The 144,179-nt window shown below is 42.4% G+C and overlaps 3 protein-coding genes across 4 annotated transcripts; 1 reads left to right on the forward strand and 2 right to left on the reverse strand.

Annotated features, from left to right (window-relative positions):
* Window positions 1-6,731: 6,731 nt before the first annotated feature.
* On the reverse strand, window positions 6,732-41,299 carry LOC139376455 (conserved oligomeric Golgi complex subunit 7-like). 2 transcript variants are annotated; one of them, XM_071119070.1, is made up of 19 exons: window positions 41,020-41,299; window positions 40,680-40,900; window positions 33,088-33,236; window positions 30,995-31,111; window positions 29,737-29,905; window positions 29,409-29,491; window positions 28,383-28,505; window positions 27,812-28,010; window positions 27,155-27,282; window positions 24,665-24,819; window positions 20,642-20,758; window positions 20,359-20,424; window positions 20,021-20,207; window positions 19,646-19,786; window positions 14,126-14,209; window positions 12,030-12,144; window positions 9,670-9,813; window positions 7,303-7,490; window positions 6,732-6,987 (listed from the first exon to the last, which is right to left on the reverse strand). In XM_071119070.1, exons 2-18 carry the CDS (start codon window positions 40,840-40,842, stop codon window positions 7,324-7,326), a joined length of 2,307 nt encoding a protein of 768 aa, XP_070975171.1. In that variant the 5' UTR covers window positions 40,843-40,900; window positions 41,020-41,299; the 3' UTR covers window positions 6,732-6,987; window positions 7,303-7,323. The 2 variants fall into 2 exon arrangements, with proteins under 2 accessions (XP_070975171.1, XP_070975172.1); XM_071119071.1 differs by lacking the exon at window positions 33,088-33,236 and having other exon boundaries at window positions 6,735-6,987.
* Window positions 41,300-60,438: 19,139 nt separating this feature from the next.
* Window positions 60,439-81,182, forward strand: LOC139376456 (V-type proton ATPase 16 kDa proteolipid subunit c). The gene is made up of 3 exons (XM_071119072.1): window positions 60,439-61,166; window positions 79,778-79,961; window positions 80,263-81,182. Exons 1-3 carry the CDS (start codon window positions 61,094-61,096, stop codon window positions 80,465-80,467), a joined length of 462 nt encoding a protein of 153 aa, XP_070975173.1. The 5' UTR covers window positions 60,439-61,093; the 3' UTR covers window positions 80,468-81,182.
* A 15,803-nt stretch (window positions 81,183-96,985) lies between these two features.
* On the reverse strand, window positions 96,986-119,232 carry LOC139377472 (TBC1 domain family member 24-like). Its single transcript, XM_071120504.1, has 8 exons — window positions 119,203-119,232; window positions 115,953-116,102; window positions 114,251-115,365; window positions 113,040-113,198; window positions 102,234-102,297; window positions 101,726-101,821; window positions 99,822-100,089; window positions 96,986-99,563 (listed from the first exon to the last, which is right to left on the reverse strand). Exons 3-8 carry the CDS (start codon window positions 115,237-115,239, stop codon window positions 99,400-99,402), a joined length of 1,740 nt encoding a protein of 579 aa, XP_070976605.1. The 5' UTR covers window positions 115,240-115,365; window positions 115,953-116,102; window positions 119,203-119,232; the 3' UTR covers window positions 96,986-99,399.
* Window positions 119,233-144,179: the final 24,947 nt, after the last annotated feature.

The following is a 144,179-nucleotide window of genomic DNA, read 5'->3' on the forward strand; positions in this document are numbered from 1 at the left end:
GTTTACAGACCCCTAGATGTCCAATAAATCGCCCGTACCATGGAAGCGTTTACAGAAGCTCTCTCAAACTGAGAAGCCCCCAGAAAGAAGCCCGAAGGGAAGTATAGTCCGCTGCTCCCTCCAGTCAGGTTAATACTATCCATCGTATATACGCCGTAAAATGAACACATCCTGTGATGTCTTATTTTTCTCCTAATTCATCGCAAGGCCGCTTCTCCTGTCTTCATCATGTGGAGTCATCGATACTGCAGGCAGAGCGGTGGCGACCAATGTCACTGCCAAACACTGATCCATGTTGGAGGAGAGGAGAGCATGTGACGCTGGCGAATTCTACTCACTGGGTGAGACACCCGGCTCTCCTGCTGTAGGCCAGAATGTTCCGCTAAAAACCAGACAGGAGAAAGGGGATATCTAGTGAGTTGTGCACAAAAATGCACAAAAATCTTATTTCGCTCAAATTTTGTGCACAAATGTGTTTACATCCCCATTAGTGAGCATTTCTCCTTTGCCAAGATAACCTATCCACCTGACAGGTGTGGCATATCAAGAAGCTGATTAAACAGCATGATCATCACACAGGTGCACCTTGTGCTGGGTAAAATAAAAGGCCACTCTAAAATGTGCAGTTCTGTCACACAACACAATGCCACAGATGTCTCACGTGTTGAGGGAGAGTGCAATTGGCATGCTGACTGCAGGAATGTTCACCAGAGCTGTTGCCAGAGAATTGTATGTTTATTTCTTGACCACAAGCCGAGGCTTAGAGAATTTGGCAGTACATCCAACGGGCCTCACAACCACAGACCACGTGTAACCATGCCAGCCCAGGACCTCCACATCTGGATTTTTCACCTGCAGGATCATCCGAAACTAGCCACCCGGATAGCTGATGAAACTGGGTTTGCACAACTGAAGAATTTCTGCTGTCAGAAGCTCATCTGTGTGCACGTCATCCTCATCAGGGTCTTGACCTGACTGCATTTTGGCGTCGTAACTGACTTCTGTGGGCAAATGCTCACCTTCGATGGCCGCTGGCACCCTGGAGAAGTGTGCTCTTCACAGACAAATCCCAGTTTCAACTGTACCGGGCAGATGGCGTCGTGTGGGCGAGCGGTTTTCTATTGTCAGCGTTGTGAACAGAGTGTCCCATGGTAGCGGTGGGGTTATGGTATGGGCAGCCATAAGCTACAGACAATGAGCACGATTGCGTTTTGATGGCAATTTTAACGCACAAAGATACCGTGATGAGATCCTGAGGCCCATTGTCGTGCCATTCATACACCGCCATCACCTCATGTTTCAGCATGATAATGCACGGCCCCATGTCACAAGGACTGTACACACTTCCTGGAAGCTGAAAATGTCCCAGTTCTTCCATGGCCTGCATATTCACCAGCAATGTCTCCCAATGAGCCAGTTTGGGATGCTCTGTATCAAGATGTACAACAGTGTGTTCCAGTTCCCGCCAATATTCAGCAACTTCGCACAGCCATTGAGGAGGAGTGGGACAACATTCCACAGACCACAATCAACAGCCTGACCAACTCTATGCGAAGGAGATGTCGGCTGCATGAGGCAAATGGTGGTCACACCAGATACTGACTATTTTTCTGATCCTCGTTTTGAGTACATTGCTGGAAAGGACAAAAGCAAATGTATTGTAGTGTCAGAAGATGATAGCGTGTGGAACACCCAACCAACCTCAACGTTCATCTGAACAGAGCCCACAAAGAATCATACAAACAATTGCAGGATAAAGACAAGGTGAGACAGCCAACCGGTATTAGTAGCTGCATTTCAACGGCAACCAGTAGCTTCAAGTCAGGACAACCAACTTTAGCAGTTTGCATGAAAAGAGCAGAAACATGAAAACCTCATTCAAATGAGTTTATCAAGAGAAGAAGCACTGGTAAATTCATTCGTCCAGTTTGGCAAGTCCACGAGACTGCGCTGAGCCAGTCTTCAGAAAATTCAACCAAACTCTTGATCCCAAATGTGAAACTCCTGGCTATGCTAGAGTACAATAGTTGACTGCTTTGCAAATGGATAAAGCAACCCAGAAAGTTAAGGAGATTCTGAGAGGCATGGAAAATAACCCTGTTTGTTTACGGATGGATTTGACTGCTTCATTTATGGAGATATCCGCTTGGTTCTATCACCCCCCCCATGCGTTGCTCAACCTCCATCCGATTAAGCGTCCACACACCATAGAGGTAATTGACCACACATTGGACGGATGGGATATACCATGGAAACAATCCTACTCGTCGTAACTGGCAACAGGGCGAACATTGTCAAGACTATCAACCTATTACAGAACAGGGATGAGAATACCTATGTGATCAACAACTACGAGAACTGGCCATTGCTTTGATCTGCGTGGAAGAAATGTCTGAATCTGAGTCGAACACCGACAATGAACTTTTCAGATTCATGTCACATTAAGATTAATTTATAACTTAAACCGAACCAAATCTATTACCTGACCCATCACCTTATGTATTACTCCCGTGCATAAGACTACTTTCTGTCCCTAACACAAACGAAAACAGAAACTAAATAATATAAAAACGAAATAGAAATGATTTTACAAAACTCAAAAACTTGAAAACTAGCTGAAAACAAATGTCAAAATAAAATCTAAAAGCGAATAGAAATAAAAACGAGTAGAAAAATCACAAAACTATAATAACCTTGCATAGGCCTAATTTAAACGTTTCTTACAGAATAAATATGAAAAGCATATGCTTAACCATGGTAGCAATTGAAAAGGGAACAGTTTGTAGAGAATGGAAACAGTATTAGTCAAAGTTTACCTGACAAGACTGAAACCAAACATTACACTTGATGTTATGTGCATTTTACATTTACTGTACTTTCCGCCACATTAGTTGATAACGAAATCTGAAAATAGTCTGGATGCATTCAGTAACGTAAGACTATTCCTGGAAAATGTGGTGTAGGTACAACGTAAGACAACAACAACAAATAGACAACAATTGCAAGGGATTGAGTGAGAGGACTAAGCAATTTCAATACACTTTTATGAAGAAAAAAAATGTCCATTATAAATCACAATCTGGGTCAGGTGGTTATGATTTGAAAGCTTGTTCTATTGCCAACATGACTAGCAGTTATAAAATACGACATTACAGTGTTAGGCTTTCACAAGGCAATTCAGTGAAACAGATCGTAATTTTGGTGCACGTAGAAAGGAGTCATGAGTGCATTCAGGTGCCTGTGCCACGGCAGACTTTCTCACAATATACAAACATAAGGTCGTTCTGTGCTGAACAACCTAGGGTATGACACCACATAATCTTGTAACTGTACATCAAACAGTGCTCATAAACGTTGACACTGTATATGACCTGAGTTTTATGAATTGGACATGTGAAGTAGAGATTTGTACTCATGGTTGTTTTGCTTGCTTTTAAGACTTTTGCACATTTTTTGTTGCCTGAGTGAGGGAAATGCTGTAAATTGATAAGACTCGGTGTATTTTGAAAGATGAGTGTGGAGCGATTTCAGTGTCAACATTGTTATATAAATAATCTAATATCAAGCACGCTTTTGCGGCACAGTCGATAGTGCGCTGGACTTCGGGCTAGAAGGTGGGATCGGACCTTGCATCCACGACAGTGCGTGTGGTTGGCCGGTGAGCGCGTTCCTATAAGAGTCGCAAGCTATCGCGAGGACGCGCTCTTTGAATGGAGGGGTAGTGTAACGACCATTGATTTATAACCGCGGATATCAACTCCTCCGCTTTGAGCATGCTTTTGCGGCACAGTCGATAGCGCCCTAGACATCGGAAAGGAAGGTCGAGGGTTCGAGACCTGCCCCCGGACTGTTTCATTACAGTATTTTATCATTTTGAATGTAATATTTTTCAAAAATTGAACTGAATGAATGTTGCATTCACTTTTAATAAAACAATTTCAATTTACTTGAATATTCAAATTCAATATTTATATATTCCGTTTCAATAGTCATAGGTATTGCATTTATCCTGTGGGATCAAAGTTAACATCACTTCAAGTTAATCAAAGTTTCATATATTAATTTCTCAGATGTATTCAGATTCAGTTCTCTAAATTCCAGATTAAAAACCAGAGACAACATCCTGGTACTGTTAGCTTTCAGGTATGGGCTCATAAAAAGTCATAGCCAAAACGATTCAACTGCTAGAGCCAAATGCATGGGAAGAAAATATATTCAACATGCACATTGGTTTGAGAAACCGGCAGAAGTTTCAGTTTACCACAGTGAGCATTCTCTTCTATCTGTTCTCTTCAACCTTTCCTGGCTGGCAAAGTACCAGGATGTTTGTTATCTCTGGTTTTGAATCTGAATTTAGAGAATTGAATTTGAAAACTGAATCTGTCTGAAGTTTAATATATTAAACTTTGATTAACTTGAAGTGATAGTTTGTAAACGTTGATACATAGACAGATGCAATATCTACTATATTGAAACTGAATATATAAAATCAAATGTTATGTCACATGCGCCGAATACAACAGGTGTACGTACACCTTACATTGAAATGCTTACTTACAAGCCCTTGATCAAAAATGTAGTTTTTAGAAAATACCCCCCGAAAAAAGTAAGAGATAAGAATAACAAAAAATTAAAGAGCAGCAGTAAATAACAATAGCGGGGCTATATGCAGTGGGTACCGGTACAGAGTAAATGTAAATGTGCGGGGACACCGGTGTCAAGGTAATTGAGGTAATATGTACTTGTAGGTAGAGTTAAAGTGAATACACATAGATAATAACAGAGAGTAGCAGCAGCATTCCGGAGGGGGGGGGGGGGGGCAATGCAATGCCTGGGTAGCCTTTTGATTAGCTGTTCAGGAGTCTTATGGCTTGGGGGTAGAAGCTATTTAAGAGCCTTTTGGACCTAGACTTGGCGCTCCGGTACCGCTTGCCATGCAGTAGCAGAGAGAATAGTCTATGACTAGAGTGGCTGGAGTCTTTGACAATTTTTAGGGCCTTCCTCTGACACCGCCTGGTAGAGAGGTCCTGGATGGCTGAAAGCTTGCCCCCGGTGATGTACTGGGCCGTACGCGCTACCCTCTGTAGTGCCTTGCGGTCGGAGGACGAGTAGTTGCCATACCAGGCAGTGATGCAACCCGTCAAGATGCTCTTGATGGTGCAGCTGTAAAACCTTTTGAGGATGTGAGGACCCATGCCAAATCTTTTCAGTCTCCTGAGGGGGAGTAGGTTTTGTCGTGCCCTCTTCACGGCTGCCATGGTGTGCTTGGACCATGTTAGTTTGTTGGTGATGTGGACACCAAGGGACTTGAAGCTCTCAACCTGATCCACTACAGCCCCGTCGATGAGAATGGGGGCGTGCTCAGCCCTCCTGTTCCTGTAGTCCACAATCATATCCTTTGTCTTGATCACATTGAGGGAGAGGTTGTTGTCCTTGCACCACACGGTCAGGTCTCTGACCTCCTCCCTAGAGGCCGTCTCATCGTTGTTGTTGATCAGGCCTACCATCGTTGTCGTCAGCAAACTTAATGATGGTGTTGGGAGTCGTGCTTGGCCATGCAGTCATGGATGAACAGGGAGTACAAGAGGTGACTAAGCACGCACCCGAGGGATCAGCGTGGCAGATGGAGGTGTTTAGTCCCAGGGTCCTTAGCTTAGTGATGAGCTTTGTGGGCACTATGGTGTTGAACGCTGAGCTTCAGTCAATGAACAGCATTCTCGCATAGGTGTTCCTTTTGTCTATGTGGGAAAGGGCAGTGTGGAGTGAGATTGAGATCTTCGGATCTGTTGGGGCGGTATGCGAATTGGAGCGAGTCTAGCGTTTCCGGGATGATGTTATTGCTGTGAGCCATGACCATCCTTTCAAAGCACTTCGTAGCTACCGACGTAAGTGCTATGGGGCGGTAGTCATTTAAGCAGGTTATCTTCGCTTTCTTGGGCACAGGGACTATGGCTGTCTCCTTGAAACATGTTGGTATTACAGACTCGGTCAGGGAGAAGTTGAAAATGTCAGTGAATACACTTGCCAGTTGGTCTGCGCATGCTCCGAGTACACGTCCCGGTAATCCGTCTGGCCCCGCGGCCTTGTGAATGTCACATTGGCTACGGAGTGCGAGATCACACAGTCGTCCAGAACAGCTGGTGCTCTCATGCATGTTTCAGTGTTGCTTGCCTCAAAGCGAGCATAAAAGGCATTTAGTCGGTCTGGTAGGCTTGCGTCACTGGGCAGCTCACAGCTTTCCCTTTGTAGTCCGTAATAGTTTCGAAGCCCTGCCACATGCGATGAGCGTCACAGCTGGTGACTGTCACTCAGTAAAATCTTTGAAATTGTTGCATGTTGCATTTATTTTTGTTCAGTATACTTTGTACCTCTTATTTGCTCAAGTGTTTCCTTCACATTGGAATGGACAGAGGTATTGCTCGAGTCGAATTTTTTTTAAATATAATGTTGCGGATAAAGTTCGGAATAACAGTTTCATGTGTACAACATCTACCAACCTGCATCACTAAACAGAGCTTTGCCGTTTCGAAAAGGATATTTTTGGGTCTTTTTTTGTTGTTGCCTTTGTTCATGTTTTTTCAGGGCTACACAAGTTAAATCACAAAAGAGGTGTTTGAACCTTTCTACAACATTACATTTACATCACACAGAGATTTGGTTCTAAAAATAAAATGTCTCCTTTAAAATCAGACATTTCATTTGAATCTTCAATTAACTTCATTATCAAAGAGTTGAAGACAGAGGCCAGATGTTTATTCAATTAGTGGACAGATTCCAGTACATTACAAATAAGCAAAACCATTTCTACCCTGATTTCCAGAAATGAGCCATAATAAATATAAAAAAAGACGACAAAGAGTACGATGCCAAAGCAGTTTAAATATTTGATAACCAGACGTTGCTTATAGCCATTTCATGATGGGAATATCCCTAAATGGAGACTTCAGGTTTGTGCCACACCAGGGGTCCAGACTCCAGTTATCATATCTACAGAAAGGGAAACAGATTGTTTATGTGATTCTTACATGACATAAATCCATATTTATACATTCTATGTTTGTCATTTGATTGTTTTTCATCTACATTCTTTGACACAGGATTAGTTTTTTTAGTCAGGTGTAAACACAAGATACGTCTGAAACAATGTATTTGTGTTAGGGTGAGAGAACTCTAGGCCCAATATTTCTAATGTTTGACTTATGGGACAGGGACAGTGCACATTAAATCAACATTTCAGTGTTCATATACATGTCAATGTGCCGGAGTTAGCAAAAGAGCTAATTTTTGTCCATAGTCCATTACCTGTTTAGAGTGCGACCGTGGTCAGTGGTCCAGCCCCCTCAGGGCAGCGATGGTGGACACCAGTCTACGGGGTAGCAGTTTGGCTGTCAGTCTGTACTCCTCTGGTTTGGCCCTCAGCAGGGTCACTATCTGCTGCAGGGTCCTGGAGGGCTGCAAGCCCAAAGCATCCATCACGTTGCTCAGATAGTCTGTGGGGAGTTAGAAGACCAACACTGTTACAGACACACTGAAAACACAGTATGGACATACTAGTGCCTTCAGAAAGTATTAATAGAAACTCTAGTGTAGATTTGGCCTTGTGTTTTAGGTGTCCTGTTGAAAGGTGAATTCATCACCGAGTGTCTGGTGGAAAAGAAACTGAACCAGGTTCTCTTCTAGGATTTTGCCTGTGCTTAGTGCAATTCCCTTTCTTTTTTATACTGAAAAACTCCTCAGTCCTTAACGATTACAAGCATACCCATAACATGATGCAACCACCACTATGCTTGAAAATAAGTTGTGGTACACAGTAATGTGTTTTATTGGGTTTGCCCCAAACAATTGTATTCAGGACAAAAAGTTAGATTTTCCAAAAAATTTTAGGTTTCACTTTAATGCCTTGTTGCAAACAGGATGCATGTTTTTGAATATTTGCATTCTGTACAGGCTTCCTTATTTTCACTCTGTTAATTAGATGAGTATTTTGGAGTAACTACAAAGTTGTTGATCCATCCTCAGTTCTCTTATCACAGCCATTAAACTAACTATTCTAAAGTCAGCATTGGTCTCATTAGGTGCCCTTTGTGAAGCATTGGAAAACCTCCCTGGTCTTTGGGGTTGAATCTGTGTTTGAAATTCTCTGCATGACTGAGGAACCTTACATACCTTGTGTGGGGTACAGGAAAAAAATATGTTAATCACTATGATCGCACAAAAAAATGAGTCCATGCAACTTGTGTGACCCTTTTTTTCCATTTTCACCTAAAATGACATGCCCAAATCTAACTGCCTGTAGCTCAGGACCCGAGGCAAAGGATATGCATATTATTGATACCATTTGAAAGAAAACACTTTGAAGTTTGTGGAAATGCAAAATGAATGTACATTAGGTGAAAGATAATACAAAGAAAAAAAAATATATGTTTTTTTTTTGTTTTACTTTATCATCTTATATGATTTAGGAATCTAGGTGTGATTTATATTTTGGCCACCAGATGGCAGCAGTGTATGTGCAAAGTTTTAGACTGCATTTATGTTCAAAATGTATCAAGACTGCCCAAATGTGTCTAATTGGTTTATTAATACATTTTCGAGTTCATAACTGTGCACTCTCCTCAAACAACAGCATGGTATTCCTTCACTGCAATAGCTACTGTAAATTGGACAGTGCAGTTAGATTAACAATAATTTAAGCTTTCTGAGAATATCAGATATGTCATTGTCCTGGAAATGTTCTTGTTACTTACAACCTCACACATCGATCTTAAGCACATTTTTACTCATGAACTTATTTAGGTTTGCCATAACAAAGGGGTTGAATTCTTATTGATTCAAGACATTTCAGATTGTAATTTAATTAATTAATTTGTAGAAATGTCCCAAAACATAATTCCACTGACATTACGGGGCATTGTGTGTAGGCCAGTGACAAACAAAATCTCAATATAATCTATTTTAAAATTCAGGTGTGACCACTTTGAAGGCACTATATTATTACCTATTAATTATTACATTATTACTATATATTTACCAATTCATCTCTTGTGGTAACATAAATTGTATTGTAGCGTCTGTCAACAGATGATTGTGGGATGTGATGACAACGAGGAACGGTTTGCAGATTTTTTTTCCCGGCGCTCGCATCTTTCGAATTTCTGAAAGGGAGGGGGAACATCCTATAGACTTGAAGGGGGGTGGAGACTTCACAAGTCACATTTGTACCTTTCTCTAACATCTCCCCCTGAACTTAATCGAGCATACGATGCAATTACGCAACATTTTAGTTGTGAGTTTCCGAGATTACAAATAGATGTAGAGTGTACCAGCAAAGCTTAATGATGCTTTGGCAAGTAGGACTTTGGAATACTTGACGATGCTCTATTACTAGCAACATCAATGTAGTTACAAATAACTTCATACTTACAACCAATGTGTGTATAAGTATGTATTGCTTCTTGGTTTACGTTAAATCGTCTGAAAATGTTATGAGTCTGTAGATAAAAACCCACAGTAGATTTAGATTTGTTCTAAACAACCAACTCCAGATGATCAAACGGCACACAGGAAGCAATGACATACTTATAAACATGTTTGCTCCATGTCCAACATAGTTCCCTAGGTCTAGATCTATCAAGCACATTTTGTAGGTAAGTGATGGTGGTCAGGTACCAATGTCGGTGGCCAGCTGTTTGGTAGAGTGGGCCGTGAGCTCTGGAATGAGCAGGATGGCGTCACAGTACGTCTGCATCGTCGCCCTGGCAATAGAGCCCAGCCAGTAGTCTGCCGTGTTGTCCAGCTCCGGAAGGTCATCACCTCAAATAAAATGTTATTTGTCACATGAGTCGAATACAACAGGTTTACAGTGAAATGCTTACTGGAGGATCAAGTTTTGGAAATCAGTGGAATTTGACTATGATAGCTAAAGAGATTGAGAAAACACCCGTCTCCGGATTACATATTCAAACTAAGGGCAACCGTGGTATGGCATTCCTGACAGGGAGACACATCCATCATGATTGATGATATATACAGGTAAGATAGCTAGCTACAGATGTTACACGTGTCTATTTTGACAGAAAGTGGTTTTTATTTCAAGCTAAAGTGTACTGTTAGCTAGCTAGTGTTGGCTGGCTGGCTCCCTAGCTGACGTTATTATTCGTATCCCAGAGCCGTTTACTTTTCTAGTTAGAGCCTAATGTTAGCTTGCTAACATTGAACATGGTTGGTTAGCTTCCAGCAGTGTGGCATCGTTGGCACTGTGTTCATTGTTGTTTCAATAGCTAACGTTAGCTGGCTGGCTCGTTATGTGATGTGTACAGCACCCGTTGAATATGGCCGGTGTCAGTAAACGTCTGCAAAAAAGCAGAATTAAATTGTTGCCAGCGGAGCTGGTTAGGCTCTTTTCATATGTTATCCATAGATAAACAAATAATCGTCCAGAGCGTCAAGTGTGCGCTCTGAACGCTCCGAGAGTGAAACGAGATGGGTGGTGCTAAAGCTTAAGAGTGTGTGAACGATGCTGAATGGGTGTAGACAAAGAAGAGCTCTTCACTAGATACCAAAACATTCAAAAAGGCCATTTTCTCAAAAGTGAGTTTACAAGTTGATCAACTTTCAAAGAAGAGTTACTTTCCTGATTTCAAGGTTTTACTGCTAACCTACAAAGCATTACATGGGCTTGCTCCTACCTATCTCTCTGATTTGGTCCTGCCGTACATACCTACACGTATGCTACGGTCACAAGACGCAGGCCTCCTAATTGTCCCTAGAATTTCTAAGCAAACAGCTGGAGGCAGGGCTTTCTCCTATAGAGCTCCATTTTTATGGAATGGTCTGTCTACCCATGTGAGAGACGCAAACTCGGTCTCAACATTTAAGTCTTTACTGAAGACTCATCTCTTCAGTGGGTCATATGATTGAGTGTAGTCTGGCCCAGGACTGGGAAGGTGAACGGAAAGGCTCTGGAGCAACGAACCGCCCTTGCTGTCTCTGCCTGGCCGGTTCTCCTCTTTCCACTGGGATTCTCTGCCTCTAACCCTATTACAGGGGCTGAGTCACTGGCTTACTGGTGCTCTTTCATTCCGTCCCTAGGAGGGGTGCGTCACTTGAGTGGGTTGAGTCACTGATGCGATCTTCCTGTCTGGCTTGGTGCCCCCCCTTGGGTTGTGCCGTGGAAGAGATCTTCGTGGGCTATACTTGGCCTTGTCTCGGGATGGTAAGTTGGTGGTTGAAGATATCCCTCTAGTGGTGTGGGGGCTGTGCTTTGGCAAAGTGGGTGGGGTTATATCCTTCCTGTTTGGCCCTGTCTGGGGGTATCATCAGATGGGGCCACAGTCTCCTGACCCCTCCTGTCTCAGCCTCCAGTATTTATGCTGCAGTAGTTTATGTGTCGGGGGGCTAGGGTCAGTTTGTTATATCTGGAGTATTTCTCCGGTCCTGTCCGGTGTCCTGTGTGAATTTAAGTATGCTCTCTCTAATTCTCTTTCTTTCTCTCTCTCTCTCTCGGAGGACCTGAGCACTAGGACCATGCCTCAGGACTACCTGGCATGATGACTCCTTGCCGTCTCCAGTCCACCTGGCCGTGCTGCTGCTCCAGTTTCAACTGTTCTGCCTGTGATTATTATTATATGAACATTTGATCATCTTGGCCATGTTCTGTTATAATCCCCACCCAGCACAGCCAGAAGAGGACAGGCCACCCCACATAGCCTGGTTCCTCTCTAGGTTTCTTCCTAGGTTTCGTCCTTTCTAGGGAGTTTTCCCTAGCCACCGTGCTTCTACACCTGCATTGCTTACTGTTTGGGGTTTTAGGCTGGGTTTCTGTACAGCACTTTGAGATATCAGCTGATGTACGAAGGGCTATATAAATACATTTGATTTGACTTTCCTATTGTTCCTCAAATGCAGTGTATGATATGCCATTTTGTAGCTCTGAGTTTCTACTTTTATCCTATGTAAAAAACAACATTTCAAAGACAGATGAGGGAGAGACAGAAAGAGAGCGGGGAGAGAAGAGGAGAGACAGTCACCTTGCTCAGGAGGGAAGGGCAGTTTGCCTGCATGCAGAGCCAATTCCAGTGCCGGGTCCTCTTGCGTCACAAAGGGCTCCAAGTGGAGCGGCAGAGACATGATGTACTGTCCTATCTGTCAGGGAGAAACACAGGCAGTTAGCCACCTTAACACACTCATGTCTGCTAGCCTGAACATTCATGGTACTATAGTAACACTAACTGAACATTTCCAATAGAAAACCCCACTATTGTTTTCTAAAGACAGGCTATGTATTACATAATACTGTCGTGGCATGACAATCATTAATCTGATTACTTATTTATTGTATCAACTAACTATGTTTAATTGTTACTCGATTAAATTAATCATGTAACAATTAACTCATGAGGAATTTGGGGCACTACGGGAAAAGTTGTTTAACGAGTTACTATCTCCCGACTTAAACTAAAAATGTATAGATATCTTTTACATCAATAACAGGTCACTTATTAATCATTATTACATTAGTCTCATTCTGAACAGCGCATAATCCTTGGATCCGCAAGAACCCTAGCCCTTCTGAATATCCAGTACTACACATTGATTTAATCATTTATTTACTAACTAAACAAATAACAGAATACACATACACACTTACATGAGATAAAAGTCGCCAGTGGACTGACAAGATATGACGGCTTGTTACACATATGGAGAGGGAGGGGTACAACACTTGGATACATTTGGAAGCTACACTCACGGAAATATTAATACTTAGCACCCTAACCACCGCTCCTTCGGATTAGAAATGCAATATATATTTACATATAGCTGTCCCTGATCGTCATCTACCCACTGAAACCAATCGATCCGTCTATGGGTAGTGGCTATATGTAAGTCTATGGTGGTCCACCAGAGGTCACAATGTCCATCTTTGTAGAGCTTCTCTGGTAGTGGAGTGGATGTTAGACAGATACTTCAGATGTACCAATGGTCTGTGGGGATTCTCCTTCCCAACTTGTGTCTTTAGTCAAAGTTCTTGGAGCACTTTTACATGCACAGCTGCAGACTGTGAATGTTTCTGGTCTCCTAGGTGAGGTTATCTTCTCTTCTAGTGTTGAAGTTGAGAGCTCCAGATTCTCACCATTTCATCTTGTAGACTAACGTCTCACGTCTTTTGGTATCAATGGTTGATTATTCAGGTTCAGGCTCCTGACCACTTTACACGCCAGTAGTAACCCTACAATGTATGGGTCTCACCATTTTCAGCCGTGTAGCCACCGCTCCACACGGTCTGGTCTTGTAGTTTTAACCATTAGTAATGTTCAGCTCACGCTGTCCGTCAGGCTGGTCTCCTAGTGGTCTCAAGGTTGATTATTCAGGTTCAGGCTGCTGACCACTTTACACGTCAGCAGCAACCCGGCATGTTTTGGTCTGATATGTTAATTCTTAGTGAGTCCTTTTAATCACTCTGGTCGGAAAGGCGGTTCCATCACACTGACATGCTCTTCTGACCTTATTAGGGGCGTGGCTTAGTGTGCAACGGACATGAAAACCATTATCTCACTAGAAGTTTAAAATCACATGTCTATCTTTTCAAAAATAGTTTTATCGTTCTTCATTTTGTATTAACATCCTATTGGATGGAAACTTTACAGCTAGAATGTGTTTACTTCCCAATTACAGTATTTCCGTTATATAGTTTTTAATGACATCATAAAAGGAGAAGCAACATGACAGGATTATTCTTTAAATCCCCACAGACCATTCTTAATATTCATATCTTATGAATATTGTTCCAAAGTACATTCTCTTGGAGAAAAAAGGTTTTGGCGGCAAAAAGTCTCTGGAACAAAGAGATTTTTGCCTTCCCATACTAGAGAGCCAGAGGGTGAGTTTGTGCCAACTATTTATGACTGGCTATTAAAGTCATAAAACTGGCCCAACTCCCCCCTCTACTATCCTGTGGGAGAGGGAGGGGGTCTAGCTATCTGTCAGCCATGTGCAAGGCTGATCTGGCACCTGTGATCCTCATCAAGGCTAGAGAGTCATGACAATACATATAAAACATAATATTTTACTCTTTGATTTGAATTAGCCTGTAGATGTTGAGCTCATAGCAGGAAAGACTTACATTGGTGATGTACTCCTGTGGGGACAAGCTGAAGGTAGGCAGGTCTTCAGCATAGCTTTCTCCAAAACCTCCTGCATCTCGGCTCTGATAACAGCCATGGTACAATATGGAACATACAGTGGCAAGAAAAAGTATGTGAACCCTGGATTTCTGCACAAATTTTATCTGATCTTCATCTAAGTCACAACAATAGACAAACAGTGTGCTTAAACTAATAACACACAAATTATTGTATTTTTCTTGTCTATAATGAATACATAATTTAAAACATTCACAGTTTAGGTTGGGAAAATTGGGAAAATTATGGGCATTAATATGTTGTGCTTATGTTAGGTCCTGATGTGGCTATGCCAAATGGCTGTCGGATATACTAGTTTATTTAGCAGACAAGATTTGCTTATAATTCCGTGGCATTATTTTATAGCATGAAGAATACAAATGAACAAAGCTGAGTAAAATATTTGTAAAAATTCTTCCAAAGATTGGAGGGAGTGCGCACATATGTCTCTACTCGGTGTTGAGCGGTTAAAAATAAATAGGTACTGCTATATACTTATTTAGAGTTATTGTAACTTTAGTTGTTCTACAAACATTGGGCTATATGTTTTGAGATTTAATACATTGTAAAGGCTGCATGATGAGACTAATGAGGATTTGAAAAAAAATTGCATGAAAAGGCATGAGCTCTGCTTAGTTTTTTTTTTGCAGGCTGTACACACTATCAGTCTCTCATTCACAATTTGACAAGCACTTGATAATGCCTCGAATGTCACTGCTGCATCCCCTTTTATCGCTATAATGCACCCTAAAAAAATCCATGCCTTTTGTGGCCCGGAGTTCTGCGTTGTGCCCTTCTCTCTGAGTGTGCTGCGCAATCTGAATCGTCTCGGCTCTGTCACTGATCGGGTCTTTCTCACAAGTTAAGACAGACACATCCGTGATGCAACTGCGCGTGTCCTTATCCAATTCCGAGGTGCATATTGAAGATATTCATTTCTAAGTCTTTGCTAGGTAAAGCTCCGCCTTATCTCAGCTCACTGGTCACCATAACAACACCCACCCGTAGCACGCGCTCCAGCAGGTATATCTCACTGGTCATCCCCAAAGCCAACACCTCATTTGGCCACCTTTCCTTCCAGTTCTCTGCTGCCAATCACTGGAACGAATTGCAAAAATCACTGAAGTTGGAGAATTATAACTCCCTCACTAATTTCAAGCATCAGCTATCTGAGCAGCTTACCAATCGCTGCAGCTGTAAATAGTCCATCCAACACCTACATCATCCCCAAATTATTTTTAAATTTACTTTTTTGCTCTTTTGCACATTATCATCTGCACAGCTATCACTCCAGTGTTAATTTGCTAAATTGTAATTACTTCTCTACTATGGCCTATTTATTGCCTTAACTCCTTAATCCATTTGCACACACTGTATATAGATTTTTTTCTATTGTGTTATTGACTGTACTTTTGTTCATCCCATGTGTAACTCTGTGTTGCTTTTTTGTTGCACTGCTTTATCTTGGCCAGGACGCAGTTGCAAATGAGAACTTGTTCTCAACTGGCCTACCTGGTTAAATAAAGGTGAAATAATAAATACTGGAAGAACTGCCCACATTTACTTTTCATCAGCCAACAAGATGAGTAGGCCTAGCGAACAGCAAAAGCACTGGCCTATGTCAATCCACTATCCTCCATAGTACAAAAGTCAACCTATTCTATTCTGTGCAATAATTAAATATTCCAAACATAGTCTGAGACAGTTTAGGGATGCGATAGATCCCAAATTAATACAACCACTAGCATAAAAAAAAATGTTTTATGCAATGTGGCTGACACAACAGATCAGAATGTTTAGCTTAAAATGTTGATTAGGCTATTTCTTCACATTAAAAGTGCATCAGTGCACACATGGTAGTTAGTAGGTTATAAGCGCCAATGTTCCATTAGTGGAAAACACCATTATCAAAAGTGACCGCAAATGCAATTATGCATGTAATGCTTTTATTTTAAAACGTGCATTTTTAATGGTGAAAATGATCTTCCCCAAATTTGAATCTCACGTGCTGCTTATATATTTTTTATTTATTTTTTATTTCACCTTTATTTAACCAGGTAGGCTAGTTGAGAACAAGTTCTCATTTACAATTGCGACCTGGCCAAGATAAAGCAAAGCAGTTCGACAGATACAACGACACAGAGTTACACATGGAGTAAAACAAACATACAGTCGATAATACAGTATAAACAAGTCTATATACAATGTGAGCAAATGAGGTGAGAAGGGAGGTAAAGGCAAAAAAGGCCATGGTGGCGAAGTAAATACAATATAGCAAGTAAAACACTGGAATGGTAGTTTTGCAATGGAAGAATGTGCAAAGTAGAAATAAAAATAATGGGGTGCAAAGGAGCAAAATAAATAAATTAATTAAATACAGTAGGGAAAGAGGTAGTTGTTTGGGGTAAATTATAGGTGGGCTATGTACAGGTGCAGTAATCTGTGAGCTGCTCTGACAGTTGGTGCTTAAAGCTAGTGAGGGAGATAAGTGTTTCCAGTTTCAGAGATTTTTGTAGTTCGTTCCAGTCATTGGCAGCAGAGAACTGGAAAGAGAGGCGGCCAAAGAAAGAATTGGTTTTGGGGGTGACAAGAGAGATATACCTGCTGGAGCGTGTGCTACAGGTGGGAGATGCTATGGTGACCAGCGAGCTGAGATAAGGGGGGACTTTACCTAGCAGGGTCTTGTAGATGACATGGAGCCAGTGGGTTTGGCGACGAGTATGAAGCGAGGGCCAGCCAAAGAGAGCGTACAGGTCGCAATGGTGGGTAGTATATGGGGCTTTGGTGACAAAACGGATTGCACTGTGATAGACTGCATCCAATTTGTTGAGTAGGGTATTGGAGGCTATTTTGTAAATGACATCGCCAAAGTCGAGGATTGGTAGGATGGTCAGTTTTACAAGGGTATGTTTGGCAGCATGAGTGAAGGATGCTTTGTTGCGAAATAGGAAGCCAATTCTAGATTTAACTTTGGATTGGAGATGTTTGATATGGGTCTGGAAGGAGAGTTTACAGTCTAACCAGACACCTAAGTATTTGTAGTTGTCCACGTATTCTAAGTCAGAGCCGTCCAGAGTAGTGATGTTGGACAGGCGGGTAAGGTGCAGGTAGCGATCGGTTGAAGAGCATGCATTTAGTTGTACTTGTATTTAAGAGCAATTGGAGGCCACGGAAGGAGAGTTGTATGGCATTGAAGCTTGCCTGGAGGGTTGTTAACACAGTGTCCAAAGAAGGGCCGGAAGTATACAGAATGGTGTCGTCTGCGTAGAGGTGGATCAGAGACTCACCAGCAGCAAGAGCGACCTCATTGACCAGACTTCTCGTGCGCACGTTGATTTTGTCCACCCATACCAGACGTGATCAGGACACGCAGGTTGAAATATCAAAACGAACTCTGAACCAACTATATCACAGGTCGAGAAGCATTAAACATGTATGGCAATTTAGCTAGCTAGCTTTCTGTTGCGAGCTAATTTGTCCTGGGATACAAACATTGAGTTGTTATTTTACCTGAAATGCACAAGGTCCTCTACTCCGACAATTAATCCACAGATAAAAGGGTAAACCGAGTTTGTTTCTAGTAATCTCTCCTCCTCCTTTTTGGACTTTATATGGCGCTTGGCAACCAACTTAAAGGTACATTATCACTACCAACTGGACTGGAGTGTGGACCTCAGTTCACCTTTCAATCACTTACATGGTTATATGCGCCTACAAACCAATGAAGAGATGGGAGAGGCTGGACTTGCAGCACGTCAAGCGTCACAAATAGAACCAATTTCTATTTTAGCACCTGGCTACACAGACGCTGGTTGACGTGCGCGAGCAGAGTGGGTGCAATGATTGAATATTGTATGTGTACATTTATTTAGCGACGCAAGCGGATTACGCACGTTGATTTTGTCCCCCCGCAGCCAGACGCGATCAGGACACGCAGGTTGAAATATCAAAACGAACTGTGAACCAAATATATTAATTTGGGGACAGGTCGATAAACAAACATTTATGGCAATTTAGCTAGCTAGCTTGCTGTTGCGAGCTAATGTGTCCTAGGATATAAACATTGGGTTGTTAATTTACCTGAAATGCACAAGGTCCTCTCTGTGTACATTTACTTTGCAACGCACGCGTCGTGAGAAATGTGGTCAGCATGTTCGGCTCTACACCCCTTGTAAAGTGGATTAATGTGCTTCATTTTATGAAGTTATTTGGCCACTTTAGTTGTGATACAAACCTTATTAAAACATATAGGCCTATGGGCTAGGCAACACAAGGTGTGCGACTATGATTCGAACAAGTCGCAAAAAAAAGGCATTGTTTATTATGCTGGCCATCATTCACAAGTGATAGGCTAATATTGTCACCCATTAGACTTTACATATACTATTAAATAATATATGTGTGAAATTCGTTTTGATTTAGAATGGACCATTATCATGCACCTGTATCGAAACAGAGGCAACAGAAAAAAATACATGTCATCTATGCACTTGAATAGTGAACGGAGAACACTTTTTCCCGTGGTTTATTTCATGCCAGCCAGATAGGCTATTCTCCTGTTGTAAACATATTTTTTGCCATCCCTCTCTCTCCTTGTTAGATATTAAAACACATTTATGGCTTGGTAGCAAATGTCATGGCCATTGAGCTAGTTCTCATAGTAGCAGTAAACAGGACAAAGTGATTTGAGCGATGTGAAAGGAAGGGAAGTTAAGGCCTCGCACTATCCAATCGTTGCAGTAGAAACAAGTTACAACCCGCCCATTTGTTGGCATAGTTGAACTAGCCAATAGAGTTGTTTAAAATGTAGTCCTGGCAGCAGAGTTGCTTAGACAACTGAAAAAATATATTTTCCAAATCACGGAAAATAAAAAATTGTTTCATAAGCATCCGTGATCACAAATCATGACGTTACGTTGGGCCCCTTTGCTTTGAATAGATGTTATTTTATATTGTCAAACTAACAGCAGTGCATATATGATGTCCTTCCCTACAGGCGTGACATGCTGGAGTGATCAGTAGGCCAATATAAGCCCCAAGTGGAAGGCAAACACATCGTCTGTCATCTGTAGCACCATAGACTTCACTGATCAGTCAAAACAAGCTCAATAACTCAATGCATGCACACACTCCTATTGAATATGCATTCACCTGTATTGTGAATAGTCCTATGCAATCTTAATTTACCTAGTTGATAAAGAGATTTACCATTCAAATACAATTACTACCATTATACTGTTATGTAGTTAGATTGTTTTTACCAGTCACATTTATAGTTTGATAAAAAAAATCTATGCATTAATGCATCTCATGGAAATTTGTCCAACATTTTTTCAAATGTAATGATATTGAATATCAGCCATCGGCCTCCTTGACCCCAAAAGATTGGCATCGGCCCTAAAGAAATTCCACTGGTCATTCTTTAATAAACACACACTACAAATACACACACACACTCTCACCTCCATTGTGGAGACCAGGCAGAGTTGATGTTTGATCTGCAGGAAGACCGAGTCGAAAGCCAGCTGATTGGCCTGCTGGTTGAGACGGGTCAGAGCCACTCGGGGCTCAGCCAGAAGACTGGAGTTACCTGTCCCCTTCTCCTACAACGCAATGGCAACTTGAACATGCCAGACCTCACAACAGACCTAACTCCCTAAAAATATACTCACACTTAATTGCATTACAAGGCTTTAATGAAGCAAAAATGACAGTCATTAATCTCAATACTACATTTTCTCCCTGATTGTACCCATTCTAAAAAACTAAACGCAGACACAAATTAAAGTTAACAGTGCCAAGTCATCTCCATTTTCCATCAGCATCACCATCCATACCTTGAGGGAGTAGAGGACCTCCATCAGGCTGTTGTACTCTGCCATGTTGCCCCGCTGCAGGTAGTTGTACTCCTGCCAGGGGTTCCTGCCGCTGGTCTTCCTCTCCGTGGAGCTGGCCTCCTGGATGCCCGCCAGGCTCAGAGGGCTGTATGACTCAGACAGGTACTTCCCTGCCGTGGCCAGGATCCTATAGGATCATAATGTAAGGTGTGTTGAGACCCATATAATGCACTTTAGTAAACCTATAAGGATGGATATCAGTCAGGGAGTCAGGTAGCTACGGAGTAGGGGCTGGGGGTTGATTTGGAATTCAGCAATTGTCATGGTGTTGGTCTTACTTGTTTGACAGCTGCTGCTCATAGGCACCACATTGTCTCAGCAACTCCCCACATGTGGCAATGATTCTGCAATGCAGAGGAAACACGGGGAATCAAAAAAAGTTAAATACAGTTCATGCACAACTATATCCTTTTCATACTACTGAGCCAAGCCCAGCCGAGCTGTACTGCACTGGCCTGGTTACGCATTAACCATGGTTGTTGGAACCGTTCTGAAATTACAATGGGCAAAAGGAAAATATCAGAGCCAGCAGAGCTTGGTTTCGGTTTGCACAAAACCCACCTGACAGAGTTCTGGAAGGCGGTCCAATCCTCTTGGAACACAGCAGCACTGGGCGTGTCCTCCAACCTGCACTTCTTCCTGATTGACTGCAGAGTGGTGGAGAAGTCTGACACATACCTGTGGAAAATATGGCCAAGACACATAAGTGAGGGCAATGGGCAAAAGTTAACAGGAATATTCACATTTACGGTATAGTATATACAGTGGGGTCCGAAATTATTAACACCGTTGATAAAGACGAGCATTAATGACTGAATAAAACTAATAATATAAATTCTATGCAAATGTTTTGGGGTGGAAATTATATTATTTTATACTAATACAATTGATCACCTTTACTCCACACATATAAACACATACAATACGCTCCCTCGCACCATAACTCAATCCTCCTGATTCCTGCTGACAAGCAAAAACTCAAAACTAAACTAATTTCTGTGTTCTAGTCATGTGCTGTGCTATAAAACAATTGCTGTGTTCATGCAAGTGGTTGACTGAACAAATCCTCTTCTTATCAGTAGCTGCAATTTGGCAGTATGCCCAGACCTTGCTTTGAGAACAAACTAAATATATCTCAGTTGCAAGGTCTCAGCTTAGAGAGAAGCCTTGTGAGGTGTTGGTCTGTCACGTTATGAAACAGTATTGGTCAGTCACATGAATGAAACAAAAACAGTAATGATGAATGAATCATGCTAAATCTCGCAAATATAACCTGTCTGTGTATAGCCGTATATAAGACAACTGCTGGGACTGCCCAGAGAGCTCCTGATTGATGTGTACTATGGTGCATTGAGTTGGTTGGAACCTCTCCAGCTCGCTGACAATAAACAATGATTCATTTAAGATTGACCGAGTGTCCCTGTGTAAGAATTTCCACGACAATTTGGCGTCAACGAACAGCATGATTGATTCTGCCTGGGGGAGTTTCCAGTGGGGGTCTACGAGGAAAACCGGTGGTGCATTTTATGAAGTGTGAGGGAAATTCCTGTCTGACCAAAACACAACGAGGACCCGCCCCGACCAGACCCTTACAGTGAGCTGCCCAGGATGAGACACATCATCCATGAACAAATGAGTGACAGCAACTAAATTCAGTAAGTCAATTTAAATGAATCTGTATAAAAATATATATTTTTAATAAAAACACCAGCGCGCTGACAATAAACAATGATTCATTAAGATTGACTTTGAGTGTCCGTGTGTAAAAATGTCCACGACACGCTCAATAAGGAAGTGGTCTAATGAAGCGGATGCTAAACTACCGGACTGTTTCGTTAGCACATGCTGGAATATGTTCCGGGATTAATCCGATAACATACACTACATGGCCATGCAATCTCCATAGACAAACAATTTCAATAGAATATTCTTACTGAAGAGTTCCGTGACTTTCAACGTGGCACCGCCATAGGATGCCACCTTTCCAACAAGTCAGTTTGTCAAATTTTTGCCCTGCTAGAGCTGCCACACTCAACTGTAAGTGTTGTTATTGAGAAGTGACAACAACGGCTCAGCCACAAAGCTAACAGAACGTGACCGCCGAGTGCTGAAGCGCGTAACTCAAAAAAAATGGTCTGTCCTCAGTTGCAACACTCACTGCCGAGTTCCAAACTGCCTCTGAAAGCAATGTCCGCACAATAACTGTTTGTCGGTAGCTTCATGAAATGGGTTTCCAGGGCCAAGCCTAAGACCACCATGCGCTAGGAGTGGTGTAAAGCTCACCGCCATTGGACTCTGGCAGTCCAACAGACGAACTGGACATCTGGCAGTCCAACGGACAAATCTGGGCTTGGCGAATGCCAAGAGAACACTACTTGCCCAAATGCATAGTGCCAACTGTAAAGTTTGATGGAAGAGGAATAATGGTCTGGGGTTGTTTTTCATGGTTAGAGCTAGGCCCCTTAGTTCCAAGGAAGGGAAATCTTAATGCTACAGCATACAATGACATACTAGACAATTATGTGCTTCCAACTTCGTGGCAACGGTTTGGGGAATGCCATTTCCTGTTTCAGCATGACAATACCCCCGTGCACAAAGCGAGGTCCATTCAGAAAGGGTTTGTCGAGATCGGTGTGGAAGAAGTTGACTGGCCTGCACAGAGCCCTGACCTCAACCCCATCGAACGCCAACTGCGAGCCAGGCCTAATCGCCCAACATCAGTGCCCGACCTCGCTAATGCTCTTGTGGTTGAATGGAAGAAAGCCCTTGCAGCAATGTTCCTACATCTGGCGGAAAGCCTTCCCAGAAGACTGGGGACTGTTTCAGTCATTGGCTTCATTAATAAGTGCATCAATGACATCGTCCCCACAGTGCCCTGTGGCCGGCTCTGATGCTCATCAGATGTGGCAGAGCTTGCAAACTATCACGGAATACAAACAGAAACCCAGCCCAGAGCTGCCCAGTGATGTGAGCCTACCAAATTACTTCTATGCATGCTTCAAGGCAAGTAACACTGAACCATGTGTGAGAGCACCAGCTGTTATGGATGACTGTATGATAACTCTCTCCGTTACCAATCTAAGTAAGACCTTTAAATCAGGTTAACATTCTAAAGGCTGCAGACCAGACGGATTACCAGGACACGTACTCAGAGCATACGCTGACCAGCTGGCAAGTATCTTCACTGACATTTTCATAGTTTAGTTTGTTAGTTTGTTGGTGATGTGGACACCAAGGAGCTTGAATCTCTCGACCTGCTCCACTACAGCCCCGTTGATGTTAATGGGGGCCCGTTCGGTCCTCCTTTTCCTGTAGTCCACAATCATCTCCTTTGTCTTGCTCATGTTGAGAGAGAGGATGTTGTTCTGACACCACACTGCCAGGTCTCTGACCTCCTCCCTGTAGGCTGTCTTATCATTGTCAGTTATCAGGCCTACTTTGTTGTGTCATCAGCAAACAATGATGTGTTGGAGTCGTGCTTGGCCACGCAGTCGTGGGTGAACAGGGAGTACAGGAAGGGACAAAGCACACACCCGAGGGGCCCCGGTGTTGAGGATCAGCGTGGCAGATGTGTTGTTGCCTACCCTTACCACCTGGGGGCAGCCCATCAGGAAGTCCAGGATCCAGTTGCAGGGGAAGTTGTTTAGTCCCTGGGTCCTTAGCTTAGTGATGAGCTTTGTGAGGACTATGGTGTTGAACACTGAGCTGTAGTCAATAACCAGCATTCTCACATAGGTGTTCCTTTTGTCCAGGTGGGAAAGGGCAGTGTGGAGTGTGATTGCGTCATCTGTGGATCTGTTGGGGCGTTATGCAACTTGGAGTGGGTCTAGGGTTTCCGAGATAATGGTGTTGATGTGAGCCATGGCCTGCCTTCCAAAGAACTTCATGGCTACCGACGTGAGTGCTACGGGGCGGTAATAATTCTAGGCAGGTTACCTTTGCATTCTTGGGCACAGGGACTAAGGTGGTCTGTTTGAAACATGTGGGTATTACAGATTTGGTCAAGGAGAGGTGCTTTTTTTTTTTTTTTTAGCTCTCCTACCTGTGCCATTGAGGAACTATAGCAAGAACACTTGTACGTATTTTGTTCTGAACACAACCCTGCATCCCCGCCATCACACACTTACTGTTGTTCTTTACGCAATCCAGAAACGGTCCATTATAAATCACAATCTGGGTCAGGTGGGCATGATTTGAAAGCTTATTATACTGCCAACATAACTAGCTAAGTTGTAAAATACAATCTTACAGTGTTAGGCTTTGACAAGGCAATTCATACAGCGCTGTGCAGAGCATGTCTGTCGTCATGTGTAGCATGCAACTGTACAGCCACTGCTTTATAATTTAGACATTTATCAGTGCCCAAATCTGCCATTTTCAACTCGTGTATGAGTGTAAAGGGTAAAACAAAATATCTTTCACTGAGCAATTGTATTAGTATGAAATCATTTCTGAATTTGTTAAAACATACAACAAAAGCTCAGTAATTAAATTATGTTTGTTATACAGTCATTATTACTCATCTTTATCAAGGTGTCAATAACTCGGACTGTAAGTGTTTGTACTTTGTAGCTGTGTAATTACTTGGTGAAGAGGGCTTTGAGGGCCTTGAGGAGGCCACACACGGCCAGGCCGTCGGTCAGTTTGACACAGCGGTCCACAGCAACACTGGCCAGGCCAAACAGCTTCCCCACTGAGTGACTCAGCTCCTCCACACAGTCCATCACCTCCCCACGCTCCTGATAGAGGGAGGGTGATAAGGAGAGGGAGGAGAGAAAGTGTAATGAAGAGAGAAGGAAAGAGGTACACAGTCAAACGGTCACATGGTCCTTTCCACCTGCCTACCCAGGTATGACACTAAAATATGAAATTACCATTGTATCAGGGTTGGTGTGTGTGTGTGTGTGTGTGTATAGGTTTGGGCGGTATCCAGATTTTCATACCACCCTTGTGCCATACTGGGGTATATGGTATAACCAGCACTACACACAAAAAAATCCTAATGAACATTATCAGAATGCAAACAAAACACTAACAAGTACATGCATCACCGCCTGGTATGGCAAGTGCTCTGCATCCGACAGTAAGGCGCTACAGAGGGTATGGTACATCACTGGACTGAGCCTCCTGCCATCCAGGACCTCTATACACTAGGTGGTGTCAGAGGAAGGCCCCAACTCATACACTGTTCTCTCTGCTGCCGCACGGTAAGCTGTACTGGAGCGCCAAGTCTAGGACCAAAAGGCTCCTTAACAGCTTCTACCCCCAAGCCATAAGACTGCTGTACAATTATTTGCATTGACCCCCCCCTTTGTTTTTACACTGCTGCTACTCGCTGTTTAATATAATCACTTTACCCCTACCTAAATTACCTTGACTAACATGTACCCCTGCACACAGTATATTGTTTAAAAATATATATATATATATATATAATAATTACTTTAGTTTATTTTGTAAATATTTTCTTAACTCTATTTTCTTAAAAAAACTGCATTGTTGGTTAAGGGCTTGAAAGTAAGCATTTCACAGTAAGGTCTATACCGGTTGTATTCGGCACATGTGACAAATAATATTTGATTTGAAATTCCCTTTGCGGTTGCTAGCTAAATGCTAACGAGCGAAAGCGAACTAATTCATTGCAAGGACAGACAACCCAGCTCAAAGTAATACTTAAAAAGTCTAAAAAACTGTTTGTTGCACACACAAAGCAAATATTAAACACCAGGGCTCTTGATCCAGGAGGGGATTCTCTGCTGAGATAACTAGCAAGTTAGCAAAGAATACACAACTGGAGAGTATTAAGCACATCTAACTTATTAATATAAGATACTGTATCTAGCTGGGAAACATTTAGTAGTGTGCAAACTTGATCACCTCCACCATGCTGCACAGTAACTCTCGTTGTGCACTAGCTGTAAAAAACACATTTGTTTTGGGAAATTACCAGCAAAATTATGTTACAGGTGAAATGAAGAACGCAATCTTCTTTATCTTGTAACCTAATGCACAAGTTGACTGCAGGTATTTACTTAAAGTCTAAATAAAAAATGTAATGTAATAAAAATAAACAGTTAAGAAAATACGTTTCTTCGGTATTGAAAATCATACCGTGGGTATTTCAAAACACCACAGCATACGGTAGATACAGTGTACCGCCCAACCCTATGTTCCTATGTACAGTAAGGTCCCAAATTATTAGCACCCTTGATAAATACTGCATAAAACCTAGGTGGGACCAAGTCACCATTTTTTTTAGTCACAAGCATGTTTCTGGAAATCAGCTCTCCCTGTTCGCTAGCTCACCCGACCTGTGCTGATTGGCAGCTTGCTCGTCCAATCAGAGGGCCGAGTGTGCGTTTCACTAGCCAATCTGTTCCACTGTTTATTTTTTTGCAAGTGCGATGCCTAAAATATGGTAGTGGATCTTTGATGTTACGGGGCTATTATGCATCCACTGGACCTAGGGCCCTTATTAAGGTCAACGGCATCATGAACTTTACCCAGTACCAGGACATTTTAGATAAAAACCTGGTTGCCTCTGTCAGGAGGCTGAAACTTGGCCGCAAGATAATAACCTCAAGCACAAAATCCACAAAGAAATGTTTAATTAACCACAAAATAAACAGTTCGCAATGGCCATCTCAGTCTCCGGACTTGAACCCCATTGAAAACCTGTGGTTTGAATTGAAGAGGGCAGTCCATAAGAACAGACAAAGGATATCAAGGATCTGGAAAGATTCCTCCCAATGTGTTCTCCAATCTCATAAAACATTTTAGAAAAAGGCTCAGTGCCATTATCCTGCCAAGGTGAGGTATTGAAAACAAGGGGGCCAATAATTTGACCCCCATCTTTTTGAAGGAAAAAAAAATATTACTTGTTAAACTAAATATATATTTTTTCAATTGTATCAGTATAAAATACAAATGTTCAAATTGTTTAAAGCATAAAATAAATCTCATTAATTGTATAATAAATCTCATTAATTGTATTATTTATTTTATAGGTATTTTTTGCTCATCTTTATCAAGGGTGCCAATCATTTTGGACCTGACTGTACGCGTCTCTCTCACCAGGGGCATGGCGCTGATCTGGATGAGGAGGTGGGACTTCTCCAGGTCTCCATACTGCAGCTGGTAGGGTTTGTAGGGGTCGTACAAGGAACTGACCAGCTCATTCACCTTCAGCAAGTTGTTGTCACCTGAGAGGTACAACCACAACGTAAGTCTACAGTACCTTGAGGTCTGAACAGTGAGCACTGAACTTACCCCCCCAAAATCGCTCCTTTAACATAAATCCTAAGGAAAAGTTTGAATTTCGTGGGTGGAGCTAAAGTCAGGATTCATCCTTATACATCACTACAATTCATTAGTCATTATACACATGTAATGAGCAGATCTTTCAAATACTTGAGCTGCATTTACTTTAGTTTCCCTACTATAATTATCTTAACTATGGAATAGTCCCAAAAGTGCAAACGTCAAGCCAAATCAAGGGCACCTTAAATACTTTCATGTATTTAACCCAGGTCTTATATCAATACAATATTAACATCTATATCATCACTCTCACTGTTGACAACTGATTAAGGATGAAAATAAGCTGACTAGCTAAATCCAGTACTATTTCACACCTCAGCATTGACTGACTTCTTGATGAATATGCACTGTCCCTATTACATACAAATGATAGGCCTAAAACTACACAGGAGTGGTAGCAGGTGAACAGACCCAGGTGTGGCAGCATAGCTTGCTCCAGGCTCCTGCCGAAGGTGGCAGCGGTGTGGTGGAGCTCCAGCAAGGTGTCCATCCTCTGCTCCTGGGGGGTGAGCTCCATGGCCGTGCTCAGACACACAGGGATGGAGGGCACCAGGGCCCCCAGGGTCTGGATCAGCAGCACCGTCACCACCTCATACGGGTTCTTAAATACCTGGTGGGGGAGAGGGCAGATGATAGTCAGGGACATGGGGTTAGGCTGTAGAATGCAAAATATACATGGAAGATAGTGTATCCTTGAAGCTCTGCAGACATGTTCTTTAAAGCAAAAGGCAAATGTGTGTTATTGTACAGCCTACCAGTGGAAATGATGCTATGAAAATAGTGTATCATTTATGGTATGAGTGTGTGAGGATACCTAGGGTGTATGTTGCTGTACTTAGTGCGAGGATACTTAGCTGTGTTTTACAGTGAGACGAAGTGTGTGAAAGAGGCCTAGTTGTGCGCGTTACGGTATGAGCCAGCGTGTGTGTGAAAGATGCCTAGTTGTGCGCGTTACGGTATGAGCCAGCATGTGTGAGTATACCTGGCTGCTCCACTGTAGCTGTGAGTGCCAGGTGGAGAGCAGGGTGTCGTAGAGTTCAGCCAGCTGCTGGTTCAGACTCCGCTCACTCTGAGACAGATCCTGCCACACACTCACCAGCTGACCCTGGAAACAAACACACACTCCTACAGATAAACCCTGTAAGACCCTAGCAATTACAGTCCCTCCAGGATTACGCAATCGTATAATTCATGCAAAAACCAACCAAACCATGCAAAATATGAAAGAGCACGTAGTTTTGACCAATCACGCACTTTTACTGCATAAAAAGGTCCAATCAAAAGAGTTTGCAATTTCGACCACTGTTAGCGCAGAAAACAGCACAATCAAAACCACTCCTTACACTTTTTTCCCTGCCAGTGTGTGAATCTGATAGCTGATAACTGACAGATTATGACTGACAGGCAGAACAATGAACAGAATTCCATTTAATTTATCAACAAAAGTCACAGGTTTTTTTTTTTTTTTTTGTTTTGCACTCCATGCAACGTTGTGTTGGAACACAAGAGAAAGTCATGCAAAGCATGTGAAAACTACGTCCGAACAGCCACCACAGCAGCGGCAGATCACCATGACTGAAGCCAAAACAGAGACATTTCTGATAGTGATGTGCAGCTTGCGATTTATTCATTATTTTTGAATGACCCGTTTTACTGACTCGAGAATCATTATTCGTTTTGTTTGTACTGCTGGCCGCAACGAAGGATGGATTGATTTACGCTCCTCCGGCTCAGCGGCTCCAGAACTGTCTATCATGTGTTCACGCAAGAAAATAGATCATGCTGCAGGCAGCATAGAGACGGAGACTATTCCGTTTAAAATACTAGAACTGAGCACATACGACTTGTTCATTTTATATAAATAAATGAATATGATACAAAAAACAAAAATCTGTAAAGCCGCCGTAAACGTAAGCATTTTTGGCCGCAGATATCACAACAACAACAAAAACATTGAGAAGTCTTGGAGGGACTGATTCAATGAATCAGTGATAAATGCAATACATACCTTATGACACTTGTAGTAGTAGGCAAGGAGCTGTGGCATTCTGTCTATCTCTGTGAAGACATTCACAAACAGCTTGGCTTGGTCTACAGGAAAGAAAAGCATGAAGAGGAGAAATAGGAGTTTAGAAATAATATAAATACTGGATTCAAGTTAAGGCAAACACTTAATTTCAACAGTATTCAGTCAACAGTTTAATCAGCAATTACTTAGGAGACCAATGTATATGAAAACCACCATAGACCTTGGCATGGTCTGAACCGGATGTATAAACTAAAGCGGATTCAATATTCGAACTCTCAATCCCATCCTTTACAAAGCAGTATCTTACCTACAGACATGGAATTGAAGGTGGCTACTATCTGTGGGCTGGCCAGGGCTTCCAGCCTGTTCTTCAGAGCCTCCAGGTAGACACATTTCTCAGAGTAGTCTGGCGTATCCACCAGCATGGCTAGGCTGTTCTGCATGGCGGTGAGCTTAGAGGAGATCACTGTCAAATCCTGGAGAACGAAGGAGCGCTGGAGGTTTAGGTTCAAACAAAATGGAGGTTTGGTTGAATCAAAATGACTAAGCACACACACAAGACCACACAAAGTCTACAAAACATTAAGAACACCTTCCTAATAGTGTCGTTCCCCCCCTCCCCCCACCCCCAGAACAGCCTCAATTCGTCGGGGCATGTACTCTACAAGGTGTGGAAAGCGTTCCATAGGGATGCTGGCCTATGTTGACTCCAATGCTTCACACAGTTGTGTCAAGTAGGCTGGATGTCCTTTGGGTGGTGGACCATTCTTGATACACACGGGAAACTGTTGAGCATGAAGAACCCAGCAGCATTGCAGTTCGAGACACAAACCGGTGCGCCTGGCACCTACTACCACTTCCCCCGTTCAAAGGCACTTAAATCTTTTGTCTTGCCCATTCACCATGTGAACAGCACACATACACAAGCCACATCTCAACTGCTTCAAAAATCCTTATTTAACCCATATCCTCTGCTTCATCTACACAGATTGAAGTGGATTTAACGAGTGACATCAATAAGGGATCAGAGCTTTTACCTGGATTCACCTGGTCAGTCTATGTCATGGAAAGAGCAGATGTCCCTCACACACACACACACACACTACACTGACACAAAACCCAGTTCCATTCACATACGCACGCACATAACACACACGACAACACAAACACACATGCATACCGACACAAGTCCACATCCACTATTTGGTGCATTGCGACAAATACCATTTTATTTGATTTGAAATTAAAATCAGTAGGACCCTATGGCTTCCCATAAATGTGGGCTCTCTACCCTGACTCTATACCTCAAACATAAATATGTAGTTTATGTAGAGTTAGAGTTAGAATTCAATACTATTAAAGAACACCAAAAAGGCAGGATGTGTAGTGCTCTTTGTAGAACAAGAATAATATTGTCATAAATAAAATATGTGCCCAATTATTTTATTGTGCCCAATAAAATAATTTGGAATCCTAAATGTATAAAATCTGTACAAAGAGTGAATCGCCAGCGTTCTATATCACAGGATAGGAGCGCAAACGTTTTAGAGGTAGATTGACGCCACCTGTGTCTTGAAGGTCTCCTCAATGTCTGCACTGAGCGTGCTCCATTTGTCTGCTTCCTGTAGTGCATCGGCAGCCAGGTGCATGCGAGACTTGACCTGATCAAGCTCCACCAAGACCTGCAGCACAGAATCAAGAACAGGTAAACATAAAATTCATATTTGGCACATTGTGAGCTTGTTATACTATTTGGATAGTATGATATCCTGTCCAGGTGCTAGATCGTAGAGTATTATGCGCCTGTGTATGTGGCCATGAGCGGACTGTGCTGCATCTGTGTTATGGGTCTTTGCTTAGTACAAGTCACTTCACTCAGTCGGTCTGTGTATGTGTAATATACAGTGGGAAGAAAAAGTATGTGAACCCTTTAGAATTACTTGGATTTCTGCATAAATTGGTCGTAACATTTTCTCTGGTCACAACAATAGACAAACACAGTCTGCTTAAACTAATAAAACATAAACAATTATAATTTTGCATGTCTTTATTGAACACACCGTGTAAACATTCACAGTGCAGATTGGAAAAAGTATGTGAACCCTTGGATTTAATAACAGGTTGACCCTCCTTTGGCAGCAATAACCTCAACCAAACGTTTTCTGTAGTTGCAGATCAGACCTGCACAACGGTCAGGAGGAATTTTGGACCATTCATCTTTACAAAACTGTTTCAGTTCCACAATATTCTTGGGATGTCTGGTGTGAACCGCTCGAAGACATGCCACAGCATCTCAATCGGGTTGAGGTCAGGACTGACTGGACCACTCCAGAAAATGTATTTTCTTCTGTTCAAGCCATTCTGTTGTTGAGTTACTTCTGTCTTTTGGGTTGTTGTCCTGTTGCATCACCCAACTTCTGTTGTGCTTCAATTGTCAGACAGATAGCCTTACATTCTCCTGCAAAATGTCTTGATAAACTTGGGAATTCATTTTTCCGTCGATGATAGCAAGCTGTCCAGGCCCTGAGGCAGCAAAGCAGCCCTAAACCATGATGCTCCCTCCACCATAGTTTACAGTGGGATTTTATTTTATATTTTACCTTTATTTAACTAGGCAAGTCACTTAAGAACAAATTCTTATTTTCTATGACGGCCTAGGAACAGTGGGTTAACTGCCTTGTTCAGGGGCAGAACGACAGATTTGTACCTTGTCAGCTCGAGGATTCGATCTTGCAACCATCCAGTTACTAGTCCAACACTAACCACTAGGCTACCGGGATGAGGTTTTGATGTGCTGTGCCTTTTTTTCCCTCCACACAGTGTTGCGTTGTGTGTTCCTTCCAAACTCCACAACTTTAGTTTAATCTGTCCACAGAATATTTTGCCAGTAGCGCTATGTAACATCCAGGTGCTCCTTTGTTTGGACAACAGTGGCTTCTTCCGTGGTGTCCTCCCATGAACACCATTCTTGTTCAGTGTTTTACATATTGTAGAGTCGAGATGTTAGCATCTTCCAGAGATTTATGTAAGTCTTTAGCTGACATTCTAGGATTCTTCTTAACCTCATTGAACATTCTGCGCTGTGCTCTTGCAGTCACCTTTGCAGGACGGCCACTCCTAGGGAGAGTAGCAACAGTGCTGAAATTTCTCCATTTATAGACAATTTCTCTTACCGTGAACTGACCTTTAGAGATACTTAAGTTACCCTTTCCAGCTTCATGCAAGGCAACAACTCTTAAACTTAGGTCTTCTGAAATCCCTTTTGTTCAAGGCATGGTTCACATCAGGCAATGCTTCTTGTGAATAGCAAACTCAAATTTTATGAGTGATTTTATGGGGCAGGGCAGCTCTAACCAACATCTCCAATCTTGCCTCATTGATTCGACTGCAGGTTAGTTGACTCCTGACTCCAAATACCTTTTGGAGAAGTCATTAGCCTAGGGGTTCACATACTTTTTCCAACCTACACTGTGAATGTTTAAATTATGTATTTTTCTTGTCTATATTGAATACAATCATTTGTGTGTTATTAGTTTAACCACACTGCGTTTGTCTATTGTTGTGACATAAATGAAGATCAGATCAAATATCGGCAGAACTCCAGGCAATTCCAAAGGGTTCACATATTTTTTCTTGCCACTGTAAATAACCTCTGTACCTGCATGGACTGTACAGTGTCCTGCTCAAACTTCCTAATGTCCTCCTTGACCAGGACCATCTGCTCCTTCAGGAACGACGCCTCCTGCTTCAGAGTCTCCACATCCCGCGGCACTCTGGGCATGTTCTGCAGGGCCTGGTTACTGCTATCTGAAATATAATTCAAAAACTGAATTAATATGGTGCCACGGACTGGGCCCTTGTCAACTGTTTCTGTTGTGTCCGTAAATAGTCAGAGAAGCTGGCGACATGGCATTGGTACCACAACACAACTGCCAGTGCCAACTCAGATGGAAGAGGTAGATCTGCTCTGACTGAGATACAGGAATTACATTTAATTCGTTAGGAATATGTATCCTATGACTCTTGGTTCTTCCAATTCAGTTAACAATTGAACCTGGACTACTTTACTTCCTTTGTGGAAAAGGCAGCAATATAATAACACGAAACACAAGAATTAGAGTATGTCTAGGCAGGGCCAACACGTTTTGGTGATATCTAGTATGTCATCAAAATAAATCAATCAGTTTTTACCTGATGAAGTACAATACCATTGGAAATGAATGTTGAAAGTTCCATTTCAATTCCTAAAGCTTAAGTTGAAAATGGTGTCGCTGCTTCCTGTTGACAAGACACACTGAAAAATAGCCCCGTCATAGTTTTAAAATGTCCAAATCAATATGTAAAAACAGTTTGTGATATTGAAAACCTAAAAATAAAATTGACTATCTAGACATACACAACTGTTCAAAAGTTTGGGGCCACCATCCTGTTCAAAAGAAGGCCAGCATCCCGGAGTCGCCTCTTCACTGTTGACGTTGAGACTGGTGTTTTGCAGGTACTATTTAATGAAGCTTGAAAATAAAATAAGAGCTGCACACTCTAGGAGCGCAGATGCAAACATTTTATTACCAATATTTTGACAGCCAAGCTGTCTTCATCAGGGTATAATCACAAACACTACGGGATGACTCGTTTAGATAGTGTCAAAAGACACAGGTGTCTGTAATCATGGCCAAGAGTGGCCTAATATCATTGGTTAATTATCAAATATTAAAATGTCATACAAAGAACAGCATACAAACAACACATGGATAGCATATGATCATAGATTAATTTGACTACACAAGCTTACAAACAATTACAATGGCAAAGTCACAATAATCACAAGAATGGCTTCAGATCAAAGTCTACGTTGAGACCGAAGGGCGCAAGGGTCTTTAAGTTAAAGATCCAGGCAGCCTCTCGTTTTAACAATAAATTATCAAGGTCACCCCCTCTCCTAGGGAGGGTGACATGTTCGATGCCAATATAACGCAGAGACGAAATCGAGTGGCCTGCCTCCAAGAAGTGGGCCGCAACTGGATAAGTAAAGTTTTTGCACCTAATGGTGCTACGATGCTCTGAGATACGTACTTTTAATTCGCGCTTTGTTTTACCTACATCATTTTTACCACAAGGACAAGTTATAAGATAAATAACTGCCTTAGTGGAGCACGTAATAACACCTTTTATTGGGATCGATTTCCCTGTTTGGGGGTGTTTGAAGGATCTACATTTATAAGTGCCATTTGCATTGAGCACAGCCATTACACTTCCATCCAGTAGGGGCGCAAATAGACATTGTGCAGGGATATCTTGGGGTGGTAAATCAGTGTACCAATTGGTCTCTGAGATTTCTGCCCCGCGAGAATACGACCAAGGGAAGGGCTGAAAACACATTACCGAGACTATCATCGGATTTTAGGATGTGCCAATGTTAGTGAACAATTCCCTTAATTTGTTCAGAGCACTTTGAATAGCGGGTGGTTAGAACACAAGAATGCGTCATTTTGCAAGACTGACCTTGAAAACTGTCATGTCTCATTTTGTTTTGAATTTTCTCAATGGCAATATTAATCTGATCACTCTTGTAGCCCCTCTCCTTGATCTTTCTTTGCGTCTCAGCCATATTTCTGTCGAAATCTGATTGTTTTTTGCATATTCTTTTGATTCGACAGAATTGGCTGTAGGGCAAACTATTTTTCAAGGGAAGTGGGTGACAACTATCAGCCCTCAAACTGTTACGATCAGTAGGCTTCCTGTAAAGATCAGTGTATAGAACATTATCTTCACACAAGATCAGAAGATCAAGAAAACTAATTTGACATGTAACAGATTGCATAGTAAATCTCAGATGCTCAGAACAGGAGTTAAGAAAAGCATGGAACGCCTGGAGCTGTTTTGCATCACCCCTCCATAGAACAAAAATATAATCAATATACCGTTTCCACATAATGATGTGAGGCAAGAAAACATTTTTGAGAGGATTGAAAATAGACTGTTTCTCCATGTAACCCACATACAAATTAGCATAGTTAGGAGCCATGGGGGATCCCATAGCAGTACCCTTCATCTGAATAAAGAAATCATTTAGAAACATGAAGTAGTTATGTGTGAGTACTATTTCAGCCAATGTTATAATGCAGCACTGGAAGGTAGTTCATTAGGGTCACGTTGCAGAAGAAAATGTTCCACAGCTTCAATACCGCCCTCGTGTGGAATATTAGTGTATAACGACTCAACATCAAAAGTAACTAACAAGGTATTCTCAGGGAGAGGATCAAGAGATTCAATGATAGAGATCATACTGCTGGTGTCCTTTACAAAGGAGGGGAGCTGTTCTGTGAGTGGTCCAATAAAAAAGTCAACAAAAGTAGATAGAGGGGCTGTTACTGCATCAATGCCGTTTCTGCATCAATGCCCGCTACAATAGGGCGCCCTGGAGGTTGTGTAATTTCGGCAAAGTGTAGAAAGTGGCAATTTTAAGGTGTTGACTAGCCAAAAAATGATGTTATTTTTGGTTATCTGACCAGAACTTAAATACCCATCTAGGACAGTAAAGATAGTAGCTTCAATGCCATACAACACTCCTTCCGTGGCCTCCAACTGCTCTTAAACACTAGTAAAACCAAATGCATGCTTTTCAACCGTTCGCTGCCTGCACCCGCACGCCCGACTAGCAACACCACCCTGGATGGTTCCGACCTAGAATATGTGGACATCTAGAAGTACCTAGGTGTCTGGCTAGACTGTAAACTCTCCTTCCAGACTCATATCAAACATCTCCAATCTAAAATCAAATCTAGAGTCGGCTTTCTATTCCGCAACAAAGCCTCCTTCACCCACGCCGCCAAACTTACCCTAGTAAAACTGACTATCCTACCGATCCTCGACTTCGGCGATGTCATCTACAAAATAGCTTACAACACTCTACTCAGCAAACTGGATGCAGTTTATCACAGTGCCATCCGTTTTGTTACTAAAGCACCTTTTACCACCCCCCACTGCGACCTGTATGCTCTAATCGGCTGGCCCTCGTTACATATTCGTCGCCAGACCCACTGGCTCCAGGTCATCTACAAGTCCATGCTAGGTAAAGCTCTGCCTTATGTCAGTTCACTGGTCACGATGGCAACACCCACCCGTAGCACGCGCTCCAATCAGGTGTCTCACACTGATCATCCCTAAAGCAAACACCTCATTTGGCCACCTTTCGTTCCAGTTCTCTAATGCCTGTGACTGGAGCGAATTGCAAAAATCGCTGAAGTTGGAGACTTTTATCTCCCTCACCAATTTCAAACATCTGCTATCTGAGCAGCTAACCGATCGCTGCAGCTGTACATAGTCTATCGGTAAATAGCCCACCCAATTTTACCTACCTCATCCCCATACTGTTTTTATTTATGTACTTTTCTGCTCTTTTGCACACCAATATCTCTACCTGTACATGACCATCTGATCATTTATCACTCCAGTGTTAATCTGCAAAATTGTAATTATTCGCCTACCTCCTCATGCCTTTTGCACACAATGTATATAGACTCCCCCTTTTTTTTTCTCTACTGTGTTATTGACTTGTTAATTGTTTACTTACTCCATGTGTAACTTTGTGTTGTCTGTTCACACTGCTATGCTTTATCTTGGCCAGGTCGCAGTTGCAAATGAGAACTTGTTCTCAACTAGCCTACCTGGTTAAATAAAGGTGAAATAAATAAAACATTCTGAAATTGGGAAGCGGGGTCACTTCTGACTATTGAATGAAGCTGCCAGTTGAGGACTTGTGAGGTGTCGGTTTCTCAAACTAGACACTCTAAAGTACTTGTCCTCTTGTTCAGTTGTGCACCAGGGCCTCCCACTACTCTTTCTATTCTGGTTAGGGCCAGTTTGCGCTGTTCTCTGAAGGGAGTAGTACACAGCGTTGTACGAGATCTTCAGTTTCCTGACCATTTCTCACATGGAATAGCCTTCATTTCTAAGAACAAGAACAGACCGACGAGGTTCAGAAGGAAGTTCTTTGTGTCTGGCCATTTTGAGACAGTAATCGGACCCACAAATGCTGATGCTCCAGATACTCAACTAGTCTAAAGGTGGCCAGTTTTATTGCTTCTTTAATCAGAACAACAGTTTTCAGCTGTGCTAACATAATTGCAAATGGGTTTTCTAATGATCAATTAGCCTTTTAAAATTATAAACTTGAATTAGCTAACACAACGTGCCATTGGAATACAGGAGTGATGGTTGCTGATAATTGGCCTCTGTAGATATTCAATTTTTAAAAATCTGCCGTTTCCAACTACAATAGTTATTTACAACATTAACAATGTCTACACTGTATTTATGATCAATTGATGTTATTTTAAATGGACAAACATTTCTAAGCAACCCCAAACTTTTGAACGGTAGTGTACATGCGCAACAACAGTAATCATATTACTTTAATGGCAGCGCCTTAAACTGATCATGCACAAATGGCAATAAATCACACAATCGGTTGGGGGGGATATGCACTGTTGAAAGTACCACAACTCAAACAACACATAGCAAGTGGAGATATTTTTACATCACTGGTTAGAGGACAACCTGCAGGACACAGTCAGCTCCATTTTGGAATGTGGATTTTGATATGTGAGAAAAACAACACTTTTGTAAACCAGTCATTGATTGTCACATTGAAATCAATTGCGCGAGAGGGGGAGATCAGGGTGCACGTCCTGTTAAAACTAACACAGCTCAAAAACCACATGGAATCTGGGAGTAATGTGTGCACCACTGATTAGAGAACAATTTGTAGAAGACATGTTGAAGTGTTGCATTTTGATTTAAGTGGGTTGCTAACATAACGTAAGTGTAACGCAACACTTTTAGTGTTATATCACGCTGAAATCAATAGAACAGGGAGGTAAACGATTGAACAGTGCTACACCCAAAAGGCCACATGGAAGAACCTCTACATGGTTGGTTAGATGAATGGCAGATGTTGATTTCAGAAGGCTGCCACCACGGAAAAGGTAAGAAACCACTTTCAGTAAGTTATCCTCAACGAATCACGACCCGCCAAAAGATAAACAGTGACAACAGCTGGCTGCTATTTAAGTCATAGTTGACTGTCAAATCAGTTTATTTGTGTGGCCAGTGACTTTTTACAGAGAGACCATCCTGAATTATCCATGCCATTTCAGAAAGAAAATTATACCTGCGTTCTAAGTCCTGCGACCCCAGCGCATATGACAAAAATCAAGAGTACAAAAGATATTGATCGGTTTTAAGCAACCGATTGTGTAATTTTGTTGACTTTTAAAACATCACCAATCTGAGGTAAAAACTATGTACAATTCTCCCCAATTTCATGTGGTGAAAACGTCTGCTTGTGATGTTACCGAGTTACAGTTCATATAAGGAAATCAGTCAATTGAAATAAATGAATTAGGCCCTAATCTATGGATTTCACATGACTGGGAATACAGATACCTTAAAAAAAGGTAGGGGCGTGGATCAGAAAACCAGTCAGTATCAGGTGTGACCACCATTTGCCTCATGCAGCGCGACATATCTCCCTCCGTTGCATAGAGTAGATCAGGCTGTTGATTGTGGCCTGTGGAATGTTGTCCCACTCCTCTTCAATGGCTGTGTGAAGTTGCTGGATATTGGCGGGAACTGGAACACGCTGTTGTACAAGTTGATCCAGTTCATCCCAAACAGGCTCAATGGGTGACAAGTCTGGTGAGTATGCAGGCCATGGAAGAACTGGGACATTATCAGCTTCCAGGAATTGTGTACAGATCCTTGCGACATGGGGCCATGCATTATCATGCTGAAACATGAGGTGATGGCAGCAGATGAATGGCACAACAACGGGCCTCAGGATCGCGTCACGGTATCTCTGTGCATTCAAATTGCCATTGATAAAATGCAATCGTGCTCGTTGTCTGTAGCTTATGCCTGCCCATACCATAACCCAGGGATGTAAACAAACGTGTGCACAACATTTGAGAGAAATAAGATTTACATGTAGCTTTATTAATTTTGTTCAGTATACACAGGGCCGGTCCTGGCCGACATAGGAGAGACAAAAATTGCCGCCCCCCCCCGGCAAATTTAGAATGTCAGACCAAAAACGAATGTCCATGGATGTGGAAATCAAGGCTGGTCCGAACTACATCAAACAACCAAAAAGACATCCAAAAAGGTGTCAGTACGTGCTTACTAAGATAGTCATTCCTAAAATGTAATTTAGTCTGACACTATCTATGTGGTAGGCCTACCGTTTGTAAAACACCCCAAAAAAGGCAGGTCCAGACAGGACAACAAAAAAAAAAACACGTCAGCCCGTGCTTACTGGGATGTAGCCTACCATGTCTGCCTGCAATATCATTTTTTAAATGCCCATCCATGTGGTAGGCTCACTGTTTGTAAAGCAGGCCGTTGCATTGGCTTTATTAGTCCTGATTCCTGTGACTAATCAATGTGGCTTTTTAAGATCTGAATATCTGCTACCCAACTTCATCAGGAGTTATCCTGAGCCTATTTTCAATGTGTTTACACAGTGGGAAATGCAGAAGTATTATCTTATTTGCTATGATCAGTTTGTAAAAAAATGATTGATACAAACTTGAAACTACTGATCATGACAATTAACCCACGGGATGAATCTCCTGGACAGCAGTTGTGAGTAGCCTGATTGTACATTCCATATTGTCCATTTTACTTGTTTATTAACATCTCAGCACATTTTTTATTTGACTGGACACCATTTAGGTTAGGCTAGTCGATCTGATTAACCAACATGATGTAAAAAGTTTCCATCTCATTACATTCTATACAGAAAATGCCACATACTCTTTCTACCATATGCTATATCAGCTACATGATTTATGTTAGATGTCTGTTTCCCTGCCTTTGGGCTCTAGTTATCACATGGCGGTATCAGCGCTCACCAAAAATTTGCAAATGCCACTGGTTGAGAGAAATTGTCCTTGTTTTGGGGCACAATTTTGAGAGGTTGCATGTGTTGTTGGAGGTTCGCCTTGTTCAGTTTCTCTGCAGCCCTCATCAATCTGCTGCCATAGATGGCCGCATAATCCTGCCTAATGAGCGGTCCAACCCAGAGTATATGTCCCGTCACGGTGTGAAACACTCTTTAACGAAAATGCATCGTTAACCTGCTACGAAAATCACTTCCGGTCGTAGCTGTATCGAAGTGGCATGAAAGGAGTATGTCCCATGTCACAGTTAACCCATAGGTTAAAGTTAGTTAAACAAATCTTTGGTTACCCTCGATTGCATTGTTGACTTCCTGGATGAACACCTGCAGTTTCATGACCAGCGTTGCCGCGTGCGCATCTGCCTTCCCAGGCGCATCCTTCTGCATCTTGAAGGCCCCGTTCACCCAGTCCTTCACATCGAAATCATCGTCCAGAAATTTGGAGAAGTCCATTTTGCTGTCCGAAAAACTTCAGATAGCTGGTGAATGCAGGTCAAGAGAACCCAACGCTCTGTGTGTGGATTAAAACAAATTGGACATTGACAGGTTCGTTAACTACCAATAACATTAACTATATGGCTCATATATTTATCAAATACTAGGTACATGTATATTACAAGTAACACTCACCCTTTCACTTCTGAATCTGACATGCACATAGACTTCAAATGCAGGTTAACGTTAGCCAAGTCCGGGTGATGAAGATCTGCTTCTTTTCATTTGAAACAATCTAATATCTCCCCATTACAGGTTTAGAAACGAACAGAAAATAAACAGCCCATGAGAATGAAATGACCATAATAAATAAATAGAGTTCGAGCAAAGCAACTGCCTCCTCCAGAGTTAATTTGAATGGACTAAAACATAAAAATAAAAAAAATCGGAGTTTCAGTTTCGAACAGTAAATTCCGGTTTGAGCTCACTCGATGACCTTCCCCTAGAAGCAAATGAGGATAAATGGTTCCTATATCGCGTCCCCATTGCAATTATCTCTGCTCGACAATGTATCAAGATTATATAAAATATTTTATTAAATATTAATTCAAAGCATCCATGAGGTTAACCTTCACCATCAATTATAACATGCGTAGATAAACAAAAAAAATACTGAGGAACGAATTTATTTGTGTTACACTCGAAGTCCCGTAAAAACCTTCGTGGTGGCCTTTTTTGAAGAGGTTAAAAGGCAGCCGCCATCCAACTAGACTGGAGTATAATTCCCTTATACTTTGCTCGAAAAAAGGAAAATAAATAAACAAATACCCTACCATTTTACCCTAAATTTGTTAAAAACACACCACCCTACTCTAATATTTAAACCTGTATTGTCCTACTTCAGGCCAAAAGCCTGAAAGGACGGGACACCATCACTCAAGACTTCCTGTAACTCTTCTGATGTCAAATCTTGTACACCCAAATACTTATCTGCAGCTGCCACCACAACCTCTATTTTCTGCAACTTACGTTCCATCCTTGCAGATAACCATTGCAATGAATGGTAAAAGTCCAATATGACTGAAGCACATATCACTCGTTGGCCTATCCCTCTGTGTTGATACAGATCTACCACTCACACGAATCCTCTCAGGATCCCTCCACCGTGGCTGCCGTTTTTCGGGCTCTTAACCAATTGTGCTATTTAGTGTGTTTTTTCGCATTGTTTGTAACACATTTTTTTACATAATGTTGATTCTACCGTCTCTTATGACCGAAAAGAGCTTCTGGATATCAGAACTGCGATTACTCACCTCGAACTAGACAACATTTTTTCTTTGAGTCGAACACGAAGGATATAATGTTGCTCCCAGACAATGCCCAAATCCCCGTCATTCACATTAAGAAAATAAGGAAATACAGGGGGCGGAGATCAGGGTGCCTTGTGAGAATTTGTTGGCGATTGGGTAACCTGCGTCTACCATCTGTTTTATTAGCCAACGTGCAATCACTGGAGAATAAACTGGATGAGCTTTGTTCGAGACTATCCTGCAAACGGGACATAAAAAACAGTAATATCTTATGTTTCACCGAGTCTTGGCTGAACGATGACACTGATAATCTACAGTTGGCTGGGTTTTCCGTGCATCGGCAGGATAGATCAGCTAAATCTGATAAAACGAGGATTGGGGGTGTGTGTCTGTTTGCCAATAACAGCTGTTGCGCGATGTCTAAAATTAAGGTAGTCACGAGGTATTGCTCGCCCGAAGTAGAGTTCCTCATGATACGCTGTGGACCACACTATCTACCAAGTCCAAATATATCTATATTTTTTTGTGGAAGTCTATTTACTACCACAAACCGACACTGGCACCAAGACTGCGCTCAACTAGCCATAAGCAAACAAGAAAATGCTCATCCAGAAGTGGCCCTCCTAGAGGTCGGGGACTTTAATGCAGGCAAACTTAAATCCGGTTTACGTCATTTCTACCAGCATGTTAAATGTGCAACTTGAGACCACCTTTACTCCACACACAGAGATGCATACAAAGCTCTCCCTCACCCTCCATTTGGCAAATCTGACAATAATTATGTCCTCCTGATTTCTGCTTACAAGCAAAAATTAAAGCAGGAAGTACCAGTTACTCACTCAATACTGAAATGGACAGACGGCATGGATCCCACGCTACAGGACTGTTTTGCTAGAACAGACTGGAATATGTTCCGGGATTAATCCAATGGCATTGAGGAGTATACCACCGGCTTCATCAATAAGTGCATCGGCGACGTTGTCCCCACAGAGACCATACGTACATATCCCAACCAGAAGCCAAGGATTACAGGCAACATCCGCATCGAGCTAAAGGCTGGAGCTGCTGCTTTCACGGAGCAGGACACTAATCAGTACTCATAAGAAATCTATGCCCTCAGATGAACCATCAAACAGGCAAAGCGTCAATACAGGAAGTTCTAAGGTTGAATTCTACTACACCGGGTCTGATGCTCGTCGGATGTGGCAGGGCTTGCAAACTATTATGTTTGCAAAGGGAATCCAAAGGGAATTCCAGCCGCGAGCTGCTCAGTGACGCGAGCCTACCAGACGAGCTAAATGCCTTTTATGCTTGTTTCAAGACAAGCAGCACTGAAACATGCATGAGAGCTCCAGCTGTTCTGGACGACTGTGTGATCATGCGCTCCGTAGCCGATGGGAGAAAGACCATTCAACAGGTAAATAATCTCAAGGCTGCGGGGCCAGACGGATGACCAGGACGTGTACTCAGAGCATGCGGGGGACCAGCTGGCAAGTGTCTTCACTGACATTTTCAACATCTCCCTAACCAAATCTGTAATACCTACATGTTTCAAGCAGACCACCATAGTCCCTGTCCCCAAGAAAGCAAAGGTAACCTGCCTAAATGACTACCGCCCCGTAGCACTCACGTCGGTAGCCATGAAGTGCTTTGTAAGGCTGGTCTTTGCTCACATCAACACCATCATCCTGTAAACCCTAGACCCACTCCAATTTGCATACCGCCCCAACAGATCCACAGATGACGCAATCTCAATCGCACTCCCCAACTGGCTGCCCGCGGGCCAAATCTGGCACGACAGCAATATTATTTTGCCACTCAAAGCCCCCAAAATGAATTATGAATATTTTTGTTCATCCCCCCCAAAAATGTATATATATATATATATAATGTTTTATCTTGGACCTGAGATGCAAAAAGTCCCAAATGCAATATCCCAAGAGGGAAGTGACCCTACTTAAATAATGCAAAAGTTACAATTGCACTTTATTCATGAGGAGAGAGAATGAAGGAGACTGTCAACTAATAAAGCAGGCAGCGGACCATTTTTTTTAGGTGCTGAAATGTAAAGCTGCAACCGCAGCGCAATCAAAAGAAGGTGAACAGCGCCCGGTGCTGAAAATATAGCTAACTTATTATGCAAGTGGTGCCAAGCAACAGATGGAGAAAAACTACACCAGTCTATTAATTCATTTCAACAATAATCTTCATTTTAATTTGAGTTTACAAACAACAAGAGGGCTTAATTGAAGTCCATTTTTTCAGAGCGAAGGCCCGTATAAAATAACTTAACTGGCTGAGGTAGGCTATGTGGCTTAACAGCATCTTTCACAAGAAAAACAAATTGGTCTAATAGAAGAGTCTCAGGACAACCTGCTCCTGTAACGATGAAACAAACAGAAAATACTGTCAACATGAGACCTAAAATAGCCATGGATACGCACTAATAATAATAATCATCACAATAATGTTATTAGCCTATATGACTATTTCTTAAATACTAAGTTACTTACTTAATGGGACAAGTTGTATTTCCCCTGGACACGATCTTGTGGATGTCGGTTGAGCACGGTGGCGGTTCTAGCTTGTATGGCTCCCTGGGCGAACCCCACCTTCAGCGACCCCCCCACCCCAAAAAAAGCACCATTCTGCACTATCTGATATTTGGAACAACACAAATAAATAATCAATCATAACATTTAAAACTATATAAACATATACAAAAATAAGACTCATAAATATCAAAAAGAAGTAACAAAGACAAAGAAACAAATTGTAGTATACAAATAAAAAAGAGAATTGAATTATTACACTATTACCCGATTGCTAACAAAAAACACAAATACATTTTACAAATCCTATACCACACAAATAGAATAACACACTTATAAAGAGGAGAACCTGATTATTACACTATTGCACTTCAAACAAGAAACACACAAACTAAAGTGCACAACCGCTCCGCCTACCTCAGACATCTGAGTGGGAGACCATCCCAAACAGTAGCCTGCCTAGCTCAAACTAGAATCAGGGTGCCCACTCCGACAAGGTTAATTGACCCACAGTCCCACGCGGTGACATGATAACATTGACGCAACGTGTAAATGAGCGATAGAAAACCGATCGTGCAAATGTCACCATTTGGAATGTTTTTTATTTTTATTTTTATGTTTGTCAGTTTTTTTTATTTTGTATGTTTATGTAAATATATAGATTTTTTGTATGTTTATGTAAATATTTTTTTTATTTTATGTTTATGTAATTTTTTTCATTTTTTATGTTTATGTTAAAAAATATATATGTTTATGTAAAATTTTGTATTTTTTATGTTCATGTAATAATTATTATTTTTTATGTTTATGTAAAAAAATATATATGTTTATGTAAATATTATAATTGTTCATGTTTATGTAATTATTTTTGTTTTTATATATATATATATATATATATATATATATATATATATATGTATATGTATATGTATGTATATATATATATATATATGATTATGTAAAAAAAAAGTGTGTTTTTGTAATTATTTGTATTTTTTTATGTTTATGTAATAATAATTTTTTAACGTAATTATTAATATTTTTTATGTTTATGTAAAAAAAAAAAAACGTTTATGTAATTCTTTTTTTTTTTTTTGTAATTATATATTTTTTTATGTCATTATTATTTTTTATGTAATTTTTTAACATTTATGTAATTATCTTATTTTTTTATGTTTATGATGTTATTATTTTTATGTTTGTAAAAAAATAAAAAGTAATTATGTTTATGTAATTACTATTATTTTTTGTGTGGGCGCCTCATGTCGCCCCCGGCAAGATGCCGCACTGGGCGGCTGCCCATGTCGCATATGCCTAAATCCGTCACTGGGTGAGAGGGATGGGATTTTGTTGTGAGTCTTCATTGCGTTCACAGAGGAGGACTCGCAGGTGTAAGTCGATCCAAACATTGTTAGCACATTGATTTTGCTCTGTAATTCATTCAGCTCAGTTTGAATTGCTGACTCATCCAGCGATGGTATCGTTTTCTTAGCAAGGGAGGAGAATTCCTCACCTGGGCGGACTGTGAAAGGATCACATACAAACACAATTATATCCTTGGGCATGCTGTAGTCTTCAAATCTGGTGGAGAAGTTGTCCCTCAGCTGCTTGATGAAATCTTCCATCACCTCGGTGACAATGCTGCAGCCTGGTACCTCAGCCTGTCATTTCTTCAGTGTGCTGAAGTGCAGTAGCACAAATGCAGTAGTACAAATCGAACAACTCAAGCTTCCTAGTAAAGCTTTTTCCACCATGTCCAAGACTGTTTTCCCTCTTCCTTGTAACTGCAGATTTCACCCGTTTAAGTGACAGAATATGTCAGCCAAGAAAGCTACATTAGAGAGGAATTCCTCAATTTCCAGAATACAAAGGTGGTCAGGTGCTGCCCTCATTTAGATTTTTCTGACAAAATCCACAACCTGGTCATGCAGCTCACAGAATCGCTCTCAAGTTTTTTACTCAGCCAGCGCATGTCGTTGTGAAGCAGGAGCTCATGGTGGATAGCCTCCTCTGATTCTGTCACAAGCTTACGGAAAAGATGGTGCTGTGTGCTTGATGTCCCCCTGACAAGTTTGATTATGCGCACTAGTTTATCCATCACATCTTTCAGCTCACCGTTTAGTCTGGCACACAGCACACTCTGATGGATGAGACAATGCACGCCATTCATTTGTGGGGCGATTTCCTTCATCCTGCTGACCAGGCCCCTGTGTCTGCCCACCAAAGCAGGAGCCCCGTCGGTGACCACAAAGTTGACTTTTTGAATGATAAGCCATGCTGCGTAAACAATTCTTCCAGTGAATAGGATGTCCCCGGTGGTGTGTCCTTCGAGGGGAATATGTGCCAATAGCTCTTCTTTAAAGACATTTCCATTAACATAACAGACATATACACACGACTGTGCTACATCAGTGTTGTCAGTACTCTCGTCAATAGCCTGGGAAAATTGCTCAGCCTGACTGAGCCCCTCCAGAACAATCCTATGCACTCTTTAAATACCTCCGCGTCTGTGAAGGGCATGCTGTGTTTGGTTAGAACCCAGGACGCTTTTAGGGAGGCACTTGTGACTTTCTGTTGTTGGGTCAGGCCTCGAAGGAGGATTCTGCTGCTGTGTTTGTAGCTTGTAGATAATGCTTCAATTTTCCCTGCGTCGGGTCTCGAAGGCCAGCATCCCGGAGTCGCCTCTTCACTGTTGACGTTGAGACTGGTGTTTTGCGGGTACTATTTAATGAATCTGCCAGTTGAGGACTTGTGAGGCGTCTGTTTCTCAAACTAGACACACTAATGTACTTGTCCTCTTGCTCAGTTGTGCACCGGGGCCTCCCACTCCTCTTTCTATTCTGGTTAGAGACAGTTTGCGCTGTTCTCTGAAGGGAGTAGTATACAGCGTTGTACAAGATCTTCAGTTTCTTGGTAATTTCTCACATGGAATAGCCTTCATTTCTTAGAACAAGAGCAGACGGACGAGTTTCAGAAGAAAGTTATTTGTGTCTGGCCATTTTGAGCCTGCAATCGAACCCACAAATGCTGATGCCCCAGATACTCAACTAGTCTGAGATTGCTTCTTCAATCAGGACAACAGTTTTCATCTGTGCTAACATAATTGCAAAAGGGTTTTCTAATGATAAATTAGGCTTTTAAAAATCAGCTGTTTCCAGCTACAATAGTCATTTACAACATTAACAGTGTCTACACTGTATTTCTGATTAATCTTATGTTTTAATGTACAAAAAAATTGCTTTTCTTTCCAAAACAAGAACATTTCTAAGTGACACAAACTTTGAACGGTAGTGTATATTACATTTTTTTAAATTAAATTTATTTAGTAAATATTTTTGTTACTCTATTTTCTTAACTGATTTGTTGTTTAAGGGCTTGTAGTAAGCATTTCATGGTAAGGTTGTATTTGGCGCATGTGACAAATAAAATTTGATTTGTCCCGTCTTCCTCAACTTTCTTCACTGCCTCCGCATAGAACACCCTCTGCTCTACTCTAACCCTGGTAACCTCAACCTGCTTCTCTCATACTGGACATTTCTGACCCCCAGCCCCATGGTGACCCCTAAATGCTACATGTTCCTTTGTCTAATACCCTTCTGCACACTTCTGCACACCTAGGAACCTCCCTCCTACACACTGCTGCCACAAGCCCATAAGCTTGACACCTGTAACAACGTAATGTATTCGGCACATAAGCTCGTATAGGATAACTGAAATATCCTAACATCACTTTATTGGGCAGAGACTCAACATCAAAGCTCAAGTGAACAGACTGACCACCTCGGGTAACCTTCAGCGATTCCACAGCACTTAACTTCTTTTTCACCCACCCCAAAACCACAAATGTAACAGCCAAAAGGCACGTGTCCAATTTCACCAAAAATGTCACTCCTACCGTCACAGACTCATCTTTATCCTGACCATTGGTGCAAGCCTCGGGCTCCGAGGACTTCACCACACCTGCCATCTCCGATAATTCGTCCTCACTCGCTTCCATTTCTCCTCCAGATCTCGATCCGAGGTACGGCTCACTCTGCTTACACTTTTTACTATTCTTCTTCAGTTTTTTCCACCCTTTTTACCCGACTCAAGCTTACCCTCCGCCCTCTTCGACCTCTCTTTTCCCCTCCATTCCTCCTCCATATTCCATGTATATGTCTCCTTCTGAGAATGTTTTACTTCTCCTAACAATGTACATCTTGTTCTTGTCCTCTCAAGGGCCACCATTTTACATCCTCCCGTTCTCCTCATGGGATGGTCATCCTCAACAATGTGTCTCCACTGGGTGGCACTATATAGGTCCTTCATGGTGTCCAACTTGCAAAACATCTCAAGTGTGGGTTGCCCAATATGGCGACCGCAGTATGGGTGAGTGGGTTTGTCGAATGAAGCAAATCAGCTAATTAGGATTTGACGATTTTGCGTGACTGATTGGGCTGCACCATGACGAGTAGATAAACCGACGATCAGTGCACCCTACTGGGTATCATGGTTGTGTCGCCGGCGGTAGCTACGTGGCCATTCTTTTCTCTCACATGATTTTATTTCATGTAGAATAGCAGCCTACACAAGAAATAACTAATATTGATCACCATCTAGATGTCACCTTGACACATACATGTTGTCTACTGCTCAATGGGGAGGGCACTTTCTACACACCCACTCCTTTCCACTTGCCTACAACTTTCCTTTCTACACACCCACTCCTTTCCACATGCCTACTACTTTCCTTTCTACACACCCACTCCTTTCCACTTGCCTACTACTTTCCTTTTGACACACCTACTACTATCCTTTTGACACACCCACTCGCCCTTAGTCTGGTCGCCATAGTGGGATGCAGCTAACCCCTATTTCACAACTAGTGATATAGAATTCTACAAACAAGGTGACAGTAAACATGTGGTCCCCAACGAATGATGCAATTGGGCCAATTATTCAAATGTATGTTGCGTGGATTAATGAGAGAGAGAAAAACAAGCAAGTATTTTTTCCCCTCACTGGAAATCTAAACTTAATAGCTCACAATGGACAGGAAGTCAGAACGGACTCCACTGCTTCATAGGGAGATGCAGTTACGTTTTACTATAGCACCCCCTTTGGGCCAATCAGTATAATTTTGTAGATATCTCATCTCCATGGCAAGATGTATCATTGACCCAAGTTTCATAAAAAATAGGGCAAGTGGTGTCTGAGATATTGCGTGCGACACACATACTTACGGAAACATAATCATAGTCCCCCTCCCACCCATTTCATCTTGGGAGAAAATAAATGTGATTATTCCTCTTTTTTTATATAAAGAAAAATAAACGCATGCCAACGTTATTAATTGTCAACTGTATCAGTATGGAATGTATGGAGGATGAAAAAAAGACAGTAAAGGGAAAAGAGGAATCGCATGTCGATGGTTCCGACGCAAGACGCGTTTGGACTACAAATCATTTGATTACAAGGAGAAAACTAGCGGTGCAACAAACAGAGAAGCCTCTCTCCCAGACAAGTTAAAAAATCAACGCTGATCCTCCTACGAGGGCCCTCACTGCTGTAGAGGACTCTGAGCTCTCATTCTCTGTGGCCGACGGGAGTAGGACCATCAAGGGTGTGAACACTCGCTTGAAGGGGACGCGGTCCAGACTGCATCCCCGGCCGCATCCTCAGAGCAGACCAGCTGGCTGCAGTGTTCACGAATATATTCAACCTCTCCCTGTTCTAGTCTTTGGTCCCCACATGCTTCAAGTTGTCCACCATTGTCCCTGTACCCAAGTAAACTAAGGTAACCTGCCTATCGTCCTATAGCACTCAAATCTGGCATCATTCAGTGTTTAATAGTCACATGTACAGGGTTGCATGTGTGATTGCAGGATATAGTGAAAAGTGTAGGCTTCGCGCTCCAACATGCAGGACTAAGTGAAATACAAAAAAATTAAAATGGTGTAGCTCTGGGTCCCTGATGATCTTCTTGGCCTTCCTGCGACACCTGGTGTCCTGTAGGGCAGGCAGTGTGCACCCAATGGTGCGTTCGTCTGCACATATCACCATCTGAAGAGCCTTGCGGTCAGCGGTGGTGGAGTTGCCATACCAGGCTGTGATGCAGTATCCTCTCGATGGTGCTCCTGTAGAACACTGCGAGGGCCCTCGGGGACGGGCCAGATTTCTCTAGGATCCTGAGGTTGAAGAGTCGCTGTTGTGCATTCTTCACTACGGTGTCTGTGTGGTTAAACCATTTCAGCTTCTCTGAGATGTGTAAGCCGAGGAATTTGAAGTTATTGACCATCTCCACGGCGGCCCCATTGATGAGGATGAGGGTGTGTCCAGCCTGGTTCCTCCTGAAGTCCACAATCGGCTCCTTTGTTTTGATAACGTTGAGGGAGAGGTTGTGCCAACCTCCTCCCTGTAGGCTGTCTCGTCATTGTTGGTGATCAGGCCTACTACTGTTGTGTCGTCAGCGAAATTGATGGAGTTGGAACTGTGAGAGGCCACGCAGTCGTAGGTATACAGGGACTACAGGAGGGGACTGAGGACGCACCCTTGTGGGGCCCCCGTGTTGAAGATCAGTTTCGAGGACGTAATGTTGCCTACCTTCACCACATGGGGGCAGCCCGTCAGGAAGTCCAGGACCAAGGAGGAGTTTAGACCCAGGGCCGTGAGCATTATAATGAGCTTCTAGGGCACTATGGTATTGAAGTCCGAGCTGTAGTCGATGAACAACTTCCTTACACATGCATTCCTTTTGTCCAGGTGGGTAAGGCCAGTGTGCAGTGCAATGGTGATTGCGTCATCCATGGATCTGTCAGGGCGGTAGGCGAATTGGAGAGGGTCAAGTGTGTCATGGAGGGAGGAGGTGATATGGTCTTTGGCTAACCTCTTGAAGCACTTCATGATGATGGAAGTGAGTGCTATTGGTCGGTATTCAGTTCAGTTACTATCCCTTTCATGTGCACAGGGATGATAGTAGACATCTTGAAGCAGGTGGGTTTAGAGGGCTGAGCTAGGGAGAGATTGAAAATGTCAGAGAACACAACAGCCAGCTGGTCTGCACATGCTCTGAGGGCACGGCTAGAGATGCCGTCTTAACACGTTTGAATGACTTACATACGTCCTCAGTGGAGACTGAGTGTGTAGCCCATGTTGTCATCGGGGGCTCTAATCGCTCAGGGTCATTGTGTTGTCTCCTCAGCAGCTCAGGGTCATTGTGCTCGAATCGTGAGAAAAAGGTGTTTAGCTAGTCCAGTAAGGTGACGTTGGTGACCGTGAGTTGGCTGGCTTTCTTTTTGTAATTTGTGATTGTTAGGCGCCACTGCCACATGCGCCTTGTGTCCGAACCGCTGAATTGCTCTTCCACTGTGTCTCTATACTTGTGTTTCGCCATCTCGATCGATCTGCGTAAGTCAGATTTCTTTTTAAAGTAAAATGCTTCTCAAAGATGCTCTCTGGTGGTCAAACTAGCATTAATAGCAACAATGGCTGACACTTAAATAACGTGCCATAGAATTCTGTGCCAGCCTGCAAGGTGTGCTGCAGTATGACAAACATTTTACAGGAAGAACCACTGTAGGTTTGTGAACCTTTGAGAACAGGCAGACCCCAGTGTAGGCAACAATAACTCTGCCACGCTGGCCATCAACACGAGGACACCCCCCCCCCCCGGAGTGCGTGCTCAGCCCCTCCGCTACTCCCTGTATACCCACAACTGCGTGGCCACACATGACTACAACGCCATAATTAAGTTTGCAGGCGGCACTACAGTGGTGGGCCTGATCATTGACGGCGACGAGACACCCAGAACATACGTTGCCCTTTGTGGTGGAGGTGGACGCCCCAGAAGTGGCCGTGGTGGTTGTCTTGTCATAACATCAAGGTAATCCACAAAAAGTACTACTCTACTCTAAAAAACTGTCTCCTGTATGAAGGAACTATGACTTCGGCGACCGGGAGCTCCTGGCGTTGAAGTTGGCATAAGAGGAGTGGAGAGACTGGCCACGGATCTGTTTCTCATCTTCACCGACCATCAGAAACTTGAATACATTCGGACAGCGACGCGGCTGAACCAGAGCCAAGCAAGGTGGGCCCTTTTCTTTACAAGATTCAACTTCACCCTGTCTTTACCACCCAGGTTCAAAGAACATCATAACCAATGCCCTGTTCTGTGTCCACAATTCGGGAGAGGTTCCTGTCCTGAGTGCGCCCATCATACTGCCCTCCCGAATCGTTGTTCCCAGGCTTTGGGAGATAAGACGTGGACATCCGGCAGGCTCTGGAGACCCACGCCTGCTACCTGTCCTCCGGAATGCACCTATGTTCACAAAGAGGTAAGGGATCGGCTATTGACATATCCCCTTGCTGCTGGACACACAGGTATCACCTGCACCACTCAATCCATCTCTGTTAAGTACTGGTGGCCCACTTTGGTGCAGGACATCGCCCGCTACATCAATTTCTGCTCTGTTGGTGCCCAAATCAAATCTCCCCGGCATGCTCCAGCAGGTAAACGCCTTCCCCTCCCAGTGCCTCAGAGGACTTGGTCCTATCTGCCCATAGATTTTGTTACTATTACCTGTGCTAATTTTGTTAGCATTCTGGTACTAGACATCCAATGGGCTTTTTTGTAATACAGTATACAATATAAATCTGGATAAACCCCAATCCTACCATCTATTTTTTACTTGACTCTCTTCATTGTTATTATTGATTATTGTACTGCATTGGTGAGGGAGCTAGGACATACAGGTACGAATTTTGTTATTATTGATTATTGTACTGCATTGGTGAGGGAGCTAGCACATACAGGTAAGAATTTTGCTGGATCTTTTATACCTGCTGTAAACTGTAAATGTGACGAATACATTTCAGTTTATTTATTTTTACTTTGCCGGTAGTCTACACACCATTTCAAAATATTCACCTTTGTGAATGGGCCGGAGCTTATAGGTCCTTATAGGAAACTTGTTTCTCATGAGATGTCATGACTGTCGCTCAAACGGGACCGGAGATATGCTTGTTCAATGTTTGGTGAGGGACTAAAAGTCTAAAATGTAATGGTCTGAGCGTATTGGTCCATTTGGGAAACTTGTTGCTCGTGAGGAGAAGCATACAGTTGAAGTTTACATACACCTTAGCCAAATACATTTAAACTCAGTTAACAATTCCTGACATTTAATTGTAGTAAAAATTCCTTGTCTTAGGTCAGTTAGGATCACCACTTTATTTTAAGAATTTGCAATGTCAGAATAATAGTAGAGAGTGATTTATTTCAGCTTATATTTATTTCATCACATTCCCAGTGAGTCAGAAGTTCACATGCACTCAATTAGTATTTGGTAGCATTGCCTTTAAATTGTTTAACTTGGGTCAAACGTTTTGGGTAGCCTTCCACAAGCTTCCCACAATAAGTTGCGGGAATTTTGGCCCATTCCTCCTGACAGAGCTGTTGTAACTGAGTCAGGTTTGTGGGCCTCCTTGCTCGCACACGCTTTTTCAGTTCTGCCCATAACGTTTCTATAAGGTTGAGGTCAGGGCTTTGTGATGGCCACTCCAATACCTTGACTTTGTTGTCCTTAAGGCATTTTGTCACAACTTAGGAAGTATAATTGGGGTCATTGTCCATTTGGAAGACCCTTTTGCGACCAAGCTTGAACTTCATGACTGATGTCTTGAGATGTTGCTTCAATATATCCACATCATTTTCCTTTCCTCATGATGCCATCTATTTTGTGAAGTGCGCCAGACCATCCTACAGCAAAGCACTCCCACAACATGATGCTGCCACCTCCATGCTTCACGGTTGGGATGGTGTTCTTCAGCTTGCAAGCCTCCCCCTTTTTCCTCCAAACATAACACTGGTCATTATGGCCAAACAGTTCTATTTTTGTATCATCAGACCAGAGGACATTACTCCAAAAAGTACAATCTTTGTACCCATGTGCAATTGCAAACCGTAGTCTGGCTTTTTTATGGCGTTGTTTGAGCAGTGGCTTCTTCTTTACTGAGCGGCCTTTCAGGTTATGTCGATATAGAACTCGTTTTACTGTGGATATAGTTACTTTTTTACCTGTTTCCTCCAGCATCTTCACAAGGTCCTTTGCTGTTGTTCTCGGATTGATTTGTACGTTCATCTCTAAAAATCAGAACGCGTCTCCTTCCTATGCGGTATGATGGCTGCGTGGTCCCATGGTGTTTATACGTGCGTACTATTGTTTGTACAGATGAACTAGACTTTTTTTTCTGAGGTCTTGGCTGATTTATTTTGATATTCCCATGATGTCAAGCAAAGAGGCACTGAGTTTGAAGGTAGGCCTTGAAATACATCCACAGGTACACTTACAATTGACTCAAATTATGTCAATTAGCCTATCAGAAGCTTCTAAATCCATGACATAATTTTCTGGAATTTTCCAAGCTGTTTAAAGGAACAGTCAACTTAGTGTATGTAAACTTCTGACCCACTAGAATTGTGATACAGTAAATAATCTGTCTGTAAACAATAGTTGGAAAAATTACTTGTGTCATGCACAAAGTAGATGTCCTAACCGACTTGCCAAAACTATAGTTTGTTAACAAGAAATTTGTGGAGTGGTTGAAAAACAAGTTAATGACTCCAGCCTAAGTGCATGTAAACTTCTGACTTCAACTGTATATGAACAAAATGGCATCAAATAAAATTATATTTTTCACATGCTGTTACGGCTACTATGAATGGTGGGTGGAGGAGTCAAGCGCAGAGAGCAGGTTAGTTCCTTATGTGACAGCGAAAAAACGGACATGCAAAACACAAGGGCGCATGAAACAACCCGTCCAAACAAACAGGACTAAACTGTCCGGAAAAATAGAGACCACAAAATAAACCAACACCATAAAACAGAGAACAAGCCCGCACAATAGCCAGCGGGCCTAGTGCCCTTAAAAACAAAACTAAACTCAAAACAGGTGTAACCAATTAGACCAAAATAACAGAAACAAAAGGAAAGGGAATCGATGGCAGCTAGTAGGACGACGACCGCCGAGCGCCGCCCGAACAGGAAGAGGCACCATCTTCGGTGGGATTCGTGACACATGCTTTGTAAACAACAGGTGTAGACTAACAGTGACATGCTTACTGACAGGCCAAATAATGCAGAGAGAATAATAGGAAAGTAATAACAAGGAATAAATACACAAGTAACGATAACTTGGCTATGTACACTGGGCACTAGTGGGCACTAGTACTGAGTCGATGTGCAGGGGTATGAGGTAATTGAGGTAGGTATGTAAATATAGGTTGGTGTAAAGTGACTAGGCAACAGGATAGATAATAAGCAGTAGCAGCAGTGTACGCGATGAGTCAGGAGTTAGTGCAAAAGGGGGTCAATGCAGACAGTCTGAGTAGCTATTTGGTCAACTATTTTGCAGTCTTATGGCTTAGGAGAAGAAGCTGTTCAGTGACCTGTTGGTTTCAGACTTACATCGGTACTGCTTGCTGTGCGGTAGCAGGGAGAACAGTCTATGACTTGGGTGGCTGGAGTCTTCAACTATTTAGGGCCATCCTCTGACACCGCCTGGTATAGAGATCCTGGATGGCAGGGAGCTCGGTTCCAGAGATGTACTGGGCTGTACGCACTGCCCTTCGTAGCGCCAAGCAGTTGCCATACCAAGCAGTGATGCATCCAGTCAAGATGATCTCAATCAGTGATGTAAAGTACTTAAGTAGTACTTTAAAGTATTTTTACTTAAGTCGTTTTTTACTTCACTACATTCCTAAAGAAAATGATGTACTTTTTACTCAATATATTTTCCCTGACACCCAAATGTACTTGTTACATTTTGAATGTTTAGCAAGACAGGAAAATGGTCAATTTCACACACTTATAAAGAGAACTGGTGGTCATCCCGACTAAACACAAATGCATATTTTGTAAATTAGCATATCCCTGGCTATCAGTCAATTTTTCAAACAAGAAAATGTCTGCTTTGCTTATTATAAGGAATTTGATTTTTTTTTACATTTACTTTCATTGGTGAAACAGTATCCAATTCTTATACATGAGTAAAAGATACCTTGATAGAAAATGACAGGCACTTCACTGCGGTGGCGGTCGGTCGTGTTCCTTGTGCCGGCGCGCTGGAGACAAGTGTGTGCTGCATTCCAGGTCTCCTCAGAGTGCCAAGGGACCTCTGTCTGGCTCGGATGCCAAGGTGCCGGCTGAAAAAAAAAACCTGCTGGAGGCTTTCCTGTACGTAGTTCTCCATGGCCTCGGTCTCCGCATAGGAGAGGGGATAGACGTCTCCTCTGGGGAGAGTTGCGTCAGACAGCAGGTCATTGGCACAGTCCCAGGGGCGTAGAGGAGGCAGGAATGTAGCCTCATTCTTAGAGAAAACCCAGTGCAGATCCTGGTATTCCTCCGATAAATCCACCGTAGTGGTGTTGACAGACACCGCAAGACACGTCCCCTGACACTCCTGCGACCAACCCTGCAGTCTTCTCTTGGACCAGGAAATAACAGGGTTATGCCAACTTGACCAGGGGAGACCTAAAACAACGGGGTGCGTGGCGGGTGTCTATAATCAAAAAGGTGATCAGTTCTAAATGAGTGTCATGGGTCAGCAGAGAAACGGGAAAAGTGATGTACGAGCCATGTCCCTATTGGATGATTATCCAGGGCTCGAACCGGAATGGGTGACTGTAGGGGAACCAAAGGAATGCGTAATGCAGTGCACTAGCCACTATCTAAAAGATTCCCGACAGCTCCGGAATCAATCGGGGGTGAGGGGATCTAGGATATTCAGGGAATTTAATGGTTAAACACACTGGTTGAATTGACAGAAAAGGAGGGGAGATCTTGCATCCTGCCTGGGTTGGAGCAGGGGAATTCCCTGGCTTGTCACCTCCTCGCCTATTAGTGGATAGAGGGTCATTTCTCCCCGACCTGCCCTTTTCTCCACAATAGGAGTTAAGGCCCAGATTCCTCCTTATCCTGTGCTCTGCCTCGGGCAAACGTGCAGAGGCCACCTCCATCGGCTCTGGCCACAGAGCAGATGTAGCCATGGGCTCCGGATTGTCGGGACAGCAGGAGGTTGTCCAACCGGATCGCCATGCTGATGAGCTGGTCGAGTGACAGGTTGTCATCACAGCAGGCGAACTCCATCTGTACCTCCTCCCGCAGTCCACTACGGAACACGGTGACCAGCCGACTCGTTCCATCCGTTGGAGGCTGCAATGGTCCGGAACTCCAGGGTGAACTCCAAAGCGGTCTTAGATCCCTGGCATAGTCAGAGTAGGCGCTCACCCCCCTCTCAACCCTCCACAGGATGATCAAACACCGAGCGGAAGAAGGTGAAGCACTCGTAGGAATCGACCTTGGGTCCGCCCATTTCCCAGACCGCGGCCCAGTCCAGGGCCCATCCGGTCAGTGCAGAGATGACGGTGGCAACCCTGTCTCTCCCAAAGACAGCCTCGGCGTAGCGAGCTAGGTACAGGTCGCATTGCAGAAGGAATCCCTTGCATCTTGCTGGAGCACCGTCAAAGCGCTCTGGGAGAGACAGGGGCGTTCCGCGGACCGGCTCAGATGGGACGGAGGCAGGTAGTGGTGTTGTGGGGGCTGGTGCCAGAACCGGTGCTGGAAACTGGAGGAGAATGTGCAGTCCCTCCAAACGCAGGATGGTTGCCAAGTCTGGGAAGACAATCGTCTTGATGATGGACTGTCTCTACGATGGTTGCCAGCTCGGCCTTTTCTGCTGTCGCCATTAGATGGGTTGATTATTCTGTCACGCTGTATAATGATAGGAGACAGGCGCAGGAATACGTAATAAAACCACTATGTCATGAAAATGACTGGGATGAAGCCCCCAAAAAACCTGTCTATACACTACCATTCAAAGGTTTGGGGTCACTTAGAAATGTCCTTGTTTTTGTCCATTAAAATTACATAAATTTGATCAGAAATGCAGTATAGACATTGTTAATGATTATCGTAGATGGAAACGGCTGATTTTCCATGGAATATCTCAGTCATTGTGTTGGCAGCAGCCACTCAATGTTAGTGGTGGCTGTTTAACAGTCTGATGGCCTTGAGATAGAAGCTGTTTTTCAGTCTCTCGGTCCCAGCTTTGATGCACCTGTACTGACCTAGCCTTCTGGATGATAGCGGGGTGAACAGGCAGTGGCTCGGGTGGTTGTTGTCCTTGATGATCTTTATGGCCTTCCTGTGACATCGGGTGGTGTAGGTGTCCTGGAGGGCAGGTAGTTTGCCCCCGGTGATGCGTTGTGCAGACCTCACTACCCTCTGGAGAGCCTTACGGTTGTGGGCGGACCTCCATTCCTCCTCCGTAATCCAAGTATACGTCTGCTTACGATAATACTGCACTTCTTCTTACATACATCTCATCCTTGCCCTGTCAAGGTACACCATTCCCTGCTCGCTCCCACCCAAACACTTTTTGCCTCCAGCTGCTGTCGCAGTTGGCTACATAAAACAATGATATAAAATAATCACAAATGTTTTAGGTGAAAAAATACACATTTCCTGACTCATAGCCGATTAGTACTTTTGACAAAAGCCCATTCGGCCGTACACTTTCAATAAAACAACGAATTTGTCCACACTTTGCGGATTTCTGAATCCTGAATCATCAAAGGAGCAGCACGAGGCCTGCATCTAGCAACTTCACATGACCCATTTTTGCAGGTGTTTCAACACACCACTACAGGGAGAGAGAGGGGGAAAGGGCAAACTCCACTGAACTTGTTTTATTGTATGGAACCACTTGGAAGTTTATGGATTTTGGGTAAACTTCTCCTTTAATAGATCCTAGGCAAATCTTAGAGCTCTAGAGGGTTACAGTCATGAAATTGCCTCTTTCTTTAAGTATCAAATATCTAAATACGCACATCCTCTGTGCAAGTTAATTAGCAACAAACCCTATGAGTGCATCATGAGAGATCCGCACGGCTCAGAAACAATCGCTAGCCCCTAACCACACAATTGTATAGAGCTGAAGGGATAAGATAAATAAACGATTATGGCTGTAGCTCCTCCTTGCCCTCTGATAGACTTTCCATATTGCTTGATCCTATCCAATCCTTTCAGATCTACCCATTCCTGCGGGGCATTATGAATCATGCCCTTGTGACAATGCTTCACATGGTTCCCTATTTTGTGAGTTTCCACTATCCATAAAACAGATGCACAGTGGAGGTCCATGGCTTTTCTCTGATTAACCTCTACTGTCAAGAGACCGTGGCTCGATCGGTGACCATGGATCCACCTATCTTGACATTAACCAAGACACACACGTATATATGACATCATATTACAAAATGTTCCGGCAGGGAGCTTGTTGAGTATGCATCGCAGGTGTGGCAGATTTATCCCAAGCTGCCTCCTCAAACATCACAATAATAAAATTACTGGATCAATAGCCATTCAGCCACCATAGAGAAAGAACCAGAGCACAAATTATCTCCATTCAACTGTGACTTTTATATCCAAATTACAAAATCATGTATTTAATTATCATTGTGAGTGTCACATTTGGCAGGTAGAAGGGCCTATGGAACGCTAGCTAAGGAAAAGGTAGACTACTAAATTACCTGTGATTACATCACGGATGAAGGGGCTTTGCCGTGGCGTGGTTGGGGTTCGCTCTCACGGCTTGCCTGCCTGCTTATAAAAAGATGTAGAGGGGGTGGGTGGAGAAAGGAGGAGTGGGAGTACTCTGCACAATCTCTCTCTGGCTCACACACTCATAGTTACTCCCATGCTCTCCCTTGCTCTTTGAGCCAGCACTTGCTGGGAGCGAGAGAGTGGGGATTCTCGGCTCCTCGACCACACAATCACTCACGCTCCACTGTTGCATTTCACATCTTACTGTAAATGACCCTTGGCATGGTATCCCAGTGCCAAATGCAGAAATCAATTTGAATGATTTCATAACGGCATTGTACAGTTTAGCCACTCAATGGGGAATTTAGTCACTGAATGCCTAGCGATATTTCAAAGGGAAACCCTGCAGCGGAGCACACCAAAATAGACTACAATAGGGGATTACCTTAAAAAAGAATGGACATAATCTAAAAATAAAGCATTTACTTTGGATGGGTTAAATCAGAAATATATCGAATTGTTTATTTTGTAATTGAAATCCAATTTGATGTGCTGCAGTAAATCATTATTAGAGGTACTTGTGAGCGCCTCCCCTACATATAGTAGTTGATGGGGTTTGGCCAGTCAGGTGATATTTTCCGCTTCACCATTTTGTGCTGCTGCTCCGCGGTGTATTTAACAGAAGATTCGTGACTAGTCCAATTACATCTCTAGTTAGCTACATAGGTTTCCCAGTTTACATTTAAAGAGCGCGTGGCCGTCGATAGGTGTAGTCGGTAAGCCATTAAGGGGAACCGCAATTTCAGTTTGGTATTCCTTTAAACCGAGAATGTCGTCCGAAAGCCCCGAATACTCTCCGTTCTTCGCAGTGATGGGAGCCTCTGCAGCTATGGTTTTCAGCGGTAATTATCACACAACTCAATTACTATCTTTACCATAGCTACATTTAAATTGGTATGTGTCCATTCAAACCGCATCTCTAATGCCTGAAACCAGCATAGAAACGGCTAGCGTGACAGCGAACGAGCTAGCTAACCCAGCTAATTAGCTATGTAGCAAGCTAACCCAGTTGACTAGCTGCATAGCTAACTAGCGTATACGCACTTGAGTCATGTATCTGCGTAGTGAATGTAAGTTAGCTTTTATCGAAACTCGTTCTCATAACTACCCAGTTCAGTAACAATACTGCCTTGCTATCTAATACATATCCTAGTTAGCCAGGTAAAGCTAACGTTAGTCGGACAGGTAACCAAGGGATGGAGTTAGACGAGAGTCCATGAATTGTCATTGGCGTATGTCACGTTAGTAGGCTGGACAATAGGGAGTCTAAATTCACCCAAGGCTGGAAATGTCAGAAGGTTGTCTGAGCTGGAACACTAGCCCAATCCCATAGCAAATTACCTCCGCAGAGCCTGTTAACTGGAGTGATGCTTAAAGTTCAATTTAGCCTTAATGGCACCCAAATATGTATCCCTTTATTTTACCACTACAATCTGTTCTTAGGAGGAAACGGAAAAATAACAACTCGTGTTGAAAGTTAACATCCCCACCTCAATGGTGCCAAGTGTGCTTATGTCTGCATAAAGAGGAAACATTTGCTGTTTCTGATCTAGCGATCGACGAAAGCAGAGTACGCTGCCCAACCTTATGTAATTAGAAAGCGAGGATATTATCCTGATTAAAATGGTGTCCGACTTGACAAAATCTAAATATACACATTGCGAGATATTTGGCGAAATGTACCAGCATGCCTCTCCATAGGAAAACAGTGGGAGGGGGGTGAGGGGGGGCTCAGCGTTACAAGGGCAAAAGGTATTTTGGGGCTAGCAATTGATGACAGAGTATGCTGCCCAGCCATACATAATTAGAAAGAGAAGATTGAAATTGATTCAAAGATATACAAATTGCGAGATATTTGGCTAAATAGATAGACATACCTATATTTCCCTATAGTAAACAATGGGATGACCTCAGTTCCACAAGTAGTTTTTTGTTAACATTTTAACTACCAGCAACGTGGGCAGGTGTCATTTCCAACAATAACAAAGCAGGCATTGTAAGGTAGAACAAACTGGGACTAGGTGAAAAATGCCATAAGACAACAATAACTAGCTAATCAAGTTGCCCAGTATTTTGTTAAACTGTGTCTTTACCAGTAACCACACCTCCAAAATAATGTTTGATAAATATGTGCGTCGATAGGTCATTTCTCAATTATTTGTGTCGGTTTATGGTTTGCGACATACCACAATTCAATCAGCTTGTTTACAGCTGCACTAGGGTCAAACAACATTCATTTGACACCCAAGGAGCTGGCAAGAGATATGGCCCTGAAACTACTTCAGCATAAGCCACAGCAGCCATTTTGGGTTGGCAGTGTCAGCCAATCAGCTATTTTGTTGCTCAACTGGGGTGTTGCTACTGCTAGCTAGCATGAAGACAAACTGCAGTTTACTTAAACTTTCAATGTCTTTCAATGTTCTTAGTGTATCAGTTTGGGGTACACACCTTAATTGAGGTATGTTTTCTGAGCCATATCCACGGTGTCTTAATATTCACAGGAATGCTGTCTGACTTTAGTGCAGCTGTTAGCAAGTGGGTTGGATCTGCTGGCTACACCAGCTTTGTGCATAGTGCTACTAGTTGTACAACTGAATGCCTTCAACTGAAATGTCTTCCGCATTTAACCCAGAGAGGTGCGGGGGCTGCGTTAATAGACATGCACGGCGCCCGGGGAACAGTGGGTTAACTGCCTTGCTCAGGGGCAGTACGACAGATTTTTACCTTGTCAGCTCTGCGATTCGATCTCATTTGGGTCCCAGGCTGAAAAAGTTTAAGAACCCTTGTTCTAGACAATTCTGTGCTTCCGACTTTGTGGCAACAGTTTGGAGAACTGTTTCCGCATGATAATGCCCCTGTGCACAAGGTGTGAGACAAACCATTTCGGTGTAGAAGAACTTGACTGGCCTGTACAGAGCCCTGACCTCAACCCCATCAAACACCTTTGGGATGATTTAGAACGCAGACAGCGAGCCAGGCCTAATCACCCAACATCAGTGGCTGACCTGACTAATGCTCTTGTGGCTGAATCGAAGCAAGTCTCTGCAGCAATGTTTCAGCATCTGGTGGAAAGCCTTCCCAGAAGAGTGGAGGCTGTTATAGCAGCAATGGGGGGGACCAACTCCATTTTAATACTCATGACTTTGGAATTAGATGTTCCACAGGCAGGTGTCTACCTACTTTTGGATATGTAGTGTAAATCAGATAGAGCCCAAACTGTACCATGTAGTAGGGAGTTGTAGTTTCCAACAACCAATATTCTACATAATTATGTTTTCTGAGCTAAACTAACTACAATGACCAGCATCCATTGCGCACCGACTTGTCCAGACTGAGACGCGAGACAGTAGAACGTGATCGGGAGAGAGCGAGCAGTTTCTTTGATTTCTTTTCAGGTAGCGATACCTCAAAGATTGATAGTTGGCGTTCAGCAGTCAGAAAAGTATACCTTACTTTGAAGAACTACTAAAATAGTGTTTGTCAAACCGCATAGGCAGCAGCTCTATTGCGATGAGCTGATGACTTGGACTGAAATAATAGTTGTCAAATAAGCCTAAAACAAATGTAATATACACAACTGAAATGTTTTATCGACGTAATGTGGTGGTTAAGTGATGAGCAGTCGCTAACAACCGTAGGACTTGAATTGTTTTCTGTGTTACAGCATTCAAACAACATTATTTAAAAAATACATTTAAGATTGCAATAATATATTTAAATAATCAAACCCGAAACAACCTCAAAGCACCAATCGCTCAGCACTACCAGTAGGAGAACAAGCTAAAGTGATGAGACAAGACATTTAGGGATTGCCATCGTTTGAGCCACGTTGTTTGTGTTTTCAGTTGACATAATGTCAGTGCATTTATTTGATCGCTTGCTCATATCCTTGATGGCCTCAGGGGCAAGTGAGGGTATAGAAACAACTGTCTAGTGATCTTGTGACAAACAAGGACAGGGATGGATAAGTATTGTCTTAGATTTTTTTTTCTCCTGTTAGGTCTGACTCATTCACTCAAAGCATTTAACAATATGCTACCTCACAGCATCAAATTACCAATCAACTGTGCCTTTGATTGCAAGAGACATGTTTTGGACCATCACTAGGCCGGAATTTATTCCTTATGGTTAATTTGACATTTTTGTACTGAGTACTGTTTTGCCTTATTTAATAATTGTTGAAGTGGCTTTTATCAATTGCCTCCGTAGTCTTGTAGTATAGCTTAGGCTACATGTGGCAAAGCTGGTTGTGTGATGCAGCATGTAGTAGGAAATTGACATGCTACTAAGTTATGTTATAGAGCAGGATTTCCCAAACACCGTCCGAAGGCCTCTCCCTGGGTGTACGCGTTTTGGTTTTTGCCATAGCGCTACACAGCTGATTAAATTTATCACAGCTTCATGATGAGTTGGTTAACTGATCATGAAGCTTTGATTAATTGAATCTGCAGTGTAGGCCTAGGGCAAAAACCAAAACATACACCCATGGAGTTCGGAAACCCTAATATAGAGGCCTTGACCTACTGGGGATATTGAATCGTGCAGCTACTGCTAGGAGCAGGAGGGTGTGTGACACTATTTTCTCCTTTACTGTGCTGTGTGGTGGCGGCATGCCGCCTGTCTATTGTAGTTAATTCAACTCTGTAATGACTTGTGGTGGAAGGGTGTTCCCAGTTGTCCGTTTGCGTTAAGTATTCCCAATTTTACTACTCTTAAACTGTTGCTGGGTGTGTGATCCTCTCACCTAGAGGTTCCTGTCAGGTGAAATTATTGCAAGTAATATGAGGAAACTATTGATTGCACTAAAATGCATTCATTTATACCCAATGTGTAGTTACTGTATGTAGGAAACATACTAGCAAGGGGCTAACCTAGCATGAGCCCTATATGTGTTTAGTGCTGACCCAGAGCGCCTATGGGTAGCGATAGCACAGGCCAGCGTGGGTAGCCCCTGTGGCTGGCAGTGGGAGTGATCTGGAGGGGGGACACCGGTGATTTCAGGCCCAGCAGCATTAAGTTTCCTTACAGGAAACGTGAGCCTGCCATCATGCGACGTCACTACAACACCACCACTACCATGATTGAGAAACAAACTGGTAATTTACACATCTACTGATTTGTGTATGCATTTGTAAACCATTGCCTATATTGTGCTTCATGATAATTTAAAAGGTAATAATTGTAGACTGGAGTTTTCTTTGAGAACGTGGTTAAGCACACCCACTGAAACATATGTGAACTGTGCATTATGCAGCAGCCTGTGAAGACAGTCTCACACTAATTTCATATTACTGCAGTTCCTAGTTAATTATAGTCTTTCATGTCTTGACTCGAAGTGGGAGGTACAGTGCCTTGCGAAAGTATTCGGCCTCATTGAACTTTGCGACCTTTTGCCACATTTCAGGCTTCAAACATAAAGATATAACTATTTTTTTGTGAAGAATCAACAACAAGTGGGACACAATCATGAAGTGGAACGACATTTATTGGATATTTCAAACTTTTTTAACAAATCAAAAACTGAAAAATTGGGCGTGCAAAATTATTCAGCCCCTTTACTTTCAGTGCAGCAAACTCTCTCCAGAAGTTCAGTGAGGATCTCTGAATGATCCAATGTTGACCTAAATGACTAATGATGATAAATACAATCCACCTGTGTGTAATCAAGTCTCCGTATAAATGCACCTGCACTGTGATAGTCTCAGAGGTCCGTTAAAAGCGCAGAGAGCATCATGAAGAACAAGGAACACACCAGGCAGGTCCGAGATACTGTTGTGAAGAAGTTTAAAGCCGGATTTGGATACAAAAAGATTTCCCAAGCTTTAAACATCCCAAGGAGCACTGTGCAAGCGATAATATTGAAATGGAAGGAGTATCAGACCACTGCAAATCTACCAAGACCTGGCCGTCCCTCTAAACTTTCAGCTCATACAAGGAGAAGACTGATCAGAGATGCAGCCAAGAGGCCCATGATCACTCTGGATGAACTGCAGAGATCTACAGCTGAGGTGGGAGACTCTGTCCATAGGACAACAATCAGTCGTATATTGCACAAATCTGGCCTTTATGGAAGAGTGGCAAGAAAGCCATTTCTTAAAGATATCCATAAAAAGTGTTGTTTAAAGTTTGCCACAAGCCACCTGGAAGACACACCAAACATGTGGAAGAAGGTGCTCTGGTCAGATGAAACCAAAATTGAACTTTTTGGCAACAATGCAAAACGTTATGTTTGGCGTAAAAGCAACACAGCTGAACACACCATCCCCACTGTCAAACATTGTCGTGGCAGCATCATGGTTTGGGCCTGCTTTTCTTCAGCAGGGACAGGGAAGATGGTTAAAATTGATGGGAAGATGGATGGAGCCAAATACAGGACCATTCTGGAAGAAAACCTGATGGTGTCTGCAAAAGACCTGAGACTGGGACGGAGATTTGTCTTCCAACAAGACAATGGAATGGTTCAAAAATAAACATATCCAGGTGTTAGAATGGCCAAGTCAAAGTCCAGACCTGAATCCAATCGAGAATCTGTGGAAAGAACTGAAAACTGCTGTTCACAAATGCTCTCCATCCAACCTCACTGAGCTCGAGCTGTTTTGCAAGGAGGAATGGGAAAAATGTCAGTCTCTCGATGTGCAAAACTGATAGACATACCCCAAGCGACTTACAGCTGTAATCGCAGCAAAAGGTGGCGCTACAAAGTATTAACTTAAGGGGGCTGAATAATTTTGCACGCCCAATTTTTCAGTTTTTGATTTGTTAAAAAAGTTTGAAATATCCAACAAATGTCGTTCCACTTCATGATTGTGTCCCACTTGTTGTTGATTCTTCACAAAAAAATACAGTTTTATATCTTTGTTTGAAGCCTGAAATGTGGCAAAAGGTCGCAAAGTTCAATGGGGCCGAATATTTTCGCAAGGCACTGTATCAACTCTTGCAAGGTGGAGCCACCGTAATGGAATCACATGTTGGTTAGTCTCACTTGTAGTAGAGGCATCATGAATAGCCTTGGAACTAGGGCAGTCCCTGACAACAAATAAAATACAAATCTTGGTCGACCGGGAGTAGTCTGTTCTTTCGACCAATCGTCTACATTTTACAAAGTGTTTAAATAAAATACTATATGTAGGCTACTTAGCTTGTCTGATGCTTTAAGCACTGATTAAATCATTAATACACACATTTTTGACCGATATCGTCCATGCCAAAACAATTCCGATATAAACATTTTTACCGGCTTTTAAGCGTTCTAGTACAGTTAAATAGTTAACACACATGGACGCAGCGGTCTAAGGCACTGCATCTCAGTGCAAGAGGCGTCACCACAGTCCAGGCTGTCACGTCCGGCCGTGATTGGGAGTCCCATAGGGCGGTGCACAATTGGGCCAGCGTCGTCCGGGCCATCATTGTAAATAAGAACTTGTTCTTAACTGACTTGCCTAGTTAAATAAAGGTTACACACACCACACTGACAGTTTTGTTGACGTTTACATATGTCCCCATTACCAGTAAAACAATCATTTTTTTCACGTACTTGCTGTTTTGTTCAGTCGTTTCATTCTCAACCAGGATTTATATGGAATGCCGTTTGGTTCTTTTTGTCAAAAAAGATACACGTCAAATAACACGACATAATGTTTCAGTAGCTATAGTTAACTATATAGCTAGGTGTCATCTAAAATAACCCTACTTTATAAAACAGTTCTTATTTGATTAATGGTTGGACCCATCTATGTGAAGCAAGCCACAATTAGTTAGCCTTCAAAATAAAAGTAATTATATTTGTATACATTTGCATCACTGTCAATTACATACTTTTATTTTGAAGGCAAACCGCAAATTCTACTTGTGCCTAATCCTTAGTGTGGCTAGCTTCACAACCCGGTCCGGTCGAGCATCACTAGCCAGATGAAGTTCAATTTCAATAGGTGAACAACAAGTGTCAACCTAGCTAATACCTACTCACAAGGTTTCTTAAATCATTGCTAGGAATAATGAAAATTACTGCAGTTTCAACTGGTCATTGTTTTCAGGCTGGTTGTGTTGGTGCTAGCTACCCCAGTTGTGGCGGTCGAACAAATGAGTGCTTTATTACCAATGCTGTATTGTAAACGCATCGTTCGTGGCCAGCGTTTGCAGACTTTTTTTTGTACAGCTTTGACAGTGCTACTGTATCTTTTGATTGCTAAGACCCAAACGGCGTTCCATAGTATGTATGTGGTGAAGCTAATAGCAGTGACGCTATTACTGTGTGACAGAAATCTGAAAAATAGCTCACTTGGTAGTGTGTACCGGTGCTCGACCAGTTTGCGAAAGCCAACATTACCCACGACAGAGACCGGTTGATTGTCAAGGGCAATGAATTCCATTAGCTTGGCTTTAATGGATTTCGCCTTTGATTTGTCTCACTGAAAATGTCTATTGTTTGTAGCAACTGTTGTCATTCTCAATGGATGTAAAAACAGACTTTGTTTACTTGCTGTTTTGAGGTGAAGAAAATGTTTATTTGAGAAGCTCAACAATGGTGGTGAAGACGATCAGAAATATTATCAGATCCCCCAAATTTATAGGCCTACTACATTTGCAAGCAGGCCAGGTGGCCTTGATCTACTTCTATGCATAATCAGGTGCGTGTCCTTACTCAACATTGATTGACATGAGCGCCCCAAACAATAGACTTGTAAGTGGAATGAAATAAGCTCAAATGTGTTCCTCACAAGCGTAGCCTAGGTTGTGCGGCCAGCAAACAACTTGTCTACTCCGACAATGAGAACAGTAAAAGACTGAAATAATATATTGAATGCATTAACAAATGACCCTAACCAAACTAACGTTGTAGATTAGAGTAGTAAATGTACTATTGGTGATACTTGTGTGCCATCCCTGCGGCTTACTCAATGGATTAGTCCACTGAGACAGGTGTGAGTCAGACGGGTGTCTCGTGTGCCAAACAATATATGTATGAGACCAAACAGTCGACTAAATGGGGTCAGCCCTACTTGGAATACTACCATGGGTTTTAATTTAGCTTTAAAGCACAATCGATGACCTAATCATTTGATAACAGGTTAGATTTCATTGGGCGCGGTGGCGATGGCTGCTCCGAGTTGTTGGTCATCAGTTGAGCCTGCGTCGTATCGACAGGGTAGTGGCCTGTTATGTCTGCAGCCTCATCTGCGTCAGGCCCCTGCTCTTAATTGGTAGTCGGTCCAGGCGCTGACTGGCTGTGACGAGCACAGTCGAATCTCTAACCCTGGCAATTTGACTGGTAAACTCACGGGTACACTCTCAATGGCTGCCTGGAATTGTGATGCAATTTCCATAGTAATGTAGAATGTGGCTCATGCATGCAATGGAATGTATATTTTTTGCAGTCAGTTGAATCAACCAATCACTACACATATTGATGTATACGCTTCCTACTTTTTCTTCCTGCTTTCCTCCCATGGGCATCAAATGTTAGGTCACATGCTTTGTCAACAAAAGGTGTAGACTAACAGTGAAATTCTTCCTTTACGTGCCATTCCCAACAACGCAGAGGAGGAATAAATACACTGAGTAATGATAGACAACTATTTCTATTGAGCGGTAATTCCCCATTGACCTCTTATCTGTTGTATTATCTTAACCAAGCTACTGTAAGAATACTTTATGTTCCAGTGTGGAGTTCAATAGAGATTGCATCATCTCGATCTGTTGGGGCAGTATGCGAATTGGAATGGGTTTCTGGGATGATGGTGGTATGAGCCATGACCACCCTTTCAAAGCATTTCATGGCTACAGATGTGCGTGCTATGGGGCAATAGTCATTTAGACGGGTTACTTTGGCGTTCTTGGGCATAGGGACTATGGTGGTCTGCCTGAAGCATGTAGGTATTACAGACTGGGAGAGGTTCAAAATGCCAGTGAAGACGCTTGCCAACTGGTCAGCACTTGTACGTGTCCTGGTAATCCGTCTGGCCACGTGGTCTTGAGAATGTTAACCTGTTTAACGTCTTCTGTCGGCTACGGAGAGCAAGATCACACAGTCGTCGGTACTGCAGGTGCTGTCCCGCATGGATCAGTGTTTCTTGCCTCAAAGCGAGCCCTGCAACATCTTGGAAAACTTACTGTTTGAACAGTTATTATGGAGGCAGCGGCCATTTGGCTGTCCAATTAATCATCCAAAATTCCGTGACCATCACAGCCCTACTGCACATTTATATCCGTGTTGCCCATCCAATCCCTCCTTGATCAACTACTGTAAATGCCACTGGAGGAGATGCTTGACTTGAGATTGCTTATGCCCTTACAATGTACATACTTTTTGTTTGCAGCCATATCATTTATTTTAATTTGACCTTTATTTAACTAGGCAAGTCTGTTAACCTGTCTAGGACTAGCGGAACCCCTCGCCAACAGCCAATGAAATTACAGGGCGCCAAATACAAATCAACAGATCTCATAAATCAAATTTCTCAAACATACAAGTATTAGGCACCATTTTAAAGATACAATTCTTGTTAATCCAGCCACTGTGTCCGATTTCAAATATGCTTTACAGCGAAAGCTCCGCAAACGATTATGTTAGGTCACCACCAACTCACAGAAAAACCCAGCCATTTTTCCAGCCAAAGAGAGGTGTCACAAAAAGCACAAATAGAGAAAATTAATCATAAACCTTTGATATTCATCAGATGACAATCATAGGACTTCATGTTACACAATACATGTATGTTTTGTTCGGTAAAGTTCATATTTATATCCAAATCTTATTTTACATTGCCATGTTACGTTCAGTAGTTCCAAAACATGCAGTGATATTGCAGAGAGCCACATGAATTAACAGAAATACTCATAAATGTTGATAAATTCAAGTGTTATGCATGGAACTTTAGATACTTCTCCTTAATGCAATCGCTGCCAGATTTCCCAAAAACTTTACGGAAAAAGAACGGAGCTCAGAGCCCAAACCAGCCAGAGAAATATCCGCCATGTTGGGTAGTCAACATTAGTCAAAAATAGCATTATAAATAATCACTTTGCTCTTCATCAGAATGCACTCCCAGGAATCGCAGTTCCACAATAAATGCTTGTTTTGTTCGATAATGTTAATTTCTGTCCAATAGCATCTTTTGTTAGGGCGTTTGGTAAACAAATCCAAAAGCGCCATCTGGTCCAGTCGGACGAAACATTCAAAAAGTTATATTACAGGTCGCAGAAACTTGTCAAACTAAGTATAGAATCAATCTTTAGGATGGTTTTTATCATAAATGTTCAATAATGTTCCAACTGGAGAATTCCATTGGAGAATTCCATTGCCTGTAGAAAAGTATATGGAACGAGAGTTACCTCATGTGAAAGCGCGTGACTGAGAACGAGGCTGCAGGCAGACCCCTTAGTCAAACCGCTCCTATCCGGCCCCCCTTCACACGAGAAGCCTGAAACGATGTTCTAAAGACGGTTGACATCTAGTGGAAGCCTTAGGAAGTGCAACAACCCATATCCCACTGTGTATTCAATAGGGGTGAGTTCAAAAACTACAAACCTCAGATGTCCCACTTCGTGTTTGGATTTTTTTTTCTACGGTTTTTGCCTGCCATATGAGTTCTGTTATACTCAGACATCATTCAAACAGTTTTAGAAACTTCAGTGTTTTCTATCCAATTTCTATCTAATAATAATATGCATATATTAGTATCTGGGACTGAGTAGGAGGTAGGAGTATCTGCAAACTCTTGAAGAACCATGTTGAAATATGCTATTCTTTCACTTTGTGGCTGCTGTGCCAATGCTAGGGCCCTCTAAAATCTGCGTTGCAGACGGAATCCAGACAAAATGCAATTCCGTGATTCCATCTATATTAAAAAAACGTATTGAACTTAGTAGGAAATTCACTAAATGTATTGAATTTACAACATTCTTTAATTTGCCCAAAGAACGTGAACAAAAAGCATCAGTGATTCGTATTTTCCTTAAACTTTCTGAATAGGCAACAACAAAGGAATGCCCCTGTCTGTGTGCGTGATTGTCTACCTCTTTGTGTAGCCATTATCGATGATGCTAATGTAATGACAACCATATTCTGGTAAATGGAAAGCCTTTCCCAAAAACCTCAATTATATGTTAGCCACCTACAAAGTTGCCTATGCTAGAGGTCTTCACGGATCCACCTGTACCCGAGCCCCGATCAAGGACCCTAGTGGGGTCTAGAACCAGAATTCTAAATGTCATGGGTCTGGGTCAGATCTGATATGATTGTCTCGGGTATGTGTACTTTTAACTGACTTCATCAAAGCCGCAATAAGCTACACTCATAGAGCCTCTGTGTGTGTGTGGCATGTTGGGACATCTAATAAATTGATGGAATTGACAGTTAAAGGAGAAGGATAGGCTACAACTACCAAGAGCCAACAGGTAGGCTGATACATAATATTCTGAATGGAGTTATTTGTAACTGTAGGATGAGTGCATGCACTGCAGCCTCAACTAACATTTGCTAGCTTAACTAGTGTCTCCTGGTTTGATGCAGTCAAGACTTACTATGTAATCATATTAGATAAATAACCTAGAAATGGCAGCTATTAGTTTACTATAGCGTGAGTCTGCTTAGTTAGTTGCTGTCTCTACCTCCCTCGTCACTTACCCACAAGCACGGCCCCTACCCCGTCTGCTAGAGCGACACCTTTCTCTCCCTCCTTTCGCGCCTTATCTGCTCCGGTTAATAAAGAAGCTTAAATGACATTTCTGCTGCTTCCATCACTGTACGGACAGGGTCTAGATTCGACCATGTCGATACGGGTCTGGTTTCCTCTGGTCCGTTCAGAATGGGTCTCTATATTTAAATGTATTTATGTCCATTTCGGATGGGGGTCCAACTTTTTGGACCTGTGAAGACCTCTAGTCTTTGCCTAACTTGCAAATAATCATGATATCAATCCAGTGGCCATTTTGTTTTGCTAAATCTGCAACCAGATGAGTGCCTCTGAAATATCGCTATCCAGGCAACCATCTCTGGCTGGTGCACAATTTAATTAAAGGGCAACTACACCTGAAATTCTACATTTTGTAGATTTTCCACAGACCTCAAGTGGTCTCCTGGTGTGGTTTAAGCATTGTGGACATTTTCTTTTTTCACTTTTCTTTTTTTCTTTTTTTAAGAGTAAGAACCTAGAAAAACAAAAGGGGGGAAAATGGGATCAAGCAAAAAAATAATCACAGACCCTGTCCTATTCATTCTGCACACAAGGACTCACTCATAGAGAGAGAGCATAGTCTAAGATGAATCCAATGTTCCCTTTAGTACTCATGGAGGCTGAACATAGACATTCACAAAGGAGCATCATTGATCCACCACCCATTCCATATTCCCTGGGTGTTGTGGTCAGTCTGCAGTGCAAGAGACCTGTTTAGAGATGTAAAGGTCTAGGGAGTCAAACTCTAGTGTGTTGTAATATTTACACAGTGAATGCAAATCTCCACATGTAACACATCGAACTGGATAATTCACTCCTTTTGGGCATAATTTCTCCTAGGCTATTTGAAGTCATATTCACATACTATTGCTATATCCTGGAGCTTCTTAGCACTCCTTGCTGGGTTGAGGCAAACGTAATAGGTATCTTGTCCAGTGTCCTTCTTGCACAATGCTAAGGGAAGAGTGGCTCAGGCAGTAGCTGCAACTTAGGTTGCATATTAGACGCTCTGGTCAGTCGTAGCCACCTCAGGGCTTTCAGTTTAGTGTGATCTCACTGCGGGTGATGCATGGCTGACGTGGGAGAAATCTCGTCAGCCCATTCTGCCTGATTCACGACCACGGCGGCCTTTCACCCCCCCCCCCCCCCCCCCGACCGAGCACATCCATTTTTAGAGGCCCATGAGAGTATTGATTTTTATCACAACACTGGTCTGCCTCTCCTGCAGACGTTGGCACTCTGACTACTCTGGCTGTCTGCATCCTGGTCTCTGTCGTTTTGAGCCTCCTGTCGGCGTGCTGACTCTGCATTCTGCTGGGCCTCTATTACATTAGTGCCCTGCTGCCGCTTGTTATGTAAAAATGTTCCCAGCTAAAAGTGTTCCCAATTTAAATGTCCTATTAATTTTCACGTTCTGATTGTTCTCGGTTCTGACTTCAGATGAAGCTTGTGGGCATAGAGCAAAATGGACAATGCTTTTGTGAGTCAGCTTTTTAGACCTGGCTCCAAATAGTTTCTAATGTTTCAGGTGTTAGACCTTTTCGTGAGTAAAAAATATTATTGGCAATATTATTGGGTCCGACTTCAGACTAGTCCACTGAATTTTGTGGGTGTTGTAGTGCAAAAAGGGAAACCCGTTCATGTTTGAGTCGCAGCTTTTTAGAACTGGGTCCAATACTTTCTAGCTCAAACGGTTTAGATTTCACATACGTTTTCAAACATAACGTCACAATTGATCAGAACGTGAACATTTTCAAGCGGGGAATGTTTTTACATGACACTGGTTTAACGCTGTCATAGAAATGTAATCTATTTTATTGAGTGCTGCCAATGGGACATCAGATTGTTTCTGTGGCGACTGGTGCTGGTTTGTATCCTTTCTGAGCTGCTGCTGGTTGTCTGCAGGGATGTGACATTCTGCTGGTCTGAAGTCAGCAGCTTCCTGTATGGAGAACCTAATGAGTCTATTCTTCAGGCAGTCAGGGAGGTGGAGTGATTTAGATTTCTTCCGCTCTTGCACAGGATGAAAGCCTTTAAAAAAATACATTTTTAAAGCCATTGAATGGACAGGGTTAACCTCAGCTCTCCGTTCCCTGATGGTATCTATGGGTTGAGGTGGAGAGAATTTGCCCTGAACCGTAACTGTTAAATGAAGTGACTGGTTTGAGATCCGCAGTCAAGCTAATTTTCAGTGTGGGAGAACATGATGCTGGACATTTCCTCATACACAAGAATTTCCCAGCTGTAGCTACGTTGCCCTTGTACAGGGAACATAAACTATGGAGTTTTGTTACCTAATCGATTTCAGTTCCTCCATATTGCTCAACTCTGTATTCTACTCTATTTGTACATTTCTCTAATCACAGAATTAAATGGTACATAATTATATCATGGTATTGTTGCGTACTCCCGATTTGGCTTGAAGGGCATTCTAGAGCGTGCATTATTTCCCTATAACTTACGGTATATTTGCACGGTAGAATTCAATGGCTATAGTACATTTTTTGTTTTGTTTGAGCTGCTTTTTAAAGCAAAAGTCTAATTGAAAACAGTGTTGGTATTGTTGAATTAGATTTTCATAATTGCAAGTTGGACTGATGGTTTGGTTAACTAAACTAGCAAGTCTGTTTTATGTTACCACGGTAACTACTGTAGCTATCTAGTAAACTTACTTTTGGACGTGTAGTGAAGCTAGTATGTGGACACCTGCTTTTTGAACATCTCGTTACAAAATCATGGGCATTAATATGGAGATCCCCCTGCTGCTATAACAGCCTTCACTCTTCTGGGAAGGCTTCCTACTAGATGTTTGAACATTTCTGCGGGGACTTGTTTGCGTTCAGCTACAAGCATTAGTGAGGTTGGACACTCGGCGTTCCAATTCATCTCAAAGGTGTTCGATGGGGTTGAGGTCAGGGCTCTGTGCATGCCAGTCAAGTTCTTCCACACAGATCTCGACAAACCATTTTTTTTAATGTATGCGCGCACATTTTTAGCAGATGTTATTGTGGGTGTAGCGAAATGCTTGTTCTTCTAGTTCTGACGGTGCAGCAATATCTAACAATTTCTCACAACATATACTCTACACACAAATCCAAGTAAAGCAATGGAATTAAGAATATATAAATATGGATGAGTAGTATAGAATGCAGTATAAACATATGTTGAGTAATGCAAGATATGTAAACATTATTAAAATGTCCAATGACTTCAAGTCTGTGTATATAGGCTGCTTACTATCTGTGCTATAGATGGCTATTTAAGCCTGATGTACTTGAGATGGAAGCTATTTTTCAGTGTCTCGGTCCCAGCTTTGATGCACCTGTACTGACCTCGCCTTCTGGATAATAGCGGGGTGACCAGGCAGTAGCTTGGGTGGTTGTTGTCCTTGATGGTCTTTTTGACCTTGCTGTGACATTGGGTGCTGTAGGTGTCCTGGATGGCATGTAGTTTGCCCCCAGTGATGCCTTTTGCCGACAGCACCACCCTCTGGAGAGCCCTGAGGTTGTGGACCATGCAGTTGCCGTACCAGGTGGTGATACAGCCAGCCCGACAGGATGCTCTCAATTGTGCATCTGTAAAAGTTTTAGGTGACAAGACATTTCTTCAGCCACGTGACGTTGAAGAGGTGCTATTGCGCCTTCACCACACTGCCTGTGTGGGTGGACCGTTTCAGTGACGTGTACGCAGAGGAACTTAACTTTCTACCTTCTCCACTGCTGTCCCGTCAATGTGGATAGTGGGGTACTCCCTCTGCTGTTTCCTGAAGTCCACGATCACCGTTTTGTTGAGTGAGACTGACACCACACTCCGAGGGCCCTCACCACCTCCCTATAGGCTGTCTCATCGTTGTTGGTAAGCAAGCCTACTACTGTTGTCTGCAAACTTGATTGAGTTGGAGGCATGCTTGGCAACGCAGTCATGGGTGTACAAGGAGGCGGCTGAGCACTCAGAGCAAGGGCCTTGAGCTTAATGATGAGCTTGGAGGGTACTATGGTGTTGAATGCTGAGCTATAGTCAATGAACAGGATTCTTACATGGGTATTCCTCTTGTCCAGATGGGATGGTGAAGGTGATTGCATTGAATGTGAACCTATTGGGATGGTAAGCAAATTGAAGTTGGTCTAGGGTGACGGGTAAGGTGGAGGTGATTATGATCCTTGACTAGTCTCTCAAAGCACTTCGTTACAGAAGTGAGTACTATGGAGCAATAGTCATTTAGTTCAGTTACCTTTGCATTCTTGGGTAAAGGAACAATGGTGGCCATCTTCAAGCATGTGGGGACAGCAGACTGGGACAGGGAAAGATTGAATATGTCAGTAAACACACCAGCCAACTGGTCTGCGCATGCTCTGAGGACGCGGCTAGGGATGTTGTCTGGGCGTTTTAAATGTTACTCACGTCGGCTATGGATAAGGAGAGCCCACAGTCCTTGGTAGCGGGCAGCGTCGGTGAAACTGTTATCCTCAAAGCAGAAGATGTTTAGTTTGTCCGGAAGCAAGACGTCAGTGTCCGCAACATGGCTGGTTTGTAGTCTGATTGTCTGTAGACCCTGCCACACACGTCTCTTGTCTGAGCCGTTCAATTGCGACTCCACTTTCTCTATACTGATTTGATTGCCTTGCGGAGGGATTGGGTACACTGTTTGTATTCTGCCATATTCCCAGTTGCCTTGCCATCGTTAAATGGGGTGGTTCACGCTTTCAGTTTTGCGCGAATGCTGCCATCTATACACAGTTTCTGGTTAGGATAGGTTTTAATTGTCGCAGTGGGTACACCATCTCCTATACACGTTCTGAAAAAACTCAGTCACCGTCTATGTATTTGTCAATATTTATTTCGGAAGCTACCCAGAACATATCCCAATTCGCGTGATCAAAACAATCTTGACGTGTGGATTCCGATTGGTCAGACCAGCATTGAATAGTCCTTAGCAAGAGTACTCCCTGTTTTGAGTTTCTGCCTATAGGAAGGGAGGAGCAAAATTGAGTCATGGTTTGATTTGCCTAAAGGATGGCGAGGGGGGGGGGCCTTGTATGCATCCCGGAAGTTGGAGTAACAGTGATCAACTGTTTTTCCATCGCGAGCACTAGATTCAATATGCTGATAGAATTTAGGCAGCCTTTTCCTCAAATTTGCTTGGTTAACTTGTTATGAATCAGTGGGATGCGAGCGTCCGGTGAAATTGCAGAGCGCCAAATTAAATAACTAAATATTTAACTTTCATGAAATCACAAGTGCAATACATCAAAATAAATCTTAACTTGTTGTTAATCCAGCTGCCGTGTCAGATTTCAAAAAGGCTTTATGGCGAAAGCAAACCATGCGATTATCTGAGGACAGCGCTCAGCACACAAAACATTACAAACCATAACCAGCCAAGTAGATTAGTCACGAAAGTCAGAAATTTTATCTTCATATGGTTGCACTCACAAGACTCCCAGTTACACAATAAATCTTTGTTTTGTTCGATAAAGTCCCTCTTTATTTCCGAAAACCTCCAATGGCTGAAATGCAGACAAATTCCAAATAATATCCATAAAGTTCGTAGAAATATTTCAAACGATTTTTATAATCCTTCCTCGGGTTTTTAGTCTAAATAATCAATATTTCAACTGGACAATCGCGTTGTCAATATTAAAGAGAAACAAAGACGCGCTCTCGGGATTGCGCACCAAACAGGTTGAGGATTTTCCATTGGCCTATCATTGAAACTGCTGATTCTCCCTCATTCTTCAGAATAAAGACCTGAAACAATGTCTAAAGACTGTTCACAGCTAGTGGAAGCCATAGAACCCAGATTCCATACCCTATCTCTTTAAATGGTGGATAGTCTTTCAATGGAGAAACGAATAATTGTAAAACAGTAATTGTCATGCTGAAACAGAAAAGGGCCTCCCAAAGCACAATTGTCTAGATTGACATTGTATGGCATTGCGCATGGCGATCTTAGGCTTGTGTGCTGCTGCTCAGCCATGGAAACCCATTTCATGACGCTCCCGATGAACAGTTCTTATGCTGACATTGCTTCCAGAGGCAGTGTGGAACTCTGTAGTGAGTGCTGCAACCGAGTATTTTTACACCCTCCAGTACTCGCCTTTCCTGTTCTGTGAGCTTGTGTGGCCTACAACTTCGCGGCTTAGACGTTGTTGCTTCTAGACGTTTCCTCTTCACAATGTCACTTAGTTTACCGGGGCAGCTCTGAAGCAGAAATCTGAAGGACTGATTTGTTGGAAAGGTGGCATCTTATGATGGTGCCATGTTGAAAGTCACAGCTCTTCAGTAAGGCAATTCTACTGCAAATGTTTGTCTATGGAGACTGCATGGCAGTGGCTGAAATAACCGAATCCACAATTTTGAAGGGGTGTCCATACTTTTGTGTATGTATGTATGTATGTATGTATGTATGTATGTATGTATGTATGTATGTGTATATATATATATATATATATATATATATATATATGTGTGTACTTCAGTGGATGTTGAAAACATTTCTGTCAAGTTAACACATTTTTAGTGGCAAATGTGTTAAATTATAGCCATTGTATGAAAGGGATAATCAACTCTGGGCTCTGCGTTCTTTGGTAAATGTAACTCCTTGGAAGGTCAGTTCCACTCAGTTAGCACGTCGTGGAACACGCCTTCCACATCGCTCATTGTTTTCCATAGAACGCATAGCCCCTTGTTGATTATTCCTTATGTGTTTAAATATTTACTATAGTATTATCTCAATGGATCAAATTTTCTTCTCTTCCCCCCCCCCCCCCCCCCCCCAGCCTTGGGAGCAGCCTATGGCACGGCTAAGAGTGGAACAGGAATTGCTGCCATGTCAGTGATGAGGCCAGAGCTCATCATGAAGTCCATCATTCCAGTGGTCATGGCGGGTATTATAGCCATCTACGGCCTGGTGGTAGCGGTGCTCATCGCCAACAACATCTCCGAGAAAGTCACCCTCTACAAGTCAGTCTGACATCTCCCACCTCCATTTATTTCTACAAATTGTCTCCATTTGCATTTCCCCTCAATTCCTAACACTTCTAACAGGCTCTGAGGCAACTGGTCCATCAATCCATTACACCTGACATTAATATTAGATTAAATCTATATACCATTAAAAAAAATAGTTTTGTTGCCCAGTATTTTGTTAGTCTTTAATTGAAAACATGTCATCTTACTATTGTCATTTGTTCATTCGGTATCACATAGTATCAACAGTGGATAGGGTTACTATGGTAATCCCCTGTCCCTCTCTGTGTTGTAGGAGTTTCCTTCATCTTGGTGCTGGGCTGAGTGTGGGCTTGAGCGGGTTGGCAGCTGGCTTTGCAATTGGTATTGTAGGTGATGCGGGGGTTCGGGGCACGGCGCAGCAGCCCCGGCTCTTCGTGGGCATGATCCTCATCTTAATCTTTGCCGAGGTCCTCGGGCTCTACGGTCTCATCGTGGCCCTCATCCTGTCCACGAAATAAACCACCAACCTCTCCACCAATCTGTCTTATGTTGCTGAAGGAGGAAAAAAATAAACGGAATACTGGATAAATTAAATGAATGACAAAATAATGATATAATAAAAAATGTCTCCATAAATATGGTCTTATCTCTACAATGTGTACAGTCGTCCCAATTTGATAGTCAAATGCAATGTAGTGATTTGTCTGTCCTGTGTGTTGCAAAATGTATGAAGATTCTCCCCCCCCCCCCCCCCCCCACTGGTTTTACAGCCTCCATGCTTGCCAGGTTTCTTGCTGATTTCTGCCTCTGGTCTTATAGCTGACCAAAGGGCCCCACTGCTTTTTCTCCTCCTGCATTGATCTGGCTGTTTACATGATTTCTGCATTTAATGTCTGAGGATCTATTTGTAAAGGAACATATGTATGGACTTAACGTTGTTTTTGTTTTCTGTTTTATTTATAAATGTTTAAATGGGGCAAACATCTTTAATTCCCCATGAATTCTATAGATTTAATGCACTGTGGGTTAACTGATGTGGTTGGAGTTCCTCTGGATGTATTATTTGGGTTAAGATTGCCTTTAGTGTGTGGCTGGTGGCGTGGGCGTTGTGTAACTGTATTTTAATCGGGATGAAAACATTGCAGTGTTTCGAATGTGTTCATGTAGTACCGCTGTTTGATTGCATTAAAGGTTGTTGCCCAGTGTTGGGTCTCACAAGTGTAATTTTCAAAACATCTTCTCTCCAGCTTCTTCATCCCTGCTCGTCTGTAGATTGTTCACCACACATCGCTTCCAGTAAACATGCCTGGAGTTAGATTTTGGTTGAAAATTCCTTGTACTGTGCCATACTTACTGTACCATAGTGTAATTCAAATGGGTAGCCAGGTGATGTTTTGGTGTAGGAATGTTTCACAGGTAATATGCCTAAGATATGGGTTATTTTCAAGGTGATGTTGGTAGAAAAAAGGGTACCATTTAGCTCAACTCATTGTTTTAGAAATCTTCAATTTTTTTTCACATTTTTTTTTATTCAGTGAATTATTTAAATACTTTCTAAAAATAATTCAGCAATCACCTTTTGGAACAATATGTTAACAAATCCAAGCGGTTCTATAGCAATTGTCAGAATAATTCTCTCTTTAGGAAATATCGATAGAAATGAGAAACTAAAAATCAGTGTATAGCTCGGCGGCTTGTCAATCAAAGGCAGTGCTCAGCTCTGCGGCTTATTTAAGTACCTTCTAGAATTAATTCAGTAATTTCCTTTTGGAACAATATATTAGTGAATTTAGGTGGGTGTGTAACAATTATCAGAATAATATTAGCATCTGGTGAATGCCCACAGCAGAAAAAGGAAAATGGCAGCCAGTCAGCATTCAGCACGGCAGCTGGTATGGGCAGTATTTGGGCTCAGCGGCCGTCAATTTTACACCGTTTATGTATTCACAGTATGGCAATTATTCCCCAACAAATGTTTTCTCTGAATTGGGCACAAATGCATCCCCAGTCACGGAATTGCGGAACGTCAAATCTGGTTATATTAATTCTACCTGACTTCACTTCATACACAACCTATTAAAAAAAAAAATAGGACGGTTTTCTCTGCAGATTTCAGTCTACTACTCAACTTCACTTCATACACAACCTATTAAAAAAATAGGACGGTTTTCTATGCAGATTTCAGTTGATCAATTATTCACATTAACAAATCATAAGTTCTATTATGCACAAGATATCTTTTGACCTATGCCTTCAACAGTTTAGTATCAAAATTTGGCAACGATTCATACTCACACTCCGTACTTTCTGATCAAAATTTGATTGTAGGCTAAGATACAATATGCAGATTTTGATTTAACAGGCTCTGCTTACCTTTTGGTTGAGATCTCTGATCAGTTTCCTGAGGCAAGTCGAACGGTTGAAAGTCTCCTAGACTACAGGTCAATCCTTCCGTCTGATTCGAACCGTATGATTTGTCTCGCCTCTCACACCGACCTATCGTGGATCTAATTCAGGAAGAATAACCATCCTCTGCTACCAATTTGTTGGTGTTGTAAAACAGGAGAGTGAGACCAAATCATTTATATAACATTGGTCATTTTCAAATCATTTCCCAACGACTATACATGTTGAAACGCCACCGATCGACAACAAATATTGGGTGTGAGTAATTATTTGGTGGCTCAGCTGCTCAACTGGGTGAAATCAAATCTGAGTCTAAAGTGGAATGTGGAATTGTAAAATGATTTGCAGCTGTATAGATACTGTTCATATAATGGGTGCCAGTCATTCCAGGGAGTCTAGTGCCAGCTGTTTTTTCCTTTCAATTAAGATCTAGACAACCAGGTGAGGGGAGTTCCTTAATCTATCACGTACAAGGGAGGAGCGGAAAAGCCACAGAAACTCGGCCCTCCATAGAATGAGTTTTACACGTGGTTTAAACATTAACATAATCTAAACGTGCTGGCAGTTGGATTGTACTGACAGTTCTGCTCTCGATTCAATATCAGCACACTTTCTCAGACTTGAAGTGTTACGTGGGTAGATTTCTGAAGTACATATCAGTCGTATGACTAGATCCAATGTAAAAATGTATTGTGAAGTTGTTCAAAGGCTCAATGCTACAATGTATTGCTATTGAATATGCAATGTCCATTGCATGCTCAGGGATTATGTAGGCTTGTCAGGAGGGTCTGTGTAATGCTGTTGATGGCACTGAAGGTGGCACTGTCTGGATTAACTCTTTCCTTTATACTGGTACTGAGCAGAGGGTCCAGGGGAACCTGAGGCCTCCCGACCACATGGCAAACAAACACACATTAGCAGCGAACACACTGGCCTACTTTATAAAACACACTAAGGTATGTCTTCAAAGTCAGCACCTATTAAACACTTCTAATATTGCATGTATAGTCTACTACATACGCCTACCCAGTAGTCTTCACACAGTCAACATTAGCCAGTCAATAGTACACAGTTCTCTTAACCTCTCCATCAACAGTCATATAAATGCTGTAGTTGGCTGGGAACAAGGCTGCTGCAGAAGATATGGCTTACCGCTCAGGGAATTAGGTAAATTAGCAGCTTTTTACTCAGTGATAGCTTTCAACTCGTATATGAAGCAGGTGATCATTGAGTGTTAATGATGAAATGGTCAATAATCTGCTTACTTTGACCTCTATCGCTTTGACTGAAATGTATCATCTCTTCCCCTGGGGCGGCAGGTAGCCTAGTGGTTAGAGTGTTGGACGAGTAACTGAAAGGTTGCAAGATTGAATCCCCGAGCTGACGAGGTAAAAATCCTTTGTTCTGAACAAGGCAGTTAACCCACTGTTCCTAGGCTGTCATTGAAAATAATATTTTTTTCTTAACTGACTTGCCTAGTAAAATAAGATCTTACAAGCACTCCACTGCAATGAAGACCAACAATTTTATCAGTGCAGCTCTACTGTAAAATGCCTGCTAAATGATGACAAGGGCTGAAGTCGGTTGGATTAGAGCAAGGTTCTCAAACTGGTCACATGCAGGATGAATTTGGCCCACGGGTGATTTTCTAACCAAGGCCCTTCTCCCCCAGTTGCTCAGTTTGGCCGGGTGGCCAGCTCTAGGAAGAGTCTTGGTGGTTCCAAACTTCTTCCATTTAAGAATGATAGAAGCCACTGTGCTCTTGGGGACCTTCAATGATGCAGACATTTTTTTGTACCCATCCCCAGATCTGTGCCTTGCCACAATCCTGTCTCGGAGCTCTACGGACAATTCCTTCGACCTCATGGCTTGGTTTGTGTGGGTCCTTATATAGACAGGTGTGTGCCTTTCCAAATCATGTCCAATCAATTGAGTTTACCACAGGTAGACTCCAATCTAGTGTAGAAATATCTCAAGGATGATCATTGGAAACAGGACGCACCTGAGCACAATTTCGAGTCTTATAGCAAAGGGCCTGAATACTTAATGTAAATAAGCAATACAAAAAAATACATTTTCAAAGATTTCTTAACACCTGTTTCCATTGATCATCCTTGAGATGTTTCTAGATGAGTCCACCTGTGGTAAATTCAATTGATTGGACATGATTTGTATTATAACAAGTCAAATAAAGATTTGTGTAAACTGGAAGTGTGACTTCTTTCCCCAATGATTTCTTTAGGCTGAAGTATGTTTTCAGTTATCATGTATTCTATACCAAGGCTAGATGAGGCTGAATGACAACACCACCACACACAACTGCAATGCAAGTAATTCATATCATTAGTACATGACTGCTATCAATTCAAATATGGATTTCTTGGCTGAATGAAGGTTTTATTAAACCTTCAAAAAGGGACACACCTTCACAATAAAGGAAGTTTATTAAATAAAGTAAATGACATTAAAAGCAGTAACAGCCTCTCCCCTTCATTTGCTTAACTCGGGGAATGGGATGGAGAAATGGTTTACAATAGGCAGGGTGGGGCTCAACAGGCAGTGTGCATCCATGAGGGCACCCTATTACCTATAACTTTTCCCTAAATAATGTACTACTTTTGACCAGAGCTCTACGAGCCCTGGGCAAAATTAGTGCACTATGTATGGGGAATAGGGTGAAATTTGGGACACATTCCATCTGTTGATGAAGCCACCTGAAATCAATGGCTGCATACCAATTGTCAATCCCTCTCCTCATGGATATCCCTCTCCCCATGGATATATCCCTCTCCTCAAGAATATCCCTCTCCTTGTGGATATCCCTCTCTTCATGGATATCCCTCTCCCCATGGATATATCCCTCTCCTCAAGGATATCCCTCTCTTCATGGATATCCCTCTCCTCATGGATATCCCTCTCTTCATGGATATCCCTCTCCCCATGGATATATCCCTCTCCTCAAGGATATCCCTCTCTTCATGGATATCCCTCTCCTCATGGATATCCCTCTCTTCATGGATATCCCTCTCCCCATGGATATATCCCTCTCCTCAAGGATATCCCTCTCTTCATGGATATCCCTCTCCTCAAGGATATCCCTCTCTTCATGGATATCCCGCTCCTCATGGATATCCCTCTCTTCATGGATATCCCTCTCCTCATGGATATCCCTCTCTTCATGGATATCCCTCTCCTCATGGATATACATCTCCTCGTGGATATCCCTCTCCTCATGGATATCCCTCTCCTCATGGATATCCCTCTCCTCATGGATATCCCTCTCCTCATGGATATCCCTCTCCTCATGGATATCCCTCTCTTCATGGATATCCCTCTCCTCATGGATATACCTCTCCTCGTGGATATCCCTCTCCTCATGGATATCCCTCTCTTCATGGATATCCCTCTCCTCATGGATATCCCTCTCCTCATGGATATCCCTCTCCTCATGGATATCCAAGTATTGAATAGGTGTAAGAATTGGCTTGAGGTAAATCCCTAAGATGAGAAAAAAATGTGCAAGTCCACACTTTGGGAGAAGGACAATGTATATGCAGCCAATGTTAATAGTTACACACGATTGAGGGGCAAATAATTGACAAGTTGTTGCAGTAGTAGGTAAGACAATGGAGCCAGAGTACAGGTTTATTATGGATATTTCCAGAAAATTGCAGTAAACAGCGACACACTCAGGCAGGAAGCCAGGCTCATCTTTTCAAAGAAAACACCATTTAATTATACCTCTATTTGTATTTCTAATGTATTCCATACACAGGTGGTAACCAGATGGTCCCAATAATATAGGTAGGCTAGTAAACGATGTCCCCCTCTGCTATGTTCTATTGTGAACGGTCTGGGACTCATCGTTTGGGCCTACTACTCACAGATCTGAAGTAAAAGACGAAATTAGCTGCTATAGACTGGTCTCAAATAAACTTAAATCAAATTTTATTTGTCACATACACATGGTTAGCAGATGTTAATGCGAGTGTAGCGAAATGCTTGTGCTTCTAGGTCCGACAATGCAGTAATTACCAACGAGTAATCTAACCTAACAATTCCACAACTGCTACTTATACACACGTGTAAAGGGATAAAGAATATATACATAAAGATATATGAATGAGTGATGGTACAGAACGGCATAGGCAAGATGCAGTAGATGGTATCGAGTACAGTATATACATATGAGATGAGTAATGTAGGGTATGTAAACATAAAAGTGGCATAGTTTAAAGTGGCTAGTGATACATGTATTACATAAAGATGACAAGATGCAGTTGATGATATAGAGTACAGTATATACATATGAGATGAGTAATGTAGGGTATGTATACATTATATTAAGTGGAATTGTTTAAAGTTGCTAGTGATACATTTTTTACATCAATTTCCATCCATTTCCATTATTAAAGTGAGCTGGAGTTGAGTCAGTGTGTTGTCAGCAGCCACTCAGTGTTAGTGATGGCTGTTTAACAGTCTGATGGCCTTGAGATAGAAGTTGTTTTTCAGTCTCTCGGTTCCAGCTTTGATGCACCTGTACTGACCTTGCCTTCTGGATGATAGCGCGGTGAACAGGCAGTGGCTCGGGTGGTTGTTGTCCTTGATGATCTTTATGGTCTTTCTGTGACATCGGGTGGTGTAGGTGTCCTGGAGGGCAGGTAGTTTGTCCCCGGTGATGCGTTGTGCAGACCTCACTACCCTCTGGAGAGCCTTACAGTTGTGGGTGGAGCAGTTGCCGTACCAGGCGGTGATACAGCCCGACAGGATGCTCTCGATTGTGCATCTGTAGAAGTTTGTGAGTGCTTTTGGTGACAAGACACATTTCTTCAGCCTCCTGAGTTTGAAGAGGCTCTGCTGCGCCTTCTTCACAACACTGTCTGTGTGGGTGGACCAGTTCAGTTTGTCCGTGATGTGTATGCCGAGGAACTTAAAACTTACTACCCTCTCCACTATTGTCCCGTTGATGTGGATAGGGGGTTGCTCCCTCTGCTGTTTCCCGAAGTCCACGATCATCTCCTTTGTTTTGTTGACGTTGAGTGTGAGGTTATTTTCCTGACACCACACTCCGAGGGCCCTCACCTCCTCCCTGTAGGCCGTCTCGTTGTTGTTGGTAATCAAGCCTACCACTGTAGTGTCGTCCGCAAACTTGATGATTGAGTTGGAGGCGTGTATGGCCACGCAGTCGTGGGTGAACAGAGAGTACAGGAGAGGGCTCAGAATTCACCCTTGTGGGGCCCCAGTGTTGAGGATCAGCGGGGTGGAGATGTTGTTACCTACCCTCACCACCTGGGGGCGGCCCGTCAGGAAGTCCAGTACCCAATTGCACAGGGCGGGGTCGAGCCTCAGGGTCTCGAGCTTGATGACGAGTTTGGAGGGTACTATGGTGTTAAATGCTGAGCTGTAGTCAATGAACAGCATTCTCACATAGGTATTCCTCTTGTCCAGATGGGTTAGGGCAGTGTGCAGTGTGGTTGTGATTGCGTCGTCTGTGGACCTATTGGGGCGGAAGCAAATTGGAGTGGGTCTAGGGTGTCAGGTAGGGTGGAGGTGATATGGTCCTAGACTAGTCTCTCAAAGCATTTCATGATGACGGAAGTGAGTGCTACGGGGTGGTAGTCGTTTAGCTCAGTTACCTTAGCTTTCTTGGGAACAGGAACAATGGTGGCCCTCTTGAAGCATATGGGAACAGCAGACTGGGATAAGGATTGATTAAATATGTCCATAAACACACCAGCCAGCTGGTCAGAGCATGCTCTGCGCAGCAAAAAAGAATCGTCCCTTTTTCAGGACCCTGTCTTTCAAATATAATTTGTAAAAATCCAAATAACTTCATAGATCTTCATAGTAAAGGGTTTAAACACTGTTCCCCATGCTTGTGCAATGACCCATAAACAATTAATGAACATGCACCTGTGAAACGGTCGTTAAGACACTAACAGCTTTCAGACGGTAGGCAATTAAGGTCACAGTTATGAACACCTAGGACACTAAAGAGGCCTTTCTACTGACTCTGTAAAACACCAAAATAAAGTTTCCCAGGGTCCCTGCTCATCTGCGTGAACTTGACGTAGGCAGGACTGCAGATGTGGCCTGGGCAATAAATTGTAATGTCCGTACTGTGAGACGCCTAAGACAGCGCTACAGGGAGACAGGACGGACAGCTGATCGTCCTCGCAGTGGCAGACCACGTGTAACAACATCGGTACATCCGAACATCACACCTGCGGGACAGGTACGGGATGGCAACAACCACTGCCCGAGTTACACCAGGAACGCACAATCTCTCCATCAGTGCTCAGACTGTCCGCAATAGGCTGAGAGAGGCTGGACTGAGGGCTTGTAGGCCTGTTGTAAAGGCAGGTCTTCACCAGACATTACCGGCAACAACGTCACCTATGGGCACAAACCCACCGTTGCTGGACCAGACAGGACTGGCAAAAAGTGCTCTTCACAGACGAGTCATGGGTTTGTCTCACCAGGGATGATGGTCCGATTTGCGTTTATCGTCAAAGGAATGAGCGTTACACCGAGGCCTGTACTCAGGAGCGGGTTTGATTTGGAGGTGGAGGGTTCGTCATGGTCTGGGTCGGTGTGTCACAGCATCATCGGACTGAGCTTGTTGTCATTGCAGGCAATCTCAAAGCTGTGCGTTACAGGGAAGACATCCTCCTCCCTCATGTGGTACCCTTCCTGCAGGCTCATCCTGACATGACCCTCCAGCATGACAATGCCACCAGCCATACTACTCGTTCTGTGCGTGATTTCCTGCAAGACAGGAATGTCAGTGTTCTGCCATGGCCAGCGAAGAGCCCGGATCTCAATCCCATTGAGCACTTCTGGGACCTGTTGGATCGGAGGGTGAGGGCTAGGGCCATTCCCCCAGAAATGTCCGGAACTTGCAGGTGCCTTGGTGGAAGAGTGAGTTAACATCTCACAGCAAGAACTAGCAAATCTGCTACAGTCCATGAGGAGGAGATGCACTGCAGTACTTAATGCAGCTGGTGGCCACACCAGATACTGATTTTTACTTTTGATTTTGACACCCCCTTGTTCAGGGACACATTATTCCACTTCTGTTAGTCACATGTCTGTGGAACTAGTTCATGTTAATGTCTCAGTTGTTGAATCTTGTTATGTTCATACAAATATTTACACATGTTAAGTTTGCTGAAAATAAACCTATGTCACGCCCTGACCGTAGAGAGCCTTTTTTATGTCTCTTTTTGGTTTGGTCAGGGTGTGATTTGGGTGGGCATTCTATGTCCTTTATTTCTATGATTTGTGTTTCTATGTGTTGGCCGGGTGTGGTTCTCAATCAGGGACAGCTGTCTATCGTTGTCTCTGATTGGGAATCATACTTAGGTAGCCCTTCTTCCCCTTCTTTCAGTGTGGGTAGTTAACTTTGTTTGTGGCACTTAGCCCTGTTAAGCTTCACGGTTGGTTTGTTATTTCTTGTTTTCTTGACAACATTTTATTTAAATAAAAGAAAATGTACGCTTACCACGCTGCACCTTGGTCTACTTCCAACGACACCTGTGACAACGCAGTTGACAGTGAGAGGAAGTTTATTTTTATATTGAGTTCATGTTGTGTCAGAACAGTGACTGTTTTAGCAATGGAACCAAAATAATCTCTTTGCTCTCCCCTTCACTTGTGTCAATCTCATTAAAACTGCAGACCTGGTAGCATAACAGTTCATGGTATATTAACAGCATACAACATATTCAATTAACAGACATTACACTTTTACCCACGGTTTGTCCAAACAGAATTACCCCAAGGTCACGCATCCAACAAGCCACACCTAGATCTTCTAATAGGCTGCCGCCACTACATTACCCCCTCCAAAGGGGTCAGTCGTCCCCAACAACCCCGAAATCCAACATAAAGTCCTGAAATATGCTAGGGGTCTTCGGTGATGAAATATCATTAAGTCTGGTTAAGAAGAATGTAACAATAGATGTGGAAATTGGCTTTTAAATTGTAGAACCTGGGAAAGACCAATCACTTATACAGTTGAAGTCGGAAGTTTACATACACCTTAGTCAAATACATTTATACTCAGTTTTTCATTCCTGACATTTAATCCTAGTAAAAATCCCCTGTTTTAGGTCAGTTCGATCACCACTTTATTTTAGGAATGTGACATTTTAGAATAATACTAGAGAGAATGATTTATTTCAGCTTTTATTTCTTTCATCACATTCCCAGTGGGTCAGGAGTTTACATACACTCAATTAGTATTTGGTAGCATTGCCTTTAAATTGTTTATCTTGGGTCAAACGTTCCAGGTAGCCTTTTACAACCTTCCCACAATAAGTTGGGTGAATTTTGGCCCATTCCTCTTGACAGAGCTGGTGTAACTGAGTCAGGTTTGTAGGCCTCCTTACTCGCACACGCTTTTTCAGTTCTGCCCACACATTTTCTATGGGATTGAGGTCAGGGCTTTGTGATGGCCACTTCAATACATTGCCATTTTGCCACAACTTTAGAAGTATGCTTAGTGTCATTGTCCATTTGGAAGACCCATTTGCGACCAAGCTTTAACTTTCTGACTGATGTCTTGAGATGTTGTTTCAATATATCCATATAATTTCCCTCCTCACGAAGCCATCTATTTTGTGAAGTGAACCAGTCCCTCCTGCAGCAAAGCACCCCCACAACATGACGCTCATTCCCACCAGTCTGAGGTCCTGAGCACTCTGGAGCACGTTTTCATCAAGGATCTCTCTCTACTTTGCGCCGTTCATCTTTCCCCCGATTCTGACTAGTCTCCCAGTCCCTGCCGCTGTAAAACTTCCCCACAGCATGATGTTGCCACCACTATGCTTCACCGTAGGGATGGTGCCAGGTTTCCTCCAGACGTGATGTTTGGCATTCAGGCCAAAGCGATCAATCTTGGTTTCATCAGACCAGAGAATCTTGTTTCTCATGGCCTTGAGTCCTTTAGGTGCCTTTTGGCAAACTCCAAGCGGCCTGTCATGTGCCTTTTACTGAGGAGTGGCTTCCGTCTGGCCACTTTACCACAGAGGCCTGATTGGTGGAGTGCTGCAGAGATGGTTGTCCTTCTGGGAGGAACTCTAGAGCTCTGTCGTGTTCTTGGTCACCTCCCTGACCAAGGCCCTTCTCCCCCAATTGCTCAGTTTGGCCAGGCCGCCAGCTGTAGGAAGAGTCTTGGTGATTCTTAACTTCTTCCATTTAAGAATGATGGAGGCCACTGTTTTCATTGGGACCTTCAGACATTTCTTGGTACCTTCTTCCCCAGATCTGTGCTTCGACAGTCCTGTCTTTGAGCTCTACGGACAATTCCTTCAACCTCATGGCTTTTTGCTTTGACATGCACTGTCAACTGTGGGACCTTATATAGACAGGTGTGTGGCTTTCCAAATTTGTCATTATGGGGTATTGTGTGTAGATTGATGAGGACATTTTTTTATTTAATCCATCTTAGAATAAAGCTGTAATGTGGAAAAAAAAATGTGGAAAAAGTAAAGGGGTCTGAATACTTTCCGAAGGCTCTGTATACAGCTAAAAACAACAATGCCATGTAAAAACAAGTTGACATTGAGGTTAAAGAAAGTGTGTTTTCTTAATTTACAAAATGTTTCTAACCGTTACTTTAGACAAAATCCATACGTAAATATTATTGTAATGTTTTTTGTAAGACAAATCTTAAAATTACAAAAAATCCTACAATTAACTCAATAAATCTTGTTTTATGTCATTTGCATGGTTGATCTCTTTTGTCAGGTCTCCATGAGGTGTGAGAGTTACCAGAGGACCCTGTGTATCCCCACTGTGCACATCCAATAATAAGCACCGAGCTCAGGTTTCTAGTAACAACATTTGAGGATTTAATATTTTGTGGTCGTCATCTTCAAAGTTGTTTCTGGGGGTCTCAAAAAGCAAAATGAGCATGACACGAGCTGAATGAAATATAAAAGTTTTTAAAAATGAAACGCCTGGCTTACGCTCGGTGCTCCATTGACATTTCACAGAAATACGCTTGTTTTTGTGAGAAATCTTCATAAAAGAACAGGAATTTCGAATTCATATGAAAAGTGTATCCTAAAATATAACAATACTCTATATTGTTCATGTCCTGCGGATTCAAGAAGAAAGATGTCGAGTTCATTGGGAAAAGGAGTCTGTCAGTAGCCTTAATTCTTGCACAGAACCCTGCCTAGCTGGCGTGATGCAATTTTCCAGATTTTTGATCACTTTTTGTCTCTGGCCTCCTTTGATTTAGTCACCATAATTTTGGCCATCCTACGAGGGTAAAAACTCCAATAACATTTGAACGGATTATGATAGACATGAGGTATACCATTGGTCAAAATTTTGGGGGGGATTGGACACCTTATATACTATATCAACCTTACTACTTTTGGTGTGTAGGGCAGTTAGGTCACATATTTGTAATAATAGAGCACAGAAGACGAGGCATTGGTGAAGTTTTAAATCAAATCAAATAGATGATTTTATCACAAGAGTCTGGCTGACTGCGAGATGTTCATGAATTCCTCTCTGGGCTGGAGGAGGATAACTGGGAAGAGGGAACCACTTGCCTGAGTAGGGCACCCCTTCCCTTGGAGCACCTCTGCCACCAGAGGGACAAAGTCAACAGAGCATAACATACATCTGTGTTTCTTCATTTCAAATGCAAATTATAGATTTTTTTTTTTACCATGAACATGTGTAAACCGTCCAAATGTAATTCTGCTTTCACAACACCGGATCATCTTCCAGGTACTCTGCTACCGTTTCAACTACCCCAAAAAACTCCAAAGCAGCAGATTTGAATAGCAGATAAGTAAACCAAGATGTCATACACTCAAAGTTTTTGTTGTTAGATAGGTAGAAGCGGTTCCTGTTCTGATTTCAGATTTGAAAAGCAGAGAAGTAGAGTAAAATTTCACACGCTCTAAGCTTCTGTCTAACTGGCTGGGAAAGTGGTCAAAGTAGCTAGCTGATTTGTATCAAAAGTTACACTGTTTACAGCGAATAGGATGTTGGAAGTCATGTCTCAATGGGCCCTTTAGAATGTTGAGGAAATGCCTCAAAATGGATGGAGGACAAAAAGTGTAATAGTTTAAAAAGTACAAATAGTACATTTAAAATGTGGATTGACCAGATTGTTGACTTTCTCCCTCTTGAAAAGCTCACTTATGACCTCTACAAGAGACAGCCCAAGTTTGATAGACTCTGGTCGTCTCAGCGAAGGCTAGAAATAGCTGATAAGAACCTTGATAGTGCTGCTGCAAGTTTTATATATGTTTTTTGTGTGTTTAAAAAAATATATTTGTGAGTACGTGTAGGTATATGTAGGATATGTGTGTGTGTGTGTATGGGTGTGAATGTATGTATGTATATGTGTACGTATGTGTGTATGTATGTATGTATGTATATATATATATATATATAAATATGTGTGTGTGTGTGTGTGTGTGTGTGTGTGTGTGTATATATATACCAACAAAAAAAAACGTTATTATTTTTCTTAATCTTTTATTTTAATTGTAATTTTTTTAAATATTTATTATTATTATATATTCTAACTTATTTTTTTTCTCTTTTTTTTTAAGCCTGTCACATCTGTGAATGTAGAATGTGTTTTGTTGGTTGATTGAAAAACAAAACTTAATACAACTTTAAATTGAACAAAATAGTTTTAGTAGTCTACAGAAGTCAGACTTGGAAATCAGTCTATGCGCGCACGACGAAGAGGACACACACCTGCTAATATTGTTTTCCTATTGAACATACTTTTTCCCCGTATGAAATATTATAGTTTAATTACATTTCAGGGTACCTGCGGATTAAATAGAAACATATTTTGATTTAGTTTAGCGGTAGCTTATTGGATTCCTTTCTCTGCATGTTGAATGAGTGGATTGCTCAAATCGATGGCGCCAACTAAACTGACTTTTTGGGATATAAAGGATTTTATCTCACAAAATGACACTACATGTCGTAGCTGGGACCCTTTGGATGACAAATCAGAGGAAGAGTTTCAAAAAGTAAGTGAATATTTAATCGCTATTTGTGAATTTATGAAACCTGTGCTGGTGGAAAAATATTTTGATGTGGGGCGCCAAACAATTGCATGCTTTTGCTGTAAAGCCTACTGTAAATCGTACAGTGCAGTTAGATTAACAAGAATTTAAGCTTTCAACCGATATAAGACACTTGTATGTACCTAAATGTTTAATATCCATCATTTGTATGATTATTTATTTGAATTGTATGCCCTCCAGTTTCACCGGAAGTTGTTTCGCTAGCGGGACGCCTAGCCTGAAGAAGTTTTCTAACTTTATTATTTAAAGGAAAATACATTTGCAAAAATTGTCACTTTTTAAAATCAATTTTATATAAGGCTGTAACGTAACAAAATGTGGAAAAAGTCAAGGGGTTCAAAGTTAATATTGAAATATCTGGTCTGAATGCTTTGATAGACTATTTTATAAACATTATTTTGGATTATGGGGCAGTCAGATCACACATTTCATCAGAAATAACTACACTCAGACTACACTTTTATTCACTCTCCTACTAGTATACCACAGTATTTGTCAGTCAGATCACACATTTCATCAGAAATAACTACACTCAGACTACACTTTTATTCACTCTCCTACTAGTATACCACAGTATTTGGAACATGTAATAATAGAGTACAGAAGACAACGAGGAATGGTGAAGTTTTAAATACATTTCAAAAACAAATTGATCACAACAGTTTGGATGACATCAGGATTTTCTTGTCCTCTCTGGGCTGGAGGGGGATCCGTGGAAGAGGGACCCACTGGCAGGAGAGGTGCACCTCTTCACTGCCCCCAGCGAGTTGAATTTGAATCTACTAGAAGTTACAAACATAGAAAATTGATCGAATTTGCTGGAAATGTTCATGACATATGATATTGTCTGATTTACGTAATCGGACAGGGACACAGAAGATTGTGTGGATTGTCCTTCAGACTTGTTAGGGAAGAAAAGTGTGTGTGTATCTGTACGTGTGTGTCAGACCAATGTTCAAATACTGTACATTTAGTGTTTCTCAAGCCAACCTGGAGTGTCAGATTGGTGGGGTTTGCAATTCTGGGACGATTCCATTGGTCCATTAGGCCAGGCAAGCTCAATCAAGCAAAGTTAAGTGTGTGTGTGTGTGTGTGTGTGTGGGGGGGGGGGGGGGGGGGGGGGGGGGGGGGTAAATGGAGCCCCGAAGCCCTGGGCTAACGGACAAACGCAACACGCAACCAATGACAAGTTAGAAATACAGTAACTTCCTCTGTTAGTATCCATAGCTGATTGTCCCTCGCTCCCTTCACTGACCCATGCGCTCCTCTGCGTGTGAGAATCCATAGCTCAGTTTGGGCTGTTCAATGACGAGACATGAGAGAGCTGTTAGCTGACGTTAGAGCTAGCTACTTTTCGTCACTATAAACTGACAAACAGCTGTAACTTCTGATCAAAATGTCAGTTGTTAGTAAAAGTCAAGACTAAAACAGCTGTCATTTTTGCAGATAATTCTGTTCTGATTCCAGACTTGAATAGCAGAGAAGTAGACCAAGATGTCCTACCCTCTAACTTTTCATTGGTACCAGAGAAGTAGAGGAAGATTTCATATGCACACATTTTTTGTCTAAGTTGTTGGGAAAGTGGTCGAAATTTCAGTTATTTATAAAAAGTTTGACATATCCTCTATGACACAGTTAATAATACAGCTATTGTTTGAAAGGTAGAATATATTTTTGTTAAGATTGTAAAAGATTTTAGTTAAAGCAGCTGATTTGTGTCAAGTTGCATTGTTGCATTAACAGTGAATGGAATGTTGGAAGTGATGATGTCACAATGTGACCTTTAGACTGTTGAGGAAATCCCATCAGTGGATGGAGAACAAAAAGCTTAAGTTAATTTTTTTAAATTAAATTTCAAAAAGTTTTATGTTAGCAACTCAATTCAGCCCAGTCTATACAAAGTTTGAACATCATTTCTATCTTAAACGGTGTAAGCGGAGTAGTGTGCAAAATAATTATAAAAAGTATGTCAAAGATTTAAAGTGGAGACTTGCTTCATTAGCACCATTAACTTTAAGTCAGAAATATGTGGATTTAAAAAAGTGGCTGTTTTCATAGGCCACATTAATAACAACATTTATATCCAGAAATCAGTAGATAATATGTAACAAATCATGTGAGAGGAAAGCTGAAACGCTGGACTTTGTCACTTAATCACTTGGAAAGATGATCTACCTTTGCAGACTATTTCATTGGAATTTTCACATACCGGTATCTCTTATCTTGCCATCAGTATATTAACAAGTTGATTTCAAATTGTATTTTTTGCTAGAGGTTACATTTACATAGCTATGCTTACCAAGCCAACTAGGCAAGTGTCCTGGATATGGTATGATAATAGTAAGACGGGCTAATAGTTAGATTTTGGGTCAATTGATTGCGAAAGGCATCTGACAAGTTTATTTATGTGACAGGGTTCAAGAAACTACTCCCCTCCTTTCACCCCATAGTCAGAGTAAGAACAGTAGGGTTGGTGGGGGCACATATGTAAGCAAAGCTAGCAAAAAAACTGAAATGATTGAACAATAAAACATGACAGAGACAAATGTCACTTGTTTAAAAAGTGTATTACTTTCACATGTACAGTTGAAGTTGGACGATTACATACACTTAGGTTGGAGTCATTAAAACTCATTTTTCAACCACTCCACACATTTCTTGTTAACAAACTATAGTTTTGGCAAGTCGGTTAGGACATCTACTTTGTGCATGATGTGTAATTTTTCCAACAATTGTTTAGATTTTTTCACTTATTCACTGTATCACAATTCCAGTGGGTCAGAAGTTTACATACACTAAGTTGACTGTGCCTTTAAACAGCTTGGAAAATTCCAAAAATGATGTCAATTAGCCTATCAGAAGCTTCTAAAGCCATGACATCATTTGAGTCAATGCAAACTCAATGCCTCTTTGCTTGACATCAAGGGGAAATGAAAGAAATCAGCCAAGACCTCAGAAAAAAAAATGGTAGACCTCCACAAGTCTGGTTCATTCTTGGGAGCAATTTCCAAACGCCTGAAGGTAAAACGTTCATCTGTACAAACAATAGTACGCAAGCATAAACACCATGGGACCACGCAGCCGTCATACTGCTCAGGAAGGAGACACATTCTGTCTCCTAGAGATGAACATACTTTGGTGTGCGTAAAGCAAAGGACCTTGTGAAGATGCTGGAGGAAACAGGTACAAAAGTATCTATATCCACAGTAAAACGAGTCCCATATCGACAAACTGAAAGTTTGCTCAGCAGAAGCCACTGCTCCAAAACCGCCATAAAAAAGCCAGACTATGGTTTGCAACTGCACATGGATTAATGTCCTCTGTTCTGATGAAACAAAAATAGAACTGTTTGGCCATAATCACCATCGTTAGGTTTGGAGGAAAAAGGGGGAGGCTTGCAAGCCGAAGAACACCATCCAAACCGTGAAGCATGGGAGTGGCAGCATCATGTTGTGGGGGTGCTTTGCTGCAGGAGGGACTGGTGCACACCACAAAATAGATGGCTTCATGAGAAGGGGAAATTATGTGGATATATTGAAGCAACATCTCAAGACATCAGTCAGGAAGCTATGGCTTGGTCGCAAATGGGTCTTCCAAATGGACAATGACCCCAAGCATACTTCTAAAATTGTGGCAAAATGGCTTAAGGACAACAAAGTCAAGTTATTGGAGTGGCCATCACAAAGCCCTGACCTCAATCCTATAGAAAATGTGTGGGCAGAACTGAAAAATTGTGTGCGAGCAAGGAGGCCTAGAAACCTAACTCAGTTACACCAGCTTTGTCAGGAGGAATGGGCCAAAATTTAAACAACTTATTGTGAGAAGCTTGTGGAAGGCTACCTGAATTACGTTTGACCCAAGTTAAACAATTGAAAGGCAATGCTACCAAATACTAATTGAGTGTATGTAAACTTCTGACCAACTGGGAATGTGATGAAAAAAATAAAAGCTGAAATAAATCATTCTCTCTACTATTATTCTGACATTTCACATTCTTAAAATAAAGTGGTGATCCTAATTGACCTAAGACAGGAATTTTTTACTCAGATGAAATGTCAGGAATTGTGAAATTGAGTTTAAATGTATTTGGCTAAGGTGTATGTAAACTTCAGACTTCAACTGTATAATGATCTGTAATTTTTCAATCAATACTTCACTGGGGGATTTTCTTCAATACAACACAGATTTTCAATGATATACAGTTGAGTCTCTGCACGTACATATTCTGCAATTTTTTGGATGATATTGTTTGTAGGACGGATAGAGAAAGAGAGACAGATGAATACTGCATTACTTACACAGATAGCTTTACCACAGATTGTGCACCTAAATGATGAGGGACGTGGATATGGTCTTCATCTCACCTGATAACCCTTTCACACGATCAATAAAACTCAGTCAAAGAACAATATTCACATACTTTACAAAGGGGCCTCTCTAATGTACTGCTGTGCTCAGAGCTAAGACATCTGTTGAGAATATGGCTGCACAACAGCCATACTTCAGCAGTTCTGATAGCTGGGTAGACTGCCTATGTTCGATATAGTGCATACAGGCCTTATAGGCCTGCTTACCACCATTTTGGCGGTTGGTTTGGTGCATAACCAGATTGCACAAATTAAGGAGTGGGTATAAAGTGAACACAGAAATGACGTTACTTGAGTGTGTAAAATGATGACATTTGATCATTCCAGACAACAGAGCTGCTTTTCGCCATCAAAACCCTCAATGAGAGTCAACAAAAATAGTAATACAATGTAATAAAACATCTGTAAAAAAAGAATCACAAATAAAAATACTTTCAGAATATGATACTGGTTTTACATGAATAAATACAAATATTTCACATTTATGTAGAGTTCAATGGATAAATGAATTTGCTGGACGGAAAGGGGTTTGTTCTGATACTGCAGGTAGCTTCATCAGGCCCTTGGTGGGATGTGTGTATCTCGAACTGTGAGTGTCTATCTATCTGAGGCCATGGTGTCCTTGAAGCCCCACACCTCCAGCAGGGCCACCTGGAAGCTCTCGGTGGAGCAGAGCGGTGGGTTGTCAAAGGTGGTGCAGCGGGCTGTGCGTCCGTGGTTTAGCTCACTGTCGATGTACAGCGCGTTGCCCTCGCCTCCCCCTGGCAGGAGACAGAACAACAGTTAAGACAGGAAAATGATCTTATCTCAGTTACTGAACTGAACAATCGGATTTATCAATTAAGGAAGAGAGACGCTGGGTGAGAAGAAGAGAGGCACAGAGGGACAGGCAAGGGCCACAAGGATTTTCAGTTAGTTTAATTGTGGCACTGTCCTTATCAATGACTGATATAGACCTGAGAACATCTTACTCACTCTGGCTAGTTTGATCGATTAAGAACAAGAAGGACTCCACTCACCCACTATGATGGAGTCAAAGTTGCCCGCCATGAACATGGAGGTGTTCCTGGAGTTGAGATGGAAGTGTCGGGCTGAGAGGAAGGGCGACAGGCGATCAGATGGGTCAGCGGCTGGCCTCTCCACGGGAAGGCGGTTGCCGTCCGAGTTCTGCTTGTCGGGGGGAGCCTCGTCCTCGGCAGGGACCTCACTGCTCTGGGCCTTGATGGTGGAGGCTAGCTCCGGGTGACGGATCACCACCCACTCATACCTCTCCATCTCCGGCTGCAGCTACACCGACAAAAAACCGGGAGGGATGCTCACGTTTGTGGGTTGATGTTCAACATTAAAATATAATTACTTGAACAGGAATACTCTTTCAAGTCAATGTTGTGTGATGGGTGGACTGACTGGTGGCCATATTCATTACATCTCTATGATCTTCATACTGGAGGGGTTACCTTGAATCTTTCAGACACAAGCTGGACACTGAATACTCTGTCAGAATTGGTGCTTTTTCATTCCCTTGATCCCTCCCCAGCCTCTCTCTCTCCATGCATGTCTGATAGAACTCGATCCTTATCTTATTGTATGTGGTGTCAGGTGAGGGCCTTATCAGGTGGCATTGTACTGTTAGGCTCCAGTTCCAGGACTTTCCGTTGAGTGTGTGTGTGTGTGTGGCCACAGGCAGACCAACAGGGCACACAGCTGCGCATCATCCACACCACAACAGTTTAATAATTCACGCTAGGACTTGGAAATGAAGCTATTTCTAGCTCAGGTACACTCAGCAAAACCTCTCTAAAGTTTACATAACATTTTGTTATATCACTCATTTTGGATCTGATATGCTTTTCTGTTCAGTGGGTGGAGGCCAGACTTGTGATAAGGAGACTAATTATTGTGACGGGCTGAAAAAAACTATTTGTAAGTCTTGTCCCCTGGTTCCCACTCTTAGTCACTTCTTTGACAATTCTGAGGATAAATTACACTGAACAAAAATATAAAACATAACATGTAAAGTTTCATGTTTCATGTTCCATAGACACAAAATGCTTCTCTCTCTCAAATGTTGTGCACAAATTTGTTTACATCCCTGTTTAGTGAGCATTTCTCCTTTCACAATATAATCCATCCACCTGACAGGTCCGGCATATCAAGAAGCTGATTAAACAGCATGATCATTACACAGGTGCACCCTGTGCTGGGGACCATAAAGAGGCCACTCTAAAATGTGCAGTTTCGTCACACAACACAATGCCACATATGTCTCACGTTTTGAAGGAGCATGCAATTGGCATGTTGACTGCAGGAATGTCCACCAGAGCTGTTGCCAGAGAATGTAATGTTAATTTCTCTACCATAAATTGGCAGAAAATGTAATGTTAATTTCTCTACCATAAGCCGCCTCCAACGTTGTTTTAGAGAATTTGGCTGTACATCCAACTGGCCTCACAACCGCCGTCGTCTGGGCTAGCGGTTTTCTGATGTAAACTTTGTGAGCAGAGTGCCCCATGGTGGCAGTGGAGTTATGGTATGGGCAGACATAAGTTACTGACAATGAACACAATTGTATTTTATCGATTGCAATTTGAATGCACAAAAACACTATAAGTGATCCTGAGGCCCATTGTCAGGTCCATTTTCTTTAAGTTATCTGTGACCAACAGATGCATATCTGTATTCTCAGTCATATGAAATCCATAGATTAGGGCCTAATGATTTGATTTCTTCATATGAACTGTAACTCAGTAAAATCAATGAAATTGTTGCGTTTATATTTTTGTTCAGTATATATGGGACGCACCCAAAATAATTCCCAAAACATGCTACACCTCAAAAATAATACATTAAAGCAAAGAATGGTGGGTTCACATAGCCTAATTGGATGAGAAAATGAAAGCGAATAGGGAAATAGACAACTCACCCTGAAGATGAAACATTCTCCGGTCCCAAAGAAGCTGAGTTTGTTCCCGCCTCGCTTGCGCTCCTCCCAATCTGTAGAGAGGAAGGCTCCACATACCTGGATAGACAATGCAGGGTATGGTGACAGGGTGTATTACAGTAGCATCAATGGGAGAAGTGGGATAGAAAATAAAAAGGAATGTTGGAAGGCATAGGAGAATAGGAAAATAGGGATAGGACAGTTTGAGACAGGGTTGCACCCAAAAACGTGTTTTATTCAGTCACAAAATGGTTATTATTAGAAGTAGATAATACATACTGTACATGTATCCATATATCATTAAATTATAGGTCTTTACCATATCAATATGATTGAAAAACTGACTCAACTGTAGATTTAAAACACTTGATCCTCCATGCCATAATCCTGTGAGCTCGATAGTTACTTGTCTATTGCTGTGGATGTCATTATGTTGCTACATGAGGGGGTAAGGGCACACACAAGTTGTAAGTGTGTGTAAGGTCCCTACGTCAGATTCACAGGTCCGGATGAGTAGCAGAGTGGGCTCATAGCCTTCGACATGCGCGTAGAACCTGGGACAAAAGGAATGGACAACCACGATTACACATCACATCACTTACAGTCTGGCCATGCATGCGTGCAAGTATCTCTATGACAAACACACAAGCTACCCGTTATCAATCATGCTGTATCTTAAAGATGAGAAAGAAAAAAGGGGGACCTTTTCAACTGAAAATGCAACAAAATTACATTTAGCCTACAGCATGATACATTCCATAAGTGTTTTAAAGTCAGATTTAAATGAATAGTCAGATTTGTTTTAGAATCATCCTGCAGTGACTCTTTGGTCAATTATTTCTATGTAGCATTACTCAGAAAGTTAAACCATTCCCTATTGAAAAACCAAATGTGTCAATCTGAGTCTGAAAGATCAGCATTTTTCACTAGCTAGTCTTTATAGCCACTAGTGATGTACTTTGGATAGCTCTGACCGACTATACAACGACAAGGATAAGGGCATTGCTGATTCATAACTGAACCTTGCCTAATAAATCAGACTTTGATACCAATTCTTGCTAAACAATCTGAAAACAAAAAAGCACTGCAAAATCATGGACATTTTCCTTACAAGACATTCAAATGACAATTGAACTTACTCTACTGGTTGTCTGTGCGGTTGGTCCTTCAGCTGCTCCTAATTTGAGTGAAACTATCCACAGGGAAATCTTGTTTACCCAAAGCGCCGGCACTGAAGATAACATTTCTATCAACTGGCACAAAACCATGTGAACATCAGTTAGTATACATGCATCGCGACCATGTACCTCCGTCTGTTTAATAATACTGTGGATATTTTGTCTCAACTTTCAACCAGCTGAAGCACCAACACCACAGATAATCTGCAGAGTAAGTTCAAATATATTTAACAATGGCAGGAAAATTAAAACCAATGCATGGATTGCTGTCATACCTTGTCCATAGACTGCTTACTGGGTAAGGAAACCAATTTGTCATTTGGTGAACTATCACTATAAAGTCCCAAAATGGATGTAGCCTACCAATTGCAGATTGCCCCTTTATTGTAAGGTAGCCGAGACTGTGGGGAAAGGTACAGAGTAAGATAAGTATGGTAAACTGGGCCCAATATAGGGTAAAGTAGGAAGTGAACCAATGGGTCGGTCTTGGCGACATTACAGCATAGCGACGATAATATTGCATATCTGCGGTGATATAGCCTATAGGTGATATGAAAATGTTGCTATAATCATGAAAATGTACCATGGCTTTATTAAAAAAGAAATAAAGTAACCTTTTTAACTAGGCACGACAGTTAAGAACAAATTCTTATTTACAATGACGGCCTACACCGGCCAAACCCAGACAACGCTGGGCCAATTGTGCGCCGCCGTATTGGACTCCCAATCACGACCGGTTGTGATACAACCTGGATTCGGACCAGGGTGTCTGTAGTGACGCCTCTAGCACTGAGATGCAGTGCCTTAGACCGCTGCGCCACTCGGGAGCTTTAGCCTTGAAGTATGATGGTACTACCAGGGTACTGCAGTTGTACCAAAATATTACCATGGAATTGCACCATTTACAGTGGGGCAAAAAAGTATTTAGTCAGCCACCAATTGTGCAAGTTCTCCCACTTAAAAAGATGAGAGAGGCCTGTAATTTTCATCATAGGTACACTTCAACTATGACAGAAAAAAAATCCAGAAAATCACATTGTAGGATTTTTTATGAATTTATTTGCAAATTATGGTGGAAAATAAGTATTTGGTCAATAACAAAAGTTTCTCAATACTTTGTTATACTTTGTTATATACCCTGACAGAGGTCAAACGTTTTCTGTAAGTCTTCACAAGGTTTTCACACTGTTGCTGGTATTTTGGCCCATTCCTCCATGCAGATCTCCTCTAGAGCAGTGACGTTTTGGGGCTGTTGTTGGGCAACACGGACTTTCAACTCCCTCCAAAGATTTTCTATGGGGTTGAGATCTGGAGACTGGCTAGGCCACTCCAGGACCTTGAAATGCTTCTTACGAAGCCACTCCTTCGTTGCCCGGGCGGCGTGTTTGGGATCATTGTCATGCTGAAAGACCCAGCCATGTTTCATCTTCAATGCCCTTGCTGATAGGAGGTTTTCACTCAAAATCTCACGATACATGGCCCCATTCATTCTTTCCTTTACACGGATCAGTCGTCCTGGTCCCTTTGCAGAAAAACAGCCCCAAAGCATGATGTTTCCACCCCCATGCTTCACAGTAGGTATGGTGTTCTTTGGATGAAACTCAGTATTCTTTGTCCTCCAAACACGACGAGTTGAGTTTTTACCAAAAAGCTATATTTTGGTTTCATCTGACCATATGACATTCTCCCAATCTTCTTCTGGATCATCCAAATGCTCTCTAGCAAACTTTAAACACATCTGGCACTGCAGGATTTGAGTCCCTGGCGGCGTAGTGTGTTACTGATGGTAGGCTTTGTTACTTAGGTCCCAGCTCTCTGCAGGTCATTCACTAGGTCCCCCCATGTGGTTCTGGAATTTTTGCTCACCGTTCTTGTGATCATTTTGATCCCACAGGGTGAGATCTTGCGTGGAGCCCCAGATCGAGGGAGATTATCAGTGGTCTTGTATGTCTTCCATTTCCTAATAATTGCTCCCACAGTTGATTTCTTCAAACCAAGCTGCTTACCTATTGCAGATTCAGTCTTCCCAGCCTGGTACAGGTCTACAATTTTGTTTCTGGTGTCCTTTGACAGCTCTTTGGTCTTGGCCATAGTGGAGTTTGGAGTGTGACTGTTTGAGGTTGTGGACAGGTGTCTTTTATACTGATAACAAGTTCAAACAGGTGCCATTAATACAGGTAATGAGTGAAAGACAGAGGAGCCTCTTAAAGAAGAAGTTACAGGTCTGTGAGAGCCAGAAATCTTGCTTGTTTGTAGGTGACCAAATACTTATTTCCACCATAATTTGCAAATAAATTCATTAAAAATCTTACAACATGATTTTCTGGATTTTTTTTTCTCATTTTGTCTGTCATAGTTGAAGTGTACCTATGATGAAAATTACAGGCCTCTCTCATCTTCTTAAGTGGGAGAACTTGCCCAATTGGTGGCTGACTAAATACTTTTTTGCCCCACTGTATACCACGGTATAGATCGGATACATGGAAATACCTTGGTTTTAACCTGCATTATACACCGACTGTACATAACATTAAGAACACCCCCAACCCTCCTTTGCCCTCAGAGTAGCCTACATTTGTCGGGGCATGGACTCTACAAGGTGTTGAAAGCGTTCCACAGGGATGCTGGCCCATGTTGACTCCAATGCTTCCCACAGTGGATGGATGTCCTTTGGTTGGTGGATCATTTGTGATACACACAGGAAACTCTTGAGTGTGAAAAACGCAGCAGCGTTGCAGTACTTGACACAAAGCGGTACGTCTGGCACCAACTACCATACCCTGTTGAAAGGCACTTAAATCATATCTTGCCCATTCACCCTCTGAATGGCACACATACACAATCCATGTCTCAACTGTCTCAAGGCTTAAAAATCCTTATTTAACCTGTCTCCTCCCCTTCATCTACACTGAAGTGCATTTATCAAGTGACATCAATAAGGGATCCCAGATTTCACCTGGTCAGTCTGTCATGGAGAGAGCTGGTGGTCCTAATGTTTTGTACACTCAGTGTACATTCTACCATGGTAACACACAATTATGATAAATAGTACAAACAATTATCATATGGTACCATCTTTATTAATTGTGTTACCATGGTATAATGGCAGTATAATGCATTAAATACACCCCCCCCCCCCAAAAGGTCAAAAGGTGGTTGATCCTGCCAGTAGCATATGCTTGTCTCAAAGATTAAGCCATGCAAGTCTAATTACACACGGCCAGGACAGTGAAACTGCGAATGGCTCATTAAATCAGTGATAGATTTATTATATTGCTGCATTTATATACCAGTTATATACTCTTTCTGATAAAGAGGCATTCGTCTAATATTGTTGGTCCTAGTTTGTCTGTAACATCAAAGAAAAAAGGAAATATTTGCTGTCAAAAAGGGATAAAACTTTCTGTATTAATAGTAGTTTTTTACTGATGTTTGGGTTCCCTATGAGATATATGGCAGCCTAATCTTTGGCCTTTTGTAATCATTTATTTATAGTCAAGGGGTGTTATGCATGTCACTCTAGTGGTTGCTTCACACACTCTCACTCTGTGGCTTTCACGCTTGCCTGCCTTGTCAGTGAGTCAGTTGAATGAGAGACAATTGAAAACTGAAGAGAGAAGCATCAGATAAACAAATTATTTTAAACCTTATTGTCACAGTGAGTGAGTTATAAAGCATAGGATATGAAACACCAAGTTAAGTGGAGTGTAATGATATTATAGTTATATTTTGACTATGTTTTGATAGCTTATGAGTACTGCCTTTTATAAATTAAACTAATGTCGGCTAACGTTAGCTCCAGTCAAGCTAGCGTGTTGTAGTCATGGTGAGTCACAGAGGGCTCCAACGAACGTTCACACAGTGTAAAACAAAAGGAAACATTTTAACAGAAGTTATAAATGTAACTATGGTTCTACGAACACCTGGAAGACCGTCAATACGGTCAAAAGTATGGATTATATTCCTCGCGCTCCGTGCAGGTCGAGCATTAATAACAACAGTCACGCCGTTGACATGATAGCGTGGGAGGGCGTGCCTCGCGGTTCATATAAAACCTTAAAGAACAGGTTAACAGCAGAGTCTGTGGCTTAATGGTGATCAAGCTCTAGCCTAGCTAAGGCCGCACGCAGGACAGTGAGTAGTGAGGCACAGCTTTCTTCTGAGTCAATGTGATCAGAGCCTTGGAATGACTTCTCAGACCCATCCATAGCGTTGACGCTGAATGGGTCCACAACATTGTTAGGCACTTCCCTCGCCATGTTGGGCGTGTCATCATCCTGTTCATTAAACTGCCGGGTGGATGCCCGAGTGAAGAGCAGGTCATCATCACGGCTAAGCCGGCCAGGAACAAGCCTGCTGTGGAGTGATGGACTCCATCCTAGCTGGAGGGGCGCTCTCATCTTATCTATGAACAAAGACAGGGCTCTAACTCCTCTAGATCCACAATGAGATAGGGTGCAGGCCAGGCAGCAGGCTGTTAGCCAGCCTGCCAGCTTAGCACAGTCAGTGTAGTCAGCTCAGCCATCCCCATTGAGACCTTGTCTGTGCCTCGACCTAGGTTGGGCAAAACTAAACATGGCGGTGTTCGCTTTAGCAATCTCACTGGAATAAAGACCTCCTCCATTCCTGCCATTATTGAAAGAGATGTGATACCTCACATCTCAAAATAGGGCTACTTAATGTTAGATCCCTCACTTCCAAGGCAGTTATAGTTAATGAACTAATCACTGATCATAATCTTGATGTGATTGGCCTGACTGAAACATGGCTTAAGCCTGATGAATTCACTGTGTTAAATGAGGCCTCACCTCCTGGCTACACTAGTGACCATCCCGCAAAGGTGGACGTGTTGCTAACATTTACAATACCAAATAAGAAAAATGACTGCGTTTTCATCTTTTGAGTTTCTAGTCATGAAGTCTATGCAGCCTTCTCACTTTTTATAGCTACTGTTTACAGGTCTCCTGGGCCATATACAGCGTTCCTCACTGAGTTCCTATCGGACCTTGTAGTCATTGCAGATAATATTCCGATTTTTGGTGACTTTAATATTCACATGGAAAAGTCCACAGACCCACTCCAAGAGGCTTTCGGAGCCATCATCGACTCAGTGGGTTTTGTCCAACATGTCTCCAGACCTACTCACTGCCACAGTCATACTCTGGACCTAGTTTTGTCCCGTGGAATAAATATTGTGGATGTTTTTCCTCATAATCCTGGACTATCGGACCACCATTTTATTACATTTGCAATCGCAACAAATAATCTGCTCAGACCCCAACCACGGATCATCAAAATTTGTGCTATAAATTCTCGGACAAGCCAACGATTGCTAGATGCCCTTCCAGACTACCTCCACCTACCCAAAGACGTCAGCTCCCTGGTATACAGAAAAAACCCGAGCCCTGAAGCAAGCTTCCAGAAAATTGGAACGGAAACTGCGCTACACCAAACTGGAAGTCTTCCGACTAGCTTGGAAAGACAGTACCATGCAGTATCGAAGAGCCCTCACTGCTGGTCGATCATCCTATTTTTCCAACTTAATTGAGGAGAATAAGAACAATCCAAAATGTATTTTTGATACTGTTACAAAGCTAACTAAAAAGCATCATTCCCCAAGAGAGGATGGCTTTCACTTCAGCAGTGATAAATTCATGAACTTCTTTGACGAAAAGATTTTGATCATTAGAAAGCAAATGACGGACTCCTCTTTAAATCTGCGTATTTTTCCAAAGCTCAGTTGTCCTGAGTCTGCACAACACTGACAGGACCTAGGATAAAAGGAGACACTCAAGTTTTTTAATACTATATCTCTTGACACATTGATACAAATAATCATGGCCACTAAACCTTCAAGCTGCATACTGGACCTTATTCCAACTAAACTACTGAAAGAGCTGCTTCCTGTGCTTGGCCCCCCTATGTTGAACATAATAAACGGCTCCCTATCCACCGAATGTGTACCAAACTCACTAAACGTGGCAGTAATAAAGTCTCTCTTGAAAAAGCCAAACTTTGACCCAGAAAATATATAAAACTATATCGGCCTTTACCAAATCTCCCATTCATCTCAAATATTTTAGAAAAAGCTGTTGCGCGGCAAACTCACTGCCTTCCCGAAGACAAAATGTATACGAAACGCTTCGTCTGGTTTTAGACCTCATCATAGTACTGAGACTGCACTCATGAAAGTGGTAAATTACCTTTTAATGGCGTCAGACCAAGGCTCTGCATCTGTCCTCGTGCTCCTAGACCTTAGTGCTACTTTTGATACCATCGATCACCAAATTCTTTTGGAGAGATTGGAAACCCAAATTAGTCTACACGGACAAGTTCTGGCCTGGTTTAGATCTTATCTGTCAGAAAGATATCAGCTTGTCTCTGTGGATGGTTTGTCCTGGTTTGTCCAGACAAATCAACTGTACATTTCTGTGATCCTCAAGGTTCTGTTTTAGGATATCTGCCAACACACATACTAGCTGCTGGGCTAAGTCAGCACAAGACAAGGACGCCTAATATACTCTATATAAGGGATAGGTAGGGGAGAGCTGTCACATAGCCTTAGAGGGTGAGTTTTGCGCTCCAACCCACAGGTCACAGGATGTTGGTGACAGACTGAAAGTGAGCACAACTCAAAGTTTAGCTTATCCTACTTTTTGCAATCCAAAAAAACAGGAGCAGCGGAGCAGTCAACTTGCACGATATGGCCAAGCGAACTTTGTGAGAAGAAATAAGAAAGTGAGTATTTTATATGAACCGCGGGCACGTCCTCCCACGCTGTCACATCACCGATATGACTGTCCTTATTACCCGACCTGCACGGCGTGCGAGGGATATAATCCATACTTTCAACCGTACTGACAGGTATGAAGTTGAACTTGACTGTTAAGGATATGTCGAGATAAGACAATACCTTTTTACAAATTGTGAATTTTGGCCCACTCCTCCTGACAGAGCTGGTGGAACTGAGTCAGGTTTGTAGGCCTCCTTGCTCGCACACGCTTTTTCAGTTCTGCCAACAAATTTTCTATAGGATAGAGGTCAGGGCTTTGTGATGGCCACTCCAATACCTTGACTTTGTTGTCCTTAAGCCATTTTGCCACAACTTTGGAAGTATGCTTGGGGTCATTGTCCATTTGGAAGATCCATTTGCGACCAAGCTTGAACTTCATGACTGATGTCTTGAGATGTTGCTTCAATATATCCACATAATTGTCCCTCCTCATGATGCCATCTATTTTGTGAAGTGCATCAGTCCCTCCATCACAACATGATGCTGCCACCCCCGTGCTTCACTGTTGGGATGGTGTTCTTTGGCTTGCAAGCATCCCCCTTTTTCCTCCAAACATAACGATGGTCATTATGGCCAAACAGTTCCATTTTTGTTTCATCAGACCAGAGGACATTTCTCCATATGCTGTTGCAAACCGTAGTCTGTTTTTTTTTATGGTGGTTTTGGAGCAGTGGCTTCTTCCTTACTGAATAGCCTTTCAGGTTATGTCAATATAGGACTCGTTTTACTGTGGATATAGATACTTTTGTACCGGTTTCCTCCAGCATCTTCACAAGGTTCTTTGCTGTTGTTCTGGGATTGATTTGCACTTTTCGTACCAAAGTTTGTTGATCTCTAGGAGACAGAATGCGTTTCCTGCCTGAGCGGTATGACGGCTGCGTGGTCCCATGGTGTTTATAATTGCGTACTATTGTTTGTACAGATGAACGTGGTACCTTCAGGCGTTTGGAAATTGCTCCCAAGGATGAACCAGACTTGTGGAGGTCTACAATTTTTATTCTGAGGTCTTGGCTGATTTCTTTTGATTTTCCCATGATGTCAAGCAAAGATGCACTGAGTTTGAAGGTAGGCCTCCAATTGACTCAAATTATGTCAGTTAGCCTATCAGAAGCTTCTAAAGCCGTGACATAATTTTATGGAATTTTCCAAGCTGTTTAAAGGCACAGTCAATTTAGTGAATGTAAACTTCTGACCCACTGGGATTGTGATACAGTGAATGATAAGTGAAATAATCTGTCTGTAAACAATTGTTGGAAAAATTACTTGTGTCATGCACAAAGTAGATGTCCTAACCAACTTGAATAAATTTGTGGAGTGGATGAAAAATGAGTTTTAATGACTCCAACCTAAGTGTATGTAAACTTCCGACTTGGGTTATCATAAACTATGGAGCTAGACAGGATTATCTAGGTTTATGCCTTGGCGCCATCTACGGGCTACAAACTATACAATATATTCCTAGGAGAAGTCGATGTAATGTAACAACCCAAATCGTGCTCTTTAGTTTACAGTAGTCTACAGATTAGGTTAAAGGTTGTTGGCTAGGGCTATTGAAATAATCAAATCATATTTTCTCTAGCCAACAAACATTTGGCCAAATGATAAAACATAATTGTGAGAATGCATTACAAATCAAGGAATAACAAAAGTTGATTACAAACTTTTCTTTTTCTTTTTCATTTCAGAAATGGAGCCCAGGAGTCCATTTCCAGGGTTTTTTATTTTTAGTCAGCTTATAAACCCCACGAAAATGGTTTCAACTATTTCTAGCAACCCTATCCGCGCTACGGCTAGGCAGTAGTCTTGTATTTGGCTGATGATCTGTGAGGTGAAAGGATTTTATTTGTTTTGTGATTGGTCAAAAACTGTAAACAACTCGTCAAGTCATGTGTAACAAGCACATGCAGATTTGTTATAAGCTGAAAGGTGGCCAAACTAAGTTGATATTTTCCAGACAATGGGCACAACCATCTTTGACTTGGTTTATTTGCGTCTTTTGCCATGATCAAAACAACTAGGAACTCTGAAAAATACAAAGTAAAATCATGACATCAGTGATCTTCATTCAGGTCAGAAAGTCGGAGCTCTAGAAAGAGGCGCAGAGTTGGAATTCCGAGTCGGAGCAATCCCCCCCCCCCCTCCCCGAGTTCCCGGTTGTTTTGAAATCACTGAAGTCTGAGATTTCCAAGGTCCAAGTTGTTTTGAATTCGCCATTATAGTTAATGGCATTCTGGGATTTGGGAGTTTTCGCTTGTCAAACAAACAAACACGGCTGCCATCATAAAGAATTTAGTTGTTGTTCTTTTCTAAACAACATTACATTAGTCCCTTGTGCTCACCAGAGATGTGGTACATTGTAAACAAGTCTAGCTGTTAGGTCACTTACTTCTGTTTAGTTTTTTTTGTCAGCGCAACCTGTTATTTAGACTGGTTTATGGAATGAGTTTGGCTGTGGATGTGTTCCATGTGATGCTTGGATGATGAAGATGGCATTTATATTTTACAATAAACTGTCAAATTGAGGAATACAGTTTGAGACCTTCATTTTCCATCAGTACAAAAAAATATTTAGATGCTGTTCAGACAACAATGTTATTTAGTTGCATCATATGTTCTGTTGCTACTGTTCCAATCACATATTTCAGATCATACGCTGCAGGGTCCACTCAACAATGATCACAAATATGTGATCGTTCTCATCAAAGGGTTAAGAGGGTTCCCTAGGCCTACGCTTTGCTATTGCAGAGCGAGTAGTCAATATTACATTATGTGAGTACCATACATGACTATGTTTTTGGTTACTTTACCCAAAGAATTGTGTGACACAAACCATCATGAACAACTACCATGCTTTCACGTTTCACTATATGCTACTAGTAGAAAACCATAGTAGTTTTTTCACTGTACTACCATGGTGCATCTTTGTACCATGGTAGTATAATGAAAATATTATGTTTTTTTTTGTTACTATCATGGCAGAAAAATACCTTGGTATTTGCACCCGTACCATGGTATTTTCTGCATTGATAGTGACAAAAAAAACATGATAGTGCTCGTATTTTCCCCATTGTACTACCATGGTCCATTTTTGTCAGGTTAGCTTTTGTTTCCGTGCAAGCTGAATAGTCTGTATAGAAATGTAGGTCCATTATTTCTACAGTTTTCATTTGGTTTTAGTCATTTCAAAGTAGACTGAGACCTTTTCCCCCTAGGAAAACACCTGTGGGCCACATCGGATCGTTACTTGACACCCTTGGTCTAGTGGTTAGCCTCGGCTGCAGGATAAAGTGGCTACAATGAGACTGGAAAAGTGGGCAGAAAGTACCTGTTGAGGCTGCAGCCATGGGTTGAGGTGGTGAAGAGGAGCTGCGGTTCGCATAGGGCGAAGCGCTCGGGGATCCACGACCAGATGTCCTTCATCTCCTTGGCGCTGACTACCTCAGAGGAGAAGGTGTCCGGGTTCAGAGCCAGCTGCACGGTCCGCCTATCACCATGGTAACCGGGCAGGAAGGAGAAGACTACTTTGTTAGTAACACATAAACTCCTGATTGGAGAGTCAAAGAAGTGTTTGTACAGTATGTAGTGCCATGACGTTGTGGTAATAGAAGGTTCATATGGTATTTCGCAAGCTTGTCTGGGCACATCATGGTTGTTGTTGTTGGAAATGTACAACTCTTGACCTAAAAAGGGCCACAGCGTGAGCTGGAAATGATCCAACAGCACCTAATTCAAACCTCTCAAACAAGGTGATTGGACCAGCTAATCAGTCTGGGACTTTAATTAGGCCTACTCAATTGAGTGTTGAGGAGAAGCAAAAGCCTGCAGAGTTAAGGTTTGACTATGGTACAGTGTATTATGTCCAAATCTGTTTCCTGGTCACTTAGATTAGGATACATTACAGAGAATATGGCCAAGATTCCTAATACAATTTATCACTAATGAGGGAGGTCAGCTCAAGTGTTAACAGGTAATGAGAGAGAGTGAAAAAAGAGAGAGGGAGGAGACACCTACCTCAGGCTAACAGAGCCAAGTTCACGGGAGAATGGAGGAGCATGAGCAGTAGACGACACATGGACACAAGAGTAAAGGCGCAAATGGAAGAAGACGGTGGAAGGCAAAAAAATGGACATCAAAGGAAAAAAAGAGAACAAAAAAGGTGCACAGAAACTATGAATAGAAAGGTGAGAAATTAATCAATGACAAAAAGCAAGCCAGAGCCACAACAGGAAAAAGAGCAAGCAAACTAAAAACAGAGAAACAATTGCCACCTCTCACTGGTGGCTAATGAGGTCATGCACAGTTTTGCAAGTGCATGCCTCTCATCCTGATTTGGTTTATGGCTTGTTGCCCTTAGAACCATGTCTAATGTTTATTTACGCTGCCATTAGCTAAGGCTCTACCATGGCATTAGCAGAAGCACTTAGCATCCATTGCTTCTGACTTCCATTGATTTGAGTTGTAAACTTTTCTCTTTTTTTTTTAATATGTAAATTAGACCCAATAGAATTGATGCTGTCACTAGCCCTGCTCACTCACCTCTTCTGTTTGACAGTGATGCCCTTCTGCTGCAGCGATTTCTCGTTGGTGAGCTGCAGGAGAGTGATCTCTTTGCGACTGAACAAGCGGATAGAGAAGGCCTTCTCCAGCAGCTTGTCCGGGGTGATGTAGGAGCTGATGGTCTTGACGAAAGCCTGGATCTCTGCCTTGACCCCCACAGAGTCCTGTTTTTGGCCCTCTGATTGCTGTGTTCCATCCCCGGCCTTCTGCTTGCGGTAGAACTTGAGCAGGGCCAGGGCAACGCGGTACAACACCTTGTATCCTTCCACCAGGAAGACGTCTAGGACCCTTGCCACGTGGCTGAAGGGCAGGTCACCTAGCACCCAGCGCTGCCAGTCCGAGTACACCGCCACCACGTCCTGCGCTGTAGCAACTATGAGCTTGTGGGCTGCCGGGCAGTACTTGTTGGCCAGGTCGCCAAAGGTCATGAAGCTGGACTCATAGGCCAGGAAGGTCTGGTCTACAAAGCGTTGGCCCGGCTCATTGCAGGCCAGCAGACGGCTGACGTGCTCGAAGCACTGCGCCTCGTTGGCACTGAAGTGCAGCAAGAGGGCTGTCATCGCGGGCAGCGCCGGGCAGTGCGAGATGTCCGGGAACTGTCCCTCCAGACAGGAGATGACCCGGTGGACGGCGGTCACTGCGTCTGCCATGAGGCAGTAGTGTGGCACAGCGCTGCCGTCCACAAAGTCTGGCAGTGGGATGGAGGACAAGGCTTTTTTACCTGTGTCGTCGCCCATGAGGTCGCGGTAGACCTCGGCATCGGGTGTCACGGTTCGACAGGGGATTGCCTTAATGAGTTGCTGGTAGACCTGGGCACGGAGCTTGTGGTTTTTGGACCAGTAACCCTGCCTGGCCAGCTTTTTGAGTTCCACGTGGTCCTTAACGTCCAATTTGGAGGTGCCACTGCTCTTGGCCATGTCCCCCATTTGGGTCCAGTCCACAAAGCAGCCATAGTCCTCCTCAGCCATGGCTGCATTAGCTTCTGGACTGCGGCTGAGGGGTCTGGTTTGGAATATAGCCTAGTCTAACTAGCCTTCTGTGCTCCTCACTAAAGATATGTCAAGGGTGAGTTTCTCAACCGCCCATGATGTTCACTGTATGTGAGGGGTAGAGAGGAGGAAAGAAAGAGTTTCTGTAAAAATAACATATTGTTTTGCTTGACATTTATCTCACTGCTAAAGCACCTGCAACGACCAAGTGTCGAACTAGGCTAACTGCTCCTTTGAGTGTACCCATGTCTCTCCCCTCTGACATGACTGACTCTCAGTAACTCTATCCACTGCCTAAGACCATGAGTCAGACAGCTTATATGTTTGGTTGTCAGTGGTTGTATGCACAAAGGAGTGTTTAAAATCCGGTGCCAGTAAAGAGGAAAGGGGCAACTCAAAAGCAAAATGAAGGAGTGCAAGGCAGCATACAGAAACAAGTTAGAAAACCTGTTTAACAAGGCAAAGCCTGGCAAGGGCTACAAACCATCACAGGCTACAAACCAGAGACATTGTATGACCTTCAAAAATGACCTTGCTTTTGCAAATTATTTGAACAGTTTCCATTGTAGGTTTGATGTGTGATTTTACATCACTGCAGAAAGTGGCCTTGTACAGTATAGACAGCATACCAGCTGTTGGTATACAGATCTCTGTGAATGACATCAAGCAATACGTTCAACGTGTCAACTCACAAAAACCTTATGGTCCAGACGGCGTCAGCAGCAAGGCACTTCAGGCATGCGCAGACCAGCTCACATTACCGTTCCAGAAGCTGTTCCAGCGGTCAATGAACACTGGGATAATTACAAACTTATGGAAGAAGTCGCTGATTGTCCCAATACCTAAAAAAAAACAGGCCAAAAGAAAATAAATTATTTACGCCTTGTAATCTGTACCTATGTTTTTGAAAAAAGGATTCAAAAACGAAATTCTTTCTGGTCTCTCATCCCAATTAGACTCAAATCAATTCGCCTACCATGCCTCCAGGAGTGTTGATAAGTTACTGGTCATGCTGAACAATATCTACAAACATATAGAAAAGGCAAACAGCCTCGTGAAAATTGTATTCATTGACTTCAGTAACGCGTTTAACACCATTCAACCCCACCTACTGGTGATAAGCTGGTGAATTTGGGTGTCAACTCTCTACTGATCAAGAGGATTAATAGGTTCCTTTGTGAACCGTACTCAACAAGTGAAGTTAACTCCGCCATCTCTACATCTAGAACGGTGAATACGGGAGCCCCTCAAAGTTGCCTACTGTTACTGATATTGTACACAAACAATTGTCAAGCTTCTGACGCAAGCCACACTTTTTTATATGTAGATGACACCACTGTTGTGGGTTTCCTCCACCCAGACCAAGCCTCTCTTCAAGGTTTTGACAGAGAACCTGAAAAATTCATCCAGTGGTGTCAACCCAGGAAAATCATATGGTCCGGACGGCGTCAGCAGCAAAGCACTTCAGGCAAGCTGTTCCAGCTGTCACTGAACAGTGGGATAATTCCAGGTACTGATTGAAGAAATTCAATGACTGTACCTTTGGAAAGATAAAGAAATTGCAACAGAATTTTTACGCAAACTGAACCATTTTAATGTTGACCGCCATATCATAAAAAGGTTCTATAATTCTTTTCAACGCTGATACTGATTATTGGAGGACAAAAAAAAGCAGATACAGATTAATCAACCAATTTTTATTATATATATATGTGTGTAATAATGACAATTAGAACAATACTAAATGAACACTTATTTTAACTTAATATAATACATAAATAAAAACAATTTAGTATCAAATAAATAATGAAACATGTTCAATTTTTTTCAAATAATGCAAAAACACAGTGTTGGAGAAGAAACTAAAAGTGCAATATGTGCCATGTAAAAAAGTTAACATTTAAGTTCCTTGCTCAGAACATGAGAACATATGAAAGCTGGTGGTTCCTTTAAACATTAGTCTTTTTTTATTCCCAGGTAAGAAGTTTTAGGTTGTAGTTATTATAGGACTATTTCTCTCTTTACCATTTGTATTTGATATACCTTTGACTATTGGATGTTCTTATAGGCACTATAGTATTGCCAGCCTAATCTCGGCTTGAAGTCATAAACAGCGCTGTGCTTCAAGCATTGCGAAGAGCTGCTGGCAAACGCAGGAAAGTCCTGTTTGAATGAATGCTTATGAGCCTGCTGCAGCCTTTGATATTTGATAGACTGCTCTTTCAAATATCAAATCATAGACTTAATTATAATAAACACACAGAAATACGAGCCTTAGGTCATTCATATGGTCAAATCCGGAAACTATCATTTTGAAAACAAACAGTTTATTCTTTCAGTGAAATACGGAACCGTTCCGTATTTTAGCGAACGGGTGGCAACCCTAAGTCTAAATATTGCTGTTACATTGCACAACTTTCAATGTTATGTCATAATTATGTAAAATTCTGGCAAATTAATTACGGTCTTTGCTAGGAAGAAATGGTCTTCACACAGTTCACAACGAGCCAGGCGGCCCAAACTGCTGCAATATACCCTGACTCTGCTTGCACAGAACACAAGAGAAGTGACACAATTTCCCTAGTTAATATTGCCTGCTAACATGACTTTCTTTTAACTAAATATGCAGGTTTAAAAAAAATATACTTGTGTATTGATTTTAAGAAAGGCATTGATGTTTATGGTTAGGTACATTGGTGCAACGATTGTGCTTTTTTGCACGAATGCGCTTTTGTTAAATCATCACTTAACAGGCACCGCATTGATTATATGCAACACAGGACAAGCTAGATAAACTAGTAATATCATCAACCATGTGTAGTTAACTAGTGATTATGTTAAGATTGATTGTTTTTTATAAGATACATTTAATGCTAGCTAGCAACTTACTCACCCACTTCACTCAAAATCCATAGATATAGGGACTCTAACTCCAACAGCCATTAGGTATGTATTATGTATAATTTTAAGTATTATGTATAATTATGTATAATATGTATAATTGTCTATTGGTCCCTCGAGTATACAGCATATTGCACTTTCACTTTAAAATGTGTAGCTACAGCACTTTGAATGAATTATTTTGTGTATTTTCTGTGTTTTCATGTTTTATATACCGTCTTTTTAAGCACATGACCAAATGATAATAAAGTTGATCTGAATCTCTCTGAAGGTCTTGCTGTCTGTCAGCAGTCAAACACCATTAGCACAAACTAGACTGGTTCTTGTAACAATCTTTTGACAGGACATGGCTGGGCTCCCTCCAAAAGGCATGGACATTCTTGTCTTCCATTGTTATGCATTGCTAGCCTGTATGAAGCCACAAAGCTATTTCACAATGACATTTGATGTTGGCTACAAATATGCAACCCACACTGGTTATATAGGTTAAGTTTGCCCAGACCTGAGACATGGCTATTGACTCCGAGATGGAGTCTCGTGACATCTACACAGCCATGTCTCAGGGCAAATGCTAAGTGAACAATATGGGGGGGAGACCTGCGGACGCCATGAAAGCTGGTAAATGGTAGCTGTCACCTTTGCAATGGGGACAGGTTTTTTTCATTCCCGGTTTTAGCCATTGCATTGGTCCGTTGTCTTGTCATTGTTTTCACCAGGTCAAGACATATAACATTAGCTAGCTATATCACGTCAAAGAATTAGCTACGACCATGCATAGTTTTTGCTTTGCAAAACGCAAAGCTTTTCCTTCAGAGGCAGAGAGATAGTTAGCTGGCACCTAGCTAACTGACGAGGTTGAGACCAATTCTACTTCTCACTCTATCAAAATTGGTTGCTGTTGGGCGTTAAACTTGCATTGCGGGCTAACTCGCAAATAGTATCATGGTACATAAAGGCAAGATGACTTCTAATTTGTGTTAATAACCGCTAAAGAAACATCATGACATGAAAAATACCTGTCAAGATATGAAATACTCCTACCTGGTTTGTTCGTATGTTGAAGCAGCGTTCATATTTGGCAGTTTCGGACATGCGCAGTATCCCTGCTCTGGTCACGGTCCCTGCGCATGAGTGTCACGATCCATCTGGCGGAGAGTGAGGAATGTAATGCAATGTTGTGTATGCCTTTTTTTCTTTAAGCTTTGTTACATATATGAAAGTGCACTGACATCTGCTGTAAGTGGGGAGAAACCTTATATATATATATTGTTGTTGTTGTAATAACTCTATTATAATGTGGAAGGATAGTAAAACAACCATTAGCCTAAAATGTAAATCTGATTACCAAAAATTATATTGCAAAAAATGTCATATGATTTTGAAAAACGAGATGCGCCACTGCCGTTCCAGGCACCTCCAGAGTTACTGTGAGGGAGCCAGTTGGGAGTGGTGGAATAGAGGCAATATCATCTGATTCATCAAGCCTTGTTTACAGGCCTGGATGGCTGACAAAGTAGTTAAGTGCACTGGAAAAGGACAGGAAGCCACCCAGGCAACTTTAACAACACCATGCTTTGTCCTTCTACTCAAAGCACCCGCCCAAAAACCACAGCCTAGCATATGACAGTTATTACAGATAACTCAATTAGGCCATCATTACCCCTCCAATATGATTCTGGCCTTTTTGCTTTGTGTTCCATTTCCTGTTCTATGTAGTTCATGTCTTCATTTGGTGTTCTTGCCGCAACAACAAGCTGACCCATAGGCCTATATGTGTGGGGAGACTTTAAAACAAATAGCCAAATGTCCATGCCATAGAAAGAGACTCCATCATGTTTTTTTTTCTGAGAACCTTAGTTATACTGTATTTTGTGAAGGGAGTACTGTTGTGGACAGTGTTGTCTATCTGCTCTTTGTATAATGCTATTATTTCTATTATTTCTCTACTTTCTTTCCCTCTACATTGTTGGGAAGGGCCCATAAGTAAGTATTTCACTGTTAGTCTACACCTGTTGTTTACAAAGCATCTGATGAATACAATTTGATTTGATGTGTGTTTGCCTGTCTTTTCAGGTCTACCCTGTCCTGTCTGTCTCAAAACCAGACCTACTATGGCCATGGATTTGTTTAATGAAGCCTTTGTTACATGTCAGCTGCTGGCATCGGGTCCGACAGACATGACTGTAGGCGTGGACAGCATTCATATCATGTGAGGTACACTAATCCATAGGACAGTGATTATATGGCGCTCAGGGTACATTTAGTGCTGTATACAGTGCCTTGCAAAAGTATTCATCCCCCTGGGTGTTTTTCCTATTTTGTTGCGTTACAACCTGTAATTTATTTTTATTTTATGTAATGGACATACACAAAATAGTCCAAATTGGTGAAGTGAAATTGAAATAATAACTTGTTTCAAAAAACTAAAAAAACTTTTAAAAAATGGAAAACTGGCACGTGCATATATATTCACCCTCTTTGCTATGAAGCCCTTAAATAAGATCTGGTGCAACCAATTACCTTCAGAAGTCACATACTTAGTTAAATAAAGTCCACCTGTGTGTTTTCTAAGTGTCACATGATCTGTCACATGATCTCAGTATATAGACACCTGTTCTGAAAGGCCCCAGAGTCTACAAAACAACTAAGCAAGGGGCACCACCAAGCAAGCGGCACCATGAAGACCAAAGAGCTCTCCAAACAGTTCCGGGACAAAGTTGCAGGGAAGTACAGATCAGGCTTGGGTTATTAAAAAATATCAGAAACTTTGAACATCCCACAGAGCACCATTAAATCCATTATTAAAAAATGGAATGAATACAACCAAAACTCACAGACCAGGCAAGGAGGGCATTAATCAGAGAGGCAACAAAGAGCCCAACGAGAACCCTGAAGGAGCTGCAAAGCTCCACAGTGGAGATTGGAGTATCTGTCCATAGGACCACTTTAAGCTGTACACTCCACAGAGCTGGGCTTTATGGAAGAGTGTCCAGAAAAAAGCCATTGCTTAAAGAAAAAAATAAGCAAACACATTTGGTGTTTGCCAAAAGGCATGTTGGAGACTCCCCAAATATGGAAGAAGGTACTCTGGTCAGAGCAGACTAATATTAAGCTTTTTGGCCATCAAGGAAAACGCTATGTCTGGCGCAAACCTAACACCTCCCATCACCCTGAGAATACCATCGGCAGGGACTGGGAAACTGGTCAGAATTGAAGGAATGATGGATGGTGCTAAATACAGGGAAATTCTTGAGGGAAACCTGTTTTAGTCTTCCAGAGATTTGAGACTGGGACGGAGGTTCACCTTCCAGCAGGACAATGACCCTAAGCATACTGCTAAAGCAACACTTGAGTGGTTTAAGGGGAAACATTTAAATGTCTTCGAATGGCCTAGTCAAAGCCCAGACCATCTGTGGTATGACTTAAAGATTGTTGTACACCAGCTGAACCCATCCAACTTGAAGGAGCTAGAGCAGTTTTGCCTTGAAGAATGGGCAAAAGTCCTAGTAGCTAGATGTGCCAAGCTTTTAGAGACTTAACCCAAGAGACTTGCAGCTGTAATTGCTGCAAAAGGTGGCTCTACAAAGTATTGACTTTCGGGTATTGACTTTTTATTTATGCAAGTTTTTGTCTTATTTCTTGTTTGTTTCACAAATGTTTTTATTTTGCATCAAAGTGCATCATGTTGTGTAAATTCAATTATACAAACCCCCCAAAAATCAATTTTAATTCCAGGTTGTAAGGCAACAAAATACCAGGGGGTGTGAATACTTTCACAAGACACTGTACTAGCACAACAAACACTGAGCCTCAGCCTGTAGCATGCTCTAACCTCTGCGCTATTTGATTGGGTTAGGGTTAGGCCGCTCCAGACTGAACCAAAAAAAGATGTCCAGTCCAGACAGGACCAACAAAAGACATCCAAAAGGCGTCAGCGTTGGTCCATGCTTACAGAGGTATAGCCTGCAGTGCCGCCTGAAATGTTATTTTAGGAATGCCCATCTATGTGGTAGACCTACCATTTGTAAAACAACAAAAAAAGACGGCATTTGCTTTATTAGTCCTGATTCCTGATTTGACCTGGCAATGGCTGGACTGGAGTTCATCTGAAATGTACCATTTTATTTCAAACTACTGTCATGACTTTTTACAAACAATGTATGTACACAGATAAGAGATTACCTTCAAGTAGATCGTTTTGGTTTTATTCACATCATCCTCTCTTGCTCATGTGGGCAGCTACTTCCTGAGTTTGGATTGATGGAACAATTCAGCCAATAGTTAGGCAGCTGTGGTTTTGGTCAAGAGTTAAAGGTCCTGCCCCCAGAGCAGCTCAAATTGAATTTTTACGTGACAACAGTGACAGAATTCTGAGTGTGTGCAAATTCAAAATCTGCAAGTGTATTTTGGATTCACAGCAGAATATTCATAGTCGTAAATAGAATTGTAATAATTCTGAAAATAAATTATGCTTACAAATCTTATTGAATGTATTCAGATGTGAAGTTACAAGTTTGCGACAGCTGTTAAATCTTTCACACATCATGATACAAGCTTGCAAAATTAAATTACGCATTTGCAAATCGTACTTGCAACCACGAATCTCAATGTGCGACCACAAAATTAAAAATACAAACTCACGTAGTTCTGGCAAAATGTGTACAATTGCAGGAAATTAGCTTTTAAAACGGCAAAGAAATCTCCCTACCCCATGCCAAAATGTGTAAAACTGCAACAACAAAAAAGTTATGTAAAGCAAACGTATTTCTTTACCTTTTTGGTAATATTTTTTTTTCTGCAAACAGATCCCTTTGTACGTTAATGTGAGGTAATGTGTAGCAGCTAATTGTATAGCTAATAGGCTATGTGTTTGTAGGTCGACTGAGGTGAATGAAGCTACAGCAACCAATGTGATATTGACATTTTTGCTTGTTTTTGCTGTTCTCCAAATATAATTCAGAGTTTTTAAATTGTATAGAAATACATTAGATGAGCTTCAACTTTCTTCAAATGTTTTGAATAAAAATTGTGTGTGTGTGTGAGTGTTATTTATTAGGATCTCTATTAGCTGACACCAATAGCAACACCTAGTCTTACTGGGGTCCAACACATAACTAAAAAGACATTACAGACAAAAGACAATTTACATACATTTAAAAACATTAACATGTAGTGTATGTATCAGTTCCACATACATGTCAGTACATACACACAACAAGTAGGTCACATTTCAGTACATACACACAACAAGTAGGTCACATTTCAGTACATACACACAACAAGTAAGTCACATGGGGGAGAGGCATTGGGACGTGAGGTGTAGCTTTATTTATGTTTTTAAACCAGGTTTGCTGTTCACTTGCGCTATATAAGATGGAAGGGACTTCCATGCACTCATGGCTCTGTATAATACTGTACATTTCCATGAACTTGTTCTGGACCTGGGGACTGTGAAAAGACCTCTGGTGGCATGTCTGGTGGGGTAAGTGTGTGTGCTGTGTGTAAGTTGACTATGCAAACCATTTGGAATTTCCAACACATGAATGTCTCTTATGAAACAAGAAGTGATGCAGTCAGTCTTTCCTCAACTCTTAGCCAAGAGAGACTGGCATGCATAGTATTCATATTAGCCCTCTGATTACATTGAAGAGCAAGATGTGCCGCGCTTTTCTGGGCCAGCTGCAGCTTAACTAGGTCTTTCTTTACAGCAGTTGACCATATGACTGGACAATAATCAAGATAAGATAAAACTAGAACCTGCAGAACTTGCTTTGTGGAGTGTGGTGTCAAAAAAGCAGAGCAGATCTCTTTATTACGGACAGACCTCTTCCCATCTTTACAACCATTGAATCTATAAGATTTGACCTTGACAGTTTACAATCTAGGGTAACACCAAGTCATTTAATCTCCTTAACTTGTTCAACAGCCACCCTATTCATTACCAGATTCAGCTGCGATTCTGAATTTAGGGAATTAATTAGTTTTAGAGATGTTCAGGACCAGTTTATTACAGGCCACCCATTCCAAAACAGAATGCAAATCTTTGTTAAGGGTTTAAGTGACTTCCTTAGCTGTGGTTGCTGATGCGAATATGGTTGAATCATCAGCATACAAATACAAAATAGAAAAGAGTAGAGGGCCTAGAGAGCTGCCCGGTGGTACACCACACTTTACATGTTTGACATTAGAGAATCCACGATATGTCAGAGGTTGAAAAGCCATAACGCATACATTTTCTCAACAACAGGTTATGGTCAATGATATCAAAGGCTGCACTGAAATCTAACAGTACAGCTCCCACAATCTTCTTATTATACATTTCTTTCAGCCAATCATCAGTCAAATGATTTCCCTATTGAGTACACCTGGCTGTTCAAATGGCTTTATAACCTTCTTAATACAACACTTAATAGGAGTCTACACAGAGTAACAAAACAAAAAGACTAAAGGATGGGGAGAAAGGGACTTGAATATTGTCGGAGTTTGTTACCTTTATCAGTCTCATTAACTTTCAATAGGAAACACAAAGCCATATGTTGAACCATTTTATGCCTTGTCAAAATTGTGACTATGAATATGGAAGAAGGTCAACATTTTCCCATCAGTGTAAATGGAAAGTATGATCAAACTATCTATGATGTTGTGTTTTGGACTGAGTGGTGACAAAGTTCTGGTGGGCTTGTACACAAGGAAAACAATTATTTGAACCTATCTCATTTTCACTTTTGAAAACAGTGAAGAAAAACAATTACTAGATGTAACATCTCTTTGCGTTTCTTTCCCCCAATTATTGCACTATTGACTGATAATAACTCTTATTTATTCAATTGTACGTTCTCCTGTTTTGACAGTCAGGCTCACCTCTTGACTCTGTACGATGGGGTTTGCACTGCGACCCTGGAGGTAAGGGCTAACAATTGATCCCAAAAGCCAAACAACTGATTAAGACTATATATTCTGTGTAGGACTACGGTTGACTTCTTATAAGTGCACACATCTGATAAGTGTATTCTCTGTGTAAGTGCATTGTATCTCTGGAGATCTGCATGTGTTTATTGCATGTTTGTCATGCCAGTTACATTTATCAGGAGTTGACTGAATGTACAGTATATCCTCCACTGAATGTACAATACATACATTTGAATCATTTAGCAGATGCTCTTTTCCAGAGCGACTTACAGAAGCAATTAGGGTTGTGTGCCTTGCTCAAGGTCCAAACAACAGATTTTTCAGCTAGTTGGCTCAGGTTTCAAACCAGCAACATTTGGTTACTGGCCCAACGCTCCTAACCGCTAGGCTACCTGCCATCCTATTTATTTATTTGTTATTTTACCAGGTAAGTTGACTGAGAACACATTCTCATTTGCAGCAACGACCTGGGGAATAGTTACAGGGGAGAGGAGGGGGATGATTGAGCCAATTGTAAACTGGGGATTATTAGGTGACCGTGATGGTTTGATGGCCAGATTGGGAATTTAGCCAGGACACCAGGGTTAACACCCCTACTCTTACGATAAGTGCCATGGGATCTTTAATGACCTCAGAGAGTCAGGACACCCGTTTAACGTCCCATCCAAAAGACAGCACCCTACACCGAAAGACAGTGTCCCCAATCACTGCCCTGGGATATTTTATTAGACCAGAAGAAAGAGTGCCTCCTACTGGCCCTCCAACACCACTTCCAGCAGCATCTGGTCTCCCATACCAGGAACTGACCCTGCTTAGCTTCAGAAACAAGCCAGCAGTGGTATGCAGGGTGGTATGCTGCTGGCAAATGGACTATGATGTAGACTGACTGGTGTACCCAACACCTGTGAACTACGTGTTTTATTACATGGTTTCAAACTCTTTGTCGCTGACAGCCCTATAGTGGATGTTGTTTCTCAAAGACCGGGCTAATCGTTGAGTGTTCTTTGACTGATGTTTCTGTACAGAGACCTTTTTCTAAGAGTGTAGGGCAGGGGTGTCAAACTCATTCCATGGAGGGCCTAGTGTCTGTGTAACAGTATAGACTTTACGTCCGTCCCCTCGCCCCGACCTGGGCGCGAACCAGGGACACTCTGCACACAGACAACAGTCACCCTCGAAGCATTGTTACCCATCACTCCACAAAAGCCACAGCCCTTGCAGAGGGGTCTCAGAGCAAGTGACGTCACCAATTGAAATGCTATTTGCGCGCACCACCGCTAGCTAGCCATTTCACATCCGTTACACTCACCCCCCTTTTGACCTCCTAATTTTTCCGCAGCAACCAGTGATCCAGGTCAACAGCATCAATGTAACAGTATAGACTTTACGTCCGTCCCCTCGCCCCGACCTGGACGCGAACCAGGGATGCTCTGCACACATCAACTGTCACCCTCGAAGTATCGTTACCCATCGCTCTACAAAAGCCACGGCCCTTGAAGGGGAAGGGGAACTACTACTTCAAGGTCTCAGAGCGAGTGACGTCACCGATTGAAACACTACCAGCGCGCACCACCGCTAACTAGTTAGCCATTTCGCATCGGCTACATCTGCAGATGTTTGTTTTTTCCTTTCAATTAAGCCCTAGATAACCAGGTGTAGGGAGTTCCTTTCTAATTAGTGACCTTAATTCATCCATCAAGTACAAGGGAGGCGCGAAAACCCTCAGACACTCGTCCCTCTGTGGAATGAGTTTGACACCTATGTTGTATAGGATGTAGGTGTGTAGCCTGAGAGGAAATGCTTGTAAAAGGAAGTAGTTATAGTTTATTCAATATAGTTCTTTGGGTGTTTTTGCTAAATTGCCTATTAATTGTGGCATAACAAATAGTTTATTTACTTTCTCTCACTCTTTATTTATTTTCTCTAAACTCTTTTTACTCTATGTTGGGTGCATAAGTCATCGACAAATCAATTTGATCCAGCCGAGAACGCCATAGTTTCATACAAGGTATCACTATTGGGGCCACGTAATGTGTTTTGGCATACACTAGAGCATTGTATCCCAACCCTGGTCCTCGAGTACCCCTAAGAGTACATATTTGTATTGTAGCCCTGGACAAACACACCTCATTGAGCTCTTGATGATTAGCTGACAAGTTGAATCAGGTGTGCTTGCCCAGGGCTACAATACAAACCGTGTACTGTTGAGGGGGGGGGGGGGGTACTCGAGGACCAGGGAAACACTGCACTAGAGCACAGTGGCACAGTGTACAAAGAGTGAAGAACTACACATGATGATGTTTTACAGTAAAAGTTGTCCCTCTGACTAATATGAAAGGGCAGTGTTAGGGAGAGAATGTTGAAATCTGACCTCAATATGACTTTAGAACTGGAGGTGATGTCATCAAGTTTAGTCAAGGGCCAGCGTTGCCCGTTATGGCGTCTGTGTAAACATTCACGTATGTCTAGAGGATTGTGTGCGTTTGTGTCCACCGTCAAATGATTATTCCTCGCACTAGGTGCATGTTTAAATGAATGACCATAATCCCTCTAGCCAACTAGAATAGATGTCATTACATAACCTGTGTATGATGCAATCTGGTATTTTATCCTAGGACATGATCTAATTGGCTATGCCTTTTACAATATGATGTGTGTACAGGTGATCCATACAGGGGTCTTCGTTTGGAATGTTTGCTGGATGACATTATGGAGTCATGTCTCAGAATTCAGTGTATTTCTCACTGTGCCATATAACATAGACTGCATGGACTGTGAAAAAGGACATGAATATTATAATTCAAAGGATATGCACTACTTTACTGTGCAATACAATACGTTACCAGAACACGGCCGGGATTTCCCCCTGACCATATGACATGACCAAAAAAACAGAGACTCAGGTCACATGGTAACGGAATACACCTTGACTCTACATATATAATATCAACTTCCTGTACTGTCAATTATCCCCCAGGTAACCATGGTCACAGCGTGTGCAGACTGGCTCTATGTTTGGAGGCTCTGAGCTCTCAGGTGCAGTGGCTAACGAGGGAGTGAGACGCTCCCCAACCTGCTAAAGAGGCTCTCACCCAACCTGCTAAAGAGGCTCTCAGGCCTCTCTCTAACTAACAATAATACAATATGGTTGTTTAGAACACACATTTAGTATCAAAAGCAACTTACAGTACATGCAGGAATCAAACCCCAAACTTGGAACCACATTGGAACTACAAAAGTTTTAGAACACCTACTCATTCAAGAGTTTCTTTATTTGTACTATTTTCTACATTGTAGAATAATAGTGAATACATCAAGTCGATGAAATAACACATGGAATCACATAGTAAGCAAAAAAGATTTAAACATTCTTCAAATAGCTTCCCTTTGCCTTGATGACAGCTTTGCACACTCTTGGCATTCTCTCAACCAACTTCATGAGGTAGTCACTTGGAATGCATTTCAATTAACAGGTGTGCCTTCTTAAAAGTTAATCTGTGGAATTTCTTTCCTTCCTTATGCGTTTGAGCCAATCAGTTGTGTTGTGACAAGGTAGGGGGGGTATACAGAAGATAGCCCTATTTGGTAAAAGACCAAGTCCATATTATGGCAAGAACAGCTCAAATAAGCAAAGAGAAACGACAGTCCATCATTACTTTAAGACATGAAGGTCAGTCAATACGGAAAATTTCAAGAACTTTGAAAGTTTTCAAGTACACTCGCAAAACAAAAACCATCAAGCGCTATGATGAAACTGGCTCTCATGAGGACCGCCACAGGAATGGAAGACCCAGAGTTACCTCTGCTGCAGAGGATAAGTTCATTAGCGTTACCAGCCTCAAAAATTGCAGCCCAAATAAATGCAGTAACAGACACATCTCAACATCAACTGTTCAGAGGAGACTGTGAAATCAGGCCTTCATGGTCGAATTGCTGCAAAGAAACCACTACTAAAGGACACCAATATGAAGAAGAGACCTGCCTGGGCCAAAAAACACGAGCAACGGACCGGTGGACATCTGTCTTTTGGTGTTGCAAGGGTTACCCATATACAGTTGAAGTACAGTTTAGCCTGATGACGGGTTAGGGTTCCCTTTTGGGAACGACCCCTCCCACGTTCAGCTGGAACGTGGCGCATGGAACGCAAAAATATTCTTAGAAATATTTAACCTCCACACATTAACAAGTCCAATACCTCAAATGAAAGATAAACACCTTGTTCATCTACCCAGCATGTCAGATTTTTTAAATGTTTTACGGCGAAAACACACCACATTTTTATATTAGACCACCACCGAAACGAAGACAAGAGGCAGCCATTTTGTCCCAGAAAATATAAAATTATAAAAGCAGGATTAAAAAATAAATAATTCACTAACCTTTTGAAAATCTTCATCAGATGACAGTAATAGGACATGTTACACAGTAAATTTTTTTTTTCAATAATATGCCATTTATATCCATAAATGTCCATTTACATTGAATTCATGTTCAGAAAATACTCAAAAATGTCCGCAGAAAATATAGGTAGCGCCGCAAGATAACGTAAATAGACATCATAAACTTTGACTAAATATACATGTTCTACATATAGTTAGAAAGATACACTGCTTCTTAATGCAATCGCTTTGTTACATTTCTTTTTAACGTTACAGAAATCTCTCACTATTCAATATTCTGAGACGGCACTCAGATATAAGCTATATTTCTCCGCTATGTTGGAGTCAACAGAAACACACAATTTCAGCATAAATATTCCCTTACCTTTGATGGTCTTCGTTCAGAATGTACTGGAAGGGTTCATACTTACCCAAAACATTGTTTGGTTTCAAGTCTTGTGTCTTTGTATTAGCTACTGCTAACAATATCAGCTGAAATGCACCCAAAATGTCCTCTGGTCCGGAAAAGTTGCGCATCAAAACTTCAAAATTACATGTTATATGTCGACTAAACAGGTCAAACTAAGTGCAGAATCAAGCTTTAGGATGTTGTAAACATACAAAACAATTTTCAATTCAACCGGTCATTGTTAGTTCTCCTCCGGAGTGCTGGAACAAAGGAATGGCTGGGACCAATTCGCGCCCCAACGCACAGGTATTTTCTCGCGGCACTCACTCAATTCACTCCCATAGGGCCAATTCTCGCGGGATTTGAACGATTAAACGCTCTACTGAATGAGGACATCTAGTGGAAGACATAGAAAGTGTCCCCAGATCCATAGCTGGTTGGGAAGGGTGGGGGCGATGATGTCAAAGTTGCCCCAACTTTCATGACCACAAAACTAGTTTGGAAGAATGCCTGCCCTGTGAGTTCTGCTATACTTACAGACATAATTCCAACGGTTTTAGAAGCTTTAGAGTGTTTTCTATCCAATAATATTATATGCATATACTAGCAATTTTTGACAGATTTTTTTTCAGTTTACTATGGGCACGCAATTCCTCCAAAGGGGGCAGTATTCTGCCTAGCCTTAAGTTAGCCAAATACATTTAAACTCAGTTTTTCACAATTCCTGACATTTAATCCTAGTAAACATTCCCTGTCTTAGGTCAGTTAGGATCATCACTTTATTTTAAGAATGTGAAATGTCAGAATAATAGTAGAGAGAGTGATTTATTTCAGCTTTTATTTTTTCATCACATTCCCAGTTGGTCAGAAGTTTACATAACCTCGATTAGTATTTGGTAGCATTGCCTTTAAATTGTTTAACTTGGGTCAAACATTTTGGGTAGCCTTCCACAAGCTTCCCACAATAAGTTGGGTGAATTTTGGCCCATTCCTCCTGACAGAGCTGGTGTAACTGAGTCAGGTTTGTAGGCCTCCTTGCTCGCACACGCTTTTTCAGTTCTTCCCACAAATTTTCTATAGGATTGAGGTCAGGGCTTTGTGATGGCCTCTCCAATACCTTGACGTTGTTGTCCTTAAGCTATTTTGCTTGGGGTCATTGTCCATTTGGCAGACCCATTTGCAACCAAGCTTTAACTTCCTGACTGATGTCTAAGAGATGTTGCTTCAATATATCCACATAATTTTTCTGCCTCATGATGCCATCTATTTTGTGAAGTGCACCAGTCCCTCCTGCAGCTAAGCACCCCCACAACCGTGCTTCACGGTTGGGATGGTGTTCTTCGGCTTGCAAGCATCCCACTTTTTCCTCCAACCATAACGATGGTCCTTATGGCCAAACAGTTATATTTTTGTTTCATCAGACCAGAGGACATTTCTCCAAAAAGTACAATCTTTGTTCCCATGTGCAGTTGCAAACCGTAGTCTGGCTTTTTTATGGCGGTTTTGAGCCATTTTGAGCAATGGCTTCTTCCTTGCTGAGCGGCCTTTCAGGTTATTGTTACGGTTTTCTTCCGCCAAGAGAGAGGAGGACCAAAATGCAGCGTGGTTATCTTTATACATTCTTAATAAAGATGAAAATACGAACAATATTCAAAACACAAGAACAGTGAAAAACGTGCAACAAACACAGAGACAGGAACAATCACCCACGAAACACTCAAAGAATATGGCTGCCTAACTATGGTTCCCAATCAGAGACAACAATAAACACCTGCCTCTGATTGAGAACCACTCGCAACCATAGACTTACCTAGACTACTTCACTAAACCACAATCCCATAATCTACAAAAAAACCCTAGACAGAACACACCACAATAAATACCCATGTCACACCCTGGCCTGACCAAAATAATATAGAAAACACAAAATACTAAGGCCAGGGCGTGACAGTACCCCCCCCCCCCCCCCCCCCAAAGGTGCGGACTCCCGGCCACACACCTAAACCCATAGGGGAGAATCTGGGTGGGCGTCTGACCACGGTGGCGGCTCTGGCACGGGACGTGGACCCCAGTCTTAGTCCTCTTACTCCGCGTCCTTAGATTGGCGAGGGGCAGCTCCTGACTGAGGGACAGCTCGGGACTGAGGTAGCTCGGGACTGAGGGATAGCCCGGGACTGAGGGATAGCTCAGGACTGAGGGATAGCTCGGGACTGAGGGGTAGCTCAGGCAGGTTGATGGCTCTGGCAGATCCTGGCTGACTGGTGGTTCTGGCAGATCCTGGCTGACTGGCGGCTTTGGCAGATCCTGGCTGACTGGCGGCTCTGTCAGATCATGGCTGACTGGCGACTCCTGGCTGGCTGGCAGCTCTGGAAGATCCTGGCTGACTGGCGGCTCTGGCAGATCCTGGCTGACAGACGGGAGACTCTGGCGGCTCATGACAGGCGGGAGACTCTGGCGGCTCATGACAGGCGGGAGACTCTGGCGGCTCATGACAGGCGGGAGATTCTGGCGGCTCATGACAGGCGGGAGACTCTGGCAGCGCTGAACAGGCGGGAGACTCCGGCAGCGCTGGAGAGGAGGAAGGCTCTGGCAGCACTGGACAGGCGGTGGGGAGCTGCCACCGGAGTGCTGGTGCGTGGAGGTGGTACTGGATAGACCGGACCGTGTAGGCACACTGGAGCACTGAGCCTGCCCAACCTTACCTGGTTGAATGCTCCCGGTCGCCCTGCCAGTGCGGCGAGGTGGAATAGCCCGCACTGGGCTATGCAGGCGAACCGGGGACACCGTGTGCAAGGCTGGTGCCATGTAAGCCGGCCCAAGGAGACGCACTGGAGACCAGATGCGTAGAGCCGGCTTCATGACACTTGGCTCGATGCCCACTCTAGCCCGGCCGATACGCGGAGCTGGTATGTACCGCACCGGGCTATGTACCCGCACTGGGGACACCGTGCGCTCCACAGCATAACACGGTGCCTGCCCGGTCCCCGGTAAGCACAGGAAGTTGGCGCAGGTCTCCTACCTGGCTTCGCCATACTCCCTGTGTGCTACCCCCAGGAAATTTTTGGGGCTGACTCTCGGGCTTCCATCCGCGTCGCCGTGTTCGTCTCACCAACTCCATTCTCCTATAACCTTCCTCGCACTGCTCCAGCGAATCCCAGGCGGGCTCCGGCACTCTCCCTGGGTCGACCGCCCACCTGTCTATTTCCTCCCAAGTCGTATAGTCCATACTTCGCTGCTCCTGCTGCCGCTGCCTGTCACCACGCCGCTTGGTCCTGTTGTGGTGGGTGATTCTGTTACGGTTTTCTTCCGTCGAGAGAGAGGAGGACCAAAATGCAGCGTGGTTATCTTTATACATCTTTAATAAAGATGAAAATACGAACAATATACAAAACACAAGAAACGTGAAAAACCGAAACAGCCCTATCTGGTGCAACAAACACAGAGACAGGAACAATCACCCACGAAACACTCAAAGAATATGGCTGCCTAAATATGGTTCCCAATCAGAGACAACGATAAACACCTGCCTCTGATTGAGAACCATAGACCTACAAAAAAACCCTAGACAAAACACACCACAATAAATACCCATGTCACACCCTGGCCTGACCAAAATAATAAAGAAAACACAAAATACTAAGGCCAGGCGTGACAGTTATGTCGATATAGGACTGGTTTTACTGTTGATATAGATATTTTTGTACCTGTTTCCTCCAGCATCTTCACAAGGTCCTTTGCTGTTGTTCTGGGATGGATTTGCACATTTCGCACCAAAGTACGTTCATCTCTAGGAGACAGAACGCGTCTCCTTCCTAAGCGGTATGACGGCTGCGTGGTCCCATGGTGTTTATACTGTACCTACGTACTATTGTTTGTACAGATGAAAGTGGTTCCTTCAGGCGTTTGGAAATTGCTCCCAAGGATGAACCAGACTTGTGGAGGTCTACAATTTTTTCTGAGGTCTTGGCTGATGTCAAGCAAAGAGGCATTGAGTTTGAAGATAGGCCTTGAAATACATCCACAGGTACAATTGACTCAAATGATGTCAATTAGCCTATCAGAAGCTTCTAAAGCCATAACATCATGTTCTGGAATTTTCCAAGCTGTTTAAAGGCACGGTAAACGTATTGTATGTAAACTTCTGACCCACTGGAATTGTGATACAGTGATTTATAAGTGAAATAATCTGCCTGTAAACAATTGTTGGAAAAATTACTCGTCATGCACAAAGTAGATGTCCTAACCGACTTGTCAAAACTATAGTTTGTTAACAAGAAATTTGTGGAGTGGTTGAAAAACGAGTTTTAATGACTCCAACCTAAGTGTATGTAACTTCCAACTGTATAAAATGTGTGCACCTTTGACTAAGTTGTGTTTGTGTTATGTAATGTTATATAATGTTAAATAATATCATAGAACATCGTACTATAGTAACGTATAGTATATCATATAATATGATATTCGTTACACATTAGTAGATATGCAATGACTACATACTTTTGTTGGAGTTGGCACCTGATATGGCCATTAAGTCAATGCAGCCAGTCTCCCCGTTATACCCCAATAAAAGCATTGGTCTACTCTAGTGTTTTAGTGACAGGCTGAAGCTGCTTTGATACTCTTACTCGAGGCCACAGTTCAGGGCTGTGTAATAGTTTAAGTTCAAGGGTTAATAACACAGTGAATTTAACAACCTGTGATTCTAGAAGGGGTGACCATGGGCCAGTGAGAGTCAGGTGAGAAACTACAGGTGAATATGAGGGAGGGGGTCCTTAAGGCCGATAAATGAGGGGTTAAACGAGTCCCATAAAGCTACCTATCCTGGCAGAGTGTTTGTGTGTGTGTGTGTGTGTGTGTGTGTGTGCGTGGCGCAGCCGCCAGGAGGAAAAGCTTTACGTCTCCCCTAACAACCCCCCAAAGAGGTGTCAGGTGGGAGTCAGGCTACAGGGAAGGGAGGGTGCGGGGAACAGAGGGAGGGAGAAAGAAAGCAAGAACGCTCACAACCCCTGAAGAATTTGATTAATACAATGCAGGCCACACAGACGACACACCCCCCACACACACGCTTCTCATCACAAGCAGCTCATCCTTCCTCCCTCACCGGCCCGTCGACTCATACACGTGTTTTCTCAGATGCAGGGTTTTTTCCCACCTTCTCATTGCCATTTTTGGGCTTCGCACCTCGTCTGTGACTGAGAGTTCCTCTCTCCTGCCCGTTTTACAAGGCTGTTTTACACAGCTTGTGTGTTTTGGCACGGTCTGCATTGTAAAGGAGAATGTTTGGGGCGGGGGAGGCAGGTGGGTCAGGTGTGTGTGTGTTTGATTAACACCAGGGGGAAGTGCTTACAGGAAGGGGCCTCTTTGGGCACACAATGGGGTTCCTCTCATGCTATAGAATGCTCGGAATAGAGTGCACATTCAAGTTTATTTTGTAATATGCTTTTTTAAACCTGGTATTTACTATACAAATCATATGGTGATAATAATCACACTATATAATTTATTACCCACTGAGCACTCTGAGCAGCACAGAAGAACATTGTGCCAAAATAATTGCCAAGGTTGTTAATAAAATAAAGTATAATTGTTTGAGCTGTCAGAGTTAATCAGTTAACTTCAAGTTTTTAATTTCAGTGCACTAATTCGTTTTTATCGTGATTAATCGCATTGTCTGAAAGTGTTCAAAATATACTGAAAATATCCCAAATACATATACAGTGCATTCAGAAAGTATTTAGACCCCTTCCCTTTTTACACATTTTGTTACATTACAGCCTTATTCTAAAATGGATGGTGGTGACAGCATCATGCTGTGGTATGTTTTTAATAGGCAGGGACTGGGAGACTAGTCAGGATCAAGGGAAAGATGAACAGAGCAAAGTACAGAGAGATCCTTGATGAAAACCTGCTCCAGAGGGCTCAGGACCTCAGACTGGGGGCGAAGGTTCACCTTCCAACAGGACAACGACCCTAAGCACACAGCCAAGACAACACAGAGCTGGCTTTGAATGTCCTTGAGTGGCCCAGCCAAAGCCCGGACTTGAACCCGATCGACCATTTCTGGAGAGACCTGAAAATAGCTGTGCAGTGACGCTCACCATCCAACCTGACAGAGCTTGCGAGGATCTTCAGAGAAGAATGGGAGAAACTTCCCAAACACAGGTGTGCCAAGCATGTAGCATCATACCCAAGAAGACTCAAGGCTGTAATCACTGCCAAAAGTGCTTCAAAAAACAATTGAGTAAAGGGTTTGAATACTTATGTAAATGTTATATTTCATACATTTTTTCATTAGATTTTTGCCAAAATTCTAAAAACCTGTTTTTGCTTGTCATTATGGGGTATTGTGTGTAGATTGAGGAGGGAAAAAACGAAATAATACATTTTAAAAGAAGGCTGTAACGTAACAAAATGTGGAAAATTAACTCAATACATGTATTATTTTCATGGTTGATCTCTTTTGTCACGTCTACATGAGGTGTGTGAGTTACCAGAGGACCCTGTGACTCCCCACTGTGCTGAGGAACTTGAAGTGAGTCACAACGCGGTTGACAATTGAGCATGTAAAAACTTGATCTGTTTTTGTTATTGGGCCCATGTCACAAACCTACTTTACTCTCTCTCTCTTTCTCTCTGAAATACACACACAAACACTTTTCGTTTAATGTCCCCAGTTCCTGCAAGCTCGTTGGGACCCGCACCCCTGCTATGCCTTCTATGGCGTGGACGGTACCACCTGAGTGAGAGAGAACACTTCTGAACTGGTTTTGACCTTTTGCCTGTACACGACTATTCTCTTGCCTACCCTTTTTTGGATAAATAAACATTGTGAGACTCCAACCATCTGCCTCCTGTGTCTGCATCTGGGTCTCGCCTTGTGCCTTGATACCACCATGGCACTAGCCACCATGCATCCACACAGAGAAGGTCGCTTGATAACATGTCAAATGTCACTTGTCCTAGGTATGACTATCAAAATCTGTCATGGCAAAACAATGTTTATGGACTTCACTGAACATTTGCTGACGGTTTTAGTAGCCTTTTGTCAAGACTTTTATGATGCCTGTATCTAATTCTAACTTGTATGCATTACTTTCGTGCTACTATCATATTATTGTTCAATAGTTCCAATTTATTTCACACAGGCAGAGATACGGATGACTCTGAATCTGTTGTATGAGGTGTTTGGTGTAACCTCCTGCTGTCCATGGTGGAGAGGCTGTCTGTTTGCTGGATGGACAGGACACAGGATGGGAGAGAGAACACCACTAAAGCCCTTTGCAGACTGTACGTCGGATTCAGTCTTTTACAATTATCACATCAAACTGTTCGATGTTACCAAATGAAAATCTTGATATCAACCTGGCCAGATTGTACGATTGTTTGCGAGGCTACGTCAGCCGATGTAGGCTGTGTCCACCGAGGCGGTGTATTTGATCTGCGTTTAAGCCAGTACCAGCAGCGTAAAACTCACTCTGTGTTTATGCGCAGTGAACGTTTATGGAACGTTTATTTTGAATGTCGATTTTGTACATTTATCAAAATCCCATCAGGTAGCCTAATGTCAGATGTGTCAAGTACAAGATTATTAGGGAAATCATTCTTCTTGCACAGCATGTAAACTTCTAGATCAAACTATTATATTAATCTATTATATTAATCTGACTATTCAGCATACTAAATGCCGGCCATGTTCCTATTGGTCATTCACCGGGAGAGGGCTCATAATGTAACGGATGTGAAACGCTAGCATAGTTAGCGGTAGTGCACGCTAAATAGTGTTTCAATCGGTGACGTCACTTACTCTGAGACCTTGAGGCAGTGGTTCCCCTTGCTCTGCAAGGGCCGCTGCTTTTGTGGAGCGATGGGTAACGATGCTGTTGTTGATGTGTGCAGAAAGTCCCTGGTTCGCGCCCGGGTATGGGCGAGGGGACGGTCTAAAGTTATACTGTTACAATAACACCAGCCATGCTACAGAGTAAAGGCAAAATAATTGCCAGGATTTTGTCGGAGCCTAGTGGGTTGCTATGAGGTTGCTATAACCTAGCCTATGAGTTAAAGTTTACAACGTAGGTGCACAGATCGAGATAAATATTTTAGTAATCACGGTGACAGACCGCATTGCACACTCTTGCCTGCATCTAGCTGATCTAGGGTGTAATCATTAGTCCAACAGTTGCTAATGAGAGTCTCTATCGGACAAATTCAGGAATGTTCGCTTGCTCAAGGTTTGCTTCCATTTAAGATTTTTTTTTTCAACAGATTCGGCTCAATGAATACACCCTTGATCACACACAAACAAAGTTCATTTTCATAGCAGCCACATACAAACAGCATAATCTGCTCGTTGTATAATTCCTTCTCGCATCGACGCACTCTCCTCCTCTCACTTTTTCCCTTCACTTATAGACTTCAGTGCTCAACACATCAGCTGTATGTGACCAGGCGAAAACAATATTCCAAGCCAAACTTTGATATCTTAACCACTAACTGCTACACATAGCCTACATCGTTGTCACCATATTAGCCAAAGTTATAGTCAACATAGCTACTAGAACTAACGCATCAAGCAGTTTGGCAGTTACACCGTTGGGCCCGGGTGGCAAGAGATTAATAAAACCAAAAGCTTACCTTGACTTGGAAGAGTTCCAGTGTTGGATAGCCATAGCCAGCTAGCTAACATAGCATACGTCTCTGTTTGAGTTAGGTGTTTGAGTTGGCTAAACTACCTAGCTGCATTCACTATCTAAGTAAGTGAAAGTGATAAAAATGCAAAGAAATATAGCTAGCTCTCTCTCTCCTCCTTCCTTTTTTAGGAAATTAATTTGCTCAAAACTGTTAAACTATTATTAAAATGTGGTGAGTAGCTGACTCAAAGAGAGAGAACTACTCCCCACATGTTATGCACTGCAGTGTTAGCTCGCTGTAGCTTATGCTTTCAGTACTAGATTCATTCTCTGATCCTTTGATTGGGTGGACAACTTATACTGAAAGAGCTCTGATAGGTTGGAGGACGTCCTCCAGGGTGAGAACCATGATCCTCATAGGTTTTGTTTTGAAGTCAATGTAGCCAAAGGAGGATGGAAACTAGCTGTCCTCCAGCTACACCATGGTGCTAACCTACAGAGTGCTGTTGAGGCTACTGTAGACCTTTATTGCAAAACAGTGTGTTTTAATAAATTGTTTGGTGATATATTTAGTATAGTTTATCTAAAAGGATAACTTTTTTTATGTTTTGCTATTATTATTATTATTTTTAATTCACTGAGGATGGTCCTCCCCTTACTCCTCTGAGGAGCCTCCACTGGAACATACTTTAAAGATATCCAACTTCTGCATACTTTGTCTATATTTATAATCCACCTCTTTCCTGCTGTGATATATTTTCATATGTCTTGAGTTACTATTCCTTAGGTTAGACACAGTGCACTGATATGTTGGTGGGATGATTTGTGAATGTGTAATACTGAAGTGTAAAACCTGTCTATAACCTCAAATAAGGATGTGGTTTAAAAGCTCTCTCTGTATGTGCCCCCGGGTGCTAGAAATATTTCTAATACCTTAATAGCCAACAACGTTGTGGCTTTGCGTATCCATTTCAATGTATTGAAGAATGATCTACACCATGAATACAATCAGGAATAATCATCGTACTCCACGTCCATGTGTTCCTCCTCTCTATGTCTTTCTGTAACCAGGGGTCCTCTCTGAGGCTGTGGGGCCACTGGGGGAGCTGGTGCAGTGGGCTGACCTCAGTGCCTCTCTCCACATCCTGAGCCACAATCTGATCTTCACCACCTCCCAGAACCACCGGCACAGGTAACATTCCATAAAAATAGAATTACTAACATGTGAATCCCCATTCAAAATCAATGCTTTGTGTCAGCGGCAATATTATGTGCACCCATAACCAGGAAGTCAAGCAGAAGTACAGGATTCAATTTGTGCTTTACACACCTCTTTACACAAAGTTCCCAATGTTTTTCCTCAAATTTTTATAATTTTTATCCTTGAAAGAAGTTATTTGATATCTTAAAGCTCTCACAACGCATTGTCATTTTGAGTTCTATCTCACCGTGACCGAGTGTTTGTTTGTGTTTGGTGGAGCAGTGTGATAGGTGCAGGAAGCAGTGTGATAGGTGCAGGAAGCTGCCCCATCCAGAGGCCCCTGACCTTTCATCTCATCTATAAAGACTACCACAGCCCCCCCTCCCCATATCTAGGGAGACATCGAGCTAGCTTTCCAACACTACCAGTAACAACAATTTCTATTGGTTACTTTTGTTAACATGTTGCATTACATGGGCCTTACTCCATACTACTGTAACAATATATACAGTATGTATACCATTACCATGTAATTACCATTAAAGCAACTCATAAGTGCTGGATTCAAGTTAAATATAAATTCAACACAATGAAGAGAGAGACCTCTGCCATCTCTCTGAGATTGAAAGATGCATCATTCAACATGATGTTTATTTATTTCTCCGCCTGTCTCTCTCCAGATGCGGTTTCCGAAATACTTGACTCTTTTGGTAAGGAACTGGCCTTCAACCTAGGGACATATGCCCGTAGCCACAGTTACGACACGCGATGGGAAAGCTGGGGACTACAGACACTGCAGTACATTACCATGTTCCGTGAGTATACTGTGTGTGTGTGTGTGTGTGTGTGGGGGGGGGGGGGGGGCACTCTGTGGGAGTGTTATTAAACATGACAGTGCTGATGTATGTCCCACAAAGGAGAGTGAGAGGATTAAGAACAGGTTAGATGAGCCCCTTCACAAAACCTTCTGAAACCCTTCCTAGTCATCTCTCCCACTCCGACGAGACGGAGACAAGCTGGAGTGTAACGAACGCTCTGGACCCATCCAACTGGCTGGAGTGCTGGTGTTTATTTGTGCTGCTTACGTGGCAAGAGGGATGGTTACCTGTGGCTACGGCAGCTCAGAGACAGGAAGAGATGGAGAGATGGAGGGAGAGAGGGGATTAGAGGTGGTGTTGATAGTGCTTTGAAGAGTGAGAAAGGATCTGTTTAGTGTCAGGGTTTATGGGAAGGCATTGGCTCTAATGTGTGTGTGTGTGTGTGTGTGTGTGTGTGTGTGTGTGTGTGTGTGTGTGTGTGTGTGTGTGTGTGTGTGTGTGTGTGTGTTTAAGACAATGGTTATATCCATCTATCTAGCCCCCATACCCCCCTATTGACACAATTTTCCATTTTGATCATGATTCATGTCAGTGTGTTGGTTTGAGCACACTAGGCTGGTTTTAAGCGTCTGGTGTGTGTGTGGAGGGGTGTTGGAGATGAGCTAGGACAAATTAGCCTGAGTCACCCAGAGAGGACATTCTTCACAGATTTGGAGAAAGAGAGTTAGGAGACAGGAGAAAATTATTTGGCAGGGACTTTAAAACATCCGTAGACAGGACAGACGGACTGACACACATGTGGAGTAATACACACATGCACGTGCACACACACACATTCGCAGAAACATTCTGGTATTTCTTAAATAAATATCCATCTCACACACCTCTCTCTCTATGTCTATGCTCCAGCAGCGCGCCGACACCGACCTCAGGGATGACCTGGAGGACGAGGCACAGGGCGATCCGGATAGAGACGCCGACGCCCCCTCGATGTCCAGAGGGGGCGGAGGAACCTCCCCCACCTCAGACTCCTGGAGTGGACCAGCCACCACCGGCCTGAGGAGAGACACATGGAATGAGGGGTTAATACGGTAATCTGGTTGAAGCTGTAACCTGTAGCAAACCTCGTTCAGTTTCCTCAGGACTTTGAATAGCCCCACAAACCGCGGGTCCAGCTTCCGGCAGGGCAGGCGGAGGGGCAGGTTTCGGGTTGAGAGCCAGACCCAGTCTTCCGGTACAAACACCGGGGCCTCACTGTGGTGGCGGTCTGTGCTCGCTTTCTGACGCCTCACGGCCTGCTGAAGGTGCACATGAGCGGTGTCCCATGTCTCCTCCGAGCGCCTAAACCAGTCGTCCCCCGCAGGAACCTCGATCTGGCTCTGATGCCACGGCGCCAGAACCGGCTGGTACCCCAGTACGCACTGGAAGGGGGAGAGGTTAGTAGAGGAGTGGCGGAGCGAGTTCTGGGCCATCTCTGCCCAGGGTATGAACGCCACCCACTCTCCCGGCCGGTCCTGGCAATATGACCGCAGAAACCTACCCACATTCTGGTTCACTCTCTAAAACCTGCCCGTTACTCTCAGGGTGAAAACTTGAGGTAAGGCTGACCGAGACCCCCAGACGTTCCATGAACACCCTCCACCCTTGACGTGAACTGGGGTCCATAGTCTGGACAATGCAATCCATCATGGCACCAAGATGATGTAACATAGCGGAATGTTCCTGGCCGCGCTCCTCGACTCCTCTAACCTGTGTACCTGCTCCTGCAGACTCCATAGTATGTTGTGTCTCTTAAGGCTGTGTAAGGGAGTCGACGTAATGTGCAGGAGAGCAGAGTAGAGTAAACAGGCACACTTTTATTCCGGTCAAAAAATAGGCACAAAATGACATCTTAAGTGCCCAAAAACATGGAACAATAAACAAAAGTATAGCGCGTGAACATACAAACAATTACACACAAAGACATGAAGGGGAACAGAGGACTAAATACATGTAGTGTGATTATGGAATGAAAACCAGGTGTGTATGAAACAAGACAAAACAAATGGATATATAGAAGATATAGAAGAGGGAAAGGAACAAGATGGGAATAACAACCATTTGTTGCAAGTTGGGGAGGGGTGCTAATAGCTGAACAATAGTCTATTCAATCTTTACTAAAGAAGTCTAATAGCCGACCTAAGTTTGAAACCCACCCCCCTCCTATCACAGACGAGATTTGCCCTAATGAAGGGGTAGCTTGCTACTCAATGTAATAAAGTATCGACTTTTCAAGTACAGTGCCTTGCGAAAGTATTCGGCCCCCTTGAACTTTGCGACCTTTTGCCACATTTCAGGCTTCAAACATAAAGATATAAAACTGTATTTTTTTGTGAAGAATCAACAACAAGTGGGACACAATCATGAAGTGGAATATTTAAAACTTTTTTAACAAATCAAAAACTGAAAAATTGGGCGTGCAAAACATCCCAAGGAGCACTGTGCACTAAAGTGTCCAATTTCAAATAGGCTTTTCAGGGAAAGCACTACAAACAATTATGTTAGGTCTCCACCAAACCACAATAAGCACAGCCATTTTCCAGCAAAATATAGCCTCCACAAAAACCATAAATAAAGATTAAATTAATCACTAACCTTGAATTATCTTCATCAGATGACACACATAGGACTTCATGTTACACAATACAAGCATGTTGTTTGATAAAGTTCATATTTATATCAAAAGAATCTGAGTTTACATTGGCGCGTTAGATTCACTAGTTCCAAAAACATCAAGTGATTTTGCATAGCCACATCATTCAACAGAAATACTCATTATAAATGTAGATGATAATACAAGTTATGGACATGGAATTATAGATATACCTCTCCTTAATGCAACCGCTGTGTCAGATTTCCAAAAAACAAAAAACGTCATCTGAGATGGCGCTCAAAAGTAAAAACACCACAGCCGCAAAGATGGCGTCAACATAAACAAGAACATGATACATGATACATGATACTTACATGATAAATATTCCCTTACCTTTGATGATCTACATCAGAAAGCACTCCAGGAATCCCAGGAATCCCAGGTCCACAATAAATGTTTGTTTTGTTCGAAAATGTCCGTTATTTATTGTTAGTGCGTTTGGTATACATTTCCAAATGCTAATTCTGGTCAGCGTTATATCGGACAAAAACTTCAAAAAGTGATATTACCGGTCGAAGAAACATTTTAAACTAAGTACAGAATCAATCATTAGGATGTTTTTAACATATAGTTTCAATAAAGTTCCAACCGAAGTATTCTTTCTTGTCTTCGTAAGCAATGGAACGCAAGTGACTACCATGAGGAAAAAGCGAGATCACAAAATGGCTGATATATTCTGATATATTCTGCTCTCATTCACTCCCACAACAACATAGAAGCCTCATTATAATTTATATTGATGATTGACATCTATAATGGAACCCCTAGGCAGTGCAACATAACTCATATCTCAACGGGATTTCATTGGGGACTCTGGTGAATACATACAAGCTCAGATTTCTGGTGAATACATACAAGCTCAGATTTCGACTACCTGCCAGTGGAGGTTGGAGACTGGGTCAGAATCCGGATCCACAAGAGAAAATAGAACCAGCCAAGATGGATGGGGCCATTCAAAGTAACCATGGCAACACCAACAGCAG

This window comes from Oncorhynchus clarkii, chromosome 20, assembly GCF_045791955.1.
Source record: "Oncorhynchus clarkii lewisi isolate Uvic-CL-2024 chromosome 20, UVic_Ocla_1.0, whole genome shotgun sequence".
In the NCBI taxonomy this organism is placed as follows: domain Eukaryota; kingdom Metazoa; phylum Chordata; class Actinopteri; order Salmoniformes; family Salmonidae; genus Oncorhynchus; species Oncorhynchus clarkii.

Coding starts and splice junctions, on each gene's coding strand:
- LOC139376455 (XM_071119070.1), bottom strand. CDS start 40,842: ATGGACTTCTCCAAATTTCTGGACGATGATTTCGATGTGAAGGACTGG. Junction 27,283..27,811: donor AGCTATGCTGCCACACCTGG/GTCTGTTCACCT, acceptor TGTACCTCTCAG/GTGACAACAACTTGCTGAAG. Junction 20,208..20,358: donor GAGCAGCAGCTGTCAAACAA/GTAAGACCAACA, acceptor ATGATCCTATAG/GATCCTGGCCACGGCAGGGA.
- LOC139376456 (XM_071119072.1), top strand. CDS start 61,094: ATGTCGTCCGAAAGCCCCGAATACTCTCCGTTCTTCGCAGTGATGGGA. Junction 61,167..79,777: donor TGCAGCTATGGTTTTCAGCG/GTAATTATCACA, acceptor CCCCCCCCCCAG/CCTTGGGAGCAGCCTATGGC. Junction 79,962..80,262: donor GAGAAAGTCACCCTCTACAA/GTCAGTCTGACA, acceptor TCTGTGTTGTAG/GAGTTTCCTTCATCTTGGTG.
- LOC139377472 (XM_071120504.1), bottom strand. CDS start 115,239: ATGGCTGAGGAGGACTATGGCTGCTTTGTGGACTGGACCCAAATGGGG. Junction 102,298..113,039: donor CATGGCTGCAGCCTCAACAG/GTACTTTCTGCC, acceptor CTTTTGTCCCAG/GTTCTACGCGCATGTCGAAG. Junction 99,564..99,821: donor CTTTGACTCCATCATAGTGG/GTGAGTGGAGTC, acceptor GTCTCCTGCCAG/GGGGAGGCGAGGGCAACGCG.